At 39.0% G+C, this 144,179-nt stretch overlaps 1 protein-coding gene and 1 pseudogene across 1 annotated transcript; both read left to right on the forward strand.

Moving 5' to 3' along the window:
* Window positions 1–980: 980 nt before the first annotated feature.
* Window positions 981–102,563, forward strand: FRK (fyn related Src family tyrosine kinase). The gene is made up of 8 exons (XM_069599193.1): window positions 981–2,908; window positions 61,323–61,444; window positions 83,239–83,402; window positions 87,604–87,772; window positions 90,449–90,607; window positions 98,236–98,417; window positions 100,073–100,238; window positions 100,618–102,563. The coding sequence occupies exons 1-8, from the start codon at window positions 2,535–2,537 to the stop codon at window positions 100,824–100,826; spliced, it is 1,545 nt and encodes a 514-aa protein (XP_069455294.1). The 5' UTR covers window positions 981–2,534; the 3' UTR covers window positions 100,827–102,563.
* Window positions 81,213–81,367, forward strand: LOC138445449 (U2 spliceosomal RNA; annotated as a pseudogene).
* Window positions 102,564–144,179: the final 41,616 nt, after the last annotated feature.

The following is a 144,179-nucleotide window of genomic DNA, read 5'->3' on the forward strand; positions in this document are numbered from 1 at the left end:
CCACTTAGAAATTGGTTTTGAGTAAGGCTTTCTATGCCTGTGTCCTAAGTCACTTCAGTTGTGTCTGACTCTCTGTGACCCTATGGACTGTAGCTTGCCGGGCTCTCCTGTCCGTGGGATTCTCCAGGAAGAACACTGGAGTGGGTTGCCGTGCCCTCCTCCAGGGCATCTTCCTGACTCCTGGGAACCTGCTTCTCTTACGTCTCCTGCACCGGCAGCCAGGTTCTTTACCACTAGCGCCACCTGGGAAGCCCATAGATCTCTCTGCATATGAGCCCATATGTCTCTTTAGTTGCCTCCAAATCTTATTTCATATTCCAGATCATATGTTTCATATTCTAGATATTCTACATCACGTAACTATCTCTAGAAAGACTTTAACATCTGTGCCTCTGTTTAGAAGCATTAATAGAATTCTATACCTTATACAATTTACATTGTGTTTGGAACAAAATTTTATTATGGCTTCTTAATATTATATACTCTATTTTCTCTTCTGTTTTATATTGGAATTATATTTTTGGTCCCATATCACAAATAAAAAAGCAATCAAACCTGGCTTGGCTTTTGGCTTTTCTCTTTCTGCCATGTTAGTTACTTCTGCTCTGACTCTGAGGGCTTGCCTGGTGGCTCAGTGGTAAAGAACCTACCTGCAATGCAGGAGACACAGGTTCGATCCCTAGGTCAGGGATGATCCTCTGGAGTGGGAAATGGCAATCCACTCCAGTATTTTTGCCTGGAAAATTCCACGGACAGACAGCCTGATGGGCTACAGTCCACGCGGTTGCAAACAGTCGGACACAACTGAGCGACTAAGTCACAAACACTTATACACATAATCTGACTCTGAAGACAATTGGAGGAATCTGGAAGTATGACATGAGATCTTGTTTTAACCAAATGATCTGTTCATCATGAATGCCTGATTTCGATACAAGGAAATAGGAAGGGAGACTAAGGCCACAGTTTTTTGCTTTCTTTTCTTCTTTGTTCCTCTTTTTCTTGAGTTCAGTTATTCTGATTACTAAAAATGCTTTGCTGTTTGACAAAGAACAGAAATTCTGAGTTTGGATGGGGTTCAGGGATCCAGTAACATTCAGAGAAATTGTTTTTAAGAGAGAAACTTTAAAATAAATGCCTTATACAAAAATAAGTAACACAGCCTAAACAAGTTGGCAGAGTTCTCTGCTAGTGAAAACGGCCTTGTGTTGATCTGTCTAAACTCTCTGCCTAGGTTTCTTGGGATCCAGGGCACCTATCTGTGAGACAGCTGTCCTGAACTAGGGGAAGTAGAGCAAAACTCACTGCCTATTGGAATCTCTGTCCAAGATCTTGGCTTCCTTAGTTTCTGAGTTCCTGCCAATGAAGTTAGCAAGAATTAGTGCAGGCTTAGAGGTCAGAGTTCAACAGCAAGCACCTCCACACCAGTTCATATGCAACCCTTGTACTCTTTCTCACCTAGTCTGTGTGTGTGTGTGTGTGTGTGTGTGTGTGTGTGTGTATGTGCCCCCGTGTTTCAGAAATAGTACATGAAGGATGGGAAATTGTCTCTGTGGGAAAATGTAGTATTTTGGGTTCTCAGCATTTTAGTCATCTGTTCTTGTATTTTTCCAGACTGTGAACTTATTTTGAGGCTATTAAAATCTATTCACGGTGATTAAAAAAAAGGTAGGGACTCACTGACTCTTTCCCAATTGCCGTTTTGTCTAGCAGCGAATACCCAAACGCTTTAATTTTCCTATTTCCCTTAGTGGTGGCAAAACAATCCTACTCATCTTTATGAAAGGACCTATCTCTGCCTTTATTTTCTGTGCTGGTAGATCAGCAGGACAAAACAGTCCCTGGGCTAGCTTGTCTGTCCAGAAGTGAGGATTTTGGCAGCTGCTTCAGGAATTGGCTCCCTGGTGAGGGCGCTGGTCTCCCTTGGGTGTGGGAGAAGAGAGAGGTAGAAGGGACCGGAATCCCATTAAGATCACAGGCACAAAGGAACCAGGAAGTAAGAAGAAATTATTACCGTCTGTTCATTGCTCAGGATGTTAAAGGCAATAGCCTGGGCTGGTTGGTTAGTCATTAGCAGAAAAGAAAGAGCAGTGAGGGTCAGGACTGGTCAAACCTCCGAGACGGACTTGAGGCGGGGAGAGAGCTGCTGGCAAAGGCGAGATGTGGAGACAGACTTACTTGGAGCTCACCTGCTTCTCTTGGTAACTTTTTCCTGGGACAAGAACCAAGATGCCTCTTTTCTGTTCTCAGGCGTTTGTCTAAATAAAGCGTTCTCAAATTTCTTTTTGTGGTGGGAATCCTGAGAAACCTTCCCACCGATCAGCTGCCCACTTTCCACCTGGTTTTGCCTTGGAGCTGGTGAGTCTCTGCAAGCAGGTTGGCCGGACAGCTGTGAACGGGGCTTTGTACACTCTCCCAGAGCCAGCAGGACCGGTGCGGATTGCAAAGTTTCCCGGTGGAGGAAGAGAAAGTGGATCTGCAGAGAGTGAGGGGAGAGGGAGAAGGCCCTCTCCCCCACTCCCGCCGGGGTCGCCATGGGTAACCTCTGCCTGAGGCTCCGGACCTACCTGGATTGTTGTCCCCCCTGCTGGTGGTCTGAGGAGGCGGACAAGCCCGGGGTGATTCAGAACCAATGGGCTGACTGCCCTCCTGATCCTCCCCAGCTGCCGGCTCCAGAGCCCGAGAGAAGCCAGGGCCAGTTCTTTGTGGCTCTATTTGATTACCAGGCTCGGACAGCCGAGGACTTGAGCTTCCACGCTGGTGACAAGCTCCAAGTCCTAGACAAGTCCCACGAGGGCTGGTGGCTGGCCAGGCACTTGGAGAAAAGGGCCGACAGCGCCGGCCAGCAGCTGCAGGGCTACATTCCTTCTAACTATGTGGCTGAAGACAGGAGCCTCCAGGCAGAGCCGTGAGTATCACACATACTATTTCTCAACTCTGTGAGGGCGGGTAATGGGTTTTTCTTTCTTACCTAGCTGCAAACCCATTAATTTTCAAAGAGCTGCTTAGAAAGTTATGAGGAAGTACTGGAAAGATCCTTCTATTTGAAACCCACCTCCCCTGAGAGGTGAGAGTGAAACTGGAAGGTAATTGTTGAAGTGACTTCCGTTACAGCGGCAGACTCCACCTGTCCTAGGGGCAGTTTCATCAACGTAAACACATGGTGTATTTAATACTCTCTCTTTTCTTTGGCTGTAAAAGAAGTCAGGGCTTCTCTGGTGGCTCAGATGGTAAAGAATATGCCTGCAACAATGCAGGAAACCTGGGCTTGATCCCTGGTTGGGGCCTCTGGAGAAGAGGATGGCAACCCACTCCAGTATTCTTGCCTGGAAAACCCGATGGACCGAGGAGCATGGCAGGCTACAGTTCACGGGGTCACAAAGAGTTGGATACGACTGAGTAACTAAGCACAAAAGAAGTCATGCCTCACATTAACATAGAACTGGGTTTCTTTAGCAGGTAGCTCTGTCGGTTAAGAAACTGCCTGCAGTGCAGGAGACCTGGGTTTGATTCTTGGGTTGGGAAGATCCCCTGGAGAAGGGAATGGCAACCCACTCCAGTATTCTTGCCTGGAGAATCCCATGGACAGAGGAGCCTGGTGGGCTACAGTCCATGCGGTCGCAAGAGTTGGACACAACTTAGTGATCAACCACCACCACCAGCAGTAGCTGTATCATAGGTCTCCCTTAAACCGCACTTTCAAACCTCAAGTCCAGCTCTCTCTTTTTCTAAACTTCTGAAGCATCAACTCCAGTCCTGATAGACACACAAAGGCTAACGAACGAATTAATAGAAGGTCACATTTAGAAGATGTCATCCTTTTTTAGTAAAATCATGACTGGATGGTCTTCTTTGAATCCCATTTGGTTTTCATTATCATTGGAAATTAGCCAGCTACAGATATTCAGGAGGTTTTAACAAGGAAAATAATGACGTTATTTCTCCAGAGAAGGGGATAGGCTTTACCCTGATATTTGAATAAATCCTATGACTTATAGTGGAACCAAGGAAGAAAATTTTATGTACTTAGGCACTTATCCATCCATCTGTGCACCTATCCACCCATGCATGCAAGTGGTAGGTGGAGTAGTGGTATGGGGAGTTGGGGGAAGGGCAAGGTTATGCTAGTGGTGGTTTGAATATAAAATAGAGCAAGGTCTTGACAATGGATACTTCGGGTGTGGTGAGTTGAGAAGCAGGCTCTGACTGTTACTTGCCCAAACTGTTTCTACCTCGTTCCAATGAAACCCAAGACTGGGAATGTTTCTCAGGACTCATTTTAGAGAGTGTATTCTTAGTAGAGGCACCTCTGGGGACTCACTCATTTTCTTATATGTTTTCTCTTTTGATGTGAACTGCAGCATTTTTTTTACTGGCCTGGGGAAAAATATTGTAGAAAGAGCTATGGTGCATTGTTGCTGCTTTCCAAACTCAAATTCAAATACAGAGAGGGTTAGGGGACTTTGAGATTTTTTTTCCAACATCAGGGGTCTATGAATGTTAAGAAGCGCCTTATTTTAAGCCTAAATAGAAATGAATTGAAATCTAGACTTCTGACAAATGGAACTGAACTGTTCTCAGATGAGAAAATCACCTATATGAACATTTATTTCTGTGATAATCTATATGAAATGTCTTTATTCACTGAGTACTTAGTTATATGCATTTATGATTTTTTCTGCTACATGATTTCCATGTAAGGTATGGCATTATATATGTTTTATATTCAGTGTAACATAATATTAATGCTAGTGCTTTGAATTCATAATATACTAGTTTATATATATTCAATTCATTTAACTGGTTAGGGCTCCGTTTCCTCATCTGTAAGTTCTCTGGGGTCTCCTAGACCTCTAGATTTCTCTATTATATAGGAACATGACCTCTTATGTTTCAAATGTAGTGGTTCAACTACATTCATACTTGACAGAACAATAGATGCTGAAGACAGCAAGTGAATTGAAATCAGCATTTCAAAAGCAATAATGTTTTGGGTTAACAGGATCAAACACAGCAGCCTTACTTCTTTAGATTCTTTTTGCCTAACAAAGTAAGACAGTTACATTATCATGGCTGTTTTTCGATTCTCAGGGGTTGTCTGTAGCCAAGAATACTTTTTTCCCTCTGTACGTAACTCCTGACCTTTCCTCTTGGAATTAGTTCTCAGCAGTGTTCCCATGCGTTACTACCATCCTGGATCTTTGTGGTAGGATTTTCTTGGGATCTTCACGTCCACCAGCATAAAAACTTGATGCCCAAGAATAGAGATGCAGATGTAGAGAATGAAACTGTGGACACAGGGGCAGAAAGAGGGTGGGACAAACTGAGAGTGTAACACTGACATGTATACACTACCATGTGTAAACTAGATAGCTAGCAGGAAGCTGCTGCGTAGCACAGGGAGTTCAGCTTGGTGCTCTGTGATGACCTAGAGGGGTGGGGTGAGAGTGGGTGTGTGGGAGGGAGGCTGAAGAGGGAGGAGATACATGTATACATATAGCTGATTCACATTGCCATATAGTAGAAACTAACATGACATTGCAAAGCAATTGTACTCCAGTTAGAAAATAATTCAAAAAAAAAAAAAAAACCTTTGATGCTCAGATACTGCTCTCATGCCTCCTGGTCAGCATGAGCCACTTGTTTCCTTTTAAGTGTACACCATGACTTTCACCTGTGAACCCAGGTTGCTAATGAGTTTCTTGCAACCAAACAGCTAAATTGCTTCAATGCTTTTTATGCAGGTGGCTGTAGCCTCTAGAATTTCACCCCATTTCAAGTAGAAGCAATTTTACCTTAGCCTTCTAAGTGAAGGTATCCAAGTGACCCACAGTGCCTTAATACCCCGGGGAATTATTATTTTTTTAAAAAGCTTATTTTAATAACTTTCTTATGTGAGTTTTTAAACTTGTATTCCTTATGAATAAATAAATAAACTTCCTCCTTTTCCTTATGAATTCTATGAAAGTTAATGTTTATTTTACAAGGAGCTCAGTATATAGTATTAAGTAAAGATTATTATCTTCACATGTGTGAAATGAGAGGCAGTGGGAGATCAATGAAATTTATCATCCAGTTCCTTTTTAGACTGGTTTAGTGCAATACATTTTAGTATTTATTGTTACTGTCTTAATCCTTGACTTGCATTAATAAGAAGACAGTGCAAATACTTTCGGAGTAATCAGTGGCAGGGCATGTCAGTTAAGTTTCAGTGTTGGTTTGTTCCTTTGCTTAACATTAGGAAATAAAGATGTTAGAAAAAGAACTAGACTAATATTAAAAGACAAACTAATATAACAATTGATGACTAAATTCCACCTAGAAATGCTTTACCTTTTCTGAATACTTTACATTAAATGATATAATAAATTCATTCTTAATGATTTATTTTGTTTCTAGGAAGAATCACTGTTTTATCTTCAATTTTAATTCCTAGATCCTTTCATAGATGAGTGTTTTTCTTCCACATCTTCAACATGGAATCCCTCAAAAATCTTACTCTTAGGCTCTGATTACGCAGAACTCACTGCACCCTTTTAAACTTCAGTGTTCTTAGAGATATAAAGTTCTCCCAGAAAATAATGTATGGAAATTACCTATGAATCTTGAAGCCAAGAACAATGGCTTTAAATTCCGTTGCTAAAAAAATTCAAGTGATGAAATATATTGATGAAAAGCAAAAAGATCAGTAATTGTATAATTTCCACAAAGCATCATTCTTCTGTGAAGAGTTTAAAAGTTGTTTCCCTAATTGTTTCTGTGCTTTTGGTGGTTCCCACCTTTGATGTTAAACTGGACTAGACTCAGAAGTACTTTGTGAAAAGATTTTCCTACTCTTATTGCCATGTAAAGGTAGATTGGGCTTCCTTCATGGCTCAGTGGGAAAGAATCTTCCTGTAGTGCAGGAGATGGGTTTAATTTCTGGGTTGGAAAGATCCCCTGGAGAAGGAAATGGCAACCTATACCAGTATTCTTGCCTGGGAAACCCCATGGGCAGAGGTGCCTGGTGGGCTACAGTCCATGGGGTTGCATAAGAGTTGGACGTCGACCTAAGGACCAAACAATAACAACAAAAGGTATATTGTTTACAATTCCTCTCCTATTCACCATGATATAGATGGCCTTGAAAAAGAGCACAAGAATAAATATTCGTAACTTGTAAATTTATTGTTAGTTTATGCTTGTCAGATAAAAGTGTTAGAATTTTATAAAGTTTTAAGATAATAGAATTTCTATTTGTTTAAGGAATATTTTTCTAATCATGCTTCTCTTTAATGTGTCAGGCTAAAATTCTGTCAAGATTTTATCTAACTTAAAGTCATTGCTAAGGTCTGAAGAAAGTCATTGCTAAGGCTTGAAGAAAGTAGCATGGGGAAATAAACTAGTATATGCTCAAAAAGCGAATTCTCTTATACCACTATCTAAAAATACAATTGCAACTTTGCTGCTTGGTTATTTGAATACTGTTGAATTTAATAATAATTATCCAATATAAGTTGTACACAATGTTCCTAGTTGCTTTCAGCCTAGATGTCAGTAGATGTCTTTCTTTGCTAGGATATGAAGCCTGCATTTGAATCTTAAAGAGAGAGGAACAATGTGTTTTAAAAATTATTTACCATCAATAAATAAATAAAGAAAAAAGGCATCAGGATATTCACAAATCAATCTAACATATCTACTTTGAGTAGTTGAAATCATTAGAAAATCACCGATGGGTAAGCAGTCGCATATTCTTAATCCACATCATTTATTTCTTTTCCTTTGTTCTAGTTTTCAGGGAAGACTAAACGCATATGGGTAGAATTGGAAAATAACATATTTTCAATTTCTCTCCTTGAAGACAAAGTATTCTTAGATCTATAGTTTAAAAACGAAGTAAAATGTTTATTTTTATATAAAAGTAAAATGCATTATAAGAATAATGTGGTTATTTATCAAATTAAATGTTTTGGATAATCTCAAGATAAGAATTTTCAGACATAATTTAAATCAACAAAAGCATACTTCTATGCTGAGATTAACTGGAAAACTCTGTAATTAAATGACTGCATTTCTTATAAAATTATGATATAATCTTATTTCTTTATCCTTTGATATAAAATAACTGTGATAAATTTATTGCTCAAATACTTTGTAAAAAATTAAAACCCAGCAAAGCCAGAAATAAATAAAATTTAAAAAAAGAAGTAAAATAGGTACTTTTAAATTTATTAAAAAATTGCATTTCAGGTATAGTATTACATGATTTTTCATATTAATATAATTGTACTGCATTTATGTTTATATAACTGTGTTTATGTCCATTATTTAATGCATTATGTATAATTTTCATCATTTTTAAGGAAAATGATAATTAACTGCTACATTAAATACATCTTATAAGAACAATGGCAAAATTATAGAAATGAGGAAAAGAGAAATCAGCAGAACTTCATTAGAATCAAAGTAAAAGTATAAGTGTAATTAATAACAGTTAAAATAGTTGATTAATAGCAGTAAAACTTGATTACAGGCATCTCAAAATATTATTCCTTTGAGAAGCAATGAAGTACCATAGTATGGAATTATTAAAATAAGTCAGGAGTCAGTCATTTAATTGGTAAACTTAATTTGGAAGTTTCAGCTGCAATATGCCATTCAGAACCACTCTCTCTTAATAAAAGTATGGGTTATTTTTTCCTTCTCAGGTTTTCAACAAATTTTTAGTAAGGGGAAATATTATATGTGTGTGGAATATTAATAACTCATACACTACTGTGCTTCAGTCCTAAAGATTAGAACTTAAATTCTAGCTTGATTGAATACATTCTTTGAAAAAGAAGAAAGATTCTATTGTTTTTTTTTTTTTTTTTTAAAACTGGTTTGATTTTGTTCAAGTGAATTTATTTGAAGGTTTGGTTTGTCTCTGTAGATAGATCCTAGTATTACTTTTTCAAGCATTTCACCAAACTGATATGAAAGTAGACACAACCTTCTATAGTAAAGCAGGACCATTGTTAAGCAAACACTGTGTCCTATGGACTAGGTCCTGAGGCTTCCCAAAGAGAAGCAAACAAGGCTTTGCCTCAACTAAGTGTCTGATTTTCAGCTCAGAAAACTTTGTATTTCGCAATTACCTATACCACAGTGAGAATTTATACAGTAAATAAAAATCAGAGACATCTTTTAGTTCTTCTGGTGGATATTTTAACTTGGTCCCTATGTTAATGGCATAGAATTTTGATTGAGGTATAATGCTGGTTACCCTTTTTGATCTGGCCTGTGGTGTGCTTAAAAACCAGGCTATGGGTCCCAAAGATCTGAATTTGAATCTGGCTCTGTCATGACCAAGCCATATGACTTTGAGCAACTTACAGTACATAGGAATAAAAATGACCCCTATCTCATTGGATCAACATGTGACATAAATTAATTAGGTTGTCGTGCAGAAAGCATGCACCATAGAGAACCTGACACATAGTCAGGGCTTAAGAAATGTCATCTGTTACTTAGCTGGCCAGCTCTTCCTTTACCTCTGCCTAAATGGATGACACTTTGCACACCCCACTCCAGCCTCAACCCACAATATTCTTTCCCTATTTCAGCATCCACACGATGAGCATCTTTCCATCTTTCTCCCATACTTTCCTTTCCCTGTGGTCTTGAGCTTCCTGTGTGTGCGTGCTCGGTTGCTCAGTCATGTCCGACTCTCTGTGACTCCACGGACTGTGGCCTGTCAGGTTCCTCTGTCCAAGGGATTTTCCAGGCAAGAATACTGGAGTGGGTTGCCATTTCCTTCTGCAGGGGATCTTCCCAACTTATGGACTGAACCTGGGTCTTTTGCATCTTCTGCCTTCTTTACCCCTGCGCCACCTGGGAAACCCCAGGAGTGGGTTATTGCACTTGCAAACTCTCCCTCTTTTTTTTTCCTGACCAGTTCTCATTCATCCCTCAGGTCTTACCTTGTTTGTTCCTCTCTCCCTGAAGGCTTGGTCTTCCTGCTCAGAGCCTTTATCAGCTTTCATTATTGTTATTTTCTCTAAGGCTCCAAGCTCTGTTTGTGGGAGGTGGGGAGATGAGCTATTGCCTTGGGCTCTGAAACTTCATGTAGTGCCTGCACATAATAAACACTCATAAGTGTTGGTTAAGTAAATGAATAATTAAGTAGTGATTGTTTATCTATAAATCTCAAGGCTTTTATTGAAATAAGAAGCAGCAGTTTTATAGAAATAAGAATCACCTCTTTTCTTTGACTTTTTCCCTCTGAGTTGCTTTTTTTTAACCTACCAAGAAAATCTACTGAGTTTCCTCATTTTAGGGATAGGCCATTTTGCACTTTTTTCTCAATGAATTGTCCATGCCTTAATTTCTGGTTATACTCTTAGTCATAATAGCATAATTTCCAGGCTCCTAGAAATTTGTGGCTTCATTCTGTCCCTAAGGGAAAAATATTTAGGGGGTTATAGACTGATTTGAATATTCTTTGTAATGTAGAATGAATACCTAAATGGTATGTATATATGTTGTTTTTAGATATCATTTCAGTGAGATTCACAATCAGTTCCTGGTTTGGTATTCATTGCGACTAAACTGAACTGAACTGAAACTATACTGTGGTTAATTTAAAGTAATCACTGGCCTGAGCTTTTAATGGATGGAAAAGCAAAACCCAATTTACAAAATTAATGTTGTGGGACCAGAGTTATAATTTCAGTTTTATGCTGAACATATACAACTTCAAATTATTATGTGTATGAAATATTTTTCAGTTTGTGCATGCTGAAAGTTTGACTTTTGTTTTTTACTGAATATTAGGATTGTCACCATTACCTTCTAAAACATTACCAAACAAAATAATTACATCTTTTTTTTACTAGCTTTCTTGCTAATTAGCTGTTAATTTCTCTGCAGCATTCTCTGACTCCCAGTTCTTAGAATATCATAGCACTGGAAGGACTTTCTGGGGAAGGTAGTTGTGCAGATTAATTGCAGCTTGAATAATATTTCAGACATCCTAAAGCTATTTTCCTGAAGACTGCAACTTCAGCAGTTAGTCTATGTGGATGTTTCTTTGAAGATGAACATAACAGAAGAATTTTTCTGAAATGCATAGATTCAAACGTAGAACATATGATCTGTATTACCCAAATTATTGCTCATTTGGTGAATTTCAGATACTACAATAAACTACCCTTGTGTAATATCTTTGTCATGTCATTTTTTCCCACAAAGTTTTTCAGTTAGATTTTTTTCTATTTAAAAACTGAACTAACTTTAGTGTTAGCCTTTAATTTTTTTCATGTTTTCTTTTTTATTTATATGACATTATTTTATACAGACTTTAAATTCAGAATAAATTTCTCAATTAGAGTTTTTATCCATTAATTTTGTGCCTTCTTAAGGGTAAAATGAAAATACAATTCAAGAAATATTATTGCTGAGAACTTTTGAACTTTACGAAAGGTCAAAGTGTTGGTTGCTCAGTTATATCTGACTTTGCGACCCATAGACTGTAGCCTGCCAGGATCCTCTGTTCATGGGATTTTCCAGGCAAGAATATTGGAGTGGGTAGTCATTCCCTTCTCCAGGGGCTCCTCTTGACCCAGGGACTGAATCTGGGTCTCCTCCATGGCAGGCGGATTTTTTTTTTTTTTTTAACCACTGAACCACTAGGGAAACCTTTGAACTTTATATTAGGTTTCTAATGTGAAGAACATTAAGAATTTTATTTTAAAATAAATCTTTCCACTAACACAAATGTTGCATAACACACTGGCAGTTGATTTGGATGATTCAGGAAAATCCTATATGTGTGCTCAGTTGGTTAGTCATGTTGGACTCTTTATGACCCCACAGACTATAGCCTGCCAGGCTCCTCTGTCCATGGACTCTTCAGGCAAGAATACTGGAGTGGGTTGCCATTTCCGTCTCCAGGGGATCTTCCCAACCCAGGGATCGAACCCAGTCTCTTGTATCTCCTGCACTGATAGGTGGATTCTTTACCACTAATGTTACCTGGGAAGCCTACATAGTTCCAGGGAAAGGCCAGTAATTCGATAGATTAAAGTCACTCCAGTATCACATATATCTTTTAGCCATTTCTGAAAATTAGTTACAACATACCAAGATTCCCATAAGGGACGCTATTGCAAGCTCCAGAATTGTGCTCCTTGCAAAGTCACTGCCAGAACGTCGTCTCTGGAGGTGCCTGTGTTATTTCTGTGAAGTTGGGCTCAGGATACTTTCTGCAAATCTTTTTAGCATTTCTAGTCATTGAAGAAGATAGAGTCTACCAGATTCATGTATCCATTGAATACACCTTTTGTGTATATTTACCATGTTAAAGGCATTGTTTTTCGAGATAACAAAATGAATAAGACAGTGCTTTTTCTCCAGATAATTTTACAGTTTCTGGAGGTAAGACTATTAAACCAAGAATGTATGTCAATGCCTATTAGACAAAGACTACCAAGAACATACCTATAGTAGTTTATTATTCATTACAAGGAAAGAGACGCAACCCATGGACAAGAGTGGAGCATCTCAGTAGGAGTATTAGAACACACGAGAGGATTTGGGGCATTGACTTTGGGGAGAGTTTAGGAAGCAAGACTGCTCTGGATGGATTACTGTCAGGAAGCAGGGTAACTGTATGATTTTGTACCTTAGTTAATCTTCTTGAGAAAGAGGGAAAACTCGATCAAGATTAAAGTTATGGTTGGTAAAGAAAGAGCAGTCACTTATGTTAACCAAGATAGGTGGATGCTTGGTCATTTTTGTGCTTGGACAATGTCCATTTTTCTGGTGAGTGTTCAGATATGGTTAAGAGTGAGCTGATCTTGTTTTTGCCTTGATCCGTCATGGTCACAGAGTGGCCTTGTCTGCTGTTGGTGTTTATGTTCAACAGGAGAACTCCCAGGCCTAGTCTGAAGTGCCAGGCAAACTCTTGGGTGCCAGGGCTGCTTTTCTCTCTCAGCCAGCATAGGGCAGATGCTGATAAATGCCAGACAGTAGCACAACTGTCTGTCACATAGCTTGCACTTCAAAATAGTATTTTAAAGGATGTTGAGGGAACAAATACATGGATGAATATGTGCAGAGGTAGAAGAGAGAAATTCTGGTTTTGGGAAAATCACACCTTTCTTCCAGGGTTCCGCTCTCATGACCCCCTCCCAAGAGTCTTTTTCTAACCTTTATAGAAATAATTCGTAGTTTGTTTTCCCCATAATCTCGTATAACTTGTTAGTAGAACAATAATAAATGATGTGAACGCTAAGTCTCTTCAGTTGTGTCCCTTTGTGACCCTACGGACTGTAGTGCCCGCACACGTTTCTGTCCATGGGATTCTCCAGGCAAGAATAACAAAGTGGGTTGCCATGCCTGCCTCCAGAATAATAATTAATAACTGATATTTATTGAGACTTTATCATTATGCTACTCAAAAAATACAAAATAATTGCACTTGTATTACCTTATATATTACAATCTGCTGAGGTAGCTACTTCCCCTGGTGGCTCAGAAGGTAAAGAATCTGCCGCAATGCAGGAGACCTGGGTTTGATCCCTGGGTCGGGAAGATCCCTTGGAGAAGGGAATGGTAAACCACTCCAGTATTCCTGCCTGGAGAATTCCATGGACAGAGGAGGCCAGCCAGGTATAGTTCATGACGTCATAAAGAATCGGACACAACGGAGTGACTAGCACTACACTTCACAGATGAAGAAATTGAAGCTAGGAGAATTTAAGCAAACTGCTCAAAGCCCACTCCAGTACTCTTGCCTGGAAACTCCCATAGATGGAGGAGCCTGGTAGGCTGCAGTCCATGGGGTCACGAAGAGTCAGACACGACTGAGTGACTTCACTTTCACTTTTCACTTTCATGCACTGGAGAAGGAAATGGCAACCCACTCCAGCGTTCTTGCCTGGAGAATCCCAAGGACAGAGGAGCCTGGTGGGCTGCCGTCTATGGGGTCGTCTACTCTGTAGTCGGACATGACTGAAGCGACTTAGCCGCAGCAGCAGCAGCTCAAAGCTACACAGCTAATAAATGATGAAATTGAGGTTTACCTGCCTCCATCCTGCCTCTGGACTCTCTACTTTTATCATATGATGGCTAGTTGCATAACATATGTCTCTCATATGAGACTGTGAAGTCTTCAGTTCAGTTCAGTTCAGTCGCCCAGTTGTGTCCGACTCTGCAACACCATGAATTGCAGCATGCCAGGCCTCACTGTCTATCACCAACTCCCGGAGTTCACTCAGACTCACATCTATTGAGTCAGTGATGCCACCCAACCATCTCATCCTCTGTCATCCCCTTTTCCTCCTGCCCCCAATCCCTCCCAGCATCAGAGTCTTTTCCAATGAGTCAACTCTTCGCATGAGGTGGCCAAAGTACTGGAGTTTCAGCTTTAGCATCAGTCCTTCCAAAGAAATCCCAGGGCTGATCTCCTTCAGAATGAACTGGTTGGATCTCCTTGCAGTCCAAGGGACTCTCAAGAGTCTTCTCCAACACCACAGTTCAAATCCATCAATTCTTCGGCGCTCAGCCTTCTTCACAGTCTAACTCTCACATCCATACATGACCACTGGAAAAACCATAGCCTTGACTAGACGGACCTTAGTCAGCAAAGTAAGTCTCTGCTTTTGAATATGGTATCTAGGCTGGTCATAACTTTTCTTCCAAGGAGTAAGCGTCTTTTAATTTCATGGATTTAGTCACCATCTGCAGTGATTTTGGAGCCCCCAAAAATAAAGTCTGACTCTGTTTCCACTGTTTCCACATCTATTTCCCATGAAGTGATGGGACTGGATGCCATGATCTTCGTTTTCTTAGAGGGCAGGAAACTTACATTTCCTGCATCATGACTGGAAAACTGTTTAAGATAATGTCTGTGCTCCAGACAATTTGTAATCCAAGGAAGTGAGACTCTCTACTGTGTCCTAAAATTGTAAATTCCCTGTAGTAGAAGCACTGTCTGATTTAATTTTACTCAATGCTTATCCATGAGACAATTCAGTACAAATTGTTGAACTTGGGGGAAAAGAAGTAAAAGTATATTCAGGGAATGGGAAGTTGTATAATTTAACTGAAGTATGTATGGAGAGAGCTATGAGAAATAAATCTGGAAAAAGAGGTTGGACAAGGTTTTGGAAAAGACCATGTGTGCCAGGTTAAAGACTTTGGGTTTTGTCTGATAAACAGATGAAAAGCCATGCTTTAAAAAGGCAGTGATGATGTGGAAATAAAATGGAGAAGAGACAGGCTAGGTGGCGATAGAGAAGCTGTACCCAATGTTTCCAGCATGAGTTTATCAGGGTTTAATTTCTAACTGTGGTACTGTTAAAAAAGGAAGAGTAGGAATATAGGAATTTCATGAATGAAAAATCAAGAGGACTTAGGGGAAGAGAAATAATTAACATTTTAAAGTATCTTTGATGTACTGAACACACAAAACTGTATACATGTGCTAATTTAATCTTTGTAATAGTCCGCAAGGCAAATTTTCTTATCACTGCTTTTAGGACAAGAAAACTGAAACTCAGATTTAAATAAATGCAAGAGCATTCTTATCTGGTAAATACTAGAGGCAAAACTAATTAGAAGAAAAAGAGAGAGGATTTAAAAATATGTTTTTGAGACCACGTGAAATATTAAGAGAAATATACATTTCATAAACTCCTCTTTTTATTGGGGGCATGGTTGAAACAGAAAGAAAGAAAATACATTCACTTTTAAGAATGTTGAATGTGAAGTACTAATGAGTCATCTCAGTGAAAATGTCCAGGAGAAATGCAGAAATACAAAAATATGGGCAAAAAGAGGTCTATTTTATAAAGATAAATATTTGAAGGCATTCACTCTGAGGTGTTATAGATGTTACAGGAATATGAGAACTGCAGGCATTGTAGATTTCAGAACTATAGTGTGAGAGGCTAAGAAACAGGAGAAGGAGTCAAAGATTAACTCTTTAGAAATGCCCATAGTTTAGGTGAGTAGACGTGGTGAGTAGATTGTAATAAAAACTCTGTTGTTCACACCTCCTTGTTACACACTCTTGGGTAATCTCCTCCCATACAAATTCTCAGTTGGCTAAGAAACTTGCTTTGTCCAGTGGAATAGAGATCGAAAAGGGCTTACACATTGGGGCTTGCTTTCTTATTGTCCTTGGAGTTCTGCAACCACTATGAAAAAGCTCAAGCAACCTCCTAGAGGATGGAAGACTATGTGAAGAGAGGCCCTGTTTGTCCCAGGTAACTCACAAGCTGAGTGGAGACTCATGATCAAGCCCAGCTAAGATCAGTTGAACTCCAAATTGCTCACTTTTAGATTCCTGAGTTAATCAAATATAGTCAGGTCTTCATATCTGTAGATTCTATATCTGTGTATTGGGGTCTCAAAGAGTTGGACAAGACTGAGCAACTGAACTGAGCTGAACTGATTCAACTAAATATGATAGAAAATATTTGGAAAAAAATTTCCAAAAAACAAAACTTGAATTTGTCACATGTTGGCAACAGTTTACATAACCTTTATGTTGTATTAGGTATTATAAACAATCCAGAGATGATTTAAAGTATCTCTAAAGGGTATGTGTAGATTGTATGCAAATAATATATGATTTTATAAATATGGGAGACTTGAGCATCCACAGATATTGGTATTCTGGAACCAACCCTCTCTGATAAGGAGGGAAGACTAGCTGTTAGAAAGCAAAACCTAACTAAGAAAGGGAAGAAGAGTTCCTGAAGGAAACTGAAGAATTCAAAAAGTAGAAGATAAACAAACAGCATCTGATCAAAATAAGAAAATGGAATGTCAAGAGGGAGGTTTTGGGTCAAATGCTAAACGAAGGTCAGAGTAATGAGGAAGAAGTAAAGATCATTAGATTTACTGGAAGATTACTGATGACACTAAAAAGCAGTTTTATCATGTAATTATGGATGATATCATGCAGTGAAGAGTGTAAGCGAGTTATAACAAGGAACTTCATGCTCTGACTGGGACTCTGCACTGGGAGGTATAGGCTGGGTTGAGCCATAGAGGTTTTGTATGATAGGGCTCTACTCATGGGACTTGAATCCATCCTGAGAATCAGAGCTGAGGAAAGACAAAATCAAAAAAAGCAGTGGAACTTAGCTGCCTCCATCTCTGACCAGAGTATTCAGGGTCTTAAGGACTATGTTTGATTGGGATTTTCCAAAAGTTTCACCCTGTTTAGGGCATCAGAGTTGGCGGCTTTGCAACATCCTTCGGTGAGTTAGATGTTTGGATTTGGAAGTTAAGGCAGAATGAAGATAAATAAAGGGTTCAGCCTTGGTGCAGTTTGGGCTTCCAAAACTGTTGGAGAAATTAAAGACTTTTTTCTCGGGTGCTATACTCTCAAGTTTTAGGGTCATTTGGAAAGACTGAGCTTAGTTCAAGGTCTTAAAGTAGAAGCAGCAAATACGTAAATTAACTTTTTAAGAAGTTTGTCTGTGAAGGAAAAGAAGCATATAGGAAAATAGAGATGGTCCCTAACTTTCAATGGTTTGACTTATGACTTTTCAACTTTATGATGGTGTAAAACCAATCTGCATTTGGTAGAAATCATAATTTGAATTTTGAATTTTGACCTTTTCCTGGGCTAGCGTTACAGGGTCCTATGCTCACTCATGATGCTGGACTGTGGCAGTGAGCCTTGGTTCCCAGTCAGCCATGCAATGGTGAGTTTTTAAACAATCCGTACTCTTAAAATCATCCTGTACCCATATTCCCTTCCTGTTTTTCACTTTCAGTACATTATTCAATAAATTACATGAGATATTCATCATTACATTATAAAATAGCCTTCTATTAGATGGTTTTGCTCAACTGTAGGCTGACGTAAGTGTTGTGAGCACATAAAATGTAGGCTATGCTAAGCTATGATGTTCAGAAGGTTAAGCGTAATAAATGAATTTTTGACTTATAATATTTTCAACTTATGATAAGTTTATTGGGACATAACCTCTATCCTAAGTCTAGGAAGATCTGTATATTAAATAGGCTTGATGATCAAAACTTAGTTGGAAATACTTAGTCACTTTAAAAGCTCTTTGAAAATACTTCATACTTTATTATAAATCTTCATCTACATTTTTAATCCTTCTTTTTTATGGTATAGCTGTAGTACTATTTTACAAAATAAAATGAATGAACTCAGATACTTCTGTTGCAGAACAAAAAGGCAATATGTAGTCCTCTGAATAAAAAGGCAATATATAGCCCTAAGCATTTTCTTAGAAGACAAATAGGGCATCTGTTAGGTAAGCCCTGATTATCTTCTATTATGCTGCTGCTGCAGCTAAGTCACTTCAGTTGTGTCCGACTCTATGCGACCCCATAGATGGCAGCCCACCAGGCTCTCCCGTCCCTGGGATTCTCCAGGCAAGAACACTGAAGTGGCTTGCCATTTCCTTCTCCAATGCAGGAAAGTGAAAAGTGAAAGTGAAGTCGCTCAGTCATGTCCAACTCTTAGTGACCCCATGGACTGCAGCCTACCAAGCTCCTCCATCCATGGGATTTCCCAGGCAAGAGTACTGGAGTGGGGCGCCATTGCCTTCTCCGTCTTCTGTTACATACTATAGTTATAGGATACTCCTGGTTTAACTTCAGGGTACTATCATAGACAGAATAGAATAATGTTTCAGATAAAAACAGTACAAAAGTGATTCAGTTTCTCATATCTGTGTTATGCAATAGTTTATAGGCACCTATTGGTTTTGACGCAAATCACTCTGAACTCTGTACTATCTCTTATCAAAAACTTTACTTTAACAAGCAGTAGTTTAAGAAAATGGAAAGTCATGCTATTGATTTTGTAGGTCCTGGTAAAGCAGTAGAAAGTGAAACAGTTACATGAGAAATAATGGACATCAAAGGATCTCAATAGATGATTTTTCTCTTATGATAGTTTTGGTGCTTAGTGAAACCACTGATAACTTTTAAAGCATCATGGTTCACTTTATGAAAAATTTAATATTACAAAATATTCCAGTTTACCAATGGCTTTCAAAAAGTTTTATTTAAAAAACACATTTTATAAATACAAAAGAATGTGTGAAACTTAAGGTAAGATTTAAAGCATGATGAATAATGAACATCCGTTTAACCAGCCAGCTCATGACCTTGACTGTTACTAACAAATAATCTATGAGTTCTTCCCCTCCCCCTTCTCCATAGTAAATTTAACCTTTTCCTATGAAATGTAGATAGCAATTCAATTTCTAACAGTGAAAGACTGGAATCAATCCAAATGTCCATTATAAGAGAGGGATAAACTGTGGTTTATTTATTCAATGAAATCTTATACATTAGTGAAAATGATGAATTGAGTGGCATGCAACAACATGGGTATGTTTTCTAAGTATAATGTTGAGTGGAAAGAAAATTTTAAGAGATTGCATATAATATGATTCTATTTTCTGAAGTCTTCAGATAAAATCAAATAATATATTGTTTGGGCATATATGTTAGTAAACTATAAAATAAGGTAAGGGAATGACAAACAGCTGTTGGATTTGCTTATCTGAGTGTTGCAGAGTCTATGCTTCTGTTGAACATTTAAAGAAATGAGAAGAGTGATTTTCATGCATCAATCAGGAAAATTAAAGGTAACAATGCTGGCCAAGAGGTCAAATGTAGATAATGTGATTAATCTTATATTGTTCATGACTCTGCCTTTCTCACAATATGGTTTTCACTGAATTATATTGTCCTCCTAATATAAGACAGACCTAAAAATAGAGCTTTTGCAATTATTGTTGTCTTTATCCACTATGACTTTTAAGACACTCCTCCAAACTTTGGTGACAATAATTCTTAACCTATAGACTATGGATTCCTAAAGGTTCCAAAGAGGGGCCTGAGAGAATTCATGAGCTCTGTGAAATGGCAGATAAAATTTGTGTGATATATATTTGTGCATTTTTTAGGATAAGGTGGTATAGGTTTTATCATGTTCTAAAAGGAATCATGTTTTAAAAATATAAGAACCTGCCATTAAATTAGCACACATAGCTTGTTTCTCTTGAGAAACTGATTTACTTCCTTATAGCAGATAGTAAATTCTTAATTTATTACACATCACATTTTTATTCTTAGCTATGAGGAAGCTCAGAGTCCAGTTAAATGCGTGTTCAAAATAATTGGACTTGACCTTAAGTCTAATTTATTTTCTTCCTGCTCTCTCTTTCCGTTTTGAATTCTTTTTCTATTTCTACTCTCAAGAACATATATTGAGTTTTGTAGGAGTCTGTAGAGGTCTAGACATGTTTAATGTTTTAGGATCTTGAATGATAAAGAAAATAATTTTATGTCTTAATCTACTTACTGATTAAAGAGTACTTTAAAACACTGTCTTTTTTTGATCTTTGTTGAGAGACTAATTCTAAGCCAAACTAACAGGTTGCTTGATAGAATACAGTTAAAGTGAAGTCGCTCAGTCGTGTCCGACTCTTTGCGGCCCTGTGGGCTGTAGACTACCAGGCTCCTCCGTCCATGGAATTTTCCAGGCAAGAGTACTAGAGTGGGTAGCCATTTCCTTCTCCAGGGGATCTTCACAACCCAGGGATCAAACCTGGGTCTCCCTCATTGTAGATAGATGCTTTTCCGTCTGAGCCACCAACCTGCCACTGCTCCCTTATCTTGCTCCCACTTTGCGTTTCTGGGTCTAACACTAGTTGGTGCTGTCTCTCCTCCCTCATTCTTGTTTGTTTCATTTCTTTTCAACCAGGGGCATATATCTTTGTTTGCTGGAGAATTTGATGCAACCTCCCGGCACTTTCTCCTTGTTTCCAGGATAGCAGTCAGTGTGTTTGTGCACGTCTGTAGGATTCATTCCGGTTATCTCTTCATCCGTAAGGCAAGGCAGAAAAGTGCCCTCCCTAGAGGCTTTAGCCTTCTGTGAGGCCCACATGCATTAGAGGAGAAACATACAAAGAGCCAAGAACAAAAGGGAAGGAAGGCACGCAGTGATTTAAAATGTGAGTAAAAAGGCAGATGATTTTTTTTTTTAACGCCTTATTTTACATTGGGGTATAGCCAATTAACAAACAATGTTGTGACAGTTTTCAGGCGAACAGCAAAGGGACTCAGAAAAAGGGAATAAATTTTTAATAAACCCCATCAGAAGAAACTGAAGATCTCATAAGCTAAAATAAAAGAATATAAAGTAAAACTGATGTTTAAGAAAGATGAAGTGAGAATGTGAGGAATTAGAATGGGAAAGGGGATTGATGAGTAGACAGGCAATAGCTTGGCTTGGTTTGTAGTTGAGGAAAGACTGGTAAGGATACTTAGCATCTCCCTGCTAAGAATGGAGGGCAGACAAATGTGTGCAAGCTGGGAAGTCCACAATTCTAGGCTTATAGTATGTTAACTGCATTAAAAAATATCCCTGGAGTTTTTGCATTTGTGTTACATAAGTGTTTATACTATGGAGACTATAACCAGGTGTAACATTTCAAAGGCAGGCTTTCTGTTGGGTCCTATAGTGAAGAAAATAAAATGCTAATCATTGTCTCTGAAAGTGAGTTACATCCTTTTCTTCCCTCATTCTACCTTTTTCTACCATCCAAATGATATGTTACATTTTAGTGCTGATCATCTTTCACAGTGTAAAAAGAAAAGAACCCACAAAAATATTCATCATACTGAGAATGAAACGAAATGATTGACTTCAGTGATCCAAGAATGAATGGACCTCCTGCCTGGACTTTGGGCAGTTTGGATTAAAGCAACTCAGTAGTGATATAAGAGGTCTTTTGCATTCACTGATGGAAAACTGGCTGTATGGGCAAAGTAGTAAAACAGAAGACTTCTGCAGGGACTTAGAGGAATTAATAGCCTTGCTCATTCCCACTGATTGAGAAGGTCTCACAAAGAAAGTCTGACATTCTCCATTTAGGCAAACAAGGATTTGTTTGCTGATTTAATAGTCAAATAGTATGTTCATAATAGTAAAACCACTTTTGTTCTGATGACATGTTCACATATAGACTCCAAAATCTTCTTTTGAGGATTTAAAAGAATAGATGGTTGAATATTTATCAGGTCAGGTTTACATAAGCTTCTGCACAATTCCAATGATGACTTTTCACTTTTCATTCACTTTGTTCACCTTATCTATACATTTACATTTGCAGTTAAGAAGACTCATATTTATCTTATAAAGCTAGTTCATTTATATAATGGACAAAATAGTATTTTTTTCCTTTCTGGAACTTTTTCAGTTAATTTGACTTTGAAATTAACTTAATAGAAGCTAATCTTCAAATGCAAAGGAAGAACATCTCCCAGGAATTGTTGCTCAACAGTTCTGGGAATATATAATATTTAGAAAGCATTTTGTTTTAGCATTGTAACTGCATTGTTGCAGCTGATGGAGGTCACTGAACACGCTTAGTGATTTAGTTTTGTACAGAGGGTATTGCGAGAAGAGTGATCCCGTTACTTTTCAAACCTATGTTCTTATTCATTCGGCATATGTTAGCAACTTGTGGTTGCTATAGTTTTGGGCCATTGTAAAAAAAAAATAGGAGTATAAATAACATATGGTTTAGTTTGATCCAGCAGAAAGTAAGCATATTTGCTAAGTGTAACCCAAGTAATTGGCAAGGTTACTGCATTCCTGGAGCTTACCTTATCTGCTGGATCTTAGTCCCTGCTGAAAGAAGGGAGCAAGCTAATCTTATCACTGGAGAATATGTCATGAGAGAAGCTTTGTCCAAGCAAAGAAAGTACCTGTTATTACTCCTTAAATTGCAGGTCTATTTTAGAAACCAAGTATTTTGTAAGACAAACTTATTTAAAAAAAAGGCAGATGGATCTCCTATTGCATGTCCCTTTTTTTGTAAAGACAATTTTCCTAGAACAAAAAATTGAAATGAAATCATGTTTAATGGAGCCTAGAGGTAGTGGACATTGAGAAAGAGAGTCAGATGAAGAGAAAGAAAATGGAACGAAGATACGATGGAAGAGATGAAGGAGAGGATAAGAAGGCAATACTTAAATTTCTATGACAGAGGAAAGTAACATGTCAAACAACCATTGTGCATGTTCTTCTCTACTGTAAACAGAAACCGCAGAAACAGACGCTCACCTGCTCACTATTTATCTGTCAGAAGTTGTTGCAACACAAAAACTCATTACCTGTTAGTTTAGCCACCAATATTGAAAAAAAGTCAGTACAGTGGAGTATTAAGGAAAATCTTTAATAATAACTCTATTAAGAGGTCAATGAGTTGGAAAGCTTGATTGTAAAGAGTGGCTACACAATTTAAATGACAATTTCTTTTGTTTCTACCATTTTTGATTCAGTCATTTGTTGCATTTAATTCAAATGAATTAACTATCATGCACAATACGTGGCTAACCAAATACGTTAGCAGATCATAACTTTGAAACTGAATTTTCGATCAGTGTTATTAGGTAGAAGGTTTCTGACTATGTTTTTGGTGAATGGATAGGAGTGAATAACGGCTGTGGGCATATTAGAAAAGAATTAGCAAGTTTAGACTGTGCTTGAATCTTCAGCATTCTGTAGGTTCAACTGAAATTGAATCTATGGATATTGATTTCTTATAAAAATTCTAGACCTCTCTTAAGTTCACCACTATAATTTACATCCCAGTTAGTAAAGAATTAAATTATCTTTCAGAACTAATTTCCTCTTGGAAAGCCATGCAGCAGCAAGCAAATAAAATCAACATTCTTAAATCTTAAAAGTGACCCTTCACTCCTCTCCGCCTCTGGCTATTGCACATTAATCTCCTCTCCTGTACAGCAAACTTTTGAAAAGTTGCCTTTACTTGGAGTCTTTTTCTTTTTCTCTCTCTCAACCATGCTCCTCTTTTAAATGTTTTTACATAGAAAATTTCAAACATTTACAAAGCTATAGAAAACTGTATCGCATGTCTCATCACTCAGCTTCAACAAATTTGTTGATAATCCTTCTTCCAACTCCTACTCCCACCCTACCAATGGTTATTTTGAAGCAAATACTAGGCATCATGGGCTTCCCTGGTGGCTTAAGTGGTAAAGAATCTGCCTACAATGCAGGAGCCACAGGAGACGCAGGTTCAATCCCTAGGTCAGGAGGATCCACTGGAGGAGGAAATGGCAACCCACTCCAGTATTCTTGCCTGGAGACTCCCATGGACAGAGGAGCCTGGTGAGCTACAGTCTATGGGGTCGCAAAGAGTGGGACATGACTGAAGTGACTTAGTATGCACGCAGTAGGCATCATATAATTGTATCCATAAATTCTTTTGTAACTATCTCTGAAATGTAACACACAAAATACTTTTAAGAAACAAGAAACCAAACATAATTACAATATAATGATCAGTCCTAAAAATATTAAATAACCCTAACATCATCAACTACCCTGTTAATGTGAAACTTCCCAGTTTTATAAATGTATTTTTAATACTTTGAATCTAAATTTTCATGGATTTACTTTGTGATTTGTTCATCAAGTCATTTAAAGCCCACATATTACAATTGGTTTATCTCTTTTAATATCTCTTAACATGGATTCTTCTTCTATGTCTATTCCTTGGTATGTATTTCTTTTGCTTCCCAAACTGGATTTTGCTGACTGACTCTTGAACTGACTGCAGTTAGACTTTTATCGCTCAGGAAGCTGCTCTTATTAAAGTCCAACTCACCCAGAAAGTCCATTGGTCAGGTCTTAGTCCTCAGTTTAGGTATCTTATCAATACTGCTTTTTAAAATTAATTTATTTTAATTGGAGGCTAATTGCTTTACAATATTGTAGTGGTTTTGCCATACATTGACATGAATCAGCCATGGGTGTACATGTGTTCCCCATCCTGAACTCCCCTCCCACCTCCTTCCCCATCCCATCCCTCAGGGTCATCCCAGTGCACCAGCCCTGAGCACTCTGTCTCATGCATCGAACCTGGACTGGCGATCTATTTCACATATGATAATATACATGTTTCAATGCCATTCTCCCATATCATCCCACCTTGCCTTTTCCCATAGAGTCCAAAAGACTGTTCTATACATCTGTGTCTCTTTTGCTGTCTCGCATATAGGGTTATCGTTACCATCTTTCTAAATTCCGTATATATATGCATTAGTATACTGTATTGGTGTTTTTCTTTCTGGCTTACTTTACTCTGTATAATAGGCTCCAATTTCATCTACCTCATTAGAACTGATTCATATGTATTCTTTTCAATGGCTGAGTAATATTCCATTGTGTATATGTACCACTGCTTTCTTATCCATTCATCTGCTGATGGACATCTAGGTTGCTTCCATGTCTTGGCTATTGTAAACAGTGCTGCGATGAACATTGGGGTACATGTGTCTCTTTCATTTCTGGTTTTCTTGGTGTATATGCCCAGCAGTGGGATTTCTGGGTCATATGACAGTTCTATTTCCAGTTTTTTAAGGAATCTCCACTTGTAAAAGAATGAAACTAGAACACTTTCTAACACCATACACAAAAATAAACTGAAAATGGATTAAAGATCTAAATGTAAGACCAGAAACTGTAAAACTCTTAGAGGAAAAGATAGGCAAAACACTCTGACATAAATCACAGCAGGATCCTCTATGACCCACCTCCCAGAGTAATGGAAATAAAAGCAAAAATAAACAAATGGGACCTAATTAAACTTAAAAGCTTTTGCACAACGAAGGAAACTATAAGCAAGGTGAAAAGACAGCCTTCAGAATGGGAGAAATAATAGCAAACAAAGCAACTGACAAAGAATTAATCTCAAAAATATACAAGCAATTCCTGCAGCTCAATTCCAGAAAAATAAACAACCCAATTAAAAAGTGGGCCAAAGAACTAAATAGACATTTCTCCAAAGAAGACATACAGATGGCTAACAAACACATGAAAAGATGCTCAACATCACTCATTATCAAAGAAATGCAAATCAAAACCACAATGAGGTACCATTTCATGCCGGTCAGAATGGCTGCTATCCAAAAGTCTACAAGCAATAAATACTGGAGAGGGTGTGGAGAAAAGGGAACCCTCTTACACTGTTGGTGGGAATGCAAACTTATCAATACTATTTAACACACTTGATAATTCCACTATCTTTGATACATTTCTTTTAATTGATCACAAGGACACCCACTCACCTGGCACCTGGTTGACTCCTGCGTCACTGCCTGAGACATTTGTGCTGGCCCCTTTTCTTCTTCCTGACCACGAAATAGAGGAGTGCTCAGTCCTTTAACTTTGATCTTCTTCTCAATCTGGCCTCATTTTCTGTATCAGCTCATTCAACCTGATGCATGTATATTCAGTGATCTACTTGACATCACTGTATCCTCATGGAAGTTTCCAAATTCCAGGCATTTCCAACATTCCAACGTTTCCAAAACTGAGCTTCTGTGTTTCTCCTGTGAACCTATCCCACTGTCTTCCCCAGCTCTGTCAACAGCAATCTCTCCATTTACTCAGGCCAAATATCTTGGAATCAATGACTGCCATTTTCCTTTCAGTTCTCACTTCTAGTCAATCAGAATGTCATTATGCCTCCATCCTCAAGAAATATCCACAAATCAGTACCTTACCAGCCTCTGCCATTATCTGGTCCCACTCACCTTGATCTTTCAGTCTGGCTTACTGTGATAGCATCCTAACTGGCCTCTCTGATTTGACTGTTGCCTTAAATATAGTCTGTGCCCAACCCAGAAGGCAGAGTGACTGTTAAAATGCCAAAAGTTAAAATAACTTCCCTGCTTGAAACTCTCCAGCAATGTCCTATCTCACTCAGAGCTAGTGACCCCAAGTTTCCTTGAAGTGACCCCCCATGTCCGCCTTTGCTTCTCTGACTTCATTCTTCATTTCTCTCCCTTTGGCTTATACTTCTGCCACATGACTTTTTTGGGCCAGTGCGGGCAGGGAGAGTATGGGTCTAGCTGAAAATAATTTTGTAAAGTTTTGTTTACAGGCTGGAATTTGAATTAGTATTGCTCATTAAGCCTGTAAGAAATAGGGAAAAATGAAGAACTTTGTAGATGGTCTCACAGATGCAATGTCTTGCTCTACCCTGAGCCATCGATATACAAGGTGTGGCTAAATTACTCCCAAATTGTTTGATATTAAGGGAGACATCTTTCTTGATATTCCATGAATATGCACATTCATCCTAAGAATATTGGAGAACATAACCAGTTTCAGTTGTATTAATTCATGTAGGAAAGATTATTATTTTCACTTAGATTTTCAGAATTGAAGAGTGGCCTTTTAATTAGCTTGTGCTGATGTTTCATCTGTATTTGGCATTTCAAACTGACTCTTATTAATAAGGGGCAGCCTGTAGGCCATTGTACAGTTTTGAGAGCATACTCTTTCTTGTCTGTGGATGCTGAGGGCAAAAAGGGAAAATCTGGGAGTTGAACAAATTGATCCCTTGTACTTCTAACATCAATGAAAGGCTGTGTTATTAATAAATGGTTATCTAGATTTCAGTCCTAGGCATTTCAAAACCTTTCGTATTGCATTTCCTCTTCTCTTATTTATGTCTTTTATAAGAGAATTTTTCTTAATGGATTCAATGCAATGTATGCACATCTAAAAATAGCTCAACACAAAAATATTATGAGTAATTCTGTGTTGTCATCATGTAAAATTATCCTGCGCATTTCAAATATGTTTCTCCATCCCCTAAGAAATTAAACACAGACATGAAATATAAATATGTGTTTGCTGTAATGCTACTTGACATTTTAGTTGTAATTAACAGGACTTCAAATATTAGCCAACATTAATTAACAATGTAAAATACCTTAAACATGAAGAGTTGTAACAATGCTAAGTAGATTAGGCACATTCATCAACATACCTCATGGTTATTAAAGATTTGTTTCTGAGTACTGCATTATTAAACAGTTTTATTATGTCTCCCACATGAATCTTTGGTTTCCGCTGGATTTGTTCTGTAGATATTGCTCCTTCCTGAGGCTATTGTGGTGTTGAGTACAGGCTCCATGGTCTGCGTATGCAGGGTGAGAGGCTGATTTGAAGTGTGGTTTTGGGAGAAGCAAAGCTGCCTTCTGTTTTGATTTTGGTTATGTTAGTATTTTATTTTTGTTAAGTCTCAAAGTGAGTGGGGCATGGGAGGGGAGAGCAGAAAGCAGAGAGAATGACCCTTCAGGTGTCCCACAAATGCTATTTCTTTGGGTGTGGTATGCCCAGCCTCTCTATGATAGTGTAAACTTACTTCCAATGAATCCAAGAACTCAGATAAAAGCGTTTCCCAGGTGGTGCTACTTGTGGATTCTATTCACTCATAACGTCAATACCATTAGTTTTCATTCAAGGAGCATGTGTCTAGAATGGCTTTGTGCCTTAGCCGCCCATCATCTCGTGACATTATGTTACTCAGTCCCCACCTTGGACATTTTTAATGAATATTACAATGATTTTCACTTTACCTTTCTTGTAGATACTGGCTGGCTTCTCCCTTGAGCCCTGATCCTACTTCTGAATAGTTCTTTTTGATTAGTGTCTCCAACTACCATGCCTTACTGCTGTGTGTGTGTGTGTATGTGTGTAAAGTTGCTCAGTCATGTCCAACTCTTTGCAACCCCATGGACTGTAGCCCAGCAGGCTCCTCTGTCCATGGGATTCTCAGGCAAGAATACTGGAATGCGTTGCCATTTCCTTCTCAAGGGGATCTTCCCAACCGAGGGATTGAACCAGAGTTTCTTAAGTCTCTTGTACTGGCAGGCAAGTTCTTTACCTCTGCACCCCCTGGGAAGCCCTCTTTCTCCTGTACATTAGTGTGAAAAAAAAAAAGTCTGAAAGTTCTTGTTTCACTTTTCTTCTCATTGATCTCAATCTTTTTAATCATGTTTTTTTTTTCTTCTTTAAGCCATTAACATATTTTTGTTTATTGAATCTGCTGTAGACCTTAATACTGGATTAAAAATCTCCTGTTTTCACTTTTAATTTCAAATAGCTCTTGCTTTATATTATTTTGATTTATCCTATTATACATATGAACATATTTTAATTTTAACTATAATTTTTTATCAATTACAATGACTTTATTTTGATGCTATTAAAAAACTCCAAACTCTTTTTCTAAATTAATGTTGTCTTTTTGAAATTAAAAAATTTAAGTGGATAAGCATCTAACATTTGACTTTTTATTATTTCTAGGTCTTTCTATCTTTGGTGCCCCAAACAATAAATCATGCAGTTAGGTCTGGTCTTTTAAACTAGTCTTAAATTCTATGACTTGAAGGACCATTTAGGCTGTTTTTATCCATTTTTCATTAAATAATATTGATTTGCTTGTATAATATTTATTGTCACTTATCATTCTATTTGACACTTTAAAAATTATAGCTCCTTTTCTTGAGGGTCTTTATTTGAGACTGTTTTATGTTGCTCTACTAACACGATGGATGGAAGTTATTTCATCTTAAAGAATAGAAGTGTTTAAACACTTCTAGATGATTTAAATATGTTTTCTCATTAGTCCCTTCATCATGTGAAGTCATTAATACTTATTATCTTTAACACAGCAGTCAGTTTAGGACGTCCCATGGCCAGCTCTTTAAGGCCTGATCCGAACCCTGCTGTGAGCACGTCACTCCACATAAAGCAAATATGATGGCCATGTGCAATACGTTTTGAGATTTATTACTCCTTATCACCCTTCCCTGATCCATACCCTTATTTCTTGCCCCATTTGACACATCTCTTCAGGTCCCAAGTCATGCCGTCATTTATTATAGGATATGTTTCCCTTCTAGTGAATCAGTTGTAAAGATTCTCTTTCTAATAACTCAGCTTTTGTCTTCTCAAAACCTTTTCTTTCCTGATTACTCTTCTTGGAAGAGTAGCCAGCTTTCTCTAACTTAAGTCCTTAAGAACTTGGCTCCTTGAAGGATGTATTATTCACATTCTCGACACTTTTTCAGTAGTGGAAACAAATCTGATTTCTATTTATTGATCTATCATCTATTAATATTACTTTCTTATACTAACTGATGTTTGATCTACTTTGGCCCCTTTACTGTCTCTGTTATGCTTTTTCCATGAATGTGGTAACTATCTAAAGACCAGTAATAACAACACCGAGCTTCCCTGATAGCTCAGCTGGTAAAGAATCCGCCTGCAATGCAGGAGACCCCAGTTTGATTCCTGGGTCAGGAAGATCACCTGGAGAAGGGATTGGCTACCCACTCCAGTATTCTTGGGCTTCCCTTGTGGCTCAGCTGGTAAAGAATCCACCTGCAGTACAGGAGATCTCAGTTTGATCCCTGGGTTGGGAAGACCCCTGGAGAAGGGAAATGCTACCCACTCCAGTATTCTGGCCTGGAGAATTCCATAGACTGTATAGTACATGGGGTTGCAAAGAATCGGACAAAACTGAGTGACTTTCACTTTCAATAACGTCAAATTTTGGGGCACTATTACTCAAGAATTGCTCTAGGTACATCTCTTCTTCAATCACTTAGAATTTTCTTACTAATCAATAGGTCTTGTTCATCATCTCACTGACTTCAAACATTTAACTGGAAAACTGGAGCACAGGAATTGGTGCCCTGTGGCTTTTTCCTTGTCATCTTTCTAGAAGTGGATGTTTATCTTCTCATTGTTTTTTTCTTTACTTTTTTTTTTTTCTCTATCAATATATGTTATTTTTGTTTGCTGCTCCAATTTGGTTCATTGAGAACAGTAGCAGATCGATTACAATTAATACTAATAATTTGGATACTTTTAAACACAAGACACAGTTGATATTTCAACATCTTGTGCCACAATAATTTGTGATTGCTACAACTACTCATGCCTGTGGCACAGATGAAATAAACCTGTTTCTTCTTTCTATTAATTTTATTAATTAAACAATTTTTAAAGCACATTGAGTTATAAGCAAGTGGGATAACTGATTCCACTCTGAGTTTTAAGAAACTGGGTGATCTGTAAGCATCAGTTTTTTTTTTTTTTAATTGAAGGATAGTTGATTTACAAGTTGTGCTAATCGCTGCTGTACAGTAAAGTGACTCAGTTTTACACATATACACATTAAAAAAATATTATTTTCCATTATGGTTTATTCCAGGGGCTTCCCTGGTGGCTCAAATGGTAAAGAATCTGCCTACAATGTGGGAGACCTGGGTTCAATCCCTGGGTAGGGAAGATCCCCTGGGGAAGGAAATGGCAGTCCACTCCAGTATTCTTCCCTTGAAAATCCCATGGACAGAGGAACTTGGTGGGCTATAGTCCATGGGGTTGCAAAGAGTCAGACATGACTAAATGACTACCACTTTACTTTTTATGGTTTATTCTAGGAGATTGGATATAGTTCCGTGTTCTAACAGTAGGACTTTATTGTTTATCCATTCTAAATGTAGTAAATACATAAATAAATATCAGCTTTTGAGTTAATCATTTTATTTTGAGAGAATGGTAAGTTCATGCGGAGTTGATAGAAGTTATACAGAGATATTTGGTATATCTTTTGCCCTCTTTTCCCTAATGGTAACATTTTTCAAAATTGTACTGTTGGGATTCCCTGGTGGCTTACTGGTAAAGAATCTGCCTTTACCAGTGCAGGAGACACAGGTTCGATCTCTGACCCAGGAAGATCCCATGAACCTCAGAGCAACCAAGCCCATGAGCCTCAACTGTTGAGTCTGTGCTCTAAGCCCGGGAGGTGCAGCCATTGAGCCCACATGCTGCCACTGCTGAAACCCATGCACCCTAGAACCCGTGCTCTACAAGAGATGCCACCAGTGAGAAACTTGCACACCACAGTGAACAGTACCTCTGCTCACCACAACTAGAGAAATGCCTGCATAGCCAAGGAAGACTCAGTGCAGTATAAAAAAAGAACAACAAACACCCAAAAAACTGTACTGTTATGCCAGGACCAAGAAATTGATATGGATGCTGTCAAGATTCAGGCAGTTCCCTCACCACAAGAATCCCTCTTACTCTTTTGTGTCTACCACTGCCCTGCTTCTCACCAGTTGTGGCTCTTCTAGCCCCTGGCTCCAACCCCTGAAAACTATTAACCTCCATTTCCTTAATTTTACTTCAAGAATCTTACATAACTGAAGTTAGACATTTTGAGATTGGATTTTTTTCCTGCCCAGTATAGTTGTCTGGCAATGCATGTAGGTTGTTGCGGGTATTAGTGGTTTGTTCTGTTTCATTGCTGAGTAGTATTCCATGATGTAGATGCACGTAGTTTGTTTAACCATGCACCCACTGAAGGGCATTTGAGTTATTTTCATATTTTGGCTATTATAAGTAAAGCTTCTATAAACATTCTTGTTCAGGTTTTTGTGAATATAAGTTTTCATTCCTCTAGGAGGCATACCCAACAGTACAATTGCTAAGCCTATGGTAACTGCATTTTGTTGTTCAGTTGCTAAGTCATGTCTGACCCTTTGTGACCCCATGGACTGCAGCACACCAGGCTTCCCTTCCTTCACTGTTTCCTGAAGTTTCCTCAAACTCATGTCCATTGAGTTGGTGATGCCATCCCACCATCTCATCCTCTATCATCCCCTTCTCCTGCCCTCAATATTTCCCAGAATCAGGGTCTTTTCCAATGAGTCAGTTCCTTGCATCAGGTGGCCAAAATATTGGAGCTTCAGCCTTAGCATCAGTCCTTCCAATGAATATTCAGTATTGATTTCCTTTAGGATTGATTGGTTTGATCTCCTTGTTGTCCAACCTGCATTTCAGTTTTGTACAAATCAGCCAAACGATTGTCCAGAGCGGCTGTGCCATTTTATGTTCCCACCAGCAATGTATCCAGCTGCTCTGCATCTTCACCAGCATTTAATATTGTCATTACCTTTTATTTCAGCCATTTTGAAAAGTAGTAATATCTTTTGATTTTATTTTGCATTTCCCTAGTGGTTAATGATGTTGAACATCTTTTAATGTGTTTATTTACCCTTTGTATATCCTCTTCCATCAAGGGTCTCTTTACGTGTTTTGCTCATTTCCTTGAGGAACTTTTGTCTACTATTGATTTTAAAGAATTCTTTATACATTCTAGACACTAATCTTTTGTCAGATACAAAGTTTGCCTATATCACACACATTTTCTTTCAGTCTGTAAATTGTCTCCTATCTCCTTAATGGGATCTTTCACAGAGCAAGAGTTTTTAATTTTGCTGAGGTTAATTTTAATATGTGTCATGCTTTTGCTGGAAAGTTTAAGATCTCTTTGTGTAGCCCTAGATTCTGAAGATTTTGTGTTTGATTTTACCTTGAAGTAGTGAAGTAGGTCACTCAGTCGTGTCCAACTCTTTGCAACCCCATGGACACCAGGCTCCTCCATCTGTGGGATTTTCTAGGCAAGAGTACTGGAGTGGGTTGCCATTTCCTTCTCCAGGGAACTTCCCAACCCAGGGATCGAACCCAGGTCTCCCACATTGTAGAGAGATGCTTTACCATCTGAGCCACCAGGGAAGTTACCTTAAGATTTTACCCTACTGCATTTTAATTGGAGACTTACTTGCTACACATTTCTGAACTGAAATCAGTAGTCTTGATTCCAAAGTCATAAACTATGTAAATGAATACATGGATGAATTAGCCATAGTCTCTATATTTGCTGGAGTCTTTAAAATATATTTTTGATGGCTCTAGAATTGTAAAGAAATACAGAGTGCCTCAACTGTAGGTATTGTCATGAAGGAAGAAGAGCATGGAAAGTTAGGACCCTTGCTGTCCATGCCTTATAGGGCTATTAGTAGATTACCAGAATAAGGGACATCCAGTAGAAATGTTGAGAAGGAAGCTGAGGTCAGAGGTCATACAGCATGTGGAACATATTTATATCCAGAGATTAAATGGAAGACTTTGGACTCCAGCATCAATGGAGAACTTTTAGCTTGTTCTCCTGAGTGTTTACCATCCTGGATTATGAAATCTACATAACATGACTCATAGTATTAACAAAGGATTATGACACATGAGTGGTTAGTAATAGCTGAGAACATTGCTGAGAAATAGACTATCAGAGAAAGATGTCATCACATATGTTGAGTGTTCGGGCCTTCTTATAAGCCTGGTCTTTCCAAAGGTCAAAATTATAAAGGTGTGGCTTGCAGCTTCATTATTTCTAAAAAGGGCTTGATTACTTTGTAAATATGTTTGTGTTTCAGGGCAGGCATAAGTTCACAACGACATCATCAGTAGGGGTGGTTTCCTTTTAGAACCAAAATTTAAAGTACTTTTTTATAGTTAAATAAACTTGGAGTCCATGTATAGATTTTAATATGAAACTTATGGTCATTTTTCAAAGAGTGACAGCAAACATTGTGTTTTTGTTTACTTCTTGTCCTTAATATTTCCTTTCTAAGAAAACTAGCTAACCAGAAGCACAGCTTTGTATGACGTATTGAAGATTAGATACCTGTTTTCCTGTCTTCTGGTTTTAAGCCCCAGTTTAGTTCCCTGAAAATGTATGTCTATATTGTCATAATCAAAGAAGTGGTGGCAGTCTATATGGTATCACTTGACAGATGTTATGAGGCTGCACTAATCCCAACTTTCCTTTACATGGAGCCTGGAATTTTTGCTATCCTTTGAATTAAAGCCTTCTTTCCAGAAGACTTTTTTTTTACAAAGGAAAATAACTTACCAGGGAAGGAGATATTAATATCTTCAAGAGATTCACATAGCCATACCCAGCCATTTCCCTGAGAATATGACCCTCAGGAAGCACAAGCCAGGACAGTTATATTCATGTGGGGCATCTAAAAAGCGGGGGTTTCTAGAAAGCTGAGTGCTGAAGAATTGATGCTGTTGAACTGTGGTGTTGGAGAAGACTCTTGAGAGTCCCTTGGACTGCAAGGAGTTCCAACCAAGTCTAACCTAAAGGAAATCAGCCCTGAATATTCATTGGAAGGACTGATGCTGAAGCTGAAACCCAATACTTTGGCCACCTGATGTGAAGAACTGACTCACTAGAAAAGACCCTGATGCTAGGGAAGATTGAAGGCAGGAAGAGAAGGGGACAACAGAGGATGAGATGGTTGGATGGCATCACTGACTCAATGGACATGAGTTTGAGTAAGCTCCAGGAGTTGGTGATGGACAGGGAGGCCTGGCATGCTGCAGTCCCTGGGGTTGCAAACAGTCGGACACAACTGAGCGACTGAACTGAACTGAACTGACGGTAGCAAAAGTATATTTTATTAAAGGGAGATTTCTGAGAAGCTCAGACTTTCCAAGTGAATCTTTTTCACAAATGCCAACCTATGTATTTTCAAGTTGAATTAAGGAAGTATTGGCATTATAAAAACTAAATAGTATTGGCTTTTAAAAAAGTAAGTTTTATGAAGTACAGAGTACACACCACAAAATGCACATATCCTAAACTTCAATGAACTTTGATACATGTGTACTTATGCCTGTTCAAACGACACAGCAGTTAAGATGTAGAATGTTCCCATCACCTGAGAAAGACCCCTCATAGTCCTTTTCCAGACACCTCCCTTCTTTTGTCTCTGGACAAACACTGTTGTGATTTCTTCATTTTGCTGCCTCTTCTGGTCCTCCACATAAATGGAGTCCTATAACACTTACTTTTGGGGTTCTTGCTTCTTTTGCTCAAGATGATGGTTCTGGGACTCAGCCCTGTTGTTGCATGTATCATTAGTTTGATTTCTAGCATTAAGTACTAGTTCACTGTATGACTGTACCACAGTGTGCTTTTTTATCCTCTTCTTGATGGATGTTTGGGCTGTTTCCCATCTTTGCCCATTACAAGTAAAACTGCTCTCAGTATGGCCTATTTATGACCATGTTTTCATTTTTCTAAAGTAAACACCCAAGAGTGGAATGGCTGTGTCATAGGTTTACCCTATGTATGTTTAACTTTATAAGATATTGCCAAATAGGTCTCCAAAGGGTTGTACTCTTACAACAACAGGTGAGAGATGCTTTGTATCTTGCCCGTGTTTGATATTCTTGGTCTTTTTAAAAAATTTTAGTCTTTCTACTGGTTATAAATATCTCATGCTAAGTTGCTTCAGTTGTGTCCGATTCTGTGTGACCCTATGGACTGCAGCCAACCAAGCTCCTCTGTCCACAGAATTCTCCAGGCAAGAATACTGGAGTGGGTTGCCGTTTCCTTCTCCAGGGGATCTTCCCAACCCAGGGATCAAACCTGGGTCTCTTATGTCTCCTGCATGGGCAGGAGGGTTCCTTATTACTAGCATCACTTGAGAAGCCCATATAGTTGAAATAATCTTCCCGCTCATTAGCAGTAGAAGCGGTCGTGTTAGTTGCTCAGTTGTCTGCGACTCTTTGAGATCACACAGTCTGTAGCCCACCAGGCTCCTCTGTCCATGGGATCCTCCAGGCAAGAATACTGGATTTGGTTGCCATTTCCTTTTCCAGAGGATCTTGCTGACCCAGGGATCAAACTCCGGTCTCCTGCATTGCAGGCAGACTCTTTACAGTCTGAGCTACAGGGAAGCCCCACTCACTGTCGTTTAAATTTGCATTTCCTTAATGACTAATGATGTTGAGCACATTTTCTTGTGTGTGTTGGCCAGTCTTATACCTCCTTTTGTGAAGTGTCTGTTCTTTTTGTCCATTTTTTTTTAACCCAGTATCTAGGCCTACTTGGAGTTCATTTCTATTGACTGCATTTTTTTTTTTCTTGAGCGTGAATCACACTTTCCTGTTTCTTTGCAGTACTGCTAACTTTTGAATGAATACAGGACATCCTTGTAGCTACTCCAGATTCTGTCACATTCTTCTGAGGATTAGTGGCATTCTATTTTAGTAGGTAGCTAAACTGACTGGGCTCTAGAGGTAAACTTTGTCTCCTACAAGAAATATAACTGGTTGTATCTTTATTCTGTAAGATATCTTACTACCACATGGGGTTTATGCATAACTATGTAACCTAACCTAATATTGAAGTCAATGATAAAATCAAAGTATATATATATATATATATATATATGAATATATTCTTGGAATTATTTTACCAATATATTTTAAAGGTCCTGCATCTGAGCTAATGAGAAACATTTTTCTTGAAATGTCTTTGATTTTGATACCGGATAATTCTGATCTCATAAAATAAATTGGAAAATATTCTTGTATTTTCTGAAAGGGTTTGTGTATAAGATTGATGTTATTTATTCCTTAAATTTTCACAGAATTCACCTGTAAAGCCTTGGGGATATGGAGTTTTCTGTGTGGGAAGGTTTTAAATTACAAACACAATTTCTTTAATGAATATAAGGTTATTAAGATTTTATGTCTCCTTGCGTTTGTTGGGTAAGATTTTTTTTTATCAAAGGACATGTCTATTTCATCCAAATTGTCAAATTTATTGACATATAGTTGTTAACAATATTCCTTTATTGTTATTTTAATGTCTGTGGGAATTTGTGGTGGTTCCTTCTTTAATTATAGATATTGATAATCTGTTTTTGATTGTTTTCTTGAGTGATATTGCTAGAGGCTTATACCTTTTATTAATCTTTGCACAAAATCAATTTTTGTCTTGTGAATTTTTTCTATTTTTTGTTTTTCCTACCATTGTTTTTATTATTTCCTTCTGACTGTCTCTTAGGTTTACTTTTTTTTTCTATTATTTTTAAAGTGACTATTTGGTATGATTTTGAAAAAGCACTAGAGAGATATGTATATGTATGCTTAGGAAATTTGTTAAACAGTTTTGCAATCTTATTCTTGTTATCAGGGATTTCTTTTCAAGTGACCTAATTATTGCTGTAAATTTAATTTTAATTAATTAATACAATAGACATGAATATTTACAATAGAGAAATAATAAGGCATAGAGAAATAATAAGGCAGAAAAGCCTTGTTTTTTGTTTGTCAAAACAAACTCCTAAAAATAGCACTTTAATTTGAAAGTAGGAATCTAGTTATGTATTTCAAGCAAGTATACTGCATAGGTCTTTTTTTTTTTTCATAGACTCTGCCTTATCAGCCATTACATGTGAAATTTTGTCTGTACCATTGATGTATTGATCATACATGTCACATTATGAAGCACTTTCTCACAATACATTTCTTTTAAAATGTATTTCTCCAATTATCTGACATCACAATGATGTATGATATGGTTAGGTAGCACATATTTTTTGACTTTTTGTCTTTTCATACTGGTATACATGTATGTTTTTCCAGTTATTATGTAAACTTGTAAGCAAGCCTAGTCTTAAAGTAGGTCTCAGTAAATATTGTAATGTTTTTCATTTTAGAGAATTCTCAACGTTTAAAACATTTTAAAATCTGCTTGTTTAGTTTCTAAAGAACAAGCAGAATCTGATTTTAAATGTTAGTGGATCATAAAACATCATTTTTAAAAACTAACATAACACCATTGAAGTTTTTGTAGTTATTTTTTTTCAGTATAATTTTCTCACCGAATTTTGGAAACCATTTGTACTCATATCAGTTAGACATATACAGGCATGTGCAGTGCTGTGCTTACTTAGTTGCTCAGTCGTGTCTGACTCTTTGTGACCCCATGGATTGCAGCCTGCCAGGCTCCTCTGTCCATGGGAGTTCTCCAGGCAAGAATACTGGAGTGGGTTGCCATGGCCTCCTCCAGGGGATCTTCCCGACCCAGGGATTGAACCCAGGTCTCCTGCATTGCAGGCAGATTCCTTACCCCTTGAGCCACCAGGGAAGCCCAAGAATACTGGAGTGGGTAGCCTATCCCTTCTCCAGGGTCTCCAGCATTGCAGGCGGATTCTTTACGAGCTGAGCTACCAGGGAAGCCCCATATACAGGCATACCTTGTTTAAATTTGCTTTGCTTTATTGCATTTTTTACAAATTAGAGTAAGTCTGCTAGGGCCATTTTTGCAACACCTTTTGTTCATTTTATGTCTTTGTCACATTTTTGTAATTCATGCTGTATTTAAAACTTTATTTTTATTAATACATTTGTTATACTGATCTGTGATCAGTGAGCTTTGATGTTACTATTATAATTGTTTTGAGACTCCATGTACCACATACAAAACAGAGAACTTAATTGATAAATATTGGGTGTGTTCTGACAACTTCACCAATGGGCTTTTCCCTCATCTTTCTGCCTCTCCTCCAGCAGACATCCCTGTTCCTTGAAACACAACTATAATGAAGTTAAGCTAATTAATAACCCTATAGTAATCTCTAAGTGTTCAAGTGAAAGGAAGAGGTATATGTCTCTTGCTTTAAGTAAAAAGCTAGAAATGATTAAGCTTAGTGAGGAAAGCATGTTGAAAGCCAAGATAAGCTGAAAGCTGGCCCTCTTGTGCCAAACAGTTAGCCAAGCTATGAACAGAAAGAAAAAGTTCTTGAAGGAAATTAAAAGTACTGCTTCAGTGAGCACATGAATGATGAGGAAACAAAACAACCTTACTATTCATATGGAGAAAGCTTTAGTGGTCTGGTTGGAAGATCAAACGAGCCACAACATTTCCTTAAACCAAAGCCTAATTCGGAGCAATGTGCTAACTCTCTTCACTTCTAGAAGGCTGAAAGAGGTGAGGAAGCTGCAGAGGAAACTTTGAAGCTAGCACATGGTAATTCAGGAAGCTTAAGGAAAGAATTCGTCCATCAATGTGGCAAGATTTATTGTTGTCTTATTTTAAGAAATTGCCACAACTACCTTCAGTAACCACTGCTGTGATCAGTCAGCAGCCATCAACATCGTGGCAAGACCTTCCACCAGCAAAAAGATTACAACTCCCTGAAGGCTCAGATGATAGTTAGCATTTTAAAGCAATAAAGTGTTTTTAAATTAAGGAATGTAAATTGTCTTAATTAGGCACAATGCTATCCTATCCTTTATTGTTGTTTAGTCACTAAGTCATGTCCTACTCTTTCAAGACCCCATGGGCTGCAGCCTGCCAGACTTCTCTGTCCATGGAATTTCCCATGCAAAAATACTGGAGTGGGTTGCCATTTCCTTTTCCAAGGGATCTTCCTGACCCAGGAATCGAACCCATGTCTCCTGCATTGCAGCTGGAGTCTTTACCACTGAGCCACTAAGGAAGCCCATCACATACTTAATAGGCTACTGTATGTGTAGACATAATTTTATATGCCCTGGGAAATTAAAAAATTCACGTGATTTACTTTATTATTGCGATGAGTGAGTGAGTGAAAGTCGCTCAGTCAGTCCATGGAATTCCCCAGGCCAGAATACTGGAGTGATGGTAGCCTTTCCCTTCTCCAGGGGATCTTCCTGACCCAGTGATCGAACCTAGGTCTCCCACATTGCAGGTGGATTCTTTACCAGCTGAGCCACAAGGGAAGCCCAAGAATACTGGAGTGGATAGCCAATCCCTTCTCCAGGGGATCTTCCCAACCCAGGAATTGAACTGGAGTCTCCTGCATTGCAGGCAAATTCTTTATTATTGTACATATACTTTATTATCGTATATACTCTTATTATACACACTTTATTTTGATGGTCTGGAGCCATTGAAAATGCTCAGTGTCTCCAAGGTTTGCCTGCCCTACAAAAACTAAGACTTCAAAAATGTTGATAAAGTTGACAATTGGGTAAAAGTAAGTCATTAAACTATTGTTTCTACTTTGAAATATGTCTGAAAATTGCTATAATACTAAGCTTAAAAATTTGTTATGAGTATGAAACCAAAGGAAATGGGAAGCTTGTGTCTTATTGAGATTTTTTTAAAGAAAGTATTTCTGAACATGGGTGGGTCTAGGTTTCATGAATCTATAGCTTACGTAGTCTAGAGGAGGAGGTTCTCTTTAAAAAAGAGTTAAGCTCTTCATGTCAAAATGATTTTATAATACCATTTTCTATAGAAATAATAAGTAATAATTTAGTTTTATTTTTGAAATGTCTAATCAATTTTTTGGGTTGGTAGTATGGAAAATCTGCTTTAAGCTTCATAATTCATTATCTGCAATATCATCTATAATTTTAAGGCTGTTTTACTTATTTAAATATTTATTTGAATGTTATTTTGCTTTCCATTTTCAAATTTTGATCTTTGTGCAGCCAAGTTTACCTCTGAACAACAAACAGGAATTAGTGTTTAACTTTTTAAAAGTATATTCTGTATTCTATGAGAACATTTTTAATAAGTTGATTCATAGTAAGTCTAGGCTATTAAAATGGAACAGTCCTTTGTGTTGTATGTAGTATTTTTTTAGGCAGGATGTCAAAGAAAATAAAAGGTAGATATCCTCATGAGATTTTCTTTTTTTGTAGGGAATCAGTGAAGTTGAAGAGAAATGTAAAAAATGAAAAACAAAAATACATGACTTGTTACTATAGTCCAGTGCGATGGTTCACTCTGTTTAGCACTCTCTCTGGAAGACAGCATAAGAGATTATGTACTCACAATGAAAGGGATGTATCCCTAAATATCCTGTTTTTTACTAAGACCATATTATGGGGGCAATTTTCTACAAATTTAGGTAAAAATTTTAAAATATCTTTTTATAATATTTTTAACCCCTTTATGCAATCATTTCTTTTTATTTCTGACCCACTCTGTAGAGTAAAATTTTGATTTGTGGACATGTTTCTTACTCCACATTCTGCACAGTATTAGGGAAATTGCACCGAAGTGCTTTGCACATCTGCCAGCACTCTGGCACTGCCTGTTACCTCCATGACTTGACTAGCTTATGCTGCTTCTCTTGGCTCTAGTTTTCTCCTCCACACAATGAGGATATTGAAGCACCTGCTTTGACTCCCCCAAGATTTGCCATGAGAATGAGTGCCATGATGTAGGTTTGATGACACTGTGACTTGTGAAGTGAAATCCAGGTGCTGTCCTTGTGGTGATTGTTGTTATTGTCCCCTTATTTGTAGGGCTGTGATCATCTGATTGGCCATGAGAATGTTAATGACTGATAAAAATCTGACTTACGCTTTTGTTCTCTGTTCAAAACCTTCAGATGATTCTCTCTATATTAACGTCTTATTTTAAAAAGTTATTTGGTTAGCTTTAACTTTGTAGGACTCACTTTAACTCGGTAAGACTCACATCGTCAAATAATCATTTGTTCATTCATTCATGGTCTGTACTGATAGTATATTTAATACCAGGTGTTGTGGTAGGCTCTGAGCATTGGGGTGATGAGCAGAAAAATAGGGTTTTGCTCTCTTGGCACTTACAAGTACGGTAGGGAAGTGAGAATTAATCAAAAAATATTTTTTAAAAACCACAAGGAAAGGAATGTGGTGCTCCTATTCACCTGGCTTGCAGACAAGGATTTCTTAGCCTGAGATACTTAAGCTACAATCCAAAGGAAGAGTAGGAGTTAAGTGGGAAGGAGGGGTCTTATATAATAACTCTACCATCACTCAGCCTGGTAAAAACCTCATGCCTATTGAGAGTTCCAATCTTGAAGCTCTTGAGTGTTCCTGTCCTGTGTTGTCATTCCAATAGCAGGTCTTTTCAAATCTATAAGGTTTAAAAATCTTTTCTGTAGCCCTGAAACATATACATTACCGTATGTAAAATAGTAGGTAGTGGAAAGTTGCTGGATAACACAGGAAGCTCAACCTGGTGTTCTGTGATAAAAACTTAGAGGATGGGATGGAGGTTGGGAAGGAGGCTCAAGAGGGAGGGGACATATGTATACTTATAGCTGACTCACACTGTTGTATGGCAGAAACCAGGACAACATTGTAAAGCAATTATCCTCCAATTAAAAAAAAAAATCTCTTTTCTGGGATACAACTGACAGGTCAGAGTTTATTATACTATATATTTCACTGAGTTCTTTAATTAATCCCAGGCTACTAGTGTTTTAGTAGGTGGGAATATCTTTGTATCATGAAAAGTATGAAATGAAATCTTACTGAATTATAGTTGGTTAATTAGTAAGGTGGCCATCCATGCAGGGCATAGTTCAGCTTCTTAGAACACATACCAATTTACCAGTGTGTGTGTGCTCACTTGTATTGGACTCTGTGACGCCATGGACTGTAGCTTGCCCGTATTCCTCTGTCCATGGAGTTTTCCAGGCAAGAATACTGGAGTGGCTTGCCATTTCCTTCTCCAGGGGATCTTCCTGACCCAGGGATCAAACCTGCACCTCTTTTATCTCCTACCTTGACAGGTGGACTCTTTAACACTGACGCCACCTGGGAACTTGTATACAAAGAGCTTATATGCTATTTATAAATAATATTTACATTGTGTATCATTGGAATGTATCCCCTTATTACGACACTTTGAGAGAGCAAATATTTTAACCTAAATCAAGAAATCCATTATTTTAATAAAATTGCATTATTTAAAGGATAATTGTAACTGGAAGAAACTCTGCCCCTTCACCCCTAAGCCTGGGTGTGTCCTTGCCCTTGACACAAGAATATGCATAATTACGTGGCCATGCTCTGATATGGCCAGTGGTGGGAGAGCTGCTTGCCTAAAGATTTGATGTACTGAAGAGAATTCTATTTTCAAAACTCTCACTGTTGGTGTTGATGAGAATCAAGATCTGGAGTGCATGGACCTTTACTGAAAGAATAATTTGATGTCTGTTGGAATCTCCAGGAGGCCCAGACCAAACTGCCTTGCCTACAGCAGCGGGGGGTATTTTATTGAAAAAACTCTGTAAAAGTAGGGCCCTGGATCTGAAGGAAAAGAAGGCGTTGGCAAGTTTTCTCTTTAGGAGAAAGGATATTAAAATGTTAAGAACAGAGATTTCTGGTATGTGTGAACTTGCTTTCTATTCTAGATTGTCTCTAAATATTTGCTTTAAATTTATGACTCGTTGGAGGGGTTGAAAATAAGAGAGTGCAGTCCAACATGGAGCAGAGTGGACCAGAGAGAACAAAGATTTGAGGTCGAAGATACAGATGTAAGAGGAAGGCTGTCTCCTCAAAGCACAGAGCTGAGCCCCGAGCTGAGCTCCCTGTGCTTTATAGCAGCTTCCCATTAGCTGTCTATTTTACATGTGTATATAAAAGCTATGGTTTTTCCCATGGTCATGTATGGATGTGAGAATTGGACTGTGAAGAAGGCTGAGTGCCGAAGAATTGATGCTTTTGAACTGTGGTGTTGGAGAAGACTCTTGAGAGTCCCTTGGACTGCAAGGAGATCCAACCAGTCCATTCTAAAGGAGATCAGCCCTGGGATTTCTTTGGAAGGAATGATGCTAAAGCTGAAACTCCAGTACTTTGGCCACCTCATGGTAAGAGTTGACTCATTGGAAAAGACTCTGATGCTGGGAGGGATTGGGGGCAGCAGGAGAAGGGGACAACAGAGGATGAGATGGCTGGATGGCATCACTGACTCGATGGACATGAGTCTGAGTGAATTCCGGGAGTTGGTGATGGACAGGGAGGCCTGGCATGCTGCGATTCATGAGGTCGCAAAGAGTCAGACATGACTGAATGAACTGAACTGAACTGATACATGTCAAGTTGAAACTCCAATACTTTGGCCACCTGATGCAAAGAACTGACTCATTTGAAAAGACCCTGAGGCTGGGAAAGATTGAAGACAGGAGGAGAAGGGGATGACAGAGGATGAGATGGCTGGATGGCATCTCCGACTCAATGGACATGAGTTTGAGTGAACTCTGGGAGTTGGTGATGGACAGGGAGGCCTGGTGTGCTGCGGTCCATGGGGTCACAAAAGGTCGGACACGACTGAGCAACTGAACTGAACTGAACTGAGACATGTTACTGCTGCTCTCTCAATTTGTCCCCCCTCCCCCATCCCCCATCCCATGTCCACAAGTCTGTTCTGAAAAATAAAAACCAAAACCTAAACAAGGCTGTAATTTTCAGACCCTAGGTACTTGGCTTCCTGCCTCTGAATTGTGTGCTGCACTTGGGAACTTTCAGCATCCTCAGCTCCACCTCAGCCTGGGGGCATTCGTCTGGTACCTGCTCTGCCTGGCATTCTTATGCAGACTTAGGGGGTTGGAAACTGAGGCCCTGGAGGAAGTTAGGTGGTGCTCGTTGGTGTGTGTGTAGCAGAGTGGGTGTTGAGTGACAGCTTTCATTCTCTCAGACAGCCTTTCCTCCTAACAGTTCCCAGGAGTGAGGTTTTAATATATTTTTGTAACCACCATTTTCTCTAACTCTAAGCAAAAACAGGCAGAAAACCAATTTTCAGGTTCAGAAACATCCACCAGGGCTGGCATAGCCTTCCTTTTGTTTCCTGACAAATAGCTTGTTGACACTGAAAACAAAAGGTGTATTTTCTGGCACTGCTTCTGGCTTTCCTTTTGACAAGAACCAGCTGCTGTATGGACTGTTCAGCTTCTAGCATTTCAAAGTCCAGTGGGTGGCATTTATGAAGGTTATAAGCATCAGTTATTTATGCTAGGGTTATTATTGGTAATTGTTAATTATATTCAATTTTAGTGGGTAGCTGGGTACACAGGGTCAGATTATGGAAAGAAAAAGGAAAAGCAATGTTTTTTCTGACCTTTACTGAATTCTTTGTCTCACTCCTTGTCTGCCTGGGAACACCTGTTTCATTTAAATCCCTAAAATGGCAGTGCAATTAGTGCACACCTGATTAATGGTAGCTGCAGACACATCCCCCCCCCCCCACACACATATTTACACATCCTTTTCCACATATATGTGTGTGTCTTTGTGCCATATATGGGTTAAGACTAGAGAGAGATTTTGTTCTTCATTGTATATTTGCCAAATGTGAAAGATAATTTCATTTAAATAGTTTGATTTTATATGGCTTTAAGAGATGTCTATGAATGAATCCTACTTTATTCTAGTATAATCAGAAATAGTATTTCTATCCTATGTATAGCTATTTTTCATAAACCAATACTCTTCCCATTAAACAGGTTGCTCACTTTTCTTTGGCTAAAGAGCCACTGCTTCCCAGGAGACCCTTGGGAAGGACCCTTAGCCAAGGACCCTTAGCCAAGGACCCCAACCAGTTTTTGTGAAAACCTTATATACCCTAAGTGTATGTGCCCAAACCCACCTCCCCAAATTCCCTGAAACTAGTCTGAACAAAGGAAGAGAAAGATACAAAGTTAACCTGTGATTCATATGCCTTAAGCCTAGGTAGTTAACAGTGGACAATTAATCAATAGGCCTGTGGTCATACCCCACTAAGCATAGCTCCTGGTGTTTTGCATTTTCATAAATGTCACTGATAAACATGAGTGAAGTTGATGGGCATTGTTTGTTCTTTAATTAGAAACAAAAATCTGCCAACAGATTGGCCAAATTGCAGTTGAAAAATCTAGATATTGGCTTCAGTCCTAGAGTAGATTATGATCCTCACTCGTTTACTCCTCTCAAAGATGCAATTCAGTGTTTCTCCACATCTCTATTTATTTTGATTACTCTGAGTTTAGAAACGCAAGCAAAACCCTCTGGAATTCTACCTGCCACATACTGCTGCCTACTAAGAGTGGTTCTAAAAATGCAATCTCCCTCTTCCTTCCTTTGCTTCTTTTTCTTTCTCTTTTGCACATATCGCCTTTGAACACTGTATAATTACTCATGTATTTTGTTTGTTGCTGTCCTTCCCCATTAGTATGCAAGATCCACAGAGGCAGTGTTGTAGCCACATGTTCCAGGAAACAAACTCACTCAGAAGGACAATGCAGATAGTGGAGGGCAGTTTATTACACCAGCGGGCCCAAGGCACAATCAAAGTTAACTTGTGATTCATATGCTTTAAGCCTAGGTAGTTAACAGTGGACAATTATCAATAGGCCTGTGGTCATACCCCAATAAGCATAATAGAATTTATGATTCTATTCAGTTACACAGATAATTAGGGTATTCTTTTAGGCAATGGAGAGTCTAGGTATGAGCCCTGGGGTTCTTCTATCCAGGGGGCCTGGTTTTCCAGTTGGTATGTCATTTCCATAGATACTGGGCATTTAGCTCAAAGTCCACAGTCTGGCCCTAGATGGAGTCCTGCTTTCAAGATGGAGCTTGTTCTGTCTGTTTTACTCGTGGACCCATGTAAAAATTTCTTTGCAGCTCCAAACTTCTGATCAACTCTCCTGTGCTCCTCCCACAGAAGAATTCCTTCTTGTTTCCACACTCCATATTGTCATCTCTTAAATTTGTTCATTAAATAATTTGTAAAGTACAGATCAAAATTTTCTGCCATTTTGCCTCAAACTTAATACTATCTCCCATTTAAAATCTTAAGTGGAATATCTTACCCTCCCAATGAACTTTTAAAATTTTGCTGATGATCTGCTTCTCCCATTGAATTAGTAGTTTCCACCTGCAATTACCTATAAACATCAAAGAACTGGTTTTCTTGTTTCTTCCTTTAATGGCCCCTCCCCCCTCACTGTTGCCAACCAAACCAGCCTGCTCACAGACACCTTGCTGGTTCTTCTGTTGTGCACAGGCCCTTGCCCTTCATGTCTTCGGATTTCTCATCTTTCCCAAACCTGTATTCAAAGTGTGTTTTCTTTAAGAAGGCTTCCATCATAGACTCACTGTTAATTGTTCATATCTCTGACAGCACCCCTTGGTGATTCTATGCTCTTTTTGTTTGATCACTTTCTTTTTGAGTTATTACCCAGTTAAAATGATCTTGTGCCCCTCTGTTGATACTCTAAATTCTCAAAGGAAAAGGAATGCATTCTTCTTTTCCTTTTTTGCTTGCATTCATCTGTTCTTCATATGCTTATGAAGTAAATATAACTGATATATTTCAGCATATAAGCATATAGAAAATGATATCAATATTACCCTGTATGGTAACGAGAAGGTAAAGATACTTTAAAGGTGTTTCCTATCTTTTATATGGAATAAAGAATTCAATGAAAGTGAGGGATGACACAGCGCATCATTTAGTGTTGAAATGATAAGTACCATGGTTGAAAGTTAAACATGAGCCTCTGGTTTTGCTGGTGTCTGTTCTAATAATGGGTACCTGTGCTGTATCAGTCACAAAATATTTTGAATATAATCTCTGACATTTATAAAAAGGATATATATGCTCCTTTTTTTTTTTTCTTTTTGTATGAGAAACTTGTTATCCAGAAAATTCAGACTGGCCTGCCAAATCCAATACATGGCTGTATGAACCCATCCAGAGCAGGCGCATACAGGGACCACCCACTGATTAGACTCAAACCTTAGGTCTTGTTTTTTTCCATGAAGATGGTTCTCAAAGAAAAAGTTATTTTGTAGCTTTTTAAAGAATACTCAATGGTTTAAATAAAGTGGGTTGAGATAAATATCACTCATGACACTGGAAATTAAAATTCTATAAAGTTAAGTAAATTATAAAGTTCCTTGTAGCTTTCTGTCTTGGAGTGAGAAAGAAAATGATTCATGAAGGAAGGAAACTATTTTTGAGGGGTAGGAAACTAAGTCACTCTGAAATTAGTGACCCATATAACCATTAAAAAGAAACCTTAGCACCTCAAAGCTTATTCATGTAAGAAAGAAATGGGAATGAACATGTGTGATGTTTTGTGAAGTAAAGCATTTCCCCAGGAATTACAAAATCAGTTTACTTTCTTTGGGTGTGACAAAGATAGAAACCATTTAATGTTTAATGCTTTCAACTCTAACCCATATTCCTCTAGTTTCTAGGACAAGCATTATCACAAATGTACAAAAACAGAGTACATAGGTTAAATTTTTCACTTTTATTTCAGGCTTGATGATTGGAAACACCATCATATATGTACACATTTTGTTTTTATTTTAAAAATATTAACTTTTATTTCCTTTTACTGGAAATGGTTGGGAAGCAAAAACAGTGTGCCTTGAGACTGAAGGCTTGTCTAAACTTTGTTGTATTCTTCCTAAACTTTTTGTGAGGAATTGTGTACTTTTGATGACTAGACTCAGGGAAGTGGATTCAGGTTACAATCAGATGCTTTCATAAACAGGTGGTACTGTACCTTTCTCAGTAGGGAAAGTACCAATTAGTTAACCTTACTTCCTGCGAAAATTCCTTCAAAAGTCCCCTTTCATGATGACTACAAAGGTGAACAATAGCAACAACAAAGCTTTATCAAATGACCCATACAAGGAATTTCCTGGTTTTTCTGTGACTGCAAGTCCTACCTCAGATACCCGATGTGACATTGTGACTTCATCACACACTCTTTTCCTGTGTGCAGTCCTGATATCCCTGTGTTTTGGAGGACAGAAAAGTCAGCTTCATTTTTGGTCTCTACATTCACACAGAACTGTTCCCTTTGGCAGAAGAGAGTGGTTAGATTGAAATCTGTGGTCTGAGCCCAATTAACATTCGAATCTGTGCTGTGACTGGCCCAGAGCAGATAAGGTTTCTTCCTTAAATGCTTTGCCCTCCACGCTCTTTGGCAAGAACAAATAAAAGATTACGTGAAACACAGGCATTAAGTCCAACATTCAGTATAAATCAAAAGACTATTTAAAATGCCCACACTGAGATACAATGTGTTAACTGCTTCATCAGCAAGTATTTATTTAACTGTTCCAAAAAGCATATCTGGTGTTATCAGACTCAGTCTTTATGCCAGGGAAGTCTGCAGCCTCAGGTGAACACAGGGACTAATCTCAAAATAAAAAGTAATACTGTGCAGCACTAGCTTTTGTGTGTGTCTTGCCAAACCAGAGGAGTAGTGGCTGAGCACTGAAGGAACACTAGGGAGGCAGGTTTTAAGTGATGCTACCACCAGTAGTGGGAAGAGGATGTGTTTAGCTGGAGCAGAATTGATATAGGGAAGATAAGGCTGAAGAACTGGCTAGTGGCCACATGGAGGTGAGTTAATAAAGGTTTTACTCCATGAGCAAAGGGAAGCCTTAAAACTTTTTTTAATGTGTATGTATTGGTGAGAGGTACCAGGTAATGTTTTCTGATGCTTAATCTAGTGGTGGTGGTGAGCAAGTGGGAGAGAGACTGAGCTGATGCCCATAAACTTGTAGCCACGGTGCTCGGCTCCTTGTGTGTGATCTGGAAGCAGAAGCTATTAAGATTAAAGGTAGCAGTAAAACATTGCCATAGTCCAAATGGTGATGATGCATGGGACAAAGGTTGTGGTGGTGGAAATGGAAAGGAGGGAAAACTAAGAGAATACATTATCAGTATTATTATTATCTTTTTGTCCTTATCATAATAGGAGAGTGGGGAAAAGTGGCAGGGTTAATTACTACAAGCCAAGAGGGATGCTGAGCCAAAGGGAAGGGAAGGGGAGGGAAGGGGAAAGGACATGAAAATTACCTGGACCATAGGGAACTTTGATAGAGGCTTTCCTGGCAATGTTACTGAAACACAGATTAGTGCAGGCAAGTCATATAGAACCTCCATAGCTTAAGGGGTCATGATTCCAAGCCTTAGGTACCATAAATGGCTAAATGTGATTATGAATGTACCCTGCAAACTGTAGGTATTTTGCAAAAATGTTAGTCTTGCTGATTCTCCCAAACCACACTGGTGGGGCAATAGGTGGTTTTTTTTTTTTATCCATTATAACCTGTGTTACCATGATGACAGCAATAAAAACATCCCTAACCTGCATTTCACCAGGGGAGTCATCCCCAGGTACTTTCCCATTGGTGGCTATGCCAAGTTGATCTACCCACTTTCTTTTTTGCTATTTTTGGGGAGGATACAAGTATTGGTATTAGAGATCTATTTTTTTAGAGTCTAGCTAGCCATCTTTAGGAGAGGCCAACGGCACCCCACTCCAGTACTCTTGCCAAGGACGGAGGAGCCTGGTGGGCTGCAGTCCATGGGGTCGCTAAGAGTCGGACACGACTGAGCGACTTCACTTTCACTTTTCACTTTCATGAAGTGAAGGAAATGGCAACCCACTCCAGTGTTCTTGCCTGGAGAATCCCAAGGATGGCAGAGCCTGGTGGGCTGCTGTCTATGGGGTCGCACAGAGTCGGGCACGACTGAAGTGGCTCAGTTCTTCGGTGCTCAGCCTTCTTTAGAGTTTAAGACGGCAGCAGCCGTCTTTAGAGTTTAAGGCTAGCCATCCTAGTTGTTAGGGAGACATTGGGAAAAGAAATTATTTGTTAAATTTCTAAACATTAGCCAGAAGTTACTGAGGATGAGTGCCCCCTTTTAAAAAGACAGGAGGAAATAACCTCCATCTTATTGGAGTTATGAGTGTCTCCTTTGTGCCAGTCTGTGAGGCAGCAGAGTGAATAGAATAAGGCTCTAGTAAATGAAATAAGGAAACATTAATGGAGATACCACAAGTATCCGCAGGTTTATTTTTATAAATTTTGATTAATACCTATATTATTTAGGTGTTAGTTTTCAGTAGCACTGCATACATTTTGTTTTTTTAAAAAAGACACTTTCTGTCTTTTTTGTAAAATATAGTCCAATTAATCACACTATAGCTTTAGTTAGCTTTATATATATTTATACAGCTAGCTATATGTATATATATATATATATATATATATATAGTTATTGCTTTACTTTCATGTAAAGGTGGGCACAATAAAGGACAGAAATGTTATGGACCTAACAGAAGCAGAAGATACTAAGAAGAGGTAGCAAGAATATATGGAACTATACAAAAAAGATCTTCATGACCCAGGTAACTACGATGGTGTGATCACTCACCTAGAGCCAGACATCCTGGAATGTGAAGTCAAGTGGCCCTTAGGAAGCATCACTATGAACAAAACTAGTGGAGGTGATGGAATTCCAGTTGAGCTATTTCAAATCCTAAAAGATGATGCTGTCAAAGTGCTGCACTCACTATGCCAGCAAATTTGGAAAACTCAGCAGTGGCCACAGGACTGGAAAAGGTCAGTTTTCATTCCAGTCCCAAAGAAAGGCAATGCCAAAGAATGTTCAAACTGCTGCACAATTGCACTCATCTCACATGCTAGTAAAGTAATGCTCAAAATTCTCCAAGTGAGTCTTCAACAGTATGTGAACCAAGAACTTCCAGCTGTTCAAGCTGGGTTTAGAAAAGACAGAGGAACCAGAGATCAAATTGCCAACATCCACTGGATCATCGAGAAAGCAAGAGAATTCCAGAAAAACATCTACTTCTGCTTCACTGACTACACTAAAGCCTTTGACTGTGTGGATCACAACAAACTGTGGAAAATTCTGAAAGAGATGGAAATACCAGACCACCTTATCTGCTTCCTGAGAAATCTGTTAGGTCAAGAAGCTACAGTTAGAATTGGACATGGACTAATAGACTGGTTCCAAATTGGGAAAGGAGTACATCAAGGCTGTATATTGTCACCCTGCTTATTTAACTCATATACAGAGTACATCATGCAAAATGCCAGACTGGAGGAAGCACAAGCTGTAATCAGATATACAGATGACACTACCCTTATGGCAGAAAGTGAAAAAGAACTAAAGAGCTTCTTGATGAAAGTGAAAGAGGAGAGTGAAAAAGCTGGCCTAAAACTCAGCATTTTACAAACTAAGATCATGGCATCCAGTTCCATCACTTCATGGCAAATAGATGGGGAAGCAATGGAAACAGTGAGAGACTTCATTATCTTGGGCTGCGAAATCACTGCAGATGGTGATGGGAGCCTTAAAATTAAAAAGACGCTTGGTCCTTGGAAGAAAAGCTTTGACAAACCTAGACAGCATATTAAAAAGCAGAGAGATTACTTTGCAGACAAAGCTGCATCTAGTCAAAACTATGGTTTTTCAGTAGTCATGTATGGATGTGAGACTTGGACCATAAAGAAGGCTGAGCACCGAAGAACTGATGCTTTTGAACTGTGTTGGAGTTGGAGTTGGTGTTGGAGAAGACTCTTGAGAGTCTCTTGGACTGTAAGGGGATCCAACCAGTCAATCGTAAAGGAAATCAGTGCTGAATATTCACTGGAAGGACTGAGGCCGAAGCTGAAGCTCCAATACTTTGGTCACCTGATCTAAGAACTGACTCATTGGAAAAGACCCTGAATGCTGGGAAAGATTGAAGGCAGGAGGAGAGGGGACAACACAGGATGAGTTGGTTGGATGGCATCACCGACTCGATGGACATGAATCTGAGCAAGCTCTGGGAGTTGGTGATGGACAGGGAAGTCTGGCGCACTATAGTCTATGGGGTTGGAAAGAGTCAGACACAACTGAGCAACTGAACTGAACTGAACTGATTGCTGTAGTTTGCTTTTCTGGATTAGTGAAATGGACTACTGCCACCTGGTGGCGGCATGGCCTAGTCAAGACTGGACAGGCAGAGAAGTCAGTTCAGACCGAGACCTAAGCTCACGTTCACATATCCACTTGTGTTCTATCATTTCCTCCAAGCCACCACGTCTAAAAGCAAATATATAACTTGTCCCTTCAATCAGTTCTCTTAAAGTAAGTGCTATTTATTAAGTGTGAATGTGGCCAGGCATTGATCACTTTACACACATGATTATCCTTAATCTCAAAACAAGACTGCAGGCTAATGATTATTAGTCCCAGGTACAAATGAGGAAATACAGGCATAACTTCGCAGTGAGATGCTGTAGCTCTTACTTCTCACCACACTCTGCCTTCTGATGTGCTGCTGAGTACGTTGTCCTTCTGTGACGCAGTTTTGATACCCTGGTGTCATGTTTGATTTTCTATCTGCTTCACTGCTCATCCACTTTCACTCATTCCATACTCCTTTGAGATTTTTCTTGTAGCTTTCAATTTTAACGGCCCAGATTTCTAGTCCAGATCTTTATAACGTGCAGTTTTTTGGTAGTATGTACCTGATTGACTTCTTTCAACATTTTTTGTAAATTAATTGTGAAATGATATAACTGCATCTTATTATAAACATCCAAATTACAGAGAAGAATGCAGAATAAAAATAGAAAGTTCTTTGTCATCATTTTTTATCTGTCCCTAATCTCCAAAGAAGTAAGCACATGTAATTTTTGACTTGTTGGCTTTTGGAATATAAATAAAATTATAATATTTCTAGTACTTTGTAATTTACCCTTTTGTATCCAGCAATATGTCTTACAGATCTTTCTATATCAGGGCTATATAATTTACACACAATAGACACTCAGATGTTTGCAAAATAAATCTTGGATTTCAACTACATACTCCTTTTGTTTAAAAAAATATTGTATTTTTTCCTCCATTTTCATCTAATTGAAGCATTTTTCTCCAAGGTTATAGGTTACTACGGAGCTCCTCTTCTTTTTGGTTAGTCTTAATCAAGGTCTCTTTCATGGTGGATAAAGCATAGTAATAAAGGTTATTTTCATTAAATATCAGTAAAATGCCTATATGTGTGTGTGTAGTGTCATTTTACTGGATAGTTATTCACATGTAAGTGCCAAATCTAGCTTATTCTCCGAGGTGTTATGTAAATTTCTAACCTCTTTCCTGTTCCTGTACCGCAGTAGTTCTGCCTTCGGTGTGCATCAGATTTACTGGGGGACAAGTTACTAAAACCCAGGTTGCCGGGCCTCACCTTCAGACTTTCTGATTCAGTAGGTATGATGGAAAGCCTGCAAATTTCTAAGTTTCCATGTGATGCTGACCCACATTTTGAGGATCATGCTCTGTAAGACTCTTCTTTGATGTTTTATAACCTTAGGATTTCTTGATTTCTTCTTGGCATTCACTGTTTGCTGCACATAAGAACTACAGCTTACAGAGAGAACGGAAAATGGCTGCGGTGGATGTACTCTTCCGGAATGCGGCCAGCAAGGGCTCTGAAGGCAGAACTGGGGAGGATGACAGTTCTGCCCGAGGCTCAGACCACAAATTAAGGAACAATTTTCACATGTGCAGAGGGTGGAACGCACTATCGGTTGCCCATTAGTCTATACAACAGCATACGCTCTAGTGATCACAATCTATAGCAGAAGCATCATCGTTGAGTATGAAAGATGGCATTATAATGCCACTGCATCCAGAAAACTAGTTTTATTCATTTTCTTCACTTCTTTTAAATATTTATTTGTTTTTTGGCTGTGGTGGGTCTTCATCGCTGCACAGGGGCTTTCCCTAGTTGTGAGGAGTGGGGGCTTCTCTCCAGTTGTGCTTTCTCATTGCACTGGCTTCTCTTGTTGGGGAGCACGGGCTCTAGAGTGTGTGGGTTCAGTAGTTGCAGCACATGAGCACAGTAGCTGCAGTTTCCAGGCCTTTAGAAAACAGGCTCAGTAGTTGTGGCTTGCGGGCTTAGCTGCTCCAATGCATGTGGGATCTTTCCAGACCAGGGATCAAACCGGTGTCCCTTGCATTGTAAAGCAAACTCTTTTGAACCAACAAGGAAGCCCTATTTTCTTCACTTCTTGATGGTAGCTCAACCAAGTCAAATTCCAGATATTAAGTGAGCTGATACATCCAGTTAAACATTCAGTTAAGTTCAGTTGCTCAGTTGTGTCTGACTCTTTGCGACCCTTTGAATCGCAGCACGCCAGGCCTCCCTGTCCATCACCAAACCCCCCGAGATCACTCAGACTCACATCCATCGAGTCAGTGATGCCATCCAGCCATCTCAGCCCCTGTAGTCCCCTTCTCCTCCTGCCCTCAATCCCTCCCAGCATCAGAGTCTTTTCCAATGAGTCAACTCTTCACAGGAGGTGGCCAAAGTACTGGAGTTTCAGCTTTAGCATCATTCCTCCCAAAGAAATTGGGATGGTCATAAAGTTTGTTTGGGTTTTTCCACAAGATGTTATGGGAAGACCTGAACAAACTTTTATGCCAACTTAATAGTTTCATGTATTTCATTGTTATTATCAATTTTTTACTGGTGTGATTTGCCTTGTAAAGTGATTGTCCGAGAATCCAGAATGGGTGAGACAGAAGTTGCTGTCTGCAAATGTAGTAAAATGACCATATCTTTAACCATTTGATTTACAGAACTGTTTGCTTTTATGTATATTGGGCAGAGAAAACACATCATTTTATAAACTTGATTATCCAAATTACAAATGTAATGTTTACATGTTAAACTTACATAATGGAGTGTTTATTCTTTAGAAAAATGAGATATAGGAGATATAGTTGTACTTCTAAGAATTTAATCTGCAAGATAAATTATAATTCTTATAGAGGTTTACATATTTACGTTTGGACCAAACATTTTAATGTTGCTGGATAATTAATGCACTAGAAATCAGGAAAATGTATGGGATTGATCAGTATATTTGATGCATGTTGCTTCTTTGCTTGAAATATTTGTCTGAAGAAATTTTGCCATTGCTGGAAATGGAGTCTAAAAAGAAATTGCCTGAATACTTTAACTATCAGTTCAGTTCAGTTCAGTCACTCAGTTGTGTCGGACTCTTTGCGACCCTATGGACTGTAGCACACCAGGCTTCCCTGTCCATCACCAACTCCCAGAGCTTGCTCAAATTCATGTCCATCGAGTCAGTGATGCCATCCAGCTAACTCATTCTGTGTTGTCCCCTTCTCCTCCTACCTTCAGTCTTTCCCAGCATCAGGGTCTTTTCCAATGAGTCAGTTTTTCGCATCAAGTGGCCAAAGTATTGGAGCTTCAGCTTCAGCATTAGTCCTTCCAATGAATATTCAGCACTGATTTCCTTTACGATTGACTGGTTGGATCTCCTTGCAGTCCAAGGGACTCTCAAGAGTCTTCAACACCACAGTTCAAAAGCATCACTTCTTCGGTGCTCAGCTTTCTTTATGGTCCAACTCTCATATCCCTACATGACCAGTGGAAAAACCGTAGCCTTGACTAGAAGGACCTTTGTTGACAAAATAACGTCTCTGCTTTTTAATATGCTGTCTAGCTTGGTTGTAACTTTCCTTCCAAGGAGTAAACGTCTTTTAATTTCATGGCTGCAGTCACCATCTGCAGTGACTTTGAAAGTGAAAGTGAAACCATGGACTGTAGCCTAACAGGCTCCTCCCTCCATGGGATTCTCTAGTCAAGAGTACTGGAGTGGGTTGCCATTTCCTTCTCCAGGGGATCTTCCTTGACCCAGGGATCGAACCCAGGTCTCCCACATTCCAGGCAGACGCTTTAACCTCTGAGGCAACAGGGAGCCCCCCAAAATAAAGTCTGTCACTGTTTCCACTATTTCCTAATCTATTTGCCATGAAGTGATGGGACCGGATGCCACGATCTTAGTTTTCTGAATGTTGAGCTTTAAGCGAACTTTTTCACTCTCCTCTTTCACTTTCACCCAAGAGGTTCTTTAGTTCTTCTTCACTTTCTGCCATAAGGGTGGTGTCATCTGCATATCTGAGGACATTGATCTTTCTCCCGGCACTCTTGATTCCAGCTTGTACTTCCTCCAGCCCAGCATTTCTCATGATGTACTCTGCATATAAGTTAAATAAGCAGAGTGACAATATACAGCCTTGATGTACTCGTTTTCCTATTTGGAACCAGTCCGTTGTTCCATGTCCAGTTCTAACTGTTGCTTCCTGACCTACAGATAGGTTTCTCAAGAGGCAGGTCAGGTGGTCTGGTATTCCCATCTCTTTCAGAATTTTCAACATTAGCTGTCACTCAATGGCATTTATCCATAAAAATCTATGTGTTTTTAAAAATGTGTTTGCTTAAACTTTGTATAAATGGCGTTATAATGTTATGGATCATTCTTGAACTTCCTTTTGTCCCTCAACAATATATTTGCTTTAACTCCCATATAGTAATCCATTTTATATGCATAATTAAGTTTATGTATCAATTGCCCTGAAGTGGACATTTAGGTTGTTTCCAATTTTCAACGTGAGAATTCTTTAGTAAATGTTCTGGTAGTATATTTCCTTGAGCATGTAGAGTATACAATCTAGAAAGGAAATTAAGTAGTATACAAATATTCAGTCTTACCAGGTATTGCCAAATGCTCTCTGAATGAATTGTACCAATTACCTTCCACTAGTATTAGTACTGTATAAAGGTTCTTGTTTCACATTTCCCCCAATGTCTGAATGTGAAAGTTTTAAATTTTGTCCAGCCTGAAAAGTGAAATCACTTCTCATTTTTATATTTAAATATTCTTAATATTCATAATTACTGGCAATAGATAAAAGCTGTACTTCTTTCCTTTTTTTTTTTTACTGATTATTAGGTTTTTCTTTTCTGTCATCTATCAGGTATACACTATGTCAATTTTTGTCATAGTATATACTGTGTCTTATTTATTGTTTTAGTGAATATAGATCTCTATATAATCTGAACAGCAATCTTATTCTTGGTTATATGCTGTGCAAGTAACTTTTCTAGGTCTGTGGCTTATTTTTAAATTTTATTTCATGGCAATCTTGGTGTTGTTAGTTTTTAATAGTGATGCAATAATTGTCATCAGTCTTTCTTTCCCCTTAAGGCTTATATGTCTTATGTCTCTTTTTGTATTGTTGAGGAAAACTTCCCTACTCCAATATCCTCAGAATGTTTTAAAGTTTGCCTTGTATATTAAGTCTATGTAATCTATGTAAAATTATTGTGTATGCTGTAAGTAGTATCAATTAATATTTTCATATGGATTATGAATGGTACCAGTATCATTTATTAACTAATCTATACTTTCATCTGGAGAAGGCAGTGGCATCCCACTCCAGTACTCTTGCCTGGCAAATCCCATGGATGGAGCAGCCTGGTATGCTGCAGTTTATGAGGTCGCTAAGAGTCGGACACGACTGAGTGACTTCACTTTCACTTTTCACTTTCATGCATTGGAGAAGGAAATGGCAACCCACTCCAGTGTTCTTGCCTGGAGAATCCCAGGGACGGGGGAGCCTGGTGGGCTGCCATCTATGGGGTTGCACAGAGTCAGACACGACTGAAGCAACTTAGCAGCAGCATAGTTTCATCACTAATTTGTATGTTTGGTTCTGTTTGAGTTTTTAATTATGTTCCATTATTCTATTTACTTATTTATGCAGTGATGGAAAAAATAAATTTCTATTTTTCTGTGAATTTATTCCATCGCCACCTTGGAACATTTCCAATCAGTTCAGTTCAGTCACTCAGTCGTGTCTGACTCTTTGAGACCCCGTGGACTGCCGCATGCCAGGCCTCATTGTCCATCACCAACTCCTGGAGCGTGTTCAAACTCATGTCCATTGAGTTGGTGATGCCATCAGACCATCTCATCCTCTGTCGTCCCCTTCTCCTCTTGCCTTCAATCTTTCCCAGCATCGGGGTCTTTTCAAAGGAGTCAGTTCTTCGCATCAGGTGGCTAAAGTATTGGGGTTTCAGCATCAGTCCTTCCAATAGTATTCAGTCCAACTCTCACATCCATACATGACCACTGGAAAAACCATAGCCTTGACTGGATGGACCTTTGTTGGCAAAGTAATGTTTCTGCTTTTTAATATGCTGTCTAGGTTGGAACATTTCCAAGCCTTTTATAATTTCAGTTGGGCAAACAATAGTCTATGGATATTAATTTGGTTCCTGTTATTGAATCAGTGTGGTAGTCATTAGTGTAGTCCACCCAGTGTTTCCAAGTTTTCTGCCTTCGAGGAAATAGTAGGATTGCATTTTCTCTTTGCATTTAGGCGTGAATATACAACTTATTTGTCCAGAGGCTCATTCTTGAGCAGAAGCTCTAAATAGAAGCTCCAGAAGCCAGCCTGTGATTTGCCACAGTTTCCAAGCCTGCCCTCCTGGCCAGTCATGGAAGCATGGAGATGGAAATTCTTTGGTAGACAGAGAGATGGATGTAGCACAGATGAGCCCAGTGGATGTGCAGCTGAGCACAAAATAAATCTCTGGTGTCTCTAAACCACTGAGACTTTTGGAGTTGTTCATTGCTCTAACATAATCTGGCATTTCCTGGCTGATACAGTTAATATTATATAATTCGAAATTTGATAAATAGGAAAATGATAAACAAACATCTTACTTTTGTCAGGAGGTAATTATATTTAATGTCCTTTTTTCTCAGCTTCTTCCACTTCTTCTTTCAATTATATCACCTTAGTGCGCTCATACTCCCTGATACCTGTGATCTCTTCAAACAATTGAAGCCAATTTTGAGGGCCCCTCCCAGCCTGCAGTTCCTCACTCAGCCTGTATCTTTTCCCTCAAGCCTACATTTCCTTTACAGGGCTTATATTTTAAAAGATGATAACCTGGAAAGATAAATGTTTTACCTAAAATCTTTAATGATAAAGATCAAAATTATGACCCCATAGTGAAAGTTTATTCATGAAAATCTGGCTATCTCAGTTCCTCTTTATCATATTGGTGCCCACTGACTTGACATAGTCAGTTTCAAGCTGGCTCTGATATTAATATCCTTAATTCTTTGTTGGAGTTGATCACATTCACATTTACTGACTCTTGTAGTTCTAGAATGTAATGGATAAGAGGGTAAAGATAAGAAGTGGAGGGGACACTGAAAAGATACTACCCAGGCAGAAGTATCTTTTCCATATAATCTTCCCATGGATGAAGGGGCTTCCCTCATATCTCAGTTGGTAAAGAATCCACCTGCAATGCAGCAGACCCCAGCTCAATTCCTGGGTGGGAAGATTGGCTGGAGAAGGGACAGGCTACCCAGTCCAGTATTCTTGGGCTTCCTTTGTGGCCTGGCTGGTAAAGAATCCAGCCGCAATGTGGGAGACCTGGGTTCAATCCCTGGGTTGGGACGATCCGCTGGAGAAGGGAAAGGCTACCCACACCAGTATTCTGGCCTGGAGGACTCCATGGAGTGTATAATCCATGGGTTGCAAACGGTCAGACACGACTGAGTGACTTTCACTCACTCACTCCATGGATGAAAACTTCCTTCTAAACATGCAAAATCATTTTACATTACTGGAGGAGTTGACAGCGATGGACATGGAGAAAGGTGGAAATTAAAGCTCAGAGAGGGACTTCCCTGGTGGTCCAGTGGTTAAGAATCTTGCCTTGCAATCAGGGGACATGGGTTTGATCCCTGGTTGGGGAACTAAAATCCTGTATCTCATATGCTATGGACAGCTAAGCCTGTGTGCTGCAAAAAGGAATAATAAAAAGAAGCAGCAGCAGAAGAAAAGCTCAGAAAACTACATTTTTGACTGTTCTCAGTTTGATGCGAAGTATATGAATCCCTGGATTGAAATGTTTGCCTCCTAACAGGTGTTAGGAGAGTTAGTGGACAGTCTGATGGTGATGATGAGCAATTTTGGATCATGGAGCATGGCAGACTTAACTATGTGGTGGTAAGCCCACCTTGGAAGCTTTACATTTGACAGAGAGTGAATACAGTATTTCTCAGACAGAATGCATGTGTGAGAAGGGTTGTCATAGCAGACATCACCCAAATTACTATTTTTTAATGTATTAAAGACTCCTGATGAGGATTGAAGACATCCAGAAAAATCATGTCAAGTATCGAAAGCTACCATTCATACCTGTTACAGTTTCACTGAAGAGTATCAAGCCTCTGTGATATTGAAACACTTTCTTGACAAACTTCTCCCTCCTTAAAAAAGATGAATGTTGATTGGTTAATTAAAGTTCATCTCTCTCTCTCTTTTTAGATGGTTCTTTGGAGCAATCAAGAGAACAGAGGCTGAAAAACAACTATTATATTCAGAAAATCAGACGGGAGCTTTTCTAATCAGAGAAAGTGAAAGTCAGAAAGGCGATTTTGCCCTTTCAGGTATGAGAATTGTTCTGTGTGAAATAAGTATGGATATGGATAAGTCTGTAGTCATGTCCTTCTGTGTGAACATGGACATGTTAATCTTAAGTTTGCCTTATTTATCTTCAGAATAGTACCAACAATAAATGTACTGAACCACTCGAGTAATATAAAAATTAGCAAAAAAAATTCTATCTATGGTTAGAAGTATCTGTAAGTAGTTTCAAATACATACTCTCTAGGTATGAAATGACAGCTATATGGATCTGCCTATGTTTTCACACTTTTGCATCATCTACTAGCCTATCCTTCCAGAGAAATGATAAGCAAGAAGCAGAGTCTAAACTTGTCAGAATTGATCTTGCCATAATACATTTTTTTTTTTACATTTCATTTGTATTTGCCTGATAAACAGAAAATGAATTGAAATCCTGAATGCCAATGCACTTAATTAACCCATGACATGTAACATTTGGTCAAATGTAGTTTTCTGGCTAGGAGTCAAGTATGTGTTTACTTTATAATATCTTAGAAGACAAGAAGCGCAGGGGACCTCAGAGTTATCTTTAAGCATTACAGGTGCTTATATATTACCTAGTCATCAGTCAAAAGCTAGATTAAATGTTTTAGATCCTAGCATTAAAAATATAGAAGAAGAATATTTCCATGAGGAAAACACAGGAAAAGTAGGATTACTTGAGTCATATCTTTAAATAATTCCCAGACTACAGTGACTGTTCTGAACACTTTTTAAGTAGAATATTATGGAACACAACAGCTTTATAGGCTTAGAATAAAATTACAAGGATATTGGCTGTTATGTTCTGAGAATACTCTAGCGCTTGCCTATGGATTTAGGAAGCTTTGTAGGCTCTACTTGGAGACCAGCATATTATTATAGATTCCTTTCCAATGAAGTCAAGCCATTTAGAGTCTTGCAAACAAATTATCTGATTGCTGTGTATTCACCCGGGGGCAAGTAAAATCAGACCTTTATGTTCTGCTGAAAGGGAAATTTTCTCATTAGCCAGAAGGAGGGTGATACAGGAGAAAAATGGGGAAAACTGGTCTTTGATATATCTACATTCAAACAAACAAATGAGTGAACAAGCCAATTGCTGACTTTGATTACCACTATCAGTCATGAATTTATTTCTTAGTGCAATTGTCTCCTAATCAGTCTGAATTGATGGCCTTCAATTTTGCTGACGGTTGTGCCACTAAAGGAAGGCAAATAATATCCCTTTTCTATCTCTGTCTTTCCCACATGAGTGTTCCTTCGAAGTATTGTCTTTCTTCCTCTGGCGGCAATGGTTCGTAGCCGTCAGAGCAGAGCTTCGCGAGGAAGCGTGATTTATTGGTGCTGGGGCAGGTGCTGAGAAGCAGCAGCCCAAGGCTGGGGTGGGTGCTAATCGGCTCGTTGTGATCCTTGCACGGCTGTCAGCTCTTGTGAGGTCTGCGTTGATCCGAGGAGAGAGTTAGGGCCGTGACACCTCTCATAATGGCATGACACTAATTAGCTGTGAATTAGAGTGGTGCTTTTGGATATTACATATTATATGTGGTAGCCAGAGAATCTGTCTTCATTAGATGCATGACAGGTAGTTTTAGTGGCCTTTACTGTTATTTGTCATTGGTAGAGAGTTGTTTTTCTGATGAAAAATGTAAAATTCTGACTGCATGTCAACTGGTTCGGCTATTTCTTGACTTCAATCAATTACTCTAAAGGAAATGATTATTGTTATTGCCATTAATATTAATTTGATGTTTGGTGTCCCATAAGCATTTATATTATTATTTAAGGCACACTTTCAGAAAAATACACCTTGAGGAATAAAAAATGACTTTCAGTTGAGTTTTTCAGAGAAAACACTGCATTGCACATAGTGATTTTACTTTAGGTTAACTCTGCATGGGAAAATCTCTAGAGGAGGAGAGGGAGTTCAGATTCATCCTCAGTGAAACCCTTTCAAGAGCAGATGATACTAGACTGAAGACAGTCGAAAAATGACCACCCTGAGGACATGAGACAAAGGGTTCATCACCAATATTCAGGTTGATGCATCTAATAGCTGACATCATTTTTTATACCATCTATTTCTGGAACAGACATTTGAGTGCCTACTCTGTGCCAGGCCTTTGTTAAATCGAGGGCATCAAGGAGAGCAAGGCACTGTCTCAGGAGGGTTATAACACGGCTGTCTTGTTGTGAGATGAGAGGGCCAAGTGTAGGAGATGGCATTAGGAAGGGTTCACAGAGGAGGCCGCCTTTGTGTTCAGTTTGCATCACAAGGTAGCAGGGTGACAGGGATTATTTCTGGCAAGGCCAATGCACAGAGTTGTGATATGCCTGGTGTTATGTGGAATGGAGGGTGGGAAGGGGGAAGGATAGAACAGGGATGTGTGTGTGTGTGTGTGTGTGTGTGTGTGTGTGTGTGCGTGTGTAAAGCAGTGATGGAGGAGAGCAGGAATGGCCAAAAATGAGCCTGAAAAGTTGGAGCTGAACTGTTCAGGGCCTTGTGCGCCAGCATGAGAAGTATGGATCTTTTTCTCTAGCTTGAAATATGGAAGGAGGTGTTGGGTGGAAAACGCCTTGGGCTAAATGTCGGTGGCAGTGTGGAAAGCAGAACAGGCGAATGATTTGTAGGTGATGGTCTGGGGAGAAGGGCTTCCCTGGTGGCTCAGATGGTAAAGAGTCTGCCTGCAGTGCGGGAGACTGGGGTTTGATCCCTGGGTAGGGAAGATCCCCTGGAGAAGGAAATGGCACCCCACTCCAGTATTCATGCCTGGAAAATCCCATGGACAGAGGAGCCTGGTAGGTTATACAGCTCATGCAGTAGCAAAAGTCGGACATGACTGAGCAACTTCACTCACCCTGGAGAGAAATGACAGGTAAACACGGAAGCATCATCACTGCTGTCTGAAATCACAGGTGTGAGACAGCAGAGTCAAGTCAGCATCCCATGGAGTGGGGCCTGGGAATCTACAATTAGCCAGCTGCACTGCTGCTTTGCTTGTCCCCAGAAGCCGCACAGCCTCTCTGTTACTCTCCTCTTTTTATGGGGCAAGTGTAGGAGTGGCCTTAGGGCTCTCGAGAGCAGCCGGAGTTTGTGGTGGTTGTTCAGTCGCTAGGCCATGTCTGACTCTTTGTGACCCCATGGATTGCAGCACACCAGGCTTCCTTGTCCTTCCCTCCCAGAGTTTGCTCAGACTCATGTCCATTGCATCGGTGATGCCATCCAACCATCTCATCCTCTGTCTCCCCCTTCTTCTCCTGCCCTCAGTCTTTCCTAGCATCAGGGTTTCTTCCAATAAGTCTGTTCTTTGCATGTGGCCAAAGTATTGGAGTGTCAGCTTCAGAATAAGTCCTTCCAAAGAAAATTCAGGGTTGATTTCCTTTAGGATTGACTGGATTGATCTCCTTGCTGTCCAAAGGACTCTCAAGAGTCTTCTCCAGCACCACAGTTTGAAAGCATCAATTCTTCAGTGTTCAGCCTTCTTTATGGTCCAACTCTCACATCCATACATGACTACAGGAAAAACTACAGCTCTGACTATATGGACGTTTGTTGGCAAAGTGATATCTCTGGTCTTTAACATGCTTTCTAGGTTTTTCACAGATTTTCTTCCAAGGAGCAAATGTCTTAATTTCATGGTTGCAGTCACCATCCACAGTGATTTTGGAGCCCAAGAAAATAAAATCTATCACTGTTTCCACGTTTTCCCTGTCAATTTGCTATGAAGTGATGGGACTGGGTGCCATGATCTTAGTTTTTTAAATGTTGAGTTTTAAGCCAGCCTTTCCACTCATCTTCTCCTGTGAGCACACCAAAACTGCAACTAGCTGCAACATCCATCAACAGGAGGATGTTGGAACCCACCAAAAAAGATACTCCATGTCCAAGGACATAGGAGAAGCAGCAGTGAGATGGTAGGAGGGCACAATCACATTAAAATCACCCGCCAGGTGGGCAACCAACAAACGGGAAGAACAATAATACCAAAGAATTTCTCACACTGTTGCAAATGTTCTAGGCCCCACATCAGACTTCCCAGCCTGAGGATCTGGCAAAGGGACTGGGAGTCCCCAGGGAATCTGACTTTGAAGGACAGTGGGATTTGATTGCAGAACTTCCACAGGACTTGGGGAAACAGAGACTTGTGGAGGGCACAGACGAAACCTTGTGTGCACCAGGAGCCAGGGGAAGGGAGGCTGACCTCCCTTCCTGAGCCAGACCTGCCTGCGAGTGCTTGAGGGTCTCCTGCGGAGGTGTGGGTCGGTGGTGGTCTGCTGTGCGGACAGGGGCACAGGCAGCAGCAGCAGACCTGGGAGGCTTGTGTTGGCATAAGTCCTCTTTAGCTCTGCCATAGAGCCCGTGGACTCCTGGACTGGTTTGCCTTTCCAGGAATGGGTCGCCTCAAGCCAAACAACTAACAGGGAGGGAGCCCAGGCACCCCCATCAGCAAACTGGATTAAAGGTTTACTGAGCATGACCCTGCCCACTAGAGCAAGACCATTTTCCCCACAGCCAGTCCCTCTCATCAGGAATCTTGCACAGCCTCCTAGCTTAATTTTAGATATCAGCTATTTGCAGGGTGGTTTGGAAAGCCCAGCTCCTCTGGGCTTTGGCACTGTGGGAAATTGTAGCTCCTCTTTTGTGGAAAAGGAAACCATAGGACCTGTCAGAAGTATAATAGAATTCAGGTGCAGCCCTTCTTACTGCTCAAAGGGGGAGGTGGGGGACAGGCCCAGTGGGCCCAGGATCATGCAGTTTAGAAGGAGCTCCTGGGGCTTTTTGCTAGAGAGTCCTGCTTGTCTCTATCAGTGATGGCTTGAGTCAGGGCAGAGGTTTAGCAAATAGAGGATAGGACATGGAGGTGAAAAATTTTAAAGATAAAGCTGACAGGAATTGGTGGCTGATGAGAAATGAGGTAAAATAAGGGAGAATGCATAATCTAGGGTAACTGTGACTGGGGGAAACTAGTCACCTGAGCCATGATGAAGTCCATGAGAAGACATACTTGAAGAGAGGAGAGGGAACCAAAGGAAATTAGTTCAGAGGTGTTTGAAGCAATTGCAGGAGGGCATATCTATTTTTTAACTTGTGTCTGCTGAACTGAGAACTCACTGTGATACATCTCCATTACAATGAACACGTAGGTCCCACGGAATGTGCAGCACTTTTATAATAGTACTTTGTGATTGCTTTGAAGCCTGCTATCTACTCTTGAGAATATAAGGTAGGTCTCTGCAGCCACATAATTTAATTTTTAAAATAAATATGCTAGAATTTTTAGAACTGATGTATCACACAAATAGCAGAACTGCCTTTATAGAAAGGATATCACACATTATGTGAAAGGCCATAGCTGGGGCAATTTAATATGTTAATATGTTCATTAAGGGCAGCTTCAATACTTGGAAGTGGCCAGAACCACTGGAAGAAATTTCTGAATCATATGTTAAATTTCTGATTAACCTGAGTGATACCATAGGCTTCCCTGGTGACTCAGAGGTTAAAGCATCTGCCTCGAATGCGGGAGACCTGTGTTCGATCCCTGTGTGGGGAAGATCCTCTGGAGAAGGAAATGGCAATCCACTCCAGTATTCTTGCCTGGAGAATCCCATGGACGGAGAAGCCTAGTAGGTTACAGTCCACGGGGTCGCAAAGAGTCGGACACGACTGAGCGACTTCACCTTACCTTGGTGATACCATGGACTTATAATATGGTAAATATTTCTGCATGCCTTATAAATTCCTTCTGAAGGCAATTAAAAAAATAATGCGAACAACAGCAGCTTCATTAGGGAAGGAGTGTACCCTTTCATGTTGACCTTGTGTGTACCCTTCAAGTTGAACTTACATATTCAAAGATTCATTTAAATTTATGAATTACTCTTTCAGCATAGGTAAAAATGTGCTTTTCAAACTAGGTTATACACTCCTTGAGCCGAAGCGACATACTTTTATTGCTTCTGTTTCGTGCTTCTTCTCTATCTCTACAGTTTCTAGAACAGCTTGTAAAGATGGTAGATGCTCCAACGCTCACGTATTTACCCTGTCATCTACCAGCAGCAAAGATAAGCAAGGCCATTGACACTTTCTTAAACCTCAGAGGTCTGGACTGTGTAAGATCACAAATAATCCTATGTAGCGACTTAGCAGCAGCAGCAGCAGCAGCAGCAGCAGCAGCAGCAGCAGCAGCAGCAGCTGTGTTTTAGACTTCTTTTAGAAAAAAGCATCTTACCTTAACAAATTAGTTGTTTCCAGGTAATAAGACTTGTAGGGGAGACAGAATTGGAGAAGGATGTCATTGGCATTGTGGCCCTGTGTCTCTCTGCCTGGCCCAGAATTCATGCCCAAACTCACTTTTCACTAACCGCTGAGATACCACTATTGCTCCCAAACTTTCTAAGACCTGCTGACTCATTCTAATCTGATGCTGACCAATGGTAAAAGGCTGTGTGTTTCATTATCAGTCCCCCCAGCCTCCATTTAGTTTTCATTTAAAATTAATGTGGACATAGTGGCCACAAGAGAATGTCAGGAATTCTATTCCTATTAGCCATGGATATAAATACAATCGTATATCCCAAGGAGGGGCAAGTAATAATTGGTTGGAAAAAAAGTGCTCCTTCAATTTATTATGCAATGAAATGTCTATGGATTCTAGGAGCATTTTGCTATTGGTTAGAGATGTTTTGCTTTTTAAAAAGTGCACACGGTGCAGAAAGAAAATTCTATGTTAACAATTCCAGTATCTCACATAAAATGTATTAAATTTTAAACATGTTGGTGCCATCTTAGAAAATGCCTTTTAATTAAAATCATAATTTAGTTATGTTCAACTTAATTGCAAATATCATTGCCCATAATAGCAAGTGGTGTTTTTTGGTAAGTAATCATATTATGCCTGCCTTTTCTTAACATTACTACTGATGAATTATATTTCAGATGTTTTACTCTATACAGTTAAATTAACATTTTATTATGTAGTACATATATCTGTGTTTATGTCTGTACACACACATACACACACACACACACACAGATACACAGGCAAAACCCATTTCTTTCTAGGCACCCAAATTCAATATGGACTATATTTTTGGATAGTAAGACACTGCCAGACCTGAGGTGTCAAACCAGTTCTTTTTGGATCTTGGGCTTTGATAATATATGAACTTGATGCTCTCAAACTGGGGAAAAGGGGGAAGGATTAGGAGAAGAGTTGAGCAGGGGAATACAAAAGGAGGCATAGATAAGGAAGAACATTTGAGGCATGGTGCTGAGTTTTTGATTGAACAGGAAACTAAGATATCTTGACTTTGGAAATGAAAGTCAGAGACTCACAGGCCTTCCAGTTCCTCCTCCTTACCACCAGCCTTGAGAAAGTTACTTTAGTTTATATCTCAGGGAAATAATAACTAAATAAATGTTTATATTTCAAAGTTACCTGATTCTTCAATAAAGTGTCCAAGGAATTTCTTTTTGTTACACTAAGTGGAGAAAACGTGTTATTGAAAAAAAAGAAAAAAACAACAAAACTGTAACATTAAGCCTAAAGAGAACATTTCTCACGGTGTTTACACAAACATGGATGTTGTCTACAATGCTGAATGCTGTATGTCTACCGTTATTTTAAAACCAAAACACCACGCCAGCTTGTACTTTCTGGTCCCCCCTCTTCGCAACTGCAGCCAAGGAGGGCTTTCAATCAAGCATGTGCTCCCTCTAGTGGCATGTCAAGAAATAGCATGCCGTTACGGAAACAATAGAGGAGGTTTTTTTAGTTTAGATTTTCTGTTTCCACGACTCATTAATTTATAAAAAGGGGAAGAAGATCTGGTTTTTAGTTGAAAAGAAGTTTCTAATTTTAAAATATCTCTATCACCTTGTGCTATAAATAAAACCACATCCAACTTGCAATAATTTTTTTAATTTCAAAAAATTGACCAAGCTTTGTATTTTCTTAATGATTCGTTATCTATTTTCCGTGTCCTGATAGTTACATAAGATGTGTTCATGATATACAGAGTAAATGAAATAGACACAATCCAATTTAATAAATGAGTAGCTCTAATTTTTAAACGTATTTCAAATGATACATGTATATTAGCTACTTTATAACTATTTGTCAGCACTGCATCAATCATGAAATAATTTCTAATGCATCTTAGAAACAAGCTTTGCGTCAGGATGCTTTGGCATGGGAACTACAAATTAAGAAAGTATTCTGTTGTCTTAAAAGCCTAGCCATGGCAGAGACTAAATTTATTTTCCTATTTGTTTCAGTGGGTCAGGGACCTTCCTTAAATCATCTTTATCCTTTTCACCCACAGAAACTTTAAAAAATCTTTTGCCAGAAGTAAAATATGGAGAAAAAAACATGAAAGAAGCAAAAATTATATTTCTATTTTATAATTTTAGTAAGCATCACTTTCTTTATATCTTTTACGTGTATAATCCTGAACAAAATGATGATCCAAGCCTTAAAGAACTGTGATTTATTCATTCATTCATCAAATACTTATTTAATGCCTACCATGTGCAGTTGGTATTCAGAAGGCTGGACTACAATGGTAAACAAGACAGTCCCTGCCCTCATGAAGTGTTCCTTCTAGTCGGCAGTGGAGGGGAAATGCCAACTAATTAGAAAAGACGCACTTTTATAGGAAAGGTATCTACTTATTTGTTATGTTAACTCTGGTTTTTGCAAGACTAAGCAAATAGTTGAAATCAGGGAAGACATTTTGATTTTCGATACTGAATAATGATGGGTTGGAGTAGAAATGAGGATTGCTTTCTTATGCTGGAATTTGAGAGAAATCGGGAAGCAGAATTTTATTCTGAGGTTGTCTAGGTTGGGACAGTGAGGTCATCAGAGTGACAGCTGGATTCTCCCATCAACAGTGATAAACTCAGCAGCCTGGCTACAGGGGTTTGGCTTTTTTCTCTTAGTAGCAATGTGGCTTTGGGCAAACCACTTAGCCTCTTTGTGCTTCAGGTTCCTCCTTAGCAAGCAAGCAAGAGAGAGTTAGTTGCTTAGTCGTGTCCAGCTCTTTACGACGCCATGGACTGTAACCTGCCAGGCTCCTCTGTCCAAGGGATTCTCCAGGCAAGAATCCTGGAATGGGTTGCCATTTCCTTCTCTGGGGGATCTTTCCAACCCAGGGATCAAACCAGGGTCTCCGGCCTTGCAGGCAGACTCTTTACTGTGTGAGCCACCAGGGAAGCCCTCTTTAGTAAAATGGAGATTAAAGATAGTATCTACCTCCTGGTGGTGTTATTTGAATTAGATGAGTTAGACGAGTTAATGCATGAAAAGTGCTTAGAACACTGCCTGGCACTAAGTTGGAATGTAAATACATGTTATTGCCATTAAAATTCAAACCTAAGCCTTTGGAGAGCTTGTACCATGATCCTAGCTTAGTGTCATGGCTTAATGATGGGAATCTGAACCTATCAATATTTCATTGCTGACTGGGATGGCAGGAAGAAGATATTGGCTTTTGTTCTTTGCTCTTTGAAATTTGTGCTGTAACTTCAGCACTTTGCTGTGTTTATTTTGGTAATTTAGGTTGCAAAAAATGAGGGTTGGATACTTTAATGAAGCTGCTATTGGGTGGGAGGGTTGCCCAGTAGACGGGGTAGAATCCTAAGCGTCAAGCAATTTACTCCACATACAGCCCACCGTCTTTCCCCGCAGGTACCTTTGTCATAACGAGTCTTCAGAATTTTCAGATTTTATTTAAATGTTTAAGTTTGTGTCCCAGTTTTCTCTTCTGGAAAGTAGCAGTCATATTTTTTCTCTACCTCATTCGAATGTTATGATGACTATATTTATTTCCTTGTTAGAATGCTAGACATTAGAGAATCTGAACTGGAAAGGACTTTTAAGACACTTATTTTGTAATTGATGGAATTGGAGACAAGACAGAGTAAGTTGCTCATAAAAGGTAACCTAACTAGATCTGAGCATAACTAGTTCCGAAACTGGATCTTTGGGCAGCTTTGAAATCTTGTTCAGAAGTCACATTGCTTTCTTTAAAATGTCCTGTATCAATCAGATTTTGATCCTGGATCTCAGTGATTTACTCATGTGACATGTTGCTTGGTCACGCTCGGTTAGATTCTGTCCCAGATAGAAAGCCTAGGTTTATTTCCATATAGCTTTCATTCTGGGACTTAGGTCAAAGGAGTAGCCACTGTCCCAGGTATGGCACTCTCCTGGTGGAGAGCAGAAGATTGAAGGGGCAAGGTGGGAGGAGACCTACCCTTCAGAGTCTTTACAGCTTTTGCTGGGATGTGCCATATATTGTTTGCCCCCACTCCATAGCAAGTCACACACCCACATCCTAAGTCAAAGGGATGGGGAAGGATGCTGCACCTATTAGAAGCCAAGAAAGAATGATTGATTCACTGGCCTCATGTCTCACGTAATTGTGGTCTGTGTGCATGCTCAGTCGCTTAGTCATATCCAACTCGTTGCGACTCTATGGACTATAGCCCACCAGGCTCCTCTGTCCCTGGAATTTTCCAGGCAAGAATACTGAAGTGGGTTGCCATTTCCTTCTCCAGGGGATCATCCTGACCCAGGGATTGAACCCATGTCTCTTACATCTCCTGCACTGGCAGGCTAGTTCTTTACCACTGGCGCTTCCAATTAAATGCTATCAAAGGGCTCAAAAGCCAGTAGGAGAGGTCCAGTGTAAATACACAGGAGCAACACTGTGGAATGAGTTCAATAGCAGAGGTCTACTAACAGTGGGATATGAAGGAGCAAGTGAGTCACTCTGCTTGCTCAGGTCTGGAGGCTTAACCGAGGAGGAGAGCCTGAGCTGGACCTTGAAAAATGAACTTGTCTCTAATATGTAAATAGAACAATATTCTAATTGGAGTAAATGGTTCGTGCAAATGCACAGAAACAGGAAACATCATGGTGTCTTCCAGAAACTACCAGTAAGTGTTTAAACCTTGAGGGTAGGGTGCAGAAGAGAATTCTGTTACGGTATATGACCATTAAGCAATGGGGCACACTTGAAGAGCTTTAAAAAGGAGAATCATAAATACAGATCTGGGTTTTAGAAGGTGACTCTGGTGACTGTGGAAGATGGCCAGAGATGTTGGAGACAGGGAAAGCAGCGGCCCAGAAGAGAGAAACTGAGGGGACATGCCATAGGGTGATGGTGATGGGGAGTACAAATAGATAGGATATAATGCTCAGTTGGAGATGAGAAATCAGGAAGGCAGAGGAGTCGGGGGGTGATCCTTGAATCTCTAGCTTTGCTGTCTGGGTTTCAGGATGGCAATGCTATTCGCTGAGAGAGAATATTCAAGTGGGGAGGAAACTGGGGAATAAGATCATGGGATTTAAAGTTGTGACTTGGTACATCTGAGGTGCCCGCAAGGGTCTGGAAGGTGCATTGGAGAGAGAGTGGGGAGTCATCGCACTTTTAGTCCAGTCAGCTGAAGCTGCGTGTCTGCAGCGTTACCAAGGATAGTTGTGAGAGCTGAGGTGGTGGTCTAGGTCAGAACCAACATAGAAGGAGAAGATGTAGGCAGAGACGACTCAGAACTGGTAAGAATAAGACAAGTGAAATCACAGCATTAGATGGAAGAATGTTCATCCTATGTTTCCCTTAAAAGGTGTCAGTTGCAGAAATAGACCTCCTCTGTAGCATATCCTCATCTCAGGATTAAATAGTACCCATAAGCCTACTTGCTCCCAGAGCTGTGAGCAGTGACTTGTGAGAGTAGCCTAAAAATACTCGCTGTTTGGCAATAGAAGGAGACAGTTGGTGGAGGGATTAAGTGTGTGGTGTGGGATTCAGCATTTCGTTGCCTGGTTTCGACTCATAGGATGAATATTTACCTGCTTTGTATCCAGGGGAAATTTACCTAATCTCCTTTTACTTTGTTTTCTCCACTGTAAAACAATGAAGAAGTATCCACATCCCTTAGGGTTGGTATGAGAATTAAATAAAATACGGCATAAAAAGGCACTTGGCACAGTGCTTGCTTAAGGCGGGTGCTCAATAAAAATCCAGTTGGTTTTATGTTTGTGCATAAAGAGTACCACCTTTTGCACAGGAAGATGAAGGTGTTGACCTCCCTTGCATTGAAACATGTACTTTGAACTCTTTTTCTGGGGATAGTGATGAATCATGGTGAGTATCCGTGGTTGTTCACCTGATTCATACCTGAACTGGTAAGAGGCATTAGGAAGATGGTTGGCCAGCCTTCGAAAAGCAGCCTATGACCAGGAGATGGTTTGTCTTTATGTGACATGTTTAGTTGGACATGACCAGAGCTGTGTTTGCCACCAGCTATGACAAGTGAAGCCAAATCTAAACAGACTTGTGTACACTTCGCCTAATACTTGTCTGAAATAAACAGCAGGAACACATCTTGTATCAAGGGTCCTCATTGGGTATGGAGAATGAGAGCTCTCTGCTTTTGGAAATGCAAAGGAATAATGAGCAAATGACCAAAAGTTGTCTTGCATATGTGGAAACAATGAAAAATGGAAGGAGACAGTATTCTGCTATGAAAATCAATTAGTTAATACATGAGAAGGTCCTTTGTATTTTCCCAAGGAGGTAAACATTCATTTCAAAGTATTTCAGTTATCCTTCATTACATTTCTCCATGACTTTCATCATTCTGTTCGATATGTCTGCTACTTACTGAGATGGGGTGCAAGGAAGGAGAAGACGGATTCAGGGCTTGAGTTCTCCATCACAGAGAAGGCTTCCTGAGAGTTTGGGGTGAGTTTGGTAGGGAAGATAAAGGTGGTATTCTAAAAGTCCTCAAACATTCTCCTAAGAAATCAGTCAATTGTTTCTTGAAAAAAAGAGAAACAAAACAAGAAACAGGAAATAAATTGTTAAAGGTTTCTACTATTTCTACTGTCATTAACAGGACACCCTAGATGACTAGACTTGGATTCCAGCCCTGCAAACTACTAGCAGTTTATTTTGAAATTCGAGGTTGATCAGTAAAAGAGGAATTTAGACTCAGTCATACGTAAAATTTCTTGTCATTCACATATCATGTTTTCCTTTTTTTGATAGACTAGTAGAATTTGCAAAAACTGTCTAGACTAATATTGCTTTTTCCAAGAAATCCCTTATAATTTTAACTTTCTAAGTGGAGCATTAAACCTCTCAGAAACCCCAGAGAACCAGCCTGTTCCAGTGTGGAGCAATTCATTTAATTAGAAATTCTTTCTTATGTTTGGCAGATAATGCCATTTTATTTGATTACATATCATTTCATTTGATTATATATCATTTCATTTGTGAATGTGTTTACTTCTACAAAAGCTTTCAAGTTGGCTTACATTGCTGAAACAGAGCTAAACATAAAAAAATAAGCAAACATTTAAAAAAAAACTGTAAAATACAACTAAACATTAAAAAAGACAAATCAATGAAAAAGAACAGAGAAATAGATCTTGCTGAGCCTCTAATGGGAGATAATTATCACAATTTAGAAATCAGTTTAGCTTGGGGTTCTCTTGCAGTTAAGGCAGAAATGGAACCATATTGTGCTTCTTACTGGGTTATGTGAGAAGAGATGCATTATGATTTTAAGTGTCAAGTTCAAAGAGAAATGAGTTCATAGAGGTCTTTATATAAAGAATATCAAGTATCTTAATAGCCAGTCTTGAATAATGTGTGTGGACATTGTCTCAGGTGGTTAATTATGTTGCCTCTCTATAAAGTGGGGAGCATTATGTGTATGCTTTTAAATTCACTATACTTTTATTACAGTTGGTTTGAAAAAACAGAATGAGTAAAATATTCACAAATCTGCCAATCTAGCACAACTATTATCCTGTTGGAAAATTAAATCATCTTAGCCCTCATGTAATTACGGTTTTCACAAGGAACCTCAGCTGGGTTTCTTCAGCAGGAAAGGACCCCGGGACATAGCAGTAGCCAAATGTATCCTCATGTTTGCAATTTTACTCTTAATTTTTTACCCCACTTATTACACTGAACACATTATATATTTTTCTTGTTACTATATAATTTTTATGATTTTATTTTTAATTCTCAATTTTAAGATTTGCTGCAATTTACCAGTCATTTCATGCTATAAAAATGTTGCATAAATATCCTTACACTTATTGCTTTCCCTGTTTTGGATGATGAACAGTGTTTAGCTTCCCATACAGTGCTTTCATTGAGTTTCAAGTTGGAAATTGGCTCACCTTAGTGGACAGTCTAATAACGAGCCCTTTGCAATATGTAGATGTATTTAGTCTTAAGACTGTTGACAGTGATATTGCTTATTACATTTTCTGTGTTTTTCTTTCTGAGGACTCATGCGAGAAATTTCTCTCATTTCAGTACCAGAAATCATGTGTGTTTTTGAATAAGAATTTATTAATATTTTCTTCAGGGAATCAGGTAACTGAATGGTTTTCCCTCACGGCTGTGAGCTGTCAAAAATGCAGAGAGCCAAATCTTTGGTGCATATCTAGCAAACATGAATGGAATGGAAATCTAAAGAACACCTTACATACAGTATACCAGCCTTGTTTCTGGAGTCGTCATCCTTTTGTTTCCTTTTTGTCCTATTTCCTTCATCCACTTCCCTTAAATTTTATTCTATTTTGATGATTTATGCAAGCTTTTGGAGCTTTCTGGAACAAAGCAGAGATATAACTAAATAAATACATGTAAATACTTGAATTATTTCCTTAGGGTAAGTTTTGAAAAGTAGTGGCTTTCATGTCACATTAAATCTTAACCCAGTGAAAAATTTTCTGTAGGAAACTGAGATAATATAATCCATGGATGTAAATTCCTGGTGATTTATTGCCGATGTAATACTAAGTGAGAAGTTAGAGTCCTGAGAGGAATAAAGAGTCAAATTGTTTCCCAGAGACTTTCTGTGCAATATCAGTTCAGTTCAATTCAGTTCAGTCACCCAGTCATGTCTGACTCTGCGACCCCATGGACTGCAGCACGCCTGTCCATCGCCAACAGGCGATGTTGAGCTTACTCAAAGTTTGAGCTGACTCAAACGTTTACTTACAAGTTTGAACTTACTCAAACTCATGTCCATCGAGTCAGTGATGCCATCCAACCATCTCATCCTCTGTCATCCCCTTCTCCTCCCACCTTCAATCTTTCCTAGCATCGGGGTCTTTTCCAATGAGTCATTTCTTCGCATCCAGTGTCCTAAGTATTAGAGTTTCAGCTTCAGCATCATGTCTCTAGCTCTGTGCAATATCAGAGGCTGCGAATGCTCTTTTCATGTGAAACTGTGGTAGATGTTTTTAAATTAAATTATGATAAAACACTGATTGCTATAATTATGTATTAATTAAAGTGATGCTCATCTTCATATGATATCATAGGTATAAACAACAAAATTGATTATTTTGTTCTGAAAGTTTAAGAGCCAGCTTTGACGGGGGATTAGCCTGCCTTTGTAAGGAATTAGACCATGTAGGTCTTGAGGATAAGACCAGTGGTTTTCTCAAAAATATTCTAAGTATTTGGACAGACATGTGATTCAGGCTCATGGATTTCTATGCTATATAATATGGAAGAGGCAGTTGATTTTTGCCTGTAAGTATAATTGTTTAGATTGTCTTTGACTAAAAAGTATGTCAACGGGTTTCCTGGACCAGTAACAATGCTGGAAGACCTCAGGACTTGAGAGCTATCAGATGTATCCTCAAATAGCTTTTTTCAAAAAATTCTTAGTTCAGTTCAGTTCAGTCGCTCAGTTGTGTCCGACTCTTTGCGACCCCATGAATCGCAGCACGCCAGGCCTCCCTGTCCATCACTAACTCCCGGAGTTCACTCAGACTCACGTCCATCGAGTCAGTGATGCCATCCAGCCATCTCATCCTCGGTCGTCCCCTTCTTCTCCTGCCCCCAATCCCTCCCAGCATCAGAGTCTTTTCCAATGAGTCAACTCTTCACATGAAGTGGCCAAAGTACTGGAGCTTCAGCTTTAGCATCAGTCCTTCCAAAGAAATCCCAGGGCTGATCTCCTTCAGAATGGACTGGTTGGATCTCCTTGCAGTCCAAGGGACTCTCAAGAGTCTTCTCCAACACCACAGTTCAAACGCATCAATTCTTCGGCACTCAGCTTTCTTCACAGTCCAGCTCTCACATGCATACATGACCACAGGAAAAACCATAGCCTTGACTAGAATCCTTAACTGGAGTATAATTGGTTTACAATGTTGTTTTGGCTTCTGCCGTACAACAGCGGGACTCAACCATAAGTATACATATGCCCCGTCCCTCTAGAACCTCCCTCCCGTACCCCACCCTTCAAGTAGCTTTTTTCAGTAAGTTGTTTGAGTCACCTAATATAGATATTCTCTTAAAGAGTCTTCACTTAACCCAACAGTTTAGCAAGTCAGGTAGACTGATGTTCATAGCTCACTGAATATGCCTTGCAGGGAGGCAGGTGACCTTGGGTCACCTGACCATATGCAGTTTTATGCATGAAAAGAGTCAAATCCATTTGTTCTCTTTGGCTTTGGTGGATTTTTTTTTTTCACCAAAAAAGAACATTTCTTCTACATGATGCCACTTTAATATTTTTAGATAGCTGTATCAATACTTTGTTCTTTCAAAACTACTCGTCCTGGAATTCTACTCTGTTTGCTGTAGAACAAAATACAGTGCAAAACGGATGTTTGTTTTGGATTCTGTTTTAATGGGAGCATCCCTGATAGCTCAGTTGGTAAAGAATCCGCCTGAAGTGTAGGAGACCCCAGTTTGATTCCTGGGTCGGGAAGATCTGGGGGAGAAGGGATAGGCTACCCATGCCAGTATTCTTGGGCTTCCCTTGTGGCTCAGCTGGTAACGAATCCGCCTGCAATGCGGGAGACCTGGGTTCGATCCCTGGGTTGGGAAGATCCCCTGGAGGAGGGAAAGCCTACCTAGGCCAGAATACTGGCCTGGAGAATTCCGTGGACTGTATAGCCCATGGGGTCGCAAAGAGTTGGACATGACTGAGCGACTTACACTTTCACTACTTTCACTTCTGTTTTAATGGGGGATTCAGTATAATGACTCAAATATTATTTACTTGCTGGTGTAGAACTATCTTGACATAATTTCTGAAGCAATGGCATAGTAGGTGTTATAGTGAGTGTAATAGTTTTGAAAAGTACAAACCAACCTACTAAAGAGAAACCAAATGAACAGGGGTTTACATGTGTAGAAGTTCTCTCGCATGAATTTATAGCAGTTTCTTTACTTAATATGTTTGGTAGCCACTATGGTCTGTAGTCATTATTGTGCAAAGAGTGGAAAATTTTACTTTGGAAGTGGCTCTCTTTCGTTGACAATGCTATTTGATAATACTGATATTCTAATATAGTACTCACACATTGGACGTTTAGAAATATCTATCATCCTTTGTGAATAATGACACTCAAACTACCCCTGTGGGTATAGATAAGATCATTATTTTCATTTTCTAGATAAGGAAACTGAAATGAAATTCTTTGCCGAGGGTCAAAGAACAAATCACTGGCAGAATAAGATTAGAGGAGTGAGTTCTTGATTTTCAATCATTTGCTCAATCATCTAAGTCACATTGTTTTACTCAGTATGAGAGCAGATTATTATCAGTCAGTAGGAATAAGGCTATGCTCAGATGATGCCAGAAGACCAGCTGAAAAATGAAAATCTGCTCACTCAACCATTTGTTTATCTGCAAAATGCCAAACTGCTCATTATACTGATATTTTTCACTAAGCCTAATAAGTTGTCTTCATGTCTTGCAGACACAGCCTCTAACTTAATGTTTATACTGCACTCTAAAGTTAATTTCTGGAGGCTCTGTCTTTTAAAAACTTAATTTTGGAATATCAGAATTATTTAATATGTTCTGAATATGTTAGTCATGGTAAATTGAGGAAACCTCTTTGAAAGTGTTTTTTGATGAAATATCACTCCTTTGTGCAGTGGTAAACAAACACCTTTTCTAACATGTGAGACTAAAATAAGATCTCACCATTAGGAGAAAACCAGGCTTCCATAACTGCCACCAACTCCTTGTAAATGCATTTGGGCCTGGCATATGGGACTGAAATCATAAGACTGCATCTATATCACATGAATTTCTGCACAATCAGTTACCTTGGTTGTGAAGGTGGCCAAAAAAAAAATATATATATATAATCAGGTGACCAGTGTTATGATCTTTACAGAAGGGCGTGGGCAGAAATAGCTGAATTCTTTCAATGTTCAATAAGCCTTTATTGTACTCTGCATACACACTTACCTGCATCGTGCAATATATCCTAATTCTTGGACATGTTCTGGTAGATAAATCAGTTGACAGGTGAAACATTTTCCCCTGGGTCAAACAGTATACATGCAAGTCAAGATGCAAGCTTGGGATGTCTGGCCTTCTAGTAGCTCAGTTCATTCAACTGTGCTTCTCCTGGGTTTGTTGATGGATGACTCCATTGTATATAGCTAGCCTTGTATGTTTTGCAGTTAAACTACTAAAATACTTTAACTAGTCTGAACTCATAGTAATTCACAATAAGTATGGCATAAGCATTATCATTCACTTATAGCCTATAGAATGTAGAATAGGTTTGGTTCAATAAAAAAGATCACGGTGAACTAGAACAGGAGTAGAAAATTCATTTTTCCTTGGTTCTGAGATCTTCTGAATTCAATCTTTATTAGGAATGGACAATTTATAAATGTGTGGACCCATTACTAACAAATTAAAACCACTTTAAGAAAACAACATGAATTTTGGATTTGATTACTCAGGACTGTAACATTAAAAGTGCTTTCATCCTAACCCAGTGTATTGAATTTACCTTAGGTGGCTTCTGTGATCTAATTTAAAAAAAATATATATGCGTATGTGTATGTATATATATATGCATGTGTGTGTGTATATATATATATATGCATATATATATATATATATATATCTTTTAGTCTTGCCTAGACTGAAAGCTTGAATGAACTACGCATAAATAATCTGTGATGTTGATCAGAGATGAAGTACATATCCTGTGTTATTGCAAAACTTAAAAAATTAGATATAAACATGAATGATTGTCTTTTAATGGTATTTATACACTGGGGTTAGGTTTGTTTTCCTCTATTTAAAAATAAAATTCTGGGGAAGTCTTGACTTCAAAGTATTGACATGTGTAAAATTGTTGCTGTTGTTGTTTAGTTACTAAGGCGTGTCCGACCCTTTGCCACCCCACAGACTGCAGCATGCCAGGCTTCCCTGTCCTTCACTATCTCCGGGAGTTTGCTCAAATTCATGTCTGTTGAATCAGTAATGCTATCTATTTAATTTTACAGCAGACATTTCAGAAGCTTACATTTTATTTCAAATCTAAAAGTTAGTGACATCGTTCATTCAACCAGCAAATATTTGTATTAGTTGTTACTCTGTGTCAGGCTCTAAGTAGGTATTAGTTCATGACACAGAGACCCTGTAATTCACAGAGCCAGCTCTACTGAGATAAATCCACCATCACAATTAACCTGGGTGATGTGAGAGAAAGGAGCTGGAAGGGTACATGCAAGAGGGTGATGGGAGGAGACTGGTTCTGAGGATTTAAATTGAGACCCGAAGAAGATCTGGCTTTTAGACAATTCATGGGAAAACCATTCAAGGGGTATTTAAGGTGAGAATGACTTTTTCTTTTGGTAACGTATAGTTTTCACAATTTGTAGTTTTCTGAAAGGACTACAAAAAGAAATGAGAATTCAGAAAGAGAAAGCAACAGTTATTAGGAATGTTGGAACATCGCTTCTCGGCCTTTTGGCTAAGATCAAGTGTAGGAATGTTGGAACATTAAGGTAGAAACGTTTGGAAATTTTGAAATTTTTTAAAGCCTGCTCTTTTATTTTAATGTTGAAGAAATGGAGGTTCAGTGACATTGCCGTGTTTTGGTTGCATACTAGTTAGAAAATATTGGTTTTTACAGTTGAGAGTTTAAATTTTAAACTATAAATAGTTGGTAAACATTTACTTAGGTTTTCTCTATAATCAGTAGCAATTGCCAAAGCCATATCAATCACTGGGATTTGCATCCCTTGTTGAGAAAATCATGAATATTTTGACCCTTCAGTCATCTGTTGACTTTAGTCTCTGGCTTAGAAGTCACTAGGCCTTTTGTGATGCATTAAAAGATAATTCTTAAGTTTAATTTCCATGTAGTCCATTTTAGTTTGGAGCCAGATATGGTCCATCTTGATTAAAAAATAATTTTTTAATTGGAAAAAATGGTGACGCTTCCTATCACTTCCAGTTAGAGACATATTGCTTTGCTAGACACTTCAGTTATAATTTATGTACTTTTCTTTTTGATAAATGGCAACTGGAATTTTCAGGCCAATGTTTATATAAATTGCAGGTATAATTTATAATGTAGCTACCTACTTCTAATATTTATTATTGCTTTGTGGAGAAATACATTGAGGCTAATATTGTTTACATCTCTCTTTTTTTTTTAGCTTTTTAATCCATATACAGAAATCTGTATAAGCGTAGTTTTATATCCTAATAAAACCCCTCTATCTGGTGATGATTATTTAAGGCAATTAACATTGCCTCAAGAGTTATAGTCAAAGGGAATGGTAACTTGACAGATCAGAGTACAAGAATGTGTTCTAGACACTTAAAAAATTATGATTTAAGAACCTTATGTTATTTTTGGAAGAGCTAAATGTTTGCCTGCCCTCTGCATTTAATATAAAGAACTGAAAGTAAAATATTTTCATGTATGCAGATTATATGATTTTTTCAGTTTTATTGAGGTTTAATTGACAAAAAGATATTTAAGTGTACAACATGATGATTTGAAATACATATACATCATGAAAGGATTCCCTCTCCCTACATCGAGTTAATTAAAATATCTGTCACCTCATATATTTCTCTCTCTTTTTGGTGAGAACATGTGACAATTACTCTCAGCAAATTTCACCTATGTAATATAGTGTTATCCCCTACCATGTTATATACCAGATGTTTAGACCTTATTCATCTTATAGCTGAAATTTTATTCCCTTTTATCAGTTCCTCTCTATTCCTATTCCTCCCATCCCACCCCCAGGCAGCCGTTTGTCTATTTCTATAAGTTCATTTTTTAAAAATTCCACATATAAATGATCCTATGCAGTGTTTGTCTTCCTCTCTCTTATTTTACTTAGCACAGTGGCCTCCAGTTTCATTCATTGTTGCAAATGACAGGATTTCCTTTTTTTTTTTTTTTAAATTTTAAAGGCTAAATAATGTTTTTCTCTGTCTCTCCTTCCTTCCCTTGCTATGTCTATATCTATATATCTATACATAGATTTTGTTTCCTGAGAGCACTTTTATTTCAGTGTCCATGTAATATAATTTAATGGGAGAAAATTGTCCTTTGTCTCTGTACCAGAAAGAACTGTTTCTAAATATCTTTTGTGATTTTATCTTATGGACACTGTGATTTCTGAAACCATTTTCTTCTTTACATTGCTAGAATAATACAGTCACTTTTATAGCTTGTTTTAAACAAGTATACTAAGCCTCAAAGCATAGTATTTTTAGTGCTAACCGTACTCTTTTATTTTTATATTTCCTTTAAAATATGATTTTCCCATTCTTTTTTCCTTTTTATTCTGCTATATGCTTTTGTAAGCCTCCTGAAGGCTTTTCTGAAAGAAAAGTTGAGAAATAAATAGAATTTGTTAAAATTTTATTCTGTGCATGGAACTATCATCATAAAAAAGATAAAATCTCTTTTGCTTTGGCAAGTTTATTAAAAGGACTTATTCTGGGTTCCAGTTTTAGAAGAAGGGGTTGTGAAACACTACAGAATCAGAAGACTGGATGAAGGGGGCTTTTTCCTCAGCCGGAGAAGAACCTTTTCAACATTGAATGAGTTCGTGAGTCACTACACCAAGACAAGTGATGGCCTGTGTGTCAAGCTGGGAAAACCATGCTTAAAGGTGAAATGCTTTCAAGCTGTGTTCCTTACTTTTGAAGTTACTTTTTTGCTTCAGATATTGGAGTTTTTTGTCATATATGCTAGCTCAGAAAAAAAAAAAGGTCATTGAATACGTAAGGCATGGATAGGCAAACGATGGCCTATGAGCCAATACTACCCCACACTTATTAATATTTTTATGAAAGTGTAAAGTGTTAGTTGCTCAGTCGTGCCTATCTCTTTGTGACCCCATGTACTGCGCCCACCAGGCTTCTTTGTCCATGGGATTTTTCCAGGCAAGGATACTGGAGTGGGTTGCCATTTTCTCCTCCAGGGGCTCTTCCCGACCCAGTGATTGAACCCTGATCTCCTTCTCTTCAGGCAGATTCTTTACTGACTGAGCTACCAGGGAAGCCCCAGTATTTTTATAAATAAATTTTATTGGAACGTAGACACACTCATTCATTTATAATCGTCTTTGTCTTTTTGCTAAAATAGCAGAGTTTGGTAGTTGAAACAGAGACTATATGGCTCACTAAATCTAAAATATTTACGACCTCATCCTTTTCAGAAGAAGTTTGCCAAGTCCTGACCTTAAGCAATCACTGAACACAGAAAATATTCATTCTTTGCACTAAGACACTAATTTAATATCCTGATACTGGAGCATTTAATGATATGGCTGGAGGAGAAAAAAGTGCTGGAATATAATTCTTACTTAGATGACCTGTATTCAGTAATATTAACATGAAATGACCAGATTCATTATCCAGTTGTCTGCATATAATTGGTATCATTTAACTGTTTAACAGTTTATTTGGCCTGGTGTTTGGTGGAATGAGATAACATTTATAGAATTTTTATCTACATCTGTCATTAAATTCCATCGTTTGCATGTTTTACCTAAATGTGTTTAAAGTTAGTGGTCAGTCACCTTAACTGTGCAAACCCACAGCTCCTCATCAGAGTTTAGGTCAATGGTATAGCCAGTCCTGTGGTTAATAACTGGATGACTGCTGAAAGCTTCCTGATGGTGCCTGATTAGAATTCTATAGACAAGTAGAAGCAGCAGAATTCTGATCATTATGTAGGGAATTTGTTGAGTTAAATCCTGCCAACTGAATATGCAATTTTGGTGTAAGTATATACATCTTAGGGTATCACAAGTGGCTCAGTGGTAAAGAATCCACCTGCCAGTGCAGGAGACGTGGGTTTGATCCCTAGGTTGGGAAGATCCCCTGGAGGAGGAAAATGTAATCCACTCCAGTATTCTTGCCTAGAAAATCCCATGGACAGAGAATCTTGGTGGGCTGCAATCCATGGTATCGCGAAGAGTCAGACATGACTGAACAGCTGAGCATGCATGCATATACATCTTAGATGGTACAGAAATGACCTCACAAGAATAGCTAACCTTATGATAAGAAACAGCTCACCTGATACCAAGACATGACTTAAAAATACTTAGTTTAACTCATAGTGTTGAATTCAGATAGGGAAAAGATTTACAAAACATAGATGACCTTCTGTGCACTCAAGATGCCGATGACTTAGTGTAGGAAATAAGATAAATGTCTAATGACAGATGACAAGCTAGATTGTGAAGTATGAGGGCAGAAGCCTTGTCTGTTTTGTTTACACAATGAAGCCTAGTTGGTGCTTGAAAAACATGTATTTATTAAGTAAATGAGTGAACAAATAAGTAAATGAAATTGAAAGAAGATGAAATTAATTATGAGAAATTTGATGATACATATGGTAGATGCCATGGATCAGAGAGTTGGGGCAATAACTGTGGATGAGATGGAACTTCATTTGGCCTTGACCCTTGATTTAGGTAGGATACAGAGAGAATGCACACCAGATAAGTGGGAGGGGGACATTGGGGTTTGGGATGGGACCAATGGACAGCAAGGTGCCTGATGTAGCAGGATTTGGGAGGAGAGCAGCTGGATGAGGTAATAGCACAGGTTCTACCCCTATTGCTTTTCATTTTAAAGTAATTGGGTCAACCACTTGTAAAAGAATGAAACTAGATCACTTTCTAACACCATACACAAAAATAAACTCAAAATGGATTAAAGATCTAAATGTAAGACCAGAAACTATAAAACTCCTAGAGGAGAACATAGGCAAACCACTCTCCGACATAAATCACAGCAGGATCCTCTATGACCCACCTCCCAGAATATTGGAAATAAAAGCAAAAATAAATGGGACCTAATTAAATTAAAAGCTTCTGCACAACAAATGAAACTATAAGCAAGGTGAAAAGACAGCCTTCTGAATGGGAGAAAATAATAGCAAATGAAGCAACTGACAAACAACTAATCTCAAAAATATACAAGCAACTCCTGCAGCTCAATTCCACAAAAATAAATGACCCAATCAAAAAATGGGCCAAAGAACTAAATAGACATTTCTCCAAAGAAGACATACAGATGGCTAACAAACACATGAAAAGATGCTCAACATCACTCATTATCAGAGAAATGCAAATCAAAACCACAATGAGGTACCATTTCATGCCAGTCAGAATGGCTGCGATCCAAAAGTCTACAAGCAATAAATGCTGGAGAGGGTGTGGAGAAAAGGGAACCCTCTTACACTGTTGGTGGGAATGCAAACTAGTACAGCCACTATGGAGAACAGTGTAGAGATTCCTTAAAAAACTGGAAACAGAACTGCCTTATGACCCAGCAATCCCACTTCTGGGCATACACACCAAGGAAACCAGAATTGAAAGAGACACGTGTACCCCAATGTTCATTGCAACACTGTTTATAATAGCCAGGACATGGAAGCAACCTAGATGTCCATCAGCAGATGAATGGATAAGAAACCAGTGGTACATATACACAATGGAGTATTACTCAGCCATTAAAAAGAATACATGTGAATCCGTCCTAATGAGGTGGATGAAACTGGAGCCTATTATACAGAGTGAAGTAAGCCAGAAAGAAAAACACCAATATAGTATACTAACGCATATGTATGGAATTTAGAAAGATGGTAACGATAACCCTGTATGCGAGATAGCAAAAGAGACACAGATGTATAGAACAGTCTTTTGGACTCTGCGGGAGAGGGAGAGGGTGGGATGATTTGGGAGAATGGCATTGAAACATGTATGATATCATATATGAAACGAATCGCCAGTCCAGGTTTGATGCAGGATACAGGATGCTTGGGGCTGGTGCACTGGGATGACCCAGAGGGATGGTACGAGGAGGGAGAAGGGAGGGGGGAGGGGGGTTCAGGATGGGGAACACGTGTATACCTGTGGTGGACTCATGTTGATATATGGCAAAACCAATACAATATTGTAAAGTAATTAACCTCCAATTAAAATAAATACATTTATATTTAAAAAATAAATAAAAATACATTTATTATGGAGAACAGTGTGGAGATTCCTTAAAAAATTGCAAATAGAACTACCTTATGACCCAGCAATCCCACTTCTGGGCATACACACCGAGGAAACCAGAATTGAAAGAGACACATGTACCCCAATGTTCATCGCAGCACTGTTTATAATAGCCAGGACATGGCAACAACCTAGATGTCCATCAGCAGATGAATGGATAAGAAAGCGGTGGTACATATACACAATGGAGTATTACTCAGCCGTTAAAAAGAATTCATTTGAATCAGTTCTGATGAGATGGATGAAACTGGAGCCGATTATACAGAGTGAAGTAAGCCAGAAAGAAAAACACCAATACAGTATACTAACACATATATATGGAATTTAGGAAGATGGCAATGATGACCCTGTATGCAAGACAGGGAAAGAGACACAGATGTGTATAATGGACTTTTGGACTCAGAGGGAGAGGGAGAGGGTGGGATGATTTGGGAGAATGACATTCTAACATGTATACTATCATGTGAATTGAATCCCCAGTCTATGTCTGACGCAGGATGCAGCATGCTTGGGGCTGGTGCATGGGGATGACCCAGAAAGATGTTCTGGGGAGGGAGGTGGGAGGGGGGTTCATGTTTGGGAATGCATGTAAGAATTAAAGATTTTAAAATTTAAAAAATAAAAAACTAAAAATTAAAAAAAAAAAAAAAAGAAAAAATCAAGTAATTGGGATAAAATTTACAATATTTTGTTTTTAAAAGTGATGTCTCTAAAAGTACCTAGGTTATTTTCAACCAAAAAATGTTAAATATAACTTTTTTCTTACCCGTATTCTAATTATTCTATGAAACAGATACAAGTTCCAGCTCCCTTTGATTTGTCATATAAAACTGTGGACCAGTGGGAGATTGACCGCAGCTCCATACAACTTTTGAAGCGATTAGGATCTGGTCAGTTTGGTGAAGTGTGGGAAGGCCTGTGGAACAATACTACTCCGGTAGCAGTAAAAACATTAAAGCCAGGTATGAGAACCAGAATGGCATACATTGATTTTCATAACCTATTTGCCGTTATAAATATTCAAGAGGTCATGGGACAGCTGGTTTGGACACCAAGCAAGCGTTTTGCTAGGTGACCACAGTACTCGATCCCAGTACCTGAGATTTTCACAATTACTACAGATGTGTGGTTTTGAATCCTAATCCTGTTGAAAACTGAGACTAACCTTTACTGTCCAATCTTATCATCTTTTTTTCCAAAAAAGAAACAGCTAGCTATCCATTCTAACATCGCTCTCTAAGGAAGGCCTTTCACAGGTCAAAAGAGAACAAAAAAATTAGATTTCTTATATTAAAAAAAAGCTCCACGATAGTTTTCTCTCCAACAGAAATAATTATTATTGATTTACAGTGTAATAGCGGCAAACAGCTTTGGTGATTGCTTAAATGTCCTCACTTCACTGGGGCCATTAATCAATCTTCTCAGCTATTTATTGCTTAGCAGACTACCATGCAATAAAGACGAGCCTGAAATCAACTCCCACAGTAGCTTTGACAGGCAAAAATTAATATTTGATGTTGCATTACTAGCTGAGTTGAGATTGGGTCTCTCTTGCTGTGCAGCTGGTCAAGCTCCCCCTGCAGAGGCTCCTGATGTACTGTGGTTCCAGCTCTAGTGGCTGGTCTGATTTGGCAATGATTTAAGCTTCCTTGGTGGCTCAGACAGTAATGAATCTGCCTGCCATGCAGGAAACCTGGTTTTGATCACTGGGTTGGAAAGATCCCCTGGAGGAGGGAATGGCAACCAGCCCCAGTATTCTTGCCTGGATAATTCCATGGATGGAGAAGCCTGGCAGGCTGTAGTCCATGGGGTCACAAAGAGTTGGACACAACTGAGCAACTGAAACATACACATACATAAGTGGCCCGTATTCCGTGAATCTGATGACCACCCAAAGCGTCAACATAAAAACGTACTGTAGATAAATTGTCTGAATGAAGATCATAATTGATGCTCTCACTGGAAACTTCATGAATCAGATTATTTGGGGGTGGGGGCATGATCCCACTATATATGTAATTGACCATAGGCCAAACTAATTATAACAACCCTAAATGGTCCCTTACTATGGTGTGGGTGCCTCTTTTATTCTTAGCTCCATTGTGCCACAGTCTTAAATTAAGTCTTTATTCAAGACTTTAATCCTATTTGATTATGTAGAGCAAACCAGTGGTAGAAACTGAAATGAGGGAGCTCAGTAAAAATTGATGGAGAAGAAAATAGGCTAATTCCCCATATTCTTCCTCTGTCAGTCCTTAGTCAGTGAAGAGATATTTATAGTTGATCTGTTTGGTTTTCCTAAGAATATGATTGCTAATAATAATACAAATATGGTCAACACTCATTGAACACATATGTGCCAGACAATACTATTACGCTGACATTGATTCTATGATGTCAGTAGAATTATTAGTCATGTTTTAGAGATGAAGAAACTGAAATTCAGAGATGTTTGGTCATTTGTTCAAGATCACCAAGTGAGGTAGGGCTTGATTGAGCCTGGGTAGTGAACTTCTAGAGTCTTAAGTGGCATACCAAAGGATAGATTGCCTCTGTGAAATAGCCTGCAGGTCACAAGTAACTCTTTCTAACCAAATATTAATGAACAAGTCAGAGTGCTAGCTTGGAGTGTCAAAGCTTGTCCATGCTTGAGGTTCAGATATTAGCTGTGAAATCTTCAAAATGAGAGAATGAGGAACAAAATGGACTCGCTGAGCATCAGTGAAAATGTTTCACTATCTACAGGGAATACTGCGAGGTGAAATGACAGTATTCCTTCAATTACATCAGCGACCCTGAAACATCATATTGTATAAGAAAATAAAAGATTTTTAAATGACTAATGAAAAGTAAACTTCAAGTAGCCTTCTTTCTCCTAAATTCTATGTGATTGTAACGACTTGGCACTTTTCATGGTGAGTCAGAGTTGAGCCAATATAAGTGCAATTTAACTTAGATGAGTCTTCAAAATAGGCTCCAATGTCTCTCTTATCAAGCTATTAAAATTCCAACTGTGGAGATATTAATACATGAGAAAATGTGGAATGCCAGTTTCAAGTGGTGAAAAAAAACATTAATTTGGGGGAGGGGCCCATGAATGTTTTCTGCTTGGCCTATGCTATATGTCCCTACAGAATTAAAGACGCAAACAGGGTAGAATGTCGTTGCTTTCTAGGATGATTATCCAGCTCTTCCCACAGTGGGCACCAAGGACAGGGCAATGATTAGTCTTTGGATCCTGGACAGAAAACCTTGCTGCAGTAATTAAGCATTCAGTGTCTTCCAGTGTTCATGTTAATAGAATGTCTTCTCTTTGTGTTCCTAAGATGCCTGCCTTGTTTTATCAATTAGACTGTCAGTCTCTCCTTTTTCCTTCATTTTTCATATGGACCTGAAGCAAACTCTCTTCACCTACAGGTCGTAATACATAAGCTGCACAACCCTGATGCACCAACACACCAGTTATTAGGTTGCCCTGGTTGAACTGATTCTCTTCCTTGATAAATCTGAAGATTTGTGACACCAATGCTCTTACTTTACTGAGAGGCAGGAAGCAATCTCGGTGATTCCCACCAGGCTGCTCTGAGGACAGGAATGCCTCAATAACATAAAGTGATTTCCCCCTCTTCTTGTTTCAGGTTCAATGGATCCAAATGACTTCCTGAGGGAGGCACAGATAATGAAGAACCTAAGACATCCAAAGCTTATCCAGCTTTATGCTGTTTGCACTTTAGAAGATCCAATTTATATTATTACAGAGTTGATGAGACATGGAAGTCTGCAAGAATATCTCCAAAGTAAGCTGAAGACTTAATAAAAGGAAAAAAAAAAGAGGAATTTAGTTTAGCGAATCCTATAAATGTCAATTTAGCAAGCCTTCTATAACCCAAAGGATATTTACTATGGCATATCTGTGACAATGAATGTCTTAACATTGAATTGCTCAACTACTCTTTAATAGGCTGTATGCTGTGTACTCAAAGGGAGGAAAAATATTTATGTAGTGGAAGAACAAATTGTTCACCATAGACATATCAGAGTACTTAAATGTAATGTGAAAAATCAAAGAATAGATGTTTTGCTAGATGCTTTGTTTCCTACAGTAAGTAACTGAACAATATCAGTCAGTATTTTCCATGGCCCAGAATTAGGAGACATAGAATACTTTGGGGGGAAGGGAGGGAAAGTTACCCTCATTTTTGTCTTTGCCAGTTTGTGACAACACTGTGCTTGTTGGTATTTAAAATACTTCTAACTGCTAGAAAACATTAGAATATTCAGGCTAAAAAGCAGACATATACCATTACCTGATTTGTACATCTGCTTCCTGTAGTCTGAGAAGACTTAGGGGCGCTGTAGAATTTTGATGTTTATTACAAATGAATAATTTAATAAACAACAATATTATAAGCATTAAAATGAGATGTTCAAAGAAATGGAGATCAAGCACTGAGAGAACAATTCATGCTTAAAGAAGAGGCATTTTCTCTACTTTCTTGACATGCCAGAGTGGGACTGATACAATGTACGAGGTAAAGGGAGGTGAGAATAACAGAACAAAGATATCAGAAAGATAGGAGAGTTTTCTTATTTCAGGGTGACTGCTGAAGCTGGTGATATTAAATTGCAAAACTAGATAAGAACAAAGAGCATAAGACCTGCTAACTGTTGTTAAAAACAAAAAATATACCTAGCTCCCTTGCATAAATATATCATATTTAACAGTATTGTGTTACCCACCATGGGGAGAATAACCTCAGCACTGACTCCTGTTGCCTTATCCCCAAGGACAAAAGTGTAGGAGCCATCTCAGGTCATCTCCAACAAAAATGTTTTGTCAAATGATAAGCCTTCATGCTATTAAATACCAACATCAATTCTCAGTCCTCAAAACTAATAGCAGTGTTCAATTCAATGGATACTCTCTCCTTCTGGAACCACTACCTTCATTTGGCTGCTGGGACACTTCATCCAGTGGCCTCTTCTCCTTTCTTTCTTTCTGGTTTTTCTCAGTTTATGTGATTTCCCTCATCTCCCCTACCTCTGGATATCTTGGGATTTTCCAAAACTCTTTTGCAACATCACTAGATTCCTTGCTAATCTCAACACTCTTATTGTTTAATAACATTTATGTGTTACCAATTGCCCAAATCATATCCCTCCATTACTTCAGAGTCGTATATCCACCTGCCTTTGTAACTTCTCTATGTGAATGCTGTGTCAGTCTGGATGATGTGGGATAATATGGGTATAATGCAGTAATGAACTCCTGCAAATCCTAGAGGCTTGACACAAGTATTTACTCTTGCTCGTGCTACATATGAAAAATAGACTGGCTAGTGTCTCAGGTCTGTTGATCACCTTGTCAGGAGCAGGAAATATGATTAATCTCATTCTTCTCTTAAAGTTTCTGACCAGGAGTGACAGAGGTAACTTCTGTGCCCTGTTCATTTGGTTAAATCAAGTCAAAGGGATAGGGGAGCACAACCCTCTAAAGTGCTTAAGAGCAAGAAAAAACAAAAGTTTATAAATAGCTCTCATTTCTACTATGTATGTCTATTGGATATCTCAAAATAACATGTCCAAAATGCAATCTCTGATATTATCCTCAGTAATCTGCCCCTCTTGAGGTTTTTCCTTCTCTGATGATGCCAACACACAGGCTTACTGTCTCAGTCTTCTCTACTCTCACATCCTATATCAGACCAACCAGCAAATCCCACTGGCTTGTTTTTGAAATATATCCAGGATTTTACCACTTCTCAACACTGCTACTCCAGTGCAAATTATCATCAACCCTCTCCTGGATTCTGCAGTAGCCTTCTAATTGATGTCCCTCTTTAGGTTCTTGACCCTTTACATTTCTTCTTAACATAGTAGCTGGGGTGCTAAGTCTCTTCAATTGTGTCTGACTCTGTGTAACCCTAGGGACTGTAGACTGCCAGGTTCCTTTGTCCATGGGATTCCTCAGGCAAGAATACTGGAATGGGTTGCCATGCCCTCTTCTAGGGATCTTCCCAACCCAAACCTGCATTTCCTAAGTCTCCTGCATTGCAGGTGGATTCTTTACTCACTGAGCCATCTGGGAAGCCCCTACTCATTTTGTAGTGAGTGATTTATTTAGACAGCTTATTTTTAGTCTCTTCTAAAATACAACTCAGTTTTAGTGCTTGAACAATGTCAGGGGCACAGAAGGTGTGCACTAATTGTGTGTTGACTAACTGAATGAATAAATGATGAATGGATTAAGTTGGAGCTATTGTGAACCTAATTTGGGACTTGGGATTACACTTGTTTTAAGACCCTTGATATTCAGTGTGAATGCCAGGTACACTTATGTTATGTTGCAGACTCCATTTACATTGAGGATTTCTGTGGCTGTTGATGTGTTTCACTCAGGGTTGAGCACGAACTCTGTTGTCTTCTGGGTTGAGCCATCAGGGTCGAGTTGACAAAGGCCTTCATTTGCCCGGATTCCTGGTAGCCAGGGGGAGTAATGAAGGTGTGCTCATTACAGGCAATTCCTTCCCAATCAAGAGGGTTTCATTTCAACAAAGTCATCTTAAAATGAATCTGCCACTCTTAAACAGCCCATCATGATAAATATTATTAAGCCGAAAGGCTCTTGAGTAATGGAACGTAATGAAAATATTTCCTTGCTGCAGATGTAAATTGTCGCAGGTCTGTGAACCTTTATATCAGTTTTGACATATGGCTGTTGTATTAGAAGTGTGCTCTGAGGTTGTACACATTTCCTAGGCCACTGCACTCTTTCAGGGCAGGAAATGTATCACTCAGTTTCCTTCACTATTGTGCTTGTCAGTGAAAACCTTTTTACATCCACTGTAAAAGGATTAGATGTTGTATTTGGTAGTTGAAATAACACATTTTTCTATAGAACCATCTTTGTAGTCCCTAAGCTTGAATGAATATATATATTTTTTTTTTGTAATAAACTTCTCCAAAATGGGAGAAGCCTGTCAAAAAACTTTAGCACTATGGGTAAATGATGCCTGGTATTTCTTATTGAAACTTAAAGAGGATAAATACCCGCATCTTTTTAAGTTTAGTTGGGCTTGTTTGCTTTCCAATAAATACTTGTAGAGCATCTAGTATATGTCAGTATATTTTCTTTTCCTACGAATCAAGCTCCAGCATGTAGTTCATCATTCTTATGGATAGTCCACCTATCGAATTGATGTAGACATAAAAGTTTTCACTGAGATACCCATAACTGAACAAAACTGTATAGCTATTTACTGTTTGTATGATTGGAAGTCTCTTCATAGCCCCTGACTTTTGGGTGCTCTGGAGTGTAAGGCGGATTTTAGGGAGGCAGTAGAGAATAAATTTATGAGTCATGAAATTTCAGTCTCCAACATACCCTGGATTTGAATCTCTGCAACTTATTACCAGACAACCCCGCTGGTCCAGTGGTTAAGAATCCGCCTGCCAGTGCAGGGGACATGGGTTCAATCCCTGGTCGGGAGGATTCTACATGCAACTAAGGCCCTGCACCACGACTACGGAGTCTGTGCTCTGGAACCTGTGAGCCACAACTGCTGAGCCCAAGCACCCAAGGGCCTGCGCTCCCCAAGTGAAGCCACTGCAGTGAGAAGCCTGCGCGCCACAGCTGGAGAGTAGCCACGGCTCATGGCAACCAGAGAGAGCCCACACGGCAAGGACGACTCAGGGCAGCCAACAATAAATAAATAAGTAAAATGTTAAAACAATTAGTATCTGTTCCTCTGATTGCCAGGAATCCCTATCAGACAGGGCAAACTACTTCCTGTAGTTGCTTTGAGTAGTAGATGAGGTGACTTACTGGAAATCAACCATATGGGATGGTGGTAGGAGAGGAGCATATATTTTTATTTTTTTTCTTTAAAGAAAACTATATAGCACTTACTCTGTGCCAGGAATGTTTCTAAGTCATACACAAGTATCAGTTTAGTTCATTCTTCTAACAACCTCATGGATTCTTATCATTGTCATCCCCACTTAGCAGTTGAAGAAACTGAGGTAAAGGAGAGGCTAAGTATAGAAACTTATTCAAGGTGGTTGTGCGAGAATTCAAACCCAGAAAATCTGACTCCATAATCCGTTAAAAAAATTTATTTATTTATTTATGGCAGTGCTGGGTCTTCATTGCTCCCAGGCTTTTCTGTAGTTATGGCCAGTGGCTTCTCACTACTTGCTGATCACGACTTCTCATTGCGGCGGCTTCTCTTGTTGCAGAGCAAGGCTCTAGGGAATGCAGGTTTCAGCAGTGACTTCCCAGAGCTCCAGAGCACAGCCTCAGTTGTTGTGGAGCACAAGATTAGTTGCTCTGCAGCGTGTGGAATCTTCCCGGATCAGGGATCAAGTACGTGTCTCCTGCATTGGCAGGTGGATTCTTTACCACTGAATCACTAGGGAAGCCCCATGGTCCACGTTTTTAATTGTACACGTAGCACTGATATTATTTTGCCAATATTAACCTTTTATCTATTGCTGCACGACAAATTACTCCAAAACTTGGTAGCTTAAAGCAGCAAACATTTATTTCCTCGCAGCTTTTGCAATCAGGAATCCAGGTGCAGATGAGCCAGGTCTCCTGGGTCAGGGTTTCTCACAAGGCTGTAGTCTTCCTATTTGCTCGTAAACAGGATTGTTTTATTGTTTTCTCTTTCTGATAGTTCATTATTAATGTATAGAAATGTAACAGACTTCTGTATATTAATTTTGTATCCTAAAATTTTACTGTATTTATTAGCTCTAGGAATATTTTTGATGGGGTCTTTAAGATTTTCTGTTGCAGTGTCATGCCATCTGCCAATAGTTAAAGTTTCACTGCTTCTCTTTCAGTTTCTTTCTTTCTCTTGTTGATTGCTCTGGCTTGGACTTCCAATACTGTGTTAAACAGCAGTGGTGAGAGTGGGCATACTTACCTTATTCTGGACCTTAGAGGAAAAACTCTGCTTTTCACTATTGAGTATGACGTTAGCTGTAAGTTTGTCATAAGTGACCTTTATTACTCAGATCCTATTTAAATACAGTGCTTATATTAAACACACAGACACACAGTGCTTAGGTCTTTCTCATTTGAAAACTTTCCTTGACTCTATTTAATTTCATTTTCTTTTTTTTTTTTTAATTAATTTATTTTTTTTTTAGTTTTTTATTTTTTAAATTTTAAAATCTTTAATTCTTACATGCATTCCTGACAGACATGTAGAAAGGAACATGTATGATTTATGCCCTTTCTACATATATATTTATCATGTAATTGTAAAGTGAGCAAATTAACAACTATGCAGCCAATAGGCAAATCAAGAATAAGATACTCAGCATTCCAGAAATTGCTCTAGTACCTTATCAATGACAATCCCTCACTATCATGAACTTCATGATAATTGCTCTCTCTTCCTTGACTTCATTTTTCTGTGCTAGCATTTTGTTATTTTCCCTTTTTGATTAGGTTTTTGGAAACTGATTTCTCCTCTTGCTAGCTCCATGTCCTCAATTCCCATTCAGCCCTTCACCCTTTATATCCCATCTCCAGTGAGGATTTTCTTGCTGTCACCAGTGTCTCCAATGACTTCTTAATTGCTATATTTAAGAAATGCTTTTTAGTTCTTATCTTGCTGGATTTATTTGACACTGGTGGTGACTTTTTCTTCTCAAACTTTTGACTGTTAGGATGTTCTCTTCTGGGTCTTCTCTTGTTCTGTAGGCTGATTCCTCTCGGTTTTCTTGCAGGTTTATTTTTCTATGCCCACTGTAAATGTTGGCATTTCTCATGATTCTATCACCTTGCAGCAATCTCAGCAACTTTTAATGTTTAACTTCCACCCATAAACAATGACCCTTAAATCCATATCTCTAGCTGCATGCTTTCCTTTGAGCTTCCGAACCGTATGCTTGTCTTCTTTTAGACATTTTGACTCGGGTAATCCATGTGCATCTCTAGTTTCACAAATCTTAAACTATTTAATTCTGATTAGGCAGCAGCAATGATAGATAATAAGAACAGGTAGACTTTACCGTGTTCTTCCTATGTCAAGTACTATTTTAAGTGCTTTATGTGTATTAATTCATTTTAATTCTCTTTTAACAACTAATCCCATGAGGTAAGGGCTTCCCTGGCAGCTCAGATGGTAAAGAATCCACCTGCAATCTGGAAGATCTGGGTTTGATCCCTGGGTTGGGAAGATCCCCTGGAGCAGGGCATGGCAACCTACTCCAGTATTCTTGCCTGGAGAATCCCATGGACAGAGGAGCCTGGTGAGCTACGGTCCATGGGGTCACAAAGAGTCGGACATGACTGAGGGACTAAGCACACCATGAGGTAATGGTAATTATTGCTGTATATATGGGGAAATTGAGGCACAGGAGTATTAAGCAGCTTGCCCAAAGTCAGGAAGAAATCTAAGGTGGAGCCCTGATTCAAAGCTGGCACTCTAGCTTCAAACCAGGGTTCCTGTCTCTTGTACTGTAATTACCTCTCAAGTCAGGAGTTGTGTGTAAGACTCTTGACCATAAATTCAATGCATTTTTGGTAATGTTTGGCTTATTCAGACAAGGATAATGATAGTTTGGATTTATGTGAGATAATTTCAATTCTCCAAAAAATTGAAGATATCTATTAACAGTATAGCATCTCAATTATCCAGGGATGGCTGACACTGTTTCACGAAGTCAATAGAACACTAATCTCTCTATAATTATCAGACTGACTCTACTACATGAATTTCCTATACTTCATTATACAGAATCAGCAGTAGGAGAAACTATGTCTACGAAAGGTACACCATGCCTAGAGAGTTGAGAAACCTATTCCAAGAATAACAGACTAAGAAAGAAACTTTAACACATGCATCAAACTTGATGGAGTACAAATATAATATACACAGTTTATAACTACACATATAGAGCCTTCATTTTTTTGTGAGCTAGTTTTTAAGAACAATATGATGGAAGAATGAGAACTTTTCATTGGCTCAGCCATGCAAATTAGCATTATTTTTAGGTTCAAAGACTAAAGCAAACTATACAATGAAAGAAATCCAGAGGCAACCAAATAACAATTTCCAGGAAGAGATGAGTCAGTAACATGTGGTATTCAAAATGGCAATAGCTGGACTCTTTCAGATATTTATAGCTGTGTTTGGATCATGCGGTACTTTTGCTCCTTTCTCTCAGTAATGTTCATTTAGGGAAGGGAGCAACTCAGCTTTTAAATGTGTTTGAACTCTGAAAATTGCTGCCTCATTAACCCTTCACAGGAAATGGAATGGCTTGTACTGATTATATTTATTTTCTCAACAGATCAGTGCTATGGCACTTAATCCCACTGAGAGCTCTCTCATCAGAATGCTTAGAATTTGCTTCAATACTTCAAATGGTCTCCAAATTGAATCTCTTATTTTCTCTTTTTGCCTAGATGATGCTGGATCAAAAGTCCATCTGACGCAGCAGGTAGACATGGCAGCCCAGGTTGCCTCTGGAATGGCCTATTTGGAATCCCAGAACTATATCCATAGAGATCTGGCTGCCAGAAATGTCCTTGTTGGGGAGCATAATATCTACAAAGTGGCAGATTTTGGACTTGCAAGAGTTTTTAAGGTGGCTTTGGCTTTGTTTTAATTAGTTGGTAATGAGTCAAAAGGCTCACAGGCCAGTAGACTAGTAGTATTCCTGCTGTTTTTTCCCCACAATATTTCTGGGAGTCCTGTGCTCCATAGATCATGTCGGATACCAAGGATACAGACAAAACTAGCCTCTATTTCTGTTTCTTCACCAATTGGAAAGAAACAGAGAAAACAATGACCAACCATATGGGAAAGTATGTAATTAAGTTTGTGGTTGCATTAATGATCAGTTTTTCGTATCAGTCTCTGGTGACTCAGCGGTAAAGACTCTGCCTGCAAAGCAGGAGACGTGGGCTCAATCCCTGGGTCGAGAAGATCCTCTGGAGAAGGAAATGGCAAGCCACTTCATTGTTCTTGCCTGGAAAATCCCATGGACAGAGGAGCCTGGTGGGCTATAATCCATGGGATCTCAGAGGAGTTGGACGTAACTTAGCGACTAAACAATGATAGCCTCTGTCTTCCTTTGTTTATTTATAAGCAGCACACTTTGTATAGTTACTATATGTATTATTGTTCACTTTGTGCCAGACTAATACGCATGCTGCCAGAACTCTACAGCAATCATTGGTTTTTAAAACACTGCCTTCCCCTACCTCCCTCAATTTTGTGACATCAGGCCAGAAGACACTGATATGGAAAGTGTAGTATTAGCTGTTTTTCTCTGAATTTAAATGTTTATTTCTGTATTATATCCTAAAATATGAGTGTGGAGCATGAAACACAAGTATATGATTCTCTTTTGATCTTTATGAAGTTGTCTTTCCTCTTTGTAAATTAATTAAATCCCCAGGGAGTTGATATAGTAATTGAAATAATTTGGATTCTACTTTTCAGTATTAGAAAATGGTTACATGGTAATTCTCAAAGTCAGTGGCTCTTCAATACCAGTAGTAAATAAAAAACAAACAAACAAGCTTTGTTTTCACTTTTCTTAGTTTGTTAAAGACCAGGTATAAAACCAGTGTCACAGACGAATTTCCCATATGTGATATAATGCTCCTTCCAGTGCTACTTTCAGCACATAGTAGGATCTCAAAGGGCTTCCCCAGTGGTTCAGCAGTAAAGAATCCACCTGCAGTGCAGGGGCCACAGGAGTCTTGGTTTCCTTTGCTGGGTTGGGAAGATCCCCTGGAGGAGGGCATGGCAACGCACTCCGGTGTTATTTCCTGGAGAATCCCGTGGACAGAGGAGCCTGGTGGGCTACAGTCCAGGGAACTGCAAGTCAGGCACGACTGAAGCAACTTAGCACGCACGCACAGGCTCTCTTCCTTGGTGGCTCAGATGGTAAAGAATCTGACTGCAACGCAAGAGATGGAGATTTGATCCCTGGGTCAGGAAGACCTCCTGGATAAAGGAATGGCTCCAGTATTCCTGCCTGGAGAATTTCATGGGCAGAGGAGACAGGGCACTGCGAAGAGTCAGATGGGACTGAGTTACTAACACTTTCACTTCAGGCTCTCAAATAATGTTTCATTAATGACTAATTTGCTGCTGTACTTATCACCCGAACTAAACTCATTTTGAATCTTTTCCCTCTATATTTTAATGAGAAGTAGATTACAGATGAATGAGGGTGGCCAAAAAAAAAATACCACTTTAACTTGGCTTGATTCCTTAATGCATTAACAGGTAGAGAATGAAGACATCTATGAATCTAAACACGAAATAAAGCTGCCGGTGAAGTGGACTGCGCCTGAATCCATTCGTACTAATAAATTCAGCATTAAGTCCGATGTGTGGTCGTTTGGAATCCTTCTTTATGAAATCATTACTTATGGCAAAATGCCTTATAGTGGTGAGTAATTCTAAAGTGGGCCTTTCTGCTGTAGGTCACTTACTTAGGTGTGACTTTAACTGCTTTGCCCAGACTTAGAGGGCAGAGTTATGAGGCTGACCACACCATGCGCCTGTGGGAGCATAATAGATAAAACTTGATGATAATGATTTGCATTAATGAGGTGCTTTATTGCCTCCTTATCCTTTGCTCTTGAATTGCTGTCTTATAGACAGTACTTGCTGCAGGATTTAGTCTTGACAGCCTAGGAAGAGAATGGGGGACTTCACAGTTTCTCTGAGGAAGTCAATTTGCTTTGTCCTCTAGGGTATCAGTATCTGTGGATTTAAGACTCTGATTTTCAATTTGTTTTTTGTTGCTTCCATTGTATATGTTTTAGGTATGACGGGTGCTCAGGTAATCCAGATGTTGGGTCAAAACTATAGACTCCCTCAACCATCTAACTGTCCATTGCAATTCTACAATATCATGTTGGAGTGCTGGAATGCAGAGCCTAAAGACCGGCCGACATTTGAGACACTGCACTGGAAATTTGAGGATTATTTTGTAACAGATTCTTCATATTCGGATACAAATAACTTTCTATGATGAACACTGAAGAGGAAGAACAAATAGTGAAGCAGCAATCAAACCCAATAATCAGTTCAGCAATACAATCATATTAACCAACTGTAAAAATGAATTTCTCTTCACATATTCAAGTGATAAGGTAAATTTGGCCATATGATATAAAAAAGATTAAATGTGCATTTTACCAACTGGGCAATACTGAAGGACAGTCTAAGACGAAATATCATCTCCCCACTGCCTGGCCAAATCAAACATACTAAACAGAGTTATTTTTCTTTTTAAAAGAGACTTGCATTTCTATTTATTGTTTGAAATGCCGATCAAGAGGATCAACAGATGATAGCCAATTTTTACTCAGTGACTGTTGTAGCATTTTCCTGTTTACTGATTAAAGTGGTTATTCATTATTCCTTGGATTGCTGAATCCCATCAGACTGTTATTATGAAGGAATTTGATTGCTTTGCTGCACAGCAGGACCTGTGCTTTGAGATTTTTTTTTCTCATTTAAAATATCCTGTAACTACAATGATGGCAAAGCCATGTTAAATGACTTGATTGTACTTGGAGTAATTGCACATATTTTTTTCTATGCATAAAAAAATGAAGCAGCTGTTGAGAAAAAGAATTAAAATCTCCCTCATTTTGTAGAAGGAGATGATGGAATTTTTCTATACCTCGATGTGTGTCATCTGAGATTCATCTACATTAATTTTAGTCTCTTAATGTTAAGAATCAGATTGCAAAGCTGATGACTTATTATCTATGGAAATATGCAAGAAACATCTAATAGCCACAAGATCTGAGAAATAAGTATCAAAATAGTTTAGGAAAATGAGAGGAGATCAGTAGGATTGCTTTATGACCTAGGATTTCTGAATAATTAAAAAGAAATGTACCTTTGGCATACAGGCCAGATTTTCAAACTGACTACAAAACAGGTCAAATTCTGCTTCAGATCTAGAGAGTAAGAATCAGGAATAATAAGGTCTCATAACCTTGGTTTCAAAACTATTTTTTGTCTGGTTAGGCCAAAAGGGTTTTTTACTCATCTTAAGTTTTAATTAACCTTTGCAAGAATCTTATTGCTTTTAAGCAGTTGGTTTATCAAGTTTTGTGCCTCATTAGATAAGTATAGAGAGTCCTCAAAGAAAGTTTCAAAATCAAAATATATATGAAAAGATCTTCTAATGTAAAGCAATATGAATGAAACAATTCATAAGAAAAATTTTGAGTACATTGAGAATATTTTGAGTATATTCTCTCTTTTTTCTTTAAAGGGAAGGAAGAGCATTTCTAAGCGGTTATAGAAGCCCCAACACAAAGTAGATTAAGCACTAAGTAAATCTGTAACTCTCTAATTGGAAGACAGAAGTTGTTAAAAAGGAGATAACAGGCCCCAGATAGGGAGTCACTTGTGCTAAGCCCCATCTCAGCAAAACTAGACTTAACACTTAACCTAATTGCAGTTTCAGCCTCTCCCAAGAATGTAGCCTTTAACCAACCAGTCAACCTGGAATCACTGGGCCAGCACGAGGGAGGTAATCTTCCTGATAGACCCCTTCCATCCCACTTAGGAGGACAACCTTGTCCAAAACAATGCATTCTTGGCTAATAACTTCCTTTCCCCACCCCCGTTTCTGTTTTTAAAAGTCCTTCTTTTTCTATGGCATGGCCTACTTGTTTTCTATTTGTTAAATGAAATGTGGTCTTGATTCAAGAATCACTGAATAAAGCCAATTTGATCTTTAAATTTACTCAGTTGCATTTTTGTTATTTAACAAAGGAGACAGGGTTTCATGAACAATACCATTAGCAATTCAGTGATGCTTTTGTTGTCCAGCTCTTTTGAGGCCCCGTGGACTGTAGCCTACCAATCTCCTCTGTCTATGGGATTTCCCAGGCAAGAACACTGGAGTGGGTTGCCATTTCCTTCTCTGGGGCATCTTCCTGACCCAGAGATCCAACCTGCATCTCCTGCACTGGCAGGTGGATTCTTTACCAGTGGCCACCTGGGAATCCCATCAATGGTGTAAACAAAGATTGAAGTCCTTTCCCAACCTTCCCTCTGCTATCAGCATTGTTCTCATTCCTATGATCACAGATGGCCATCAGAGCCAACTGGGGTTCCCTTTTCTCCATCCAGCAAGAAAAATGGGAAGTCTCTGTCTTTGAATTTTCAGCTTGTATAAAAATCATTCTTTTTCTTTTCAGGCAAGTTGGGGTCATATGCCCAGCCCTAGACCAATAACAGACTGTTTTGTGCTGACTTAAAATAAGTTCTAGGCTTTCCTGGTCGTTCAGATGGTAAAGAATCCACCTTCAGTGCAGGAGATCTGGGTTCAATCCCTGGGTTAGGAAGATCCCCTGGTGAAGGAAATGGCTATCGACTCCAGTATTCTTGCCTGGAGAATTTCATGGACAGAGGAGCCTGGCGGGCTAAAGTCCATGGGGTTGCAAAGAGTCAGACACAACTGAGCGACTAACACTTTTGGTTTTTTTTTTTTCAGAATATGTTCTGCCACTGAAGCTGGGAATATGGGTACCTTTTCTGGAGACAGGCTGGGAGGTTGGCTTATCTGAATAAAATTAGAGAAGCCTGGGTAGGCGTCCATTAAGGAGAAAGTCCCCTGGAATGAAGTAGCTATGCAATATACATATTAGAGTGTGTGTGTATATACACTTAAACTTTTTGAAACTAAAATGGGCCAGGTGGAGCTAACAATTACAGAGTCATTTGGTTCCTTTGTGTGTGTGTGTGTGTGTGTGTGTGTGTGTGTGTGTGTGTGTGTGTGTGTGTATGTGTGTGTTAGTTGCTCAGTGGTGCCTGATTCTTTGTGATCCCATGGACTGTAGCCTGCCAGGCTCCTCTGTCCATAGAATTCTCCAGGCAAGAATACTGGAGTGGGTTTCCATACCCTTCTTCAGGGGACTTTCCCAATGCAGGGGTTGAGCCCTGATCTCCCATGTTGCAGGCAGATTCTTTATGGTTTGAGCCACAAGGATTATTGAATAGCAAATATTTGTAAGGGAAGGTCAACACTAATCTTTCTAATTATTTGACTATGTATAAGGCAACTTCAATTAACTAAAGTCAAAGAGTCTAATGCAAAGAGAAATTAAAAGAAAATAGCTCATTTTCTTTGAGCTTATTTCTAGGAGTTCAATCCTGATTGAACATATGCAGAAATGAATTAAAATATTCCCATTTCACTGTGAAAATTCAACTACTATATCATTTTCTTTTTGTAGTAGCTAATAACAATAAATTTTTTTAGTAAGGTCTGATTTTGAAATGTAAAAAGAAGGTTATCCTTTCTTGTTTTTATATTCCCTGAAACCCTTTTGACTTAACACGTTTGATTCTTGGAGACATTTATGATTATTCTTGTTTTAACCTGATGGATCATAGAGAAAAATAATAGATTCAGGTATGAGAAGCAGGAATAGATTTTTAAACTGATATAAATTTCCTTCCCTGTATAGAATAAAAGGATCAGGAACAGATAAGTTGAATTCTCCTACAATGAGCCAGCTCTTGTTAAATTTACCTCCCATAAATTGAAGCAAAGCATTTTCTATGTAATGTTTTATTTATGTAATTCAGTTATTTGGAGGTGGTGGTGAGGGATGTGAGTACATAATTTCATGTGGTACTTCAAATCTCTGTTGACAAAAATCTAAGGATTTTTAAAATAGAAAAAACCCTCAAAATTCCAATAAGCCTCTCTTAAGAAGGTTATGAAGGAAATAGCTTTATGTTGTCTAAGGTCAAAAGAAGCATAAATCTAAGTGACCGGAAATCTGCAAACTGGGCTGCGCAATGGGTTGTCTTAAAGGACACTGAAGCACAAGCCATGGGGAGACATCAGGCCGGGCACATCAGCTCGCATGCTTTGCTCACAGTGTGCGTCTGCGTGGTGCCTGCACGGGTGACTGAACTGTAGGTGCCCAAGCTCTTTCCATTCTCTGGTGGCCCAGTGGGAACCACTGCCCTTGGAAGGATGCCGACTGTCACCCAGCTGGTGCTTCCTGTGGGAAGCAAGGCTCAGCTGGTGATCTGTGGCCTTGCCAAGCCTATGCCCAATCTGCAATCCTGTTTTTCATGGTGAACTCGAGCATGTGGTTTCTGGTCCAAATGGCCTGGTTGGTAGTGTGTTTTTTTGTGACTTTTCAGGACTCTTCACAAAGATATGTGAACTACAATGGTGATAATTTGGATACTTATTCAGATTGTGTGAAAGGCCACTTAAAAAAAAAAAAAGTAAATGAGGCTTTTATACATGGGGAGTGGAATTGCCAGTGAATTCATCTGGAAATATTCAGTTTTTGTATTTCCTGGCATCATTACAGAGTTTTGGTCTACAGCCTTCAACATAATCCCCAAATTCCATGGAATAGGCTAAAAAAAAGATGGGAGGTTTGATGGAGAATACTTAGAAATCTTTTAAATCCATGACCCCAGAAATATTTTAATTTTCACTGTATCATCCTTTTACTGCCTACATTGCCCTATTAAATGCCTTCAGACTTGCTTTTTTTATATTAAGGAACTGATGGTAAAACTCTTAAATTATTTATGACGTTTAGAAATGAGCTGGAGAATAAAAATAATGTACAAATTTTGAATCTCAGAACTTTAACTAGTTTAGCTTCACTCTGAACTCAGGTGATACTATTTATATAGGAGTTATAAGATTAAGTCATAAGGAGAGAGACACCCAATTATTTCCTTTTACTTTTCTTGCTGGGTAGTTAATCTACTAGTCATCTAAAGCAACAGACTTCAGTGTAACATCTTTTTCATTCTCATAGAAAATAGTCAACTCTTTCAGAAAAGGGTAGCAAATCTTGAACATGCCTTAACCATCTAGTTATATGTATTGCTAAGCAGGAAATTCAAATCAAATAACATAAGAATCATGGAATTGTATCTTAGGGTGAAGTGGTTAAAAACAACTAAAATTGCTTGGTTTGGAAGGATCTAAACATTGTCTAGTAATAATTTATTGACATTTTAGAATAGAAGCTTTAGTTGTACTAATTGTAAAGGAAAAAGTTGGTTGATATTAGCCAAATTGGATTTAATTTTTATGGTCCACACAATTTCAGAATAAAATATATCTTAGCTTTCAATTGTTTTTCAAAATCTACATTTAATTATAGATTCAGAAAGTGGGAAGCAAAGCAGATTAGCCAGGTTAGTATATTTTAAAGGTATCTCAGTGAGATTTTTTTCTCTAAAAATTGTGTATTTCTATAGGGTACCCTTTAATAATATTTATGTTGTACAATTACATGTGAATATATTACACATCTCTGTAACTTATCTATGTAACCAAAGGTTAAAAAAGACCTCTTTTAACTGTACCAACTTGTTATAAAGCTATTACTTGTTGTTGTCCAGTCGCTCAGTGGTGTCTGATTCTTTACAACCCCATGGACTGCAGCACAGCCGGTTTCCCTGTCCTTCACCATCTCCCAGAGCTTGCTCAAACTCCTGTCCACTGAGTGAGTGATGCTGTCCAACCATCTCATCCTCTGTCACCCCCTTCTCCTCCTGCCTTCTATCTTTCCCAACATCAGGGTCTTTTCCAATGAACTGGCTCTTCGAATCAGGTGGCCAAAGTATTGGAGCTTTAGTCCTTCCAATGAATATTCAGGACTGATTTCCTTTAGGATTAACTGGTTTTATTCCTTGCTGTCTAATGGACTCTCAAGAGTCTTCTCCAACACCACAGTTTCAAAGCATCAATTCTTCAGTACTCAGCCTTCTTTATGGTCCAACTCTCACATCCATACATGACTACTGGAAAAACCATAGCTTTGACTAGATGGACTTTTGTTGGCAAAGTAATGTCTCTGCTTTTTAATATGTTGTCTTAATATGTTTGTCATAGCTTTCTTCCAAGGAGCAAGTATCTTTTAATTTCATGGCTGCAGTAACCATCTGCAGTGATTTTGGAGCCCAAGAAAATAAAGTCTCTCACTGTTTCTATTGTTTCCCCATCTATTTGCCATGAAGTGATGGGACCAGATGCCCAGTTTTCTGAATGTTGTTTTAAGCCAGCTTTTTCACTCTCCTTTCACATTTATCAAGAGGTTCTTTAGTCCTCTTTGCTTTCTGCCATAAGGGTGGTGTCATCTGTATGTCTGAGGTTATCGATATTTCTCCCGGCAATGTTGATTCCAGCTTGTGATTCATCCAGTCCAGCATTTCTCATGATGTTCTCTGCATATAAATTAAGTAACCAGGGTGACAATATACAGCCTTGACACACTCCTTTCCCAATTTTTAATGAATCCTTTGTTCCACGTTCAGTTCTAACTGTTGCTTCTTGACTTGTGTATTGGATTCTCAGGAGGCAGGTAAGGTGGTCTGATATTCCCATCTTTTTAAGAATTTTCCACAGTTCATTGTGATCCACACAGTCAAAGGCTTTAGTGTAGTCAATGAAGCAGAAGTAGATGTTTTTCTGGAATTCTCTATTTTTCTCTATGACCCCATGGACGTTGGCAATTTGGTCTCTGGTTCTTCTGTCTTTTCTAAATACAGCTTGAACATCTGGAAGTTCTTGGTTCATGTACAATTAAAATCTAGCTTGGAGGATTTTGAGCATTACCTTGTTAGCATGTTAAATGAATGCAATTACGCCAGAGTTTGAACATTTTTTGGTATTGCCCTTGTTTGAGATTGGATTGAAAACTGACCTTTTCTAGTCCTTTGGCTGGAGTTTTCCGAATTTGCTGGCATATAGAGTACAGCACTTTAACAGCATCATCTTTTATGATTTGAAATAGTTCAGCTGGAAATCTATAACCTCCACTAGCTTTGTTTGTAGTGATGCTTCCTAAGGTCCATTTGACTTCACACTCCAGGATGTCTGGTTCTAGGTGAATGATCACACCATCATGGTTATATGGGTCATTAAGATCTTTTTTGTATAGCTCTTCTGTGCATTCTTGCCACCTCTTCTTAATATCTTCTGCTTCTGTTAGGTCCATACCATTTTTATGGTTTATTGTGCCTATCTTTGCATGAAATGTTCCCTTGGTATCTCTAATTTTCTTGAAGAGATCTCTAGTCTTTCCCATTCTATTGTTTTCCTCTATTTCTTTGCATTGTTCACTTAGGAAGGCTATCTTATCTCTCCTTGTTAGTCTTTGGAATTCTGCATTCAGATGCATACCTGTGCAAGTATTAAATTAAAAAAATTAATTGTGTTCCTTAAAATACTAAAGCAAAGTCTTTTCTTAAAAGTATATTTTACCCTAAGTGTTCTGTCTTCATTCTCATTGGATTTGTTTATTATGCTAGTTATTTCAAATTAATTATTTTAACTAAACTTTTAAAGTTGATTTTGCTGTTTCAGAGTTCAAGTTTGTTGCGAATTCACTAATGTATTTCCTAGCAAGTAAAATGTTTCCTCAGTTGATTATATTAAAATAATTTACATTTGTATGATGGGTAAAGTACATCTGTGAACCTTATGCCACATATTTATAGCAGGCTAGCTGCTTTATGTCACCTTTCTCAGAAACCCAAGCAAATGGAAAAACGACCAGATCTTATGTTGTTTGCAGCTGTGGCAGTGGGAATGACAATATTGGTGGGTCTCGTGTTGAGCTTTATGCCAACTTTTTCACTCTCCTCTTTCACTTTCATCAAGAGGCTTTTTAGTTCCTCTTCACTTTCTGCCATAAGGGTGGTGTCATCTGCACATTTGAGGTTATTGATATTTCTCCCGGCAATCTTGATTCCAACTTGTGCTTCTTCCAGCCCAGCGTTTCTCGTGATGTACTCTGCATAGAAGTTAAATAAGCAGGGTGACAATATACAGCCTTGACGTACTCCTTTTCCTATTTGGAACCAGTCTGTTGTTCCACGTCCAGTTCATGTGAACCTCAACCCATAAACCTATAAGCAATCTTACTTTCTCCTAGTCTCCCTAAGAATTAATTTATTGTCTCCAATCTGCTATCCACTATTCATTCTCTCCTTGCCCCTTAACAATGGAATTGGTGTTCCTGGATCCCAGCTATAAGTTCACATTTCTTAGCGTCTTTTTGTAGCTAGGAGTACCTACGAGATGTAAGAGAAAGTTGTTTGGCAAGACTTCTAGGAGTGTGTGGAGTGAGGGGGAGAGGCACAGATTAGCGCTGGCCAGGCAAGTCCTGCCCCAACTGTGGGAGGCTGTGTAGTCCAGGTTAGTAATGGACAGACATTGATAGCCTTTAAATTGGTAGCACAATCAAATTTGAACTTTTAAAATATTCTTTTCACTAATCTATGGAGAATGGATATGGGGAGACAATTTAGGAGGACTGATTGGGGGAGCAGTGATAATGGGTCAAGTGAGTGGATTGCAGGAGACAGAGAAAGCAAACAAACCCACATGAGACTCTGGAGGTAGAAGCAATGGTGCTGTTTGTTTCTGTGAATGAGGAATACTTAGGTATCAAGGAGGACCTGTCCTCTAGGAGAAACTAGATATGACATAACAGAAAAGAAGCAAGTAGGGAAGACAATGATCACAGGAGCTAATTAGCTGACTGGTCATCATAAAACATCCAACTTGAGGTGTTAATTAAGGAGTTGAATATTTGCAGCTGGAGTTCAGAAGTGAAGCATGAAGTATACATCTGGAGGAGTTGGCACAAGAAAATCACATGAGAAAAGGGGGCCACTGAAGGAGAGGGTGGAGAATAAGGACCAAAAAGCATCAGCGCTTTTCCCTGGGGAGGTGGACATTTAAACTTGGGTGGAAAAGAAGAAGCCAGAAAAGTGGTGAAAAATCAGGAGTGTTATCACAGAAGCTAAGAATGAAAGAGCAGACATTTGTGTCAAATGTTAATGAGAGGTCAAAGACTTTGGAAAATGAAAGTTTTCCACTAGCTTTTAGCAAATTGGCCCTCCTGAGGAAGTGCGTTCTTGGTGGAGAAATGAGATCAAAATTGAGACTGGAGTGGGCTGAGGCAGAAGTGAGTGATGAGTGGGGACCACATCTAGGGGCCTGGCAGTTTTTCCTCGTGTGGGGTTGTGAATGTCAGAGAGAGGCAGCAGCTCACAGGGAATGTGGGATTCAAGGTGGGAGGTGTGTTTCTAAAAATCGGGGAGACCAAATCTTGTTTGGATGCCATTAGGATGCTTGTTAGACCTTATTTCAGCTGGAGTAGAGTCTGCAGTGTAGGAACATTTACCGATTCAGATAAATCTGAAAGAATAACTGCTGTCTTGCTCACTGCATTTGTACGAACTATCTAATATGAATATTTTGTTGTTAAACTAAGTATCTTTGCCTTAGGGAAACTAATGCCTGAAATCTATAAAAACATATTTTGAATAGATACATCTCTTATTCCAGGACCATTAAGTTTTAAGGCAAATGTCATGGTAAATTTTTCTTAGCTGTTTGCTCAAGATTGATCTAGTTTCCTAACATTCTATAGTAGATAGGTGGTTTTTCTTTGGAAATGTAAGTTTTATCTGGATTAAAGAAATAGGGCCAAAAAAAAAAAAAAGAATTCAAGTAATTTCAACTAAAGTATCTACTCATTTTCCTTGAATATGGATGTCAGGTCTAATTGTTCAAAATATTACAATAAGGCTCATTGTAGAGGAATTATGAAACCCATTTAAAGAGGTGATGAGAAAACTGGGATTTTAATATTTCAGGGAGAAGACATTTGAACTACCCTCAAAGAATATAATTATAAGAAAGGATAAAAGGGAAACAGAAAGGAAAATAAAGCAAAGAAAGGCAAAGCTGTTTTAAGAAAACCTATCATCAAATCTTAGGAGAAATGGTTCTTCCTTTATTTGGTTATTCGTCATATGAATAATGCAAAAATGGTCTTATTTGATTTTAACATATCCTTAGTTCAAACTAAGTTTTAGGACCTGCTTCAAACAAGTGATTTTGCAATAAAATATTTCCTGGGCATTATCTGCATCGATCTATTTTCACAGAATTGTAGAATTTGAGAGCTGGTAGAAACTTTGGAGATCATATTGTCAGTCTCTCAGGAGTTCTCTTTCTTTTGGAGTGAAAACTCAGAAACAAAAATAGTAAAAAGCAAGGGGTATTAAGTCATTTGAGAGAGATTTTTTTTTCAAATAAAACTGCTTCATATACTCCTAAAATCCTTGCAGAATTACTTGAAAATCTTCAGAAAAAGGCTTGGCATCAATAAGATTGTTTCAAGTTAATTATCTCTTCCCTATATTTCGGCTCTTAATTTAGAGAATAGTAAAGATAAAATTCAAGAGTTGATTTTGTGGCTGCACATTAAAAATATTTTAAAGCATGCAAAGTATGCAATGTTGTGCAAATGGGAATGAGTGTCAATCTTGAGTAATAGCAAAAGTCAAAACAACAGGATAAATGAATTCCATAAGTTCTCAAACTGACCAGCAGGTGGGGGCCCAGATTGCTGCCAAAGAGTTTATAATTAGGAGAGAAAAAGAGACCTTAAAGTATTCTAAAATCCTTATATTTAGTCTATGTGGAAAAAAAAAATTCTGGAAATAAGCTCACTTGATTGTAAGTACCTCTGCTCAGACCTGCTCCCAGTGTGACACAGTGCTCCCAGTTTTAGAGAAATGCAAGATTACTTAATTCCCTTTTCACCAAACTTTAATTATCAAAGTAACTGAGTGCTCCTCACCAAAGTAGAGTTAATGGTAGAGAGTCCTCATGAATGTTTCTTTTTTGATATACAGTTTCTAGTACTTCAGCTCTTATTTTTATATGTATTTTTATATGCACTCTGATTATCTTCCTACAATGCCCAATTATATTTCCAAAGCACTGAAATATTTTTTATGTATCTTTGCTTGGTTTCTTTGCTTATCCATTCTTTTAACAAAGAAGTATGAAGAGACTTTTGTAAAATTAATTAAAAAAAATTACAGGTGTTTAGATGGTTATTAGCACAAAAAGTAAAACATTTTCAATACCAGCTTGGAAAACTGAAAACTAATCATAGTCCATTTTTTCAACCATAGGAGAGTTAAATTACTATTATACCAGTGAAAAATTGAGCAGTTTTCCCTACCGTGGTTTAGAATTTTGAGTTCATGAAACAGTGAAAATGATATGTTGTTTGTGGCATTAAATCTACTTAATTTGGAACCTTAAAATAATTTTGTATTCTTCCATTAAATCTTTAATGCATTTTCAGCACAAAATTTAAATATATTAATATGTCAAATATTGATTTTGTGTTAACATTTTAAGGCTATCTAAATCACATCGATGCTTTTTGGTAGATCTGAAAACAAGTTGATGTGTACTTTATTATCTACTCAATATTATGATTTTAAGTTAATTTGTTGACTGAAGAAGAATTACATCCTTCAAGTTCATTCGATTATGATAATCAGATTTCTAATACTGTGAAAAAGACTTAGTAAGATTCACGCACTTTTTATGAATAAATGATACAATTGTATTGCGCAGGCCAAAAAGTTTGTTCAAGTTTTTCCATAACATCCTATGGAAAAAAAGCTGAATGAATATTTTCTTTTTCACCTTTGAAATTACATGGTTAAATTCTGGTAGTCTCTTCCTCAGTGAGAGGGCTTTAAGAAAGGAAAGCACTACTTGATTAATGCTGGAAAAATGCCAATGAAAGGTTGATTTTGCATCTCATTGGTCTTATTTCCAGGGTAAAATGGATGAAAAAATATAGAATGTTAGAATCCCAGTCTGGTTCTGCAGAATGCTGTGCTAACAGAAAATTTGCTTTGGGGTCTATTTAAGAAAACACTTGATTTACTTATTTTTTTAAAACTTTTTATTTTGTATTGAGGTACAGCCAATTAGTAAAGTTGTAATAGATTCAGGTGAACAGTGAAGGGACTCAGCCATACATATACTTGTATCCATTCCCCCCAAAGAGTCGGACACAACTGAGTGACTAATATAGACACACATGCAAACATTCCCCCTCATATTACCTTTATAATTACTGAATATTTAGGGAAAAGACATGGGTTCCAGAAAGGGAAAGGGTGATGCTTTCTGAGGAGCTCAGGGATTTTTTTTCTTAATGGATCTGACAAGGGTTGTCCTGTTTTCCCTAAACATACTTCCTGTGTTTGGCAAAGGGGGGCTGGGAATGAGATAAGAGGGAAAAGGAGAAAAAGGGAAGTAGGAAGAAGAAAAAAAGTAGTTAGCAAGATGGTGAGCTAGTGGGAGAAAACTAGTTCTCTCTTGAGACTAAGTAGTCAGATTTATAGTATCTATTTCAGTCTTAGCTAGAGGTTTACTGACAGATCTTTGCCAAATCAAATCACTTAATTCTATAAGCCTTTTTTTTGCTCTTGGTGAAATATTATTGTTAGTATTTATGAAATGCAATGAGGATTTTATAAACATAAAGCCATGAATATTTCATGAAGATCTGGAGATATTTGGATCTAAGTATGTGTTATTGAATACAGCCAACTCTCAAATCTCACTTAGTGGGTTATGTGTAGATTTAGTTCAGGACTGATATCCCCTTGCTATGAAGTATATTTCTGAGCTGTTGCCCTTCACAAGTTAGTCAGTGTGTAGTTAAGGAAAGCGATCTAATTTAATTTCAGTCTGGGCAGTAAATCTCCTGCAATGAAGGTTGAGATATAAGGAAGAGGGGGAGTGGAGGAGGAGGAGGAGGAGGAGGAGGAACTAATTTGGGCTTTCATTCAATCATCAATCCAACATTTATTCAGCATCTGCTCCATTTGAGGGACTGTGTTAGAATTGGGAATAAAAATATGAATACTAGAGAAAGCCTGATGTGGTAATGTGGTAAGGCTTTGAGCTAGATTTGTGTTGCTAGTCCTTAGCCTTGAGCATGGTACTCAATCTCTTTGACCTGATATCTGTAAAATGAGGATAATACCTAGGTCAAAGAGTTGTTTTGAAAATTAAATGAGAAAAGCATTTTGAGTATGCACTCAGTATATGTTAGCTATGAAAATCAAGTCTCAGGAATCTATGGGGAATCTGGGTAAGTAACTGATGAATATAACATTGTGGTATCACCCAGACACACATGGTCTGTTAGGAAGACTCAGGAGATACACTGAAATCAGACTAGAAGATTAATGCAAATGGGAGAGGATGTTAATACTAGATTTGGAGGAGAATTTCATGCTAAGCCAAGGACCTATATTCCAGTCTGAAAAAACTTTGGTGTAAAATTTACAAGCGTCTAGTCTGAGTTTCAAGCTCAGATGATCTTTGAAAACTGTTTCCCTTGAGATATGAAAGAACTTAGTTTTACATCTTAAGCTTTTGACTCTTTAGCCCATTAAATATTTGATTTAATTTTTAGGGATCCCTTTATCCGATCAAAATTTTAAAAATCATTTTTACGTTTGACCGATTTTTGTCTACCTTCATTAGCCATATTTTTCAATTTATTCTGTACATTATTTTTTCTATTTTAAAATTGATCTCTTTATTTAGGGGATTTTGGAATTTCTTGGCCCTTGTAAAGTATGTTTATTTGCCTCACAATTTCCTTTCAGTGTGGGATATATTGTAGAAGAGAAAGCAGTGATTTAGGACAGGTGGCTCCAGGGTAGCAATGTAGCATGTAATGAAGTTTGTGGAAGAGAAGTCCTGTTCCCTAACTCTGTCACCTCCAGCAGACTAAGCAATCACTCTCAGCCTCATTTTTAAGACTCTTAAATATATGTATATCACATGGGATAATGAATATGAAAATGGCCAGCACACCAAAGATTCTGAACAATCTAGGTTGGTTCTAGTTTGTGCTCGTGGACAGAACTTCCCTTGGAGTTTACAATGATTTCCTTGTCCTCGAGGAAGCTGGCCTCACATTACAGATGGCCAAATCTTAGTATAGCACTGGCATCCAGTAGGCGACCGATATTTAATATTTGCATGAATAAACTAAAAAGTGAGACAATGAAAACCTCCACAACTAAAGCACAGCTTCTGTCTCCCTCGGCAGGTTGCAGGTATATGCTAAGGGCACGCTGGAGATGGCGTGGCTTGCTTATACCTCGATTAGTTGGTGTCTGGTTGTCCTGTGGTAAAAATTTCTGCTTCTAGTTAAGACATCATGAATTTGGTACCATAGAGCAGATGTGAATAATGGAGCCTGAAAGTCAGGTCAAAAGACATTTTCCACTAGTCACCTACTCACAGTCCTGCTTCTACAAAAAAATTAGGTGATAATAAATCTTTCCTTGAAAGCTTTCTGCTAAGAGACACATGAAAGGTTCCTGATACATTCGTTAGAATACTTGCTTCCAGAATAAATAGAAACAAAGGTATTAATTCTTTTTTGTTTAGGGTTATATTTTGCAAGGATTCTTTATCTCCATTCCCATCTCTCAATGCGAAATCAAACAAGTTAGCTGTGGTTGGGATCGATAGAATCCAAATTTAGTATAAAAATGGATCATCTCATTTACATAAACTAGATACAAGACGTACTTTTGTTGTTTCTATTTTCCCCCATGCTAAGAACAAAAGCTAAGTGCTCAGGGAATCTACCGTGGTTGATATGTTTGTCAGGATTGTGACTTAATAATTTGAAGAGACTTGAAAGTCAGAATAGGAAATGGTCTGTCAAATGTTAGACTGAGAAGTTTCCACTCTATGAGCTGGTTCTTAAAAAGAGCTCCCTGAATCATGAAGGAAATTTTCACAAATTTACTGTTATACCTAGATCCCAGGGTGATTCACCGTAAGTGCTTTTCTCCATTCTGAAGACACATGTTTTAGATCAGGTGTGGGCAGGAATCCCTTAGAAGAAATGGAGTAGCAATCATGGTCAACAAAAGAGTCTGAAATGCAGTACTTGGATGTAATCTCAAAAATGACAGAAGGATATCTGTTCATTTCCAAGGCAAACCATTCAATATCACAGTAATCCAAGTCTATGCCCCAACCAGTAATGCTGAAGAAGCTGAAGTTGAACAGTTCTATGAAGATCTCCAAGACCTTTTAGAACTAACACCCCAAAAAGATGTCCTTTTCATTGTAGGGGACTGGAATGCAAAAGTAGGAAGTCAAGAAACACCTGGAGTAACAGCCAAATTTGGCCTTGGAATAGCAGGGCAAAGGCTAATAGAGTTTTGCCAAGAGAACACACTGGTCATAGCAAACACCCTCTTCCAACAACACAAGAGAAGACTCTACACATGGACATCACCTGATGGTCAACACCAAAATCAGATTGATTATATTCTTTGAAGCTAAAGATGGAGAAGCTCTATACAATAGGCAAAAACAAGACTGGGAACTGACTGTGGCTCAGATCATAAACTCCTTATTGCCAAATTCAGACTTAAATTGAAAAAAGTAGGGAAAACCACTAGACCATTCAGGTATGACCTTAATCAAATCCCTTATGATTATACAGTGGAAGTGAGAAACAGATTTAAGGGACTAGATCTGATAGACAGAGTGCCTGATGAACTATGGAATGAGGTTCGTGACATTGTACAGGAGACAGGGATCAAGACCATCCCCATGGAAAAGAAATGCAAAAAAGCAAAATGGCTGTCTGTGGAGGCCTTACAAATAGCTGTGAAAAGAACTGAAAAGCAAAGGAAAAAAGGAAAGATATAAGCATCTGAATGCAGAGTTCCAAAGAATTGCAAGAAGAGATAAGAAAGCCTTCTTCAGCGATCGATGCAAAAAAATAGAGGAAAACAACAGAATGGGAAAGACTAGAGATCTATTCAAGAAAGTTAGCGATACCAAGGGAAAATTTCACACAAAGATGGACTTGATAAAGGACAAAAATGTTATGGACCTAACAGAAGAAGAAGATATTAAGAAGAGATGGCAAGAATACACAGAAGAACTGTATAAAGAACTGTATAAAAAAGATCTTCATGACCCAGATAATCACAGTGGTGTGATCACTCACCTAGAGCCAGACATCCTGGAATGTGAAGTCAAGTGGGCCTTAGAAAGCATCACTATGAACAAAGCTAGTGGAGGTGATGGAATTCCAGTTGAGCTGTTTCAAATCCTGAAAGATGATGCTGTGAAAGTGCTGCACTCAACATGCTAGCACATTTGGAAAATTCAGCAGTGGCCACAGGACTGGAAAAGGTCAGTTTTCATTCCAAAGAAAGGCAATGCCAAAGAATGCTCAAGCTAGTGCACAATTGCACTCATCTCACACTCTAGTAAAGTAATGCTCAAAATTCTCCAAGCCAGGCTTCAGCAATACGTGAACCGTGAACTTCCTGATGTTCAAGCTGGTTTTAGAAAAGGCAGAGAAACCAGAGATCAAATTGCCAACATCCGCTGGATCATCAAAAAAGTAAGAGAGTTCCAGAAAAACATCTATTTCTGCTTTAATGACTATGCTAAAGCCTTTGTGTGGATCAGAATAAACTGTGGAAAATTCTCAAAGAGATGGGAATACCAGACCACCTGACCTGCCTTTTGAGAAACCTATATGCAGGTCAGGAAGCAACAGTTCTGTCTGTTCCTATTTGGAACAGACTGGTTCCAAATAGGAAAAGGAGTACGTCAAGGCTGTATATTGTCACCCTGCTTATTTAACTTCTATGCAGAGTACATCATGAGAAACGCTGGACTGGAAGAAACACAAGCTGGAATCAAGATTGCCAGGAGAAATATGAATAACCTCAGATGTGCAGATGACACCACCCTTATGGAAGAAAGTGAAGAGGAACTAAAAAGCCTCTTGATGAAAGTGAAAGAGGAGAGTGAAAAAGTTGGCTTAAAGCTCAACATTCAGAAAAGGAAGATCATAGCATCTGGTCCCATCACTTCATGGGAAATAGTTGGAGAAACAGTGGAGCCAGTGTCAGACTTTATTTTGGGGGGCTCCAAAATCACTGCAGATAGTGATTGCAGCCATGAAATTAAAAGACGCTTACTCTTGGAAGGAAAGTTATTGCCAACCTAGATAGCATATTGAAAAGCAGAGACATCACTTTGCCAACAAAGGTCCCTCTAGTCAAGGCTATGGTTTTTCCTGTGGTCATGTATGGATGTGAGACTTGGACTGTGAAGAAAGCTGAGCGCCAAAGAATTGATGCTTTTGAACTGTGGTGTTGAAGACTCTTGAGAGTCCCTTGTACTGTAGGGAGGTCCAACCAGTCCATCCTAAAGGAGATCAGTCCTGGGTGTTCTGTGGAAGGACTGATGCTAAAGCTGAAACTCCAATACTTTGGTCACCTCATGTGAAGAACTGACAAATTGGGAAAGACTCTGACCATGGGAGGAATTGGGGGCAGGAGGAGAAGGGGATGACAGAGGATGAGATGGCTGGATGGCATCACCAACTCGATGGACATGAGTTTGGGTGAATTCTGGGTGTTGGTGATGGACAAGGAGGCCTGGCGTGCTGCAATTCATGGGGTCACAAAGAGTCAGACATGACTGAGTGACTGAACTGAACTGAACTGAAAGTGACTGCTCATTCATTCATTTTCATTCAGCAACTATTTTTTGAGCACTTATTATATGCCAGGCATTTTCTAAAAATAATGAGGCAAACAAAATAGAGCAAGTCTCTGCCCCATATTCTAGGATGATTTCACCCTTAACCTTACTATGAACCATTATTCCTGACTGAATCTTGCAGTTTACACAATCAGAAGGGTAGTATTATGGGAATACAAGTGTGTGTGTGTGTGTGTTGCATCACTTCAGTCATGTTCGACTCTTTGTGATCCTATGGACTGTAGCTTTCCAGGCTCCTGTGTCCATGGGATTCTCTAGGGAAGAATATGGAGTGGGTTGCCATGCCCTCCTGCAGGGAATCTTCCCAGCCTAGGGATCGAACCCATGTCTCCTGTGGTTCCTGCATTGCAAACGGATTCTTTGAGGCTGAGCCACCAGGGAAGCCCTATATAAGAGTGAAATAGAGCCAAAATGCTTCTAATTATGTAGCTAATCTTCAAAGTTCTAAAAGACTCTGTCTACTCACACTGCATATATGGTTGAGTTTGACCTCAAGCCAAATTCCAAGGGCTTGATGATTGTTTGAAACTGGTATCAACTGTCCTATGTTGGGAAATAGAGAACTGACAATCCCATCTCTTGGTGAAATAAAGATTACTAGACTTTTTTAATCCTATAAAATTTCTAGGAATATTTTAGGCAGAACTCATGAAATGATCTAAGTGCCTACATGTAAAATTTTTGTTTTGTAAAAAATGTAATATTTAAGGCTTAGATTATCATAGTGTACAGTAGGGGAGCTACAAGAGGGCACTGTTAGCAACTACAGGTCTTTTAATAGAGAAACTGAAAATAAAAATACTGACCAGCATTTCACTCAGTTTTTCCATAAGGGTCTATCCAAATTTTGTCAGTGTTTGGAGTGTTTCTGCAACTCAAAAATAACAATAATTCTGTGTTCTGTTAAACATTTGATCAGTAGACCAGAGCTGAAAAGGGCCTTATAGGACTTCTTGTTGCCAAGAAGCTTAGATCCTGTCTTGAACTCTAGATCTCCAAAACTTTGCAAACATTCTAATTAACTTTGTTGTAGGTATTGTACTCTGAATAGAAATTGGACTCTGTAGGTACGATTCTCTGCAGGTTTGAAATGGAATGCCCTTTTTTGTATGTTATCTTTTTCATGATTATTTGCCCCCCTGCTTCTCCAGCTTCTCTGATAAAGCAGGACATTTGGATATCTACTTACTTCACCTTTTCCAAGCTTGCTTTTATAGTTAGTGAAACTAATTTGTTTAGTCATATGGTGATTGCAGTCACTTGATTTCCCCCCCGCCTCTTTTTTTTTTTTTTTTTTTTTTACTACATTTATCTTTTTTTTTTTTTCCTCTCCAGTGGACTCAAAGGCAGAACTTCACATTCTAATAAACACTACAAGCTTCAAAATGGATGAGAAATGTATCTCAACTGAAATGTGGGATGGGAAAGTTGGTTATTGAAAATACTCGAGGGTAAAATTATAGAATCAGCACATGAAAAATAGTTTGAAAAAATGGGTGACATGCAGCAGATATCACATTCTTTCCTTTAAACTCTTTTTCTTTTCTTGGTCCCTAAATATGGTCATAAGATTTGCTCCTGGATTTTCTGTTCATTTCTAAATACACTTCTGCTAGAATTCTGGTCTATTCTTTTGGCTTTAGTTGTCATCCCTGCATTGACTAAACAACTACTAGTGCTCACTGGACACTGCGCTGGTTATTCTCTAATTGCCCTTGATTTCTTCTCTGCCCTGCTTTGTGCCATGAGGGCCTGATTGCCATAGACTGCATTACCCTGGCTCCTTGCCCTGCCCTCTGGTTGTATTTAGACAATGGAAGGATGGGAGGAAAGTGAATTAGGGTCATTATATCTCTTCCCTCCTCACTGCTGAACCTTGATTCTGGCTTTAGCTCTTGTTGGCAGGTCTCTTCTCTACCACCAGCTCCCACTGGGCTCAGGTAACATGACTTTCTTCTCCTGCTCCTTCGTATCTGGAGTTAACTGCGGTTTCCTTCTGTTGCTAGTTTGTGTGACTTTCTCTTTTGAGTCCCTAATCCCGCCACACTTTGGATCCTGATAGTGGCTGCTTGTCACTGGGCACCAGGAATCATGTATGTGTTAGAGATTCAGTGGTGAACTAAACAGGTTCAGTGGAATTTAACATCCTAGTTTTGTCTCTGTGGAATTTAACATCCTAGTCTGTGGGCATAGTTGATAAGCTAGCAAACTAAAAGTAAGAACAATTGCTACCATTTATTGTAAAATTTATGGTACCCCCCCCCCCCAAAAAAAAAGGTGGTTAAAAAGCAGACAGATGTGAAGATATGGAGGGTGAGCTAATTTAGACATGGAAATATGTTCCCACGGGGGTAATACATGAGGTAAGACATCAGTGATTACAAGTAAGGTAGGCATTGGAAGGGCAGGAGAAATAAATCAGCAAATACGGAGGGCCTGAGGCAGAAGAGAAGTCAATGATGCTCCAGTCTATACCTAAGTAGAAGGCCTCATATGTAAAATCTCTTCCCACATTTGAAGCTGTTTACAGATGTATATTTATATAACAAAGACTTAGATTGTACTTGCCAAGTGCCAGACACTGTTCCAAGTGCTTAGTATTATCTCATTTAACCTTCAATTATCTCTTAAAAGCCGAGGCTATTTTCCCCACTTTAGAGAGGTGGAAACTGTAGCACAGAGAAGACATATCCTATTGTCATCTCAGACTTAGCAGATTCATGACTGATTTGATTATTTCTCCTTTTATCAGACTTACTTATATGAATGGAATGCTCATTATTTCAATCCCATGGCATAGAAACTTTGCTATTTGACTTTTTTTTTTTCTTTCCTCTCATTCCCTTTATCAGGCATGAGCCTCCATAAATTGTTCCTTCAACAGATGTCTTACACATGTCAGTATATTTCCATTCTTAGCAGCAATGCCCTAATGCAAGCCCACTTCTTCCCTGGGTCACTGGATTACCACAACAGCTCTGATTGTACGCCCTCTCTCCTCCCGCCACACCCCAGAAGGGGATGGTCTGAAGAAGCTACCAGATTATTTCTTCATAGAAAAATCAATCATCATGTTAGCCCCCCTTTAAAAAAAAGCTAATAAAGTCCTCACAATTTCAGAAAAAGGGACCCATTAGAGTGCATTGCAATCTAACCTCATTCTCTTTATCCTTAATCCCCTGTTTTTTCAGCATAGGTTTTCAGCACCTGATTTTCTGATTTTTGTACTATTTTCTGAACATGGAGGAAACAGAAATTCCATGTATATCACTGCCTTCCAGCATAAATCAGGTGAACATGTTAGTTGTAGGGGAAAACGTAACAATTTAGGAATCTTTTGTTATTAGGAAGATTCAACTGATATATATTACAAAAAGATTACACACATGTGACTGGGAACAAATTTACAAATAGGAGAATTGACTCCTTCCTGCATCCACCATGCAGATTAAATAACAAGGTTCAGTTCAGTTCAGTCGCTCAGTCGTGTCTGACTCTTTGCGACCCCACGGACTGCAGCACGCCAGGCTTCCCTGTCCATCACCAACTCCCGGAGCTTACTCTAACTCACGTCCATTGAGTTGGTGATGCCATCTAACCATCTCATTCTCTGTTGTCCCCTTCTCCTCCTGCCTTCAATCTTTCCCAGCATCTGGGTCTTTTCAGCTTCATCACTGGTCCTTCCAATGAATATTCAGGACCGATTTCCTTTAGGATGGACTGGTTGGATCTCCTGTCCAAGGGACTCTCAAGAGTCTTCTCCAACACCACAGCTCAAAAGCATCAATTCTTTGGTGCTCAGCTTTCTTTATAGACCAACTCTCATATCTATACATGACTACTGGAATAATCATAGCTTTGACTAGACGGAATTTGTTGGCAAAGTAATGTCTCTGCTTTTTAATATGTTGTCTAGGTTGATCATAGCTTTTCTTCCAAGCAGCAAGAGTCTTTTAATTTCATGGCTGCAATCACCATCTGCAGTGATTTTGGAGCCCCCAAAATAAAGTCTGACACTGTTTCCACTGTTTCCCCATCTATTTGCCATGAAGTGATGGGACCAGATGCCATGATCTTAGTTTTCTGAATGTTGAGTTTTAAGCCAAATTTTTCACTCTCCTCTTTTACTTTCATCAAGAGGCTCTTTAGTTCTTCTTCACTTTCTGCCATAAGGGTGGTGTCATCTGCATATCTGAGATTATTGATATTTCTCCTGGCAATCTTGATTCCAGCTTGTGCTTCATCCAGCCCAGAGTTTCTCATGATGTACTCTGCATATAATTTAAATAAGCAGGGTGATAATATATATACAGCCTTGACGTACTCCTTTCCCTATTTGGAACCAGTTGTTGTTCCATGTCCAGTTCTAACTGTTGCTTCCTGACCTGCATACAGATTTCTCAGGAAGCAGGTCAGCTGGTCTGGTATTCCCATCTCTCTCAGAATTTTCCACAGTTTGTTGTGACCCACACAGTCAAAGGCTTTGGCATAGTCAAAGATGTTTTTCTGGTAGTGTGTTTTAATTGTGTGTGATTATCACAATTTCATTTTCTTTAGTTAGCAGTGCTTTTGCTAACTTGAAAGTTATATTTAACTGGGAGGAATGAATTTAAGGAAATTAAATCCATTTATTTAATATAGCATATTTATTGAGTCATTATTATGTGAAAATTCTGTTTTAAGACTTGTAAGGAATGGGAGAATAGGATGTAATTTTTCCCCTAAAGGAACTTATGGACCACCAGAGTCCAAAATGAAGGTTGTAAAAGTTCACTTAGAGGGTTACTGGGGAATAGTGAAGGAGCCGTTGGATGAACCCAGGCACCAGGTATGTAGCAACCACTCATCAATTGATATGGTATTTGGATTCACCGCTTTGTAATGGAGTTTGACTTTCTCTCCCTTTAGCCTAAAGCTGCTCTCCGGTTCAGAACTTAATCTTCACTTATACCCTTTAGCATTAAGAGACTGCCAATATTTGTCTGAAATTAAGGACTGAGAAATCAATGGTTTTAAAAAAGTGCATGGTAACCAATTTCCTTGGGTATTTACTCACTTTCAGAATCACGTCTACTTCAATCAATGCAAAAGCTCTGGATTTATAGTCCTGCCTCGAGAGCTAGTCCCTTTTCCTCAGCATGGCACATTCTTGTGTCTGCCTAACTCACTCTAGAACAATGCCCCAGGAGTTCGAGTCCGAGGTGGTTTTTGTCGTTCTCTGCACCTCAGGGTAACTAGAGGTCAGGAGAAGGAGTCTCGGTATTTCAAATCCTTTAGAATTCACTGGGGTGGTCATGTCCACCCTGATTTCAGTTCTCCTTTGAGGCCTCTCCATTAGTAAAAGTTGGGTATATGCCTCTTAGTTTTTCTGTGTCTAAAATAGTTACCATAGGAACACACAGAGTCACTCCCAAAGACCCACATTAGCTCTCATGGACAATACAGCTTAAACGTGGGGGTCCCAAATCTGAATGTGCTGAGGTCAGCTAGGAAGACCAGGTGAGTGTAGGGCACAGTGTTTCAGGGAGAGACGGGGGCTGTGACAACCTCTGCTCGTCTCTGTCTTTCTGTTTCTACATGGGAATGAGGGTCTTCGGTGCTGCCATGCAATCTGAATTATGTCAAGAGGAGCTAGAAATCCATATTTTCAAAGTAAGTAGAAATACATTTTAAGTATTGTAATGGTTAATTTTATGTGTCACCTTGACTGGGTGCCCAGACATCTAGTCAAACATTATTCTGGGTGTGCTTGTGAGGGGGTTTTTAGATGAGATGGACATTTAAATGAATAGACCGAATATAGCTGGTTGCCCTCCCTAACATGGATGGGACGCATCCCATTAATTAAAGACCTAACGAGAACAAAAATACTGAATAAGAGGGAATTCTTCCTGCTTGAGTGGTTGAGCTGGGACATTGATGTTTTTAAGCTTTTGGATTCAAACTGAAAAAGTGGCTCTTCTTGGGTCTCAGGATTACTGGATTTAAAGTTGGAACTTAACTCCATCAGCATCAGCATTTCTGGTTCTCAGGTCTTTAAACTTGGATTGGAACTATACATCCTTGGCTCTCCTGGGTCTCCAGTTGGTCTCACTCACTCTCTCTCTCCCCCACTCTCTCTATATATACATACTTACACATATATACACATAGTGCTTATTGGCTTTGTTTCAAATAAAACACAACAATGGCATGAAGTCCTATATGACGTGCCTGAAGACCAGTGCCATCATTTTGTATTTTATATTAAATACATAAGAGTACAGGTCAGCATTTCTTGGCTGCTCCATACATTTCAAAGTTCACTGCATCTCAAAATGAAGATATGATCTTGGGTTAATATGTAGAATAGTGTTAGTGTCTTTTCTTTCTTCACCTCCCTTTTCCTTTTAGTGATCTTTCTAGATCTTTCTAAAGCTTTCTAGGAATAAGAACCACTGCATTACTGGGCCATATACTTGTCAGTGACTGTCCTCTTAGTGACACAAGAGCAATGCCAAAGCTTCCTGGGATCAGTAAATTCTTAGCCCAGAAGTGCCTTCCTCTTTAATGCCCATTAGAGGAGGTATTAGGGGAGCAGGGAATGGAGTTTCACTTTTCCAATTTGGTAAGTAAAGAGGCTTTACTTTTAAACAAACCAAGCCATATACATCAAAAGGTTGTTGATCATCAAAATAGTCTCCTTGAAAAATTATTCTTATTTTAATAAAGATTCTGCCACGTATTCAAAAAATATTTGTTATTCTTTCAGAATTGCCTCCTAAAACAATTCCACAAGAAAATTTTGGACAGTGTAAATTCTTTGTTTTTGACTAAAAAACATGAATAACCAAATCAGAACATTCACCTTTTCAAATAACTTTTGGTTATGAGAGAGTCAATTCCTAGGCAGGTTGATAAGAAGTCCGGGGTCCCTGAGGAGGAGAGAGGGGCCTAGGATTCTCAAAGAAGGGGAAAGGACAAATGTATTTTTTCCTCTACATTCCTTAGTTTTAGCCACATAAAACATTTTTTTCTTTAAGCCCAGAACTAATGATTACACAACAAACAACTCAGTTTAAACTCTGTACTAAGGCTTCCCTGGTGGCTTAGAGGTTAAAGCATCCACCTGGAACACGGGAGACCCAGGTTCGATCCCTGGGTCTGGTAGATCCCCTGGAGAAAGAAAATGGCAACCCACTCCAGTACTCTTGCCTGGAGAATCCCATGGAGGGAGGAGCCTGGTAGGCTACAGTCCATGGGGTCACAAAGAGTCGGACACGACTGAGCGAATTCACTTCACTTCACTTCAAGGATTATATAACAACAGCATATCCTGCTTGAGGACAGTTTCTCTTTCTTGAAAACCTTCTGACCAATCCTGTTATCTTAAAATGTATATTATGAAAGAAGGTCTGGTAAGATCTTCTGTTATTAGTTCTAATACCATTATCTTAAAATGTAAATTGTGAGAGTGAGTCTAGTAAGATCTTTACAACATTGAGACATTCTTTTGATTTATTGTTAATAACTAATTTAAAAAGTATATAGCTCCCTTGCTAAAGATTAGCGAGGGGGTCACTCTCTGTCCCCTTCTGATGTCTATGTCAGAAGCTTTCTCTGTCTCTTTTCATACTTTAATAAAACTCTGCTACACAAAAGCTCTTGAGTGATCAAGACTGGTTCCTGGTCCCAAAGCTAAATCCTCTTCGGAGATCAAGAATCTGACACCCAATCACCATAAACTATCAGTTAAAAGGTGAACTTAAATATCTCCTTAAGGAAAAAAATTGTTACCACTAAGACTAGATAAGACTGTGTGGATCACAATAAACTGTGGAAAATTCTGAGAGAGATGGGAATACGACACCACCTAACCTGCCTCTTGAGAAACCTGTATGCAGGTCAGGAAGCAACAGTTAGAACTGGACATGGAACAACAGACTGGTTCCAAACAGGAAAAGGAGTACGTCAAGGCTGTATATTGTCATCCTGCTTATCTAACTTATATGCCAAGTACATCATGAGAAACACTGGACTGGAAGAAACACAAGCTGGAATCAAGATTGCCGGGAGAAATATCAATAACCTCAGATATGCAGATGACACCACCCTTATGGCAGAAAGTGAAGAGGAGCTAAAAAGCCTCTTGATGAAAGTGAAAGAGGAGAGCAAAAAAGTTGGCTTAAAGCTCAACATTCAGAAAACAAAGATCATGGCATCTGGTCGCATCACGTCATGGGAAATAGATGGGGAAACAGTGGAAGCAGTGTCAGACTTTATTTTTTTTGGGCTCCAAAATCACTGCAGATGGTGACTGAAGCCATGAAATTAAAAGACGCTTACTCCTTGGAAGAAAAGTTATGACCAATTTAGATAGAATATTCAAAAGCAGAGACATTACTTTGCCGACTAAGGTCCGTCTAGTCAATGCTATGGTTTTTCCTGTGGTCAGTCATGTATGGATGTGAGAGTTGGACTGTGAAGAAGGCTGAGTGCTGAAGAATTGATGCTTTTGAACTGTGGTGTTGGAGAAGACTCTTGGGAGTCCCTTGGACTGCAAAGAGATCCAACCAGTCCATTCTGAAGGAGATCAGCCCTGGGATTTCTTTGGAAGGAATGATGCTAAAGCTGAAACTCCAGTACTTTGGCCACCTCATGCGAAGAGTTGACTCATTGGAAAAGACTCTGACGCTGGGAGGGATTGGGGGCAGGAGGAGAAGGGGACGACTGAGGATGAGATGGCTGGATGGCATCCCGGACTTGATGGACATGAGTCTGAGTGAACTCTGGGAGATGGTGATGGACAGGGAGGCCTGGCGTGCTACGATTCATGGGGTCGCAAAGAGTCGGACACGGCTGAGCGACTGAACTGAACCGAACTGAAGACTACATAAAAGAATGCACCGTAGATGGGTTGCTAAAATATTTTAAGCAATGGCTACATCACTGGGATAAATGCATATTATGCAAAGATGCCCGCTCCACAAGGGTTCCATGGAATGAGTGGTTTTGGTGTATTTGTTTAGAACTCAGTCTTGTCACCACAAAACAGGGCTTGCAGACTCACTGAGTGATGGGCTGGGAATAAGACAGCAGGAAATACGATGAGTTTGAGAACGAGGCTCTGGCAAGAGCAGGTGGCTGCTATTCAGCAACATCAAATGCTGTAGGGAGGCTCTGAACCATGTGTTCCCACACTGCTGGTATTTCAGCCCCTGTGAAGAATGCAGAGGAGTCCAGTGACATGGGGGTAACTGATACCCCTGGTGCATATGTTTTAGTCATGTGGTGGCCAGAATAAGGGGGAGGAGGTAGAAACCCAGAGTGCAGATTGTGCACTTGAATTTGTCTGTAAAAGGAAGAAAATAAATTAGGACATTAGTGAGGTCCAGTGGCTTTTCTTTAAGGTGGATATAAATGAGAAGGAAGGATTCCCAAGGTAGGAGACGAGTAAAGTGAGTGGAGAGGAAAGAGTGGAAATGGCATGGACCACAGGACTGAGGCAGATGGAACCAGGGAACTCGGAAAGGATTAAAGCAAGGGCTCAGGAAGAAGGGAAGGTGGTGGGGATGAGGAAGGAGATCTCATCCTCTGAAACAGAGATTGATTGTGGTAGAGGGAGATGATCAATTCCTTGGCTAAAAATAGAAAACACACTTATCAAATCTGTGCATGCTACCAATCTGCGTGGAGTAGCTAATGTGATTGATAATAGACATAAGATTCAAGAAGTCATGCTGGAATGTGGAAATGATGAGTTGAAACAAAATGAAGTTTAGTGGTGATAAATGCAAAATTTTCCCTTGATACCGAAATAAATCATTTAAAGTACAGAAAGGGGAATAAATGACTTATACCATTTCATGTGGAAAAGAGTAGCATTTTACTTGATAAAACGCTTACATACTAGTAATACCAGAAGGGTAACATACTTGCTACAAAGCTAATGCAAACTTAAGTTTAATGAATTGGGAGAATATAGAGTCCACCACAGGAGAGTCTATAATTATGATATGTGAAATGTCTAAAATTGGGGCAGAAGGAGCACTATAATTAGGGCACTAATTAAACAAACTATGATACATCCTCAAAATGAAATACTCAGTGGTTCTGAAAAAGAATAAGGAGGCTCTCTGTATCCTAATTGGGAAGGATTTCTAGAATACATTGTTAAGCAAAAGATGAGGTAGCATACCTATAGCATGCTACCTCTTATTTATTAAATAGATAAAATAAGAGTATATAATTTTATTTTTTAAGTTCATATAAAAAATTCCAAAATAATAAAAAAAGGAATTAAAACAGTGTGGAATTAAAATAATAAAGGAATTATAGCCCAGAGCAGGCTGAGTGGGAATAGAGTAGTTAGAGACAGGGTAGGAATAAGGTTTTTCAATGTGCCCTTTTGAATTTAATTTTATTTTGACCATGTTAAAAATATTTGACCAAGCTTAAAAATATTTAAAAGATGAAACTGGTGAAGTGGGTTGTTGAAATTTACAATGGAGTACATAAGCTACAGAGACATCCAAACTTATATTCTTCCTAGTGACAGGGTTTGCACTTCATTTATCTGTTCTTCTGTAGTGTCTTCAATAATACTTGTCAGGTAGAAGCTATCATTAAATATTTGTTGATCAAATGACTAAGTGAATGAGCACATGAATGATATGGCATGAGATGACATCTCTTCTCAAAGGTACAAATGACTCCAGTCAAATAAGACTTAGCCCTGTTTTTAGTTCTGTGTGATTAAACTAGAATGAATGAATGACAGTTGTGGGGAGAAAAAAAAACCACAACAGTTTGTTCTTTCAACAACCATTTTTGAGAGACTATTTTGTAGCAGGTACTGGAATTCTCAAGCAGAAGACGACATGATTTAAGCTTTCAAGTGAGTCCTGGTATAGAATCAAGGTGTCATGCTCAGAGATAATTTTATAACAAAATGGACACAAAATGGTCATAGAAAGTCCTGAATAAACCCGGGATGAAAGTGTAAGTGTGGCTTGGAGGTGGTCCTAGTTTGCTTCCTGGAGAGGGTATGTCTGAGCTCCATTTTAAAATAAAGAAAGGAAGGGAAAGAAAAGGGGAAAGAGGGGGTAATCCATGGATAAGGAAGGCAAAGGCAGAGACTCAGGACAGAAGAGAGTGGAGCGTGTCGTGAGGAACATCAATCAGTTCGTCTTAGTGGGCGCATAGAGATCAGAGCAGGGATGGCAGGACATGTGACAAGAAAGGGACACAAATAACTTGAACTCAGTGTAATAAAGAGGTTTCTAGCAGGCTGCATCATCCAAAACGGGAATGGTTCTTGGTGGAGGTTTTCATGTTCAAGCCCAGGCAGGCTACAAGTGCTATAGAAAATAAAAGAGCATGGACTCAGAATTTAAAGTAGACTTTTGTCTTTTAAACAAACTGCATGGCAGGAAAAAGGAGTGTGGGATGATTACATCTGAGTTCCTTGACACATCAAAATTACCGGTTTTCTTTTACACAAGTGCTACTTTGAGATCACGTCCCCCACTGCCTGCTGGTTAGCAGGAGGGGAGGGTGTCATGACACCCAGGGAAAGGAAAGGAGACCTTGTGATACTGTGTGATGTGGGGAAGGTGGATCTGGAAGTGAGTAAACCTGAAAAAGATTGTTTGCAAAAGGTGTTGATAACATGCATTTCAGAAAACCTTGAAACCAGTAAAGTATTAAGCACCTATCATTTTGTTGAGGCTTGAACTTTCTCTAAGGACTGTCATATAGAACTGTCTTATTGTGGAGGAGCTGATTTTTTTTTTTTTCCTTCAGAAAAGATAGTAAAGAGAAGGAATCAAAAGGTAGTATAAAGGGTTGGACTAGATGGTCATTTACGATACTTCACAGTCCTGTGTTTGGAATGTGAAAGATTGCTGCATTAGGATTGTCTGACCTCATGTTATTTTTAGAAAGAAGCTCCTTGAGAGGAAGGAAGGGTTTTTTTTTTTTTTGTTTGTTTGTTTGTGTTTGCTCCGCAGGACTTAATACAGAAGCCTGCTACCTAGTAGGGCCATTAAATTATTTGTTTTTAAGAATGGATGTGTTAGAGGCACAACAGTAGTTCTCTGATGTCTTCTATTTTTATACTAATAGCTAACAGTGCTATCTGCTAAGTCATTTCTATGAATCTTTGAATACACACACAACACACATGCCCACCTTTTACAGGTGCAAAAGCTGAGGAGTAGCAAGGTTAGGTGGAGAAGGAAATGGCAACCCACTCCAGTGTTCTTGCCTGGAGAATCCCAGGGATGGAGGAGCCTGGTGGGCTGCAGTCTATGACGTCGCACAGAGTTGGACACGACTGAAGTGACTTAGCAGCAGCAGCAGCAAGGTTAGGTAACCTGCCTGAGATCACACAACTGGTCAATGATGGAGCACGCAAGTTTTTCTAACTTCCGAGCTCATGGTCAGAGACTACTATACTGGGAGATTAATTTGGCTTCTTCTATTATTCATTCTTTTCTATGTATTTTAGATTTTAAATTATTTTCAAAAGCTACAAAAGGGAAACAGGGTGGGATTCTTTCCCCTTAAATTAAACCACAAGGTCCTCGTGCTTGTTAAGAAGGAATCTCAGGATAGCAGACTGCATCCCATGGGGAACTTGTGTCTGCTTTAGAGATTTGTCCTGTAATTTGAAGAACTGCTGGACACTGACAGTGTAGTGAAAAGGGTACAATCAGCTTCCTGACACGGGAAGAAAGCCTGTTAAGAGGTAAACTCCCTGGAGACTCTGGGTGCCAAGTGTGGGACAATGCTAACAACTTCCAGTGGGAGTTGGGGCCAGCTCTCCCTCTCCAGATGGCTCATTGCAGGATGGTGGGTCCCACAGTGGGGGGCAGTGGAAGGGGCTGTCCTGGAGACAGCAGCAAGAGATAACAATGAGGAACCCTTTCAACACCAACTGGGGCATGCTATCCCTGAAAAAGAAGGATCCAAATGACTGTCGCCTCACACCAGGAAGCTGTCTCTCACACTGCTCAGCTGGACTCACCCTGGCACTCCTGATTGTGAATAATTATAAATACAGCAGATACAATCTTGCCTATGTTTCATTCTTTGGCAAAAGTAATTATACTAATTACTAGCATTTTGAGGCTGTGTCATTGTAGCCAGACACTTGAGGTGAATGCTTATTTTTTATCTCATAAGAGAAGCTACAAGACCCTATACCTGTGGTACTGTGTTAATGAATTACAGAGAATATAGTTTAACTAATTTGGGCTGTTTTCCTCCTATGTCTGTTATTTTCTTCCTACTCACCTGAGGGATTGTGCTGCCAAAGTCTGCAGCAAATGGAACCTTGTAGCCATCATTTCTCTAACAAAGAAGAAGAGAATCCTCCAACTATGAAACATTACTTTCCAAGAACGGTTTTTAGTCTTTCTAAGATTGTAATCATGAATTCAGTTCTATGTTTGAGTTCTATGCCTAAAGACCTACAATTGCTGACATGAAATTGAACAAACCTGGAAACCACTATTTGACTCATCATTTCATTATTGCTAATTTGTTAAATTGGTAGAACTGTTATAACACTTTTTCGTTACAGGGAGGGAAGGCGGGGCCCGCCCCCCACCCCCTAGCTTTCCCTCAGACCTCACTGCCTCCCGAGGTTTTAAGAACCCTGCCCGCTAACTGCATTGAAACTTGGGTAGGTGTGGCCGTGGGGGCTGCACAAAGCCCCCCCAGCCCTCCTGTCACAGGCATGGTGACCCCGGTCCAGCTTCCCAACCCGAATATCTCAGCTACCACTCAGATGACACCCGCCAGCTGAGCCGCAGACCTTGCGCCTTAGGTCTCAAGACCCGCTGAGAAAGAAACCACCTTCCCTTTTTGCAGATGAAAACACTGGGACCAGGAGGTCAAATGACGAACGAAAGTCACAGTGAATGGGGTCAAATACACCCGGGACGGACCAGGCTGGCCGCCTCCAGGGCCCGAAGCTGGGAGGTCCCAAGAGGTCCCGCAGCCTGCCTGTCCCCGAGGGCTGCCAGGGGGGCGCGCTGAGATGCCCGTGGGTGCGAGGTCCCAGGTTCCCCACCGCAGAGAGCCAGAGACTCCGAGTGAAGACCCAACGTCAAGGCTGACCCAGAGCAGGCGGTGCAGGCGACAGACAGGTAGGGGAACCTGAAGGAGTGTCGCAAAAGTGATGCTCCTCACCTCCACCATGATATTCTTCCAGAGTGAGGCAGAAACGGACCAACGTTGTATATTTTTAAGACAAATGGTATCTGCTCATTTAAATAATTAGTCCTAATTAGATCCCATTTGTTTATTTTTTTTTTTATTTCCAGTATTCTGGGAGGTGGATCATAGAGGATCCTGCTGTGATTTATGTAGGAGAGTGTTTTGCCTATATTCTCCTTTAGGAGTTTTATAGTTTCTGGTCTTTCAGTTAGATCTTTAATCCATTTTGAGTTTATTTTTGTGTATGGTGTTAGAAAGTGATCTAGTTTCATTCTTTTACAAGTGGTTGACCAGTTTTCCCAGCACCACTTGTTAAAGAGATTGTCTTTACTCCATTGTATATTCTTGCCTCCTTTGTCAAAGATAAGGTGTCCATATGTCTCTGGGCTTTCTATTTTGTTCCATTGATCTATATGTCTGTCTTTGTGCCAGTACCATACTGTCTTGATGACTGTGGCTTTGTAGTAGAGCCTGAAGTCAGGCAAGTTGATTCCTCCAGTTCCATTCTTCTTTCTCAAGATTGCTTTGGCTATTCGAGGTTTTTGTATTTCCATACAAATCTTGAAATTATTTGTTCTAGTTCTGTGAAAAATATGGCTGGTAGCTTAATAGGGATTGCGTTGAATTTGTAAATCGCATTGGGTAGTATACTCATTTTCACTATATTGATTCTTCCTATCCATGAACATGGTATATTTATCCATCTATTAGTGTCCTCTTTGATTTCTTTCACCAGTGTTTTATAGTTTTCTATGTATAGGTCTTTAGTTTCTTTAGGTAGATATATTCCTAAGCATTTTATTCTTTTCGTTGCAATGGTGAATGGAATTGTTTCCTTAATTTCTTTTTCTACCTTCTCATTATTAGTGTATAGGAATGCAAGGGATTTCTGGGTGTTGATTTTATATCCTGCAACTTTACTATATTCATTGATTAGCTCTAGTAATTTTCTGGTGGAGTCTTTAGGGTTTTCCATGTAGAGGATCATGTCATCTGCAAACAGTGAAAGTTTTACTTCTTCTTTTCCAATTTGGGATCTAATTAAAACTAAAAGCTTCTGCACAACAAAGGAAAATATAAGCAAAGTGAAAAGACAGCCTTCTGAATGGGAGAAAATAATAGCAAATGAAGCAACTGACAAACAACTAATCTCAAAAATATACAAGCAACTTATGCAGCTCAATTCCAGAAAAATAAACAACCCAATCAAAAAATGGGCCAAAGAACTAAATAGACATTTCTCCAAAGAAGACATACGGATGGCTAACAAACACATGAAAAGATGCTCAACATCACTCATTATTAGAGAAATGCAAATCAAAACCACAATGAGGTACCACTTCACACCAGTCAGAATGGCTGCGATCCAAAAATCTGCAAGCAATAAATGCTGGACAGGGTGTGGAGAAAAGGGAACCCTCCTACACTGTTGGTGGGAATGCAAACTAGTACAGCCACTATGGAGAACAGTGTGGAGAGTCCTTAAAAAATTGCCAATAGAACTACCTTATGACCCAGCAATCCCACTGCTGGGCATACACACCGAGGAAACCAGAATTGAAAGAGACACATGTACCCCAATGTTCATCGCAGCACTGTTTATAATAGCCAGGACATGGAAACAACCTAGATGTCCATCAGCAGATGAATGGATAAGAAAGCTGTGGTACATATACACAATGGAGTATTACTCAGCTGTTAAAAAGAATTCATTTGAATCAGTTCTGATGAGATGGATGAAACTGGAGCTGATTATACAGAGTGAAGTAAGCCAGAAAGAAAAACACCAATACAGTATACTAACACATATACATGGAATTTAGAAAGATGGCAATGACGACCCTGTATGCAAGACAGCAAAAAAGACAGATGTGTATAATGGACTTTTGGACTCAGAGGGAGAGGGAGAGGGTGGGATGATTTGGGAGAATGGCATTGTAACATGTATACTATCATGTAAGAATCGAATCGCCAGTCTATGTCTGACGCAGGATACAGCATGCTTGGGGCTGGTGCATGCGGATGACCCAGAGAAATGTTATGGGGAGGGAGGTGGGAGGGGGGTTCATGTTTGGGAACGCATGTACACCCGTGGTGGATTCATGTCAATGTATGGCAAAACCAATACAGTATTGTAAAGTAAAATAAAGTAAAAAAAAAAATTAGTCCTATTTTATAGCTAGAATCTTGACTCAAGGGAGTTGAGTGACTTGCATTTTGGCAGATGGTAGATGCAAACTGGGCTCTGATTTGATTCCTGTTAGGCAAAAATCATCTGAGGAGATTTGTTGTTATTATTTTTATTTATTTTTAATTGGAGGATGGTTGCTTTAGAATGTGTTGGTTTCTGCTGTACAACAATGGAGAACTAGCGTAAGTATACATATATCCCCTGCCTCTTTAAAAACATTTTTTTTTAATTGGTGGAAAATTGCCTTACAATTTTGTGTTGGTTTCTGCGGTAGAACAATGGGGAATCAGTTATGTATGTATATCCCTTTCCTCCTGAGCCTCCTTTTCCTCCCCCAACCCCAGTCCCTAGATCATCACAGACTGCCAGGCTAGGCTCCCTGTGTTATTTAGCAACTTCCCACTGTCTATTTTACGTATGATAGCATATACATGTCAGTGCGACTTTTTCAGTTCTTTCCCCTCCCTCTTGAGCACCGTCATCCCATCTCTGGGCAGGAGATTCTTAATTGTAAAGGTCCAGATATCTCAGAGTTACTAAACTTGAGACTTTGCCCACTTTAATAAATTTTATGGGGAAATTTATGGAAAATTTCCACAGAAAGTAGTGTTATTTGTTGTTAAAGTTATCAATTCAGTAGACAGTAATATGACACATTTTCCTGTTTTTTACTAAAGGAAAATATCCGCCATTTGTGAGAGTCAAGCAATTAGGGAAGACTGAGAACAAAATGCCAAGCACGGAGAAAAACTTCAACAAGAAATCAGCTGGCTCTATGACTGGGGAAAATGGCTGCTTGGGATCTTTGTGTGAATGTTAAACTTCCCAGGTGTCACTAGTGGTAAAGAATCTGCTTGCCAGTGCAGGAGACGCCAGAGATGTGGGTTCGATCTCTGGGTTGGGAAGATCCCGTGGAGAAGGAAATGGCAACCCCCTCCAGCATTCTTGCCTGGGAAATCTCCTGGACAGAGGAGCCTTGTGAGCTATAGTCCATGAGGTAGCAAAGAGTCAGACAGGACTGAGAAGGCCTGCACTTGCTAGTTGTATTGCTTGTGAATATTTAAGGCAACAACTGGAGGAAAAACCCTAAGTACTTAGTACTAGAATTTATGCTATTATTTAAGACTCTCAGGAAGATAAGATTACTAAGAAGAATTACAACTTTACATTAAAACTTCTGTGGCAGAAATTGTTAGCTGTCTATCCAATATCCACTTGCTCTTTTATTTATTTACTAAAAGAAATTTTGTATCAGTGGATGTAAGTCTACCTAGTTAAAAACCATTTCCCAGCCTCTCTTTAGATACAAGCCTTAATGAGCTAGAAGCAGGAATTTTTACTAAGGGCACTCATGCAGCGCTAAGTGCATTTTGTGCCTCTTTATCTTTACTGTTACCTGGTGTAGACATGACAGATGGAGAACAGTGGCTGCCTGAGACCAGAGATGGCCTTCAGCACTGGGGCCACGGGACTGGTAGGCCACAAGAGAGACGAGCCTAAGGTAGCAATAACACCTTGGAGCTTCCATGCCAGCTTCAGTGTACATTGCATCAGAGGACTTTATCCCATTTATACATATGTGTATTTCATATATCTGTGTATATATATATCATAATCAATTTGTATATTTCATACATATATATGAAAGTGAAAGTGTTACTCACTCAGTCATGTCCGACTCTTTGTGACCCCATGAACTGTAGCCTACTAGTCTCCTCTGTCCATGGAATTCTCCAGGCAAGAATATTGGAGTGGGTTTCCATGTCCTCCTCCAGGGGATCTTCCCGACCCAGGGATTGAACTCCAGTCCTGCATTACAGGCAGATTCTTTATTGTCGGAGCCACCAGGGAAGCCAGATACATATACGTATATATTGGACTTCCCTGGTGGCTCAGATGGTTAAGCGTCTGTCTACAATGCAGGAGACCTGGGTTCAATCCCTGGGTCGGGAAGATTCCCTGGAGAAGGAAATGGCAACCCACTCCAATACTGTTGCCTAGAAAATCCCATGGACGGAGGAGCCTGGTGCAGGCTACTATCCATGGGGTGGCAAAGAGTTGGACACGACTGAGCGACTTCACTTTCACTTTCATACATACATACATACATACATATATATATATATATATATATATATATATATATATATATGTGCTAAGTAGTTTCAGAGGTGTCTGACTCTTTGTGACCCTGTAGACTGTAGCCTGCCAGACTCTTCTGTCCATGAGCTTCTCCAGGCAAGAATACTAGAGTATTCTCCAAGGAATCTTCTCCAGGGGATCTTCCTGACCCAGGGATCAAACCCATGTCTCTTATGTCTTCTTCATTGGCAGGTGGGTTCTTTACCACTAGTGCCACTTGGGAAGCCTATATATATACACATATTTGGCGGATTTCCTCAATATTTCTTCTCCATCTTTCAGCAGTCTCCATGACATTACACTGTTCTACTTTTTCTTTTTTTTCCGTATACTTACCGCTTTTTCAGTACTCTACAGTCTTTTGTATTATGTTTATTGTCCATCTCTGTTAAAATATCAGCTCTACTAGGGCAGGGGTCACTGTCTGTTTTGCTCACTAAAGTATCCTAAGTGCTTAGAACAAAGTCTGGCCCATGGTAGGTGCTTAGGAAATAGTTACTAGATGAATGGATGTGCTTCTGTGTACAAAAAATGTTAGTGAAATACTTGACAACATAAGAATAAAGTATAAATAATAGAGAACATAATCTTCCTTGCATATGTGGAATACATCCCTGGATTTTGTGTGTGATGTTGGTTATTAAAACTTAAGAAAGCATAAGGGATTAGAGAAGGACTACAGAAGGGCGGCTGGAGAGGGCTGGGTATTAAGGTGAACTTCAAAAGATTAGGATTGCATAGTTCAGCCAGCCAAGATGAAAGGAACATTAGCCAAAGTGCATAAATTCTGCATGGAGGATTTCTCCACCATGAAGTGTCTCGTTCAGTCTCAGTCACCCTCTGTCTCCAGCTCCACCAGGCAGAGTTAGAGGCTCCTCCTCTATCCTTTCTACTTTCACGAAATTGCCTGCCTGATAGAACTTTTGAATGTTTCACTTTCTAAAGCATACCCTGTGGAGCTCATGCAAAGAGAAATCATGTAAATAACTCCACAGAAAGTCTAAATACATCATTTTGGATTCTTAATAAGTAATTTAAAAGAGCTAAGGCTTTTTAGTAGAGAAGGCAATGGCACCCCACTCCAGTACTCTTGCCTGGAAAATCCCATGGACGGAGGAGCCTGGTGGGCTGCAGTCTATGGGGTCGCGAAGAGTCAGACATGACTGAGTGACTTCACTTTCACTTTTCACTTTCATGCATTGGAGAAGGAAATGGCAACCCACTCCAGTGTTCATGCCTGGAGAATCCCAGGAATGGAGGAGTCTGGTGGGCTGCCATCTATGGGGTCGCACAGAGTTGGACACGACTGAAGCAACTTAGCAGCAGCAGCAGCAAGGCTATTTAGAATATATTGATGACTTTTGGAAGTTAATGCCTATGGAACAATCCTGCCTCTCATACACTTGTTTTGGAGTCATTCTCAGAAAAGTGTACAAACATGAAGAACTATGAGTTTATCAATTTTTGTTTTTAAGTTAATAGGTTAAACCACAAAAAGGAAAATACAAAAATTTCCTGTAGAATGTTAGCATTTAGTATCATAATCATTGCTAACTCGCTTATTTGTAGTTTTTCTCCTTTGGCTTACTTTAAATACTTCTGTGAGGAGAATTTGAAAAATTACATTGCTCTGTGCCCCCTTTTTTATGCCAAAAGGGCAAAATGTTTATCTGCACAAGTATTTCACACCATGTCTTGAAGTTTGTTTCTATAAATGCCTTGATTTTGTGTGTTTTTTTTTAATAGGCTGTATTCTAAAGGAAGGTATTGTGGCATTAATCAACCATTTTTTTTGACAAAGTATAACATGGTTGCTGTTTTGTCACTAAGTCATGTCTGACTCTGTTGTGACCCCATACAGTGTATGTAGCCTACCAGGCTCATCTGTCCATGGGATTTCCCAGGCAAGAATACTGGAGTGCGTTGCCATTTCATTCTCCAGGGAATCTTCCTGATCCAGGGATCGAACCTGCATCTCTTGCATTGCAGGCAAATTCTATACCACTGAGCCACCTAGGAAGCCTCAACATGGTTGGATTTGCATATATGTGCAAAGATTATTTATATAGAAATGGTCTCAGGGAATGATGAATCCGTTCTCAGCCATTGAGGTATATTTACCTCAATAAATGTTACTATTAATGATGGGGACCTTTTGGATCCTCATTGGCTACATCCAAGGAATGACTGGTTTCTAGGGGTGATAATTTGATGGGGAGTATATTTTCTGCAGATGGTTCTTTGCCAGTATTCTTCAGGATGGTCTTCATGCAAGGAAGATTGGCCCTACCTATAAACCAGTAAGGTGAAAAATCACTATTAAAAAAAGGAATGGTCCTTTTGCCAGCTAAAGAAACTGATGCTTTTTATCCTCCTCTGGTCACAATGATCAACACATTAATTCACTGTGTACAAAGGGCATGCAGCTCAATTATTTACTAGAGGCATAAATTAAATGCTGAGCATAGTTCAGGAGGCAGAGCATCTTTCTTTCTTGAAAAAGAAAAAGGAGAGAGAAAAGCTTTAGAAGTTTCTAATCTTGCCTGTTCACATTATAGTGAACAAATCAAGTTTAATCCTTTTCAATGTTGAGCTTTAAATTTTTATGTTTTCTACCTGTTATTCAGTAGAAACCGACATGCAGATCAGCCATAGTGCTTGTTTCTTTTTATCAGAACAAATGTCTCCATTCCCACCAAAGGACTTGTGTATTCTTTACCCTTTCTCTTCCAAATGACCTGTCAAAACTCAGAAATGTCATGTTAATGTTTTATGGAAAGACTATCCCAGCTGCTTCAGGAAATGGCAGCATCCCTTCAATAATTTACATGCTGTTTCTGCTCTACTTTTTCCGGTGTCTGTAAAGTTTCAGCAGTGAAAAGCCAGACAGCAGTAGGGCTTCTCGGCAGCATGTTTGTCTCTAGAGCTTTGTCCACTTCGAATCCTACTTTTTCCTTCTTAAATAAAGCCCAGCAATTTCCGCTTTCTAGTCTAGTAGGAACCCTCAGTCACTTTTCATACAGGGGCTGTGTTTCAAGTTCATTTTGCGATTCAAGTTTTACACTTGCTTTTCCCTGTTGGATTTATTAACTGTACTTTGTAATTAGCAACTTACTTTACATTAACTTGTTCATCCGCGATTCCATCCATGAAAATCTTTGTTTCCTTACCTTGAAGAAAATGTTCTGGCTGAGAAGAGGGTGGCTATTTCTTTTGTGCCAGTTTGATTTATTCATCTAAAATCTGGCACATTAAAGACCCGAGTATTTTTCAAGCTTAAAAAATACTATCATGAACAAAATCTGCATTTGGTTTAAATATGGTGTGCTGGAAAGAACAAAGGCTTCACAGTCACAAGGGCTAGAATCAAGTTCTAGTTTTGTCCCTGACCTTTTGGGAATCATAGTCAAGGATCGCTTTTCATCTGTGAGTTGGGAATTCTAATAATTGCCTGATGTCTCCTAGGACCTGCGTGAGGATAAAATGAGATGCTGTATTTAAATGTTTCATAAACAGAGGACCTTTAATCAGATCCTTTCAGTCTGTGAGTCACACAGTTTGACCTTTGTACCAACTTTTCCAGGCCTTTGTGTTCTGAGTCAACACAAGTCCAAGTGGGCAGGACTTATTAGAAGTAACATCACCTCCTGGCTACTGAAGTGTGAAAACACCTCCCAAACTAGAAAGCTGTAGCAGAGTGATTGTGGTTTGGTGCAGGCTTGCGTCAGAGAGTGTGAAGGTGTTAGCAAAACCATTTCTGCTAATTTCCTCCTAATAGAAGAATGCCCCACACCAAGGCCTGTTCATCTTTTTCTAAACTCTCATTCTGAGGCATTAAACAGCATATACTTTTTTGGGTGGGGGGAAGAACCTTAAACTTACAGGTCTGCGGTAAATATTTCTTAAATGAAAGAGCATACGCTTTTCTGTAGGTATTAATTTCCAGGGCAGGTTAGTTTCTATGCATAATCTAAAGTCTTAGTTTATAGAACAAAAATCTAGCATCCATCTAGATTTTCCATTTTGAAAATGTGTTTTTGGAATTTTACTTTACATATAGACTTTTAAACATAGCATTAAGTGTCATGACAACTCTATATAAATCTGAATGCATCATCTTATGATATATATATATTAATTTTTATTTTTTACTTTATTTTACTTTACAATACTGTATTGGTTTTGCCGTACATTGACATATCTTATGATATTTTTAATTGCCCTGTATCTAAATGGTTTGCACATAGTTTTAGAGATTTCCCAACTTTATTTCTAGTATTATCTGCCTTACCAAAATGGGTTACTACCTTCTTATGGGGATAGTAAGTAGAGAGATTTAACTTACATACATAGCATTTATAGTCAGCCTTATTTCTGAGCTTATCTTTCCTTTGATGTAGGGAATTCAATCCTGTTTTTATTAGCTACATAATTACTTGAACATGTTAGCTGATGAATAGATCCTTGTGGAAGCAATAAATAACTGTACTATCTTGACAGAATGATTTTTCTTAGAAGATTTTCGTAATCTTGTCCTTTCAGCACTTCACTATGGCAGACTTAGATAGTCTAAACTCTTGGGCCTGTTCAGTGTGAATTCATGAGGCAACTGATTTCATGTCTCCAGGTAATCAGTGTCCTCACTTATAGAGTGAAGATACTAATGTCGACAGTTCTCGAGTTACCACAAGCTGATTCCATTGCTTTTCTTATCACTCGACTCAATGCCAGCTCCCTGATTTAGACGCTGTTACTCCTGCCTGGAATCTCTCATGTGCGTTTGGGCACACACACAATCATATGGAATTAATGACTTTATCATTCTATTTGTGTCAAATTTCCCCAGGTCTTCCTTACACACTTGAAGTAGAAATTAGGTGGAAGGAGGAATGTATGTGTTTGCATGTGTACAGAAATGGGAAAATTGTTGCAAAGATAGACTTTTGTTGTCTGTAGGTAGATTTTTCTTATGTAACAGAAGAAAAGGAAATTAATTTGTTGAACCAATAAAGGATGATTTGCCAAATCCTTAAGAATTCTTCTGCTGCTGCTAAGTTGCTTCAGTCGTGTCCGACTCTGTGCGACCCCATAGATGGCAGCCCACCAGACTCCTCCGTCCCTGGGATTCTCTAGGCAAGAACACTGGAGTGGGTTGCCATTTCCTTCTCCAATGCATGAAAGTGAAAAGTGAAAGTGAAGTCGTTCAGTCATGTCTGACTCTTCGCGACCCCGTGGACTGCAGCCTACCAGACTCCTCCATCCTTGGGATTTTCCAGGCAAGAGTGCTGGAGTGGGGTGCCACTGCCTTCTCCAAAGAATTCTCCTACTACCTGCAAATTAGGACAGTGAGACATGGGAGACCTACCACATCTTGGAGAAGATAGCTGCAGAGAATAGGGAACCTGTGTACAATTTGGGGGGAGGATAGCCTTCTTAAAAATATGTGATGCAAATAATATTGTTTATTCCAAGGAAATGACTTTTACCAGTTAACCTGAATATGTTGCTGAGACTTGCAAGTGCCGTAACTTTAAGTTCAACATTTGTATAGAGGAATGTATGATTATAAATGGAGCTGATTATTTTTCACTCATGGTTCTTTTTGCTCCTGTACTCCGTGGCAGTGTCTTATTGCCCACCCTCCCGCTCACATTACAGTAGAGAGAAACATATTCCTGGCAGTCATCATGAGGATGTTTATCCTAAGTGTGTGGGTGCCAAGGCTCTTGTGTTGCAGAGTTCCAACTGTTAGCTCTCAATTTTGATCTTGGCTTAAGGAAGGACCACCCCCCATCTGCTACTTGCAGGAAAAAATAAAGCACTCTCCATTTCCATTGCTGCTCCATGACTGTGTCAGCAGATGTTACTACTGCCTTTAACGGGGCATGATCCATAACATTTATTTAATGAAACAACTCATGTTGTAAAATAACCTATCGTTTGGTTTTCTGTTTTATGACTTATTAAAGAAACAAGCAAATAAGAGACTTTGCCTTTCCAGAAGTAAAGTGGAGACAGTTACCAATTTGGTTGTCTGTTATGATAAAATAATCAAACCTAGATAAAAAACATTGTGGGTCACTGTTATAGAAAGTGAGGCATAAATATTAGGTATTGAGGACTTCTTGAATGCTAAAACACCTTGCTGTGACATCTCCCTTTTAGAGGAAGCTGGGCACTAAGAAACGTGCTACACTTTTGGCAGAGAGTCGCTGGCTCAGTCACTGAGCGGTTTGGTCCCAGCTGCGGGTTGATTGATGGCACTGCATCAGAGAGCACTCTTAGGGGAGCTGTTTACCCCCATCTTCCATCTGGAGCTGCTGGGATATACTTCACTGTGATGATGGCTACTGAATGAGCCGCACTGGCAGCACCTCGGAAGGATGGTGGCTGGGGAGCCGGCCCAGAATCAAAGGATGTCAGGGTAATGGATGGAGCTGAGCACAAAACGTCCAGCGCTTCTCAAACATGATGGGGTGACAATTCAAAAAGAAGGACGGCACACAGCTTTTAAAACGACAAAGCAGGGAAATGTAACACTTCTTTGTTCTTTCATTTAGGGATCTTACTTTCTAGAGATTTATATCCATTCAAGGAAAAATGGTAGTTATGACTGAAATACAGTGCCTTGTTGACAATGAACTATTGTTTAAAATTCATTTGACCATATTAGATTATAAATTTCTTTTAAGGAAGGTATTCAGTGTTTTGGGGGGCACATAGACAACCAGTCTGAGAGGTGCATTCGTGATCCACAGCTTCTTTAGGAATCTGTAACTATTATGTATTAGGGAAATTATATATATTTCCATTTAATGGGAAACGGTGCAGAAAGTCCATAAGAACAATACAGAAATGATAGTACACAAAAGCATTTCTAAGAGGTGGACACAGGCAAGCATATACTCCACCAACTACAGGTGCAATTGAGGTGAGTGCTAAGTATTACAGAGAGGCTGTTGTACAAGTGAGGACATGCCTGGGAATGAAGCCAGCAGGCCAGGATCTAGAAAATCTCTGTGGAAGAGAGTTGTAAGGCAAGATCACGAGGAAGGAGAGATGTGAGTTTCTGAGTTTTTTGAGGGGCTAGTTTATCCTTTTGCTTATAGTCATATATTATCACTCTGGCACTCTAGTTTTTCACAGTATTATTCATAACCTTTCCTTTTAATAATGAAATCCATTTCCTAAACTCTGCTGTTACAGAGCATGGCATGTAAAATATCCCAGAGATGAAAAATGAAAGACTTTTAAGAAGAGTGAATACTTAGCCTAGATGCTGAGTTGGGTTTGAACTGGGGAAGTTTGGTTGGAGGAGTAAAATCTGTGAGTGTTACTTGTGACTTGATTATTGC

Source organism: Ovis canadensis, chromosome 8 (assembly GCF_042477335.2).
Source record: "Ovis canadensis isolate MfBH-ARS-UI-01 breed Bighorn chromosome 8, ARS-UI_OviCan_v2, whole genome shotgun sequence".
Taxonomy (NCBI): Eukaryota; Metazoa; Chordata; class Mammalia; order Artiodactyla; family Bovidae; genus Ovis; species Ovis canadensis.

What these genes read in the sequence shown, in the direction of transcription:
- FRK (XM_069599193.1), top strand. Translation starts at nt 2,535, where the DNA reads ATGGGTAACCTCTGCCTGAGGCTCCGGACCTACCTGGATTGTTGTCCC. An exon ending in AGGCGATTTTGCCCTTTCAG is followed by an intron (nt 61,445 to 83,238) that starts GTATGAGAATTG and finishes TCTGGGTTCCAG; the next exon opens with TTTTAGAAGAAGGGGTTGTG. An exon ending in TCTGCAAGAATATCTCCAAA is followed by an intron (nt 90,608 to 98,235) that starts GTAAGCTGAAGA and finishes CTTTTTGCCTAG; the next exon opens with ATGATGCTGGATCAAAAGTC.